Source organism: Crinia signifera, chromosome 4 (assembly GCF_055691185.1).
Source record: "Crinia signifera chromosome 4, ASM5569118v1, whole genome shotgun sequence".
NCBI lineage: Eukaryota > Metazoa > Chordata > Amphibia > Anura > Myobatrachidae > Crinia > Crinia signifera.
This window is the reverse complement of record NC_139220.1, coordinates 295,527,121-295,665,887: the sequence shown is the minus strand read 5'-3', so window position 1 is coordinate 295,665,887 and position 138,767 is coordinate 295,527,121. Positions and strand designations below refer to the sequence as shown.

Sequence of the window (138,767 nt, the reverse complement as noted above, 5' to 3'; positions counted from 1 at the left end):
TATACCTGTTTCCAGATGTGATGCATGGAAGTAAAGGATTCAGTGTTCGCTGGGTATTCCCCTGCAGAGGCGACCATCGAATGATTATTCAGCCGTGCGGCAGCATGCGAGGGGGTGTGTCAGCGTACACATCCCCCCCTTGCATGCTAGCGAGGGGATTCACGCGGTGGGGGGGGATCAGGCCTTTTGCTTACATCAGTGCGCCTCTTCCTTTCCCTATCCGCCTGTGGAGTTGTAAGTGGGCGCCAGTGTCCGATGCCGAGTATCTCAGTCCTACCCGCATATGCATGCGTCCATACACATCATCCTTGTGCATGCAAACAGGCACAAGACCAACTCCTGCACCCGCCCTGACATGTGCTGCTGTAAATACCATGGCTTGTTATATTACAGAATGCTGCCACAGCATAAACTATGTACTGTAGATTAGCATTGTATGCATGATAATCTATCTGGAAGCCATTTTCTCCTCTGACACTCAGAAGCCCCGGAGGAACCTGTTTCTTCGCAATATAGAGGACTCTGGCTCAGCAGCCGTGACTCACAATCAAGTCTAAACAAACGACACAAACTGCGGTTGCCAGACACGTTGGATTTTGTCTCCTCGTCTGATTCTATGAAAGATTTAGCTTGTGCCTGGTAATCTGTTGCAGGTTGTCCGCCAGTAAATGGGTTACACAGCGGAACGTCCTTGCACGTTTTTCATATTGCATGTTCTCAGGGCCGGTCCTAGGGTGTCCGACGCCCTCCTGCAAACCATACATTTTGCGCCCATTCACATTGCCATTGCAACAAGCTGCAGCCCAATTGTGGGAGTGTATGCAACATGCGATCCTATGGAGGATCTCTGGTGCATGTACATGTATGCATACACCATCTCAGTGCTGTGTCCGCGAAATGTTGCAGGCACTAAAGGTGCCCATACACGCTGTGAGAATCGCATACGTTATGGGCTAGAGCCCATTGCACGGCATGCATGCAATGTGTGTGCGATGCGATCCGAAAGCAGTACAAAAAGTATGTGCAGCACATACTTTTGTACTGTGCGATGCGATGCCAGCAGGAGCGCACATCGCATCACACGCTGCTATTGCAGCGTGTATGGCCACCTTTAGGCACATAACCCAGCCCATTATTTAAAAAGTGTCTAAATTAATATAAAAAAAATCTACAATTATTAAAAAATTTGTTATAAACATGTATAATAAAAGACTCACTTTTTTTTTTGCTGTTTAACTGAGGACACCATCACACCCCTCTCGTGACTGAGGGGGAAAGGAGGTGAGAGAAGGAGGAGATGAAAGAAGATGGGAGGAGATAGAGAGGGCGGAGTGTTGAGCACTGGCAGTGGCACAGCACACTGAGAAGAGGGAAGGAAGGGGAGCGGCGCTGCTGCCTGTTCGTCATTTGATTGACAGGCGCAGGGAGCAATGGGTAGGGGATGGATCCGGACATGACATGTCATCCAGGCATTCACAGACAGCGCTACATGCCTCAGCTCAAGTGTCCGTGAGGAAGAGGGGGCAGGTCGCAGGAGGAGGAGAGTGTGTGCACGGTGCAGGGAGCTGCTCAGCCTCTCCATACTGCCACCCACTGTCAGACAGGCACTGCGGGTGGCGTGCAGGCTATGTGCACTCGCGGTGCAGGGAGCAGCTCTTTGACAGTGGGCGGGCGGCAGTATAGACAGGCGCTGCAGGAGGCAGTGACAGTGAGGGCTGAGGCAGCTTTAGCAGAGCAGGGAGGGAGACAGCGCCTTTTCAGCATGGCGCCTCCCTGCTTTGCAGGAGCTGCTGAGTGGGTAGCGCCGGCCCTGCATGTTCTAATGGGTATGGGTCACTGGGTCAACCCTATTTAGAGTGACAAGCATTGGGTCAACCACTAAAGGCCGACACCTGAAAAAATTATATTGGACAGCAGCCCCTGTCAATTAAGCTTCTAGAAGTGCCGCTTTTATCCCCTCTCCCCTGGGGGTAACGGATGGGTGCCCGACAGTTGGGATCCTGACAGTCATTAACCCGATGTCGGGATCCCGACTGTTAAAAGCCCGACACTCAGGGTCCCGACAGCCACCAGTTATATTCTTCCTCATGGGAGCCCACGACCCCCATAGAGGGAGAATAGAACAGGTGGCGAGCAACTGTGCTGCAGCACCACAAGGGGCTTCATTGCGCTGCAGCCCCGCTGTCTGAGTCCGGGCAGTTGGGATCCCGACATTGGGCTAATGACTGTCGGGCTCCTATACCACAACCCTCCCAAGCTCGACTGTTCCTGCCATGCTGTGGAAGTGACCTCCGTGTCCTGGGAGTGCTGCATCTGGTGACTATTTTTACCAGGGGACGGTGCAATGGTGGTCGCAGTGAGTGGCAATGCGTCTCTGTACAGAGCCACCGCCACACATCACAGCTGCAATATATTCAGGGCCGGCACTAGGAATTGCGGGGCCCACGACTGACCTTCAGAATGCCCCCCCCCCCCCAGTACCATTACGGCAGCGCATCTCCTCGGGAGGGCACACTGCACAGTGCAGCCTGCAGAGCATCGAGCCCCTCCGTGTTCTAGGCTCGGCGCTCTGCAGGTTGCACTGTGTATTGTGCGTGCCTGGCTGGGGGCCACCAGGTGGGGGAGGAGGTGTGCGGGGGTGGGGGGTAACACCGTGCCGCTGTAAATAGAAGCTGTGGGATCTGCATTTTATTGTAGCCACTATACTAGTTCTCTGTACATTTCCTTTGCTTGCCATACTCAGTGTGATGCTGTTTATAGAAGTGACTGGGAACGGACATTGTGGGCTGTGGGAATTGAGGCTGCAGACAGTATTGTGTTACACATGCCTGCAGAGCATCTTACCCCAGCAGCAGCTAATAAAGTGACACTTGTAGTGTTTGCTTGGAAGTGACAGCAGTCACAGATATCTGTGTCTCAGGTTAGACAAGTTTTACCGCATTCTGTCCACGATGGGGAGAAAGACAGTGATATTCAACCTGCCATGGGGTATATACCCTCCTGCCTCTGTGACAGCAAGTGTCCTGTCCTCCTCAGGGCTCCTAATGAGCCATATAATGCTATCTGTACAGCAACAATCATGTCTTCTTAATGAGCCCTCACCAAGATAATGCACAATAGCAGCTAATCCATTCCTTATCCTTATATAATTGCTTGTAACAAAGCCATTATGTATTCATTAACAAGCAAAGTGATAGGAAAAACCACCTCAGTGCCCCATGAGAATGGAGACTCTGTCCCCAATGGCATAGTAAATATATATATATATTTTTTTTTTTAAGCGGTGTGTTTTAAAATGAGTTGTGTATTCAGAGTGTACACTAGTAGTGGGGATTTTGTGGGTGGTGGTGGAGGGGGGGGGGGGTCAGCGAACCATTCTTCAGTGGACATGAGGAAATGGATCATAACGGCACCCGTTAGACCAGGCATAACCAAACTATGGCCCTCCAGCTGTTGTGAAACTACAAGACCCATCATGCCTTGCCACAGTTTTGCTACTAGGGAATGGGAAAACTATGGCAAGGCATGCTGGGATGTGTAGTTTCACAACAGCTGGAGGGCCATAGTTTGGCCATGCCTGCGTTAGACTATGCCCTGCATCCACCACTCATCGCCACAGGTGCAAGCGGATGTGGCTTTGGAGTCATTGGACCCAGTAGGTTCCATCCATGCTGATTTTTGCATGCTCTCACTGGCATTTGATCACTTCCAATCAGATCCCTCGCAGCACCCTTAAAATATATATTTTTTTATATTTTTAATAAATATAACCTCCAACTTCGTTTTTCGGTTACAGCTACCATGTGTAGCTACGGGGCTGTAGATTGCTTTGCATTCATAGGCGAATCTAGGGGGTGGCCTGGGGGTGCACAGGACCACCCATTAGCCCATTTTGTAGCTGAGGGAAGGGGCTTTCCAACGAGCCCAGCCCCGTGTCTCTAGCCCCCTGGGAACCGGAGATACGGCCAGGCAAAGCTGGAACGTTTTCCCTATAGAATAACATGGGACCCACTAATTCCGACCCCCACCCAGTTCAATGGCTGCCAGTTCCCCCCTCGGCATCACAGATCGAGGTTGATCTCAGTCGAACCCAAATCGCTGGGCCTTCAATCTGATACCAGGCTGAATCCATATGGGTTAATTGGTTCCAGGGATATTGAGGTTAAACCGTTTTTTTTTTTTTTTTTTTCATTTCTTAAATGTAATTTCATGACTATTTATGTTTTTTGAGGGCAGATTTCTCTGGAACCAAACAGCCCAGTTTCATGGGACCAAAATCATTCAAAGCCAACTCAAATGTTCTTCAATATGATACTGGTCTCATGTAAATGGGTCAGTTTGTTCCCAAGATATAGCTGGTTGGTTAAAGGGGGGTAGGGAGAGGGGAGTGGTTGTCTCTCCCCCTCACACCAGAAAATGCAGGGACTAGGCTGGTGTATAAGTGGTCAGCCTGGGAATGTCCCTGCATGATCCTGGGACCATATTCCCGGGAAAATCCCTGCATTTTCCATTGTGAAAGGGGTATTATTTCAAACAGCCGTGACCTGCAGTGCTCTGAATACAGCCGGCAGCCCCCTGCTCTCTGCCCAGCTGTCAATGACTGTCACCCCTGCAGTTTCCGCTCCAATTCTTCTCCACGCTTTCACCTCAGCCCGCCCCCCCTTTAATCATGTGCGGCATCATGTGTAATGGGTACTATGGTGTGCGGCATCATGTGTAATGGGTACTATGGTGTGCGGCATCATGTGTAATGGGTACTATGGTGTGCGGCATCATGTGTAATGGGTACTATGGTGTGCGGCATCATGTGTAATGGGTACTATGGTGTGCGGCATCATGTGTAATGGGTACTATGGTGTGCGGCATCTTGTGTAATGGGTACTATGGTGTGCGGCATCATGTGTAATGGGTACTATGGTGCCATCAAGCAAGAACCCCCTAGCAATGAGCACGTAGGTAAGCAGCACTTATGTGGCAAATATGTAATGGGCATTACAGTTTGATATGTATGTAATGGGCATCATGATGTGTGGCACAATGTGTAATGGGCATTATGGTGTGTGGCCTTATGTGTAATTGGCATTACGGCGTGTGGCTTTATGTGTTATGGGTATTACGGGGTTTGCTAAAATGTGTAATGGGCATTACTGTGTATGGTCTAAAGTGTAATACCACACCCCTTTTTGTGATGCCACGCCTCCTTCTCATGAGGCCACGCCCCCTTTTTGCCGCGCGGCTGCGCCACGCAAAAGTTCCCCTGCTGTTATCTCTACATCTGGGACCACCCATTACCATAATTCTAGATTCGCCTATGTTTGCATTGGATGCCAAACAAAATCGTCTTGGCTACAGTCCGCCGGTGTATGTCGGTCAATATCCCAACAAACCCCGAACTTCATCGGCCCCGCCTACCGCTGCCTCAGTCACTGGAAGACCAAGCCCAAATAGCTTCCAGTGACTGATGATCAGCTGAACCCAGACACTGACATATAAATCAATCATCAGGACACCAAGTCCTGCGCTGCTACCAAACAAACGACTGGATTGGAATGAGATAAACAGGAGAAACCAGTATAGCCAGACCACAGGGTCAGAACCGGGCCAGAGGCTTCCCACCTACAAATCTACCCTAAAAAAAGTGAAATGTATTACTTCAAAAACTATACTGCTAGTAATTATGTCACAGAATGAGAAAGTTCTGCTAGCAAAGGTTGCAGAGCGTTCTGCTGGGATAGGATTGTATAACACTGTGCGGGTCATCTAAATGCCGCCTGCACAACTGGTCGCCCCCCCTATCACGCGCCGATTTCCCCGCATGCATGTGAATTGATGTTTAGTATAAACATCCATTCGCAGCCTTGCGTGCAGGGGCAAAGTCAATGAGACTGAACAATATCTATCTGACTCTAACCAGGGTAAATGTAGATAATGATAGTGCCTGGTGCTGAGGCCAGAGAAAAGATCCAAACCACAGGGTTTACTATAATGCGGTTCGGAGGCTGAAAACTAAAACTGCATCTGATGTGTTGTGGTTTGCCAACCCCTAAACAGCACAAATGGATGTGAAACATCTGGTGTTACCCAGCACTTGTTCTACAAGCCCAGTGCTCTCAGCATCACGCCTGGTACTGCAGGAAGTGGGGCCTGACAAAATGACCTGGTTCTCAGTCCTAGGGGGTAATTCAGACCTGAGCACACAGCTGCGGATTCACAGTGTGATGAAATCCTGCTACTTTTTTCTGATTGCTAGCTGTTCACACCATGATTGACAGGAACGATGCGTCTGGGGGCGGAAACCGCCCTTTTAGAGGGAGTGCTAAGAAAATGCAGGCGTGCACATTTGGTCGATAATATCCTATCACATCTGCATTAAAATTGTGGGATGTGACAAATAGGGACCAGGGCCCTTATTCGAGTTCACTCTTTCAGACAAAATCCTTCTTAGATGGACAAAACCATGTGCACTGCAGGGGGGCAGATGTAACTTGTGCAGATCTAATTAGATTTGGGTGGGGTTTTACTGCAAAGTGAGATCTATATTGCAGTGTTAAAATAAAGCAGCCAGTATTTACCCTGCAAAGAATCACCAAAAAATCACCAAATCTATTTCTATCTGCACATGTTACATCTGCCCCCCTGCAGTGCACATGGTTTTGTCCATCTAAGAAGGATTTTGTTAGAAAGAGTGAACTCGAATAAGGCCCCAAGTCTGGGGTGTAATCAGAACTTTGTTGGCCCCATAGCAGGGCTGAAACTAGGACTGTTGTCATCCCCCTCCCTGAATGCACGTATGGGTATCACATCCAGCTCCTGGGGCATGCACCAATTATTATTGCTATACCCCATATCAGTGCCCCAGTTAATATTATGCCCCATAGTAGTGCCATTTTTTTTTTTTTATCTAGTTTTAATTATTTCACATTGCAGGGCTGCCAGTACACATTATGCCACGCTGTATCCCCAATTTGCATTAGGACATACAGTGTCCCCAGTTCATATTATGCCAAGTTACAGTGCCCCTTGTTCATACTATGGTACATTATAGTTCCCTCCAGGTCATATTATGCCACATTATGGTGTCCCATTTCATATTATGCCACATTAAGGTATCCCATTTCATATTATGCCACATTATGGTGTCCCATTTCATATTATGCCACATTATGGTGTCCCATTTCATATTATGCCACATTATGGTGTACCATTTTTATAGTATGCCACATTACGGTGTTCCATTTCATATCATACCACATTAAAGTGCCCCAGTTCTCATTATGTAACGTTATAGTGCCCTCCACCTTATGGTGCCCATACACTAATGCGATCGGATGCGATGTCCCATCGCATCCAATCGCATCTTGTGGTGCCCAGTGTGTTTTGTTCCAGCAGGATGTAGGATCAGCTTAATATTGCAACTCAGGGAGAAATTTCCTAAGATGGAATTCTATTTCACATGGGATGTTGCCATGGGCAACCAATCAGGTACTCTTCTTCTAGAAGTTTCTAAATAAAAATAAGTAGATTCTGATTGGTTGCCCATAGCAACACCCCATGTGAAATAGACTCCCATCTTAGTAAATTTCCCCCTCAGTGTCACTTATGCTCCCATTAAGAATGTCCCATCCCAAAATGTACGCCGCTCCTCTAGCCTCCTTAATAACTACCTCCAAACTTTTAATTTCTGGAAGGAGGGACAGTTCTGTGCTCCAAGTGTTTCCTGGCAGTTGGGAGGGAGGGCCCCTGACGTCATCAGTGGCCTCCTTCACACCACGGCCATCAAGTTCTGGCCCCGCGATCAGGTCTGAATTAGGCCCAGAGTCACAGGAGAACTCTCATGCAGCAGCAGCACAGCCAGGGTACGTCGTTCCAGGAATATTCCCTTTCTGGCATGAAGAACACTGTGTGAAAGTTTTATACAGTCTCCGAAATGTTTTAGCAGCCATTTAATCACTTGTGTGGCAGGTGAAGGAACAGTAACAGATTCATATCAAACACTGTATCTGGCGCAGCTGCTTTTCTCCAGGCTGCTGGCGCTGCTCTCTGTCAGTGAGGGAAATCTGCTTTGTGTGACATCTGCACATAACCCATTCATGTCAATCGGACAGCATGTTATTACTAGGGAAAAACAATGGAGGTAAAAATGGAAAATATCAGGAATCTTAATGAGTATATTTATTATTAGAGGCTTTTATGTCCGCCGCGGAAAAAAACTCTCTTTTCATTGTTTATTTCTTCACTTTTGTGCCAGCCTAACGCTGCCGGTGAGGGGAGGAAGTGCGGCTGCTAGCAGGATAATATATCGGGCCCTTACTACACGCTATAGGCTTAGAGCCAATGGGGCCAGTGATGTAACTGCATTGATATATATCAGGGTTGCCTACCTACCCTCCCGGAATGGCCGGGAGGGTCCCGGAAATCGGGTCCCCCTCCCGGCCCCACGAAAAGAGGGGCAACCCTCCCGCAAAACCGCCTGGCTCCCTCGACCCCCCCGCCTGCACCCGCGACTACCACTTGGCAGGGGGGTCCGCGGAAATCGGGTCTCCCTCCCGGCCCCACGAAAAGAGGGGCAACCCTCCCGCAAAACCGCCTGGCTCCCGCGCCCCCCACCTGCACCCGAGACTACCACTTGGCAGGGGGGTCCGCGGGTCAACCGGTAGAACCGTTTTAGCCCCGCCCACCACAGTGCAATGCCATAAAAACAATAAGCAGCTGCCCAAGTGGCTACGCCCCCACCCCTTTTCACTCCCGGCGGGCCCGCCCCCCTATGATATATATCCGATATGTTGCATGGGAAAGTGCCACCCTGAAGGGTCCCGGGCGGCTCAAGGAGCAGTGCGCTTGTCTTCTACGAGGGGAGAAGTCGCCACAATGAATGGGGGCCCTCAGTAGATAGACAGGCTTTCTTCCTGGTGGTTAATAATGGATTAAGAGGGCTATTCAGTCCTGCTCGGGCTGAATTCAATGGTCGGCGACCATTGATAGATTTTTCTTCCATTTGGCCGCATGCGAGCGGATGTGTAAGCAAACACATCTGTACGTATGCTAGTGAGCAGATTTGGGCGGCGGGCGTTCAGCGGTGCGGCGTTCACCTAGCGAACAGGTTAGAATCAGACCCTAAGGTGGATATATTGCAGGACTCATAAGAACGAGCTTAGCTGTCAAGTGGTAATGACTAGTAATGATTCTGGGCGGAATGTACTACAGGGAAACGGCAACCAAACATCAGAAACCTGAAGTTTTCAGAATTTGCCCTCATTTCTCATATGTACCAAACACCAGAATGTGACACATTCCAGAGCTTAGAGCCAGGGGGTATTGCCATCGACACACTTTTTTTGTGATATTACTAAACATTCAAGATTTCACCCCAAAAACTAAAATGACAATGGCTCCAGAGGGGCTGCAGCACAGTTCAAAATTTAAATAGGGGAGCAACACCTACTGCCACCAACTGCTATCCAGTGGCGTAACTGTATAATGAACCCCCCTCTACCGGAAATTCCTAACCCCCCCCCATTAAATAAATCTCCCCCAACCCCCTACCCGCCTTACCCCTCAAATGTGCCGCCGCCGGGACCCGCAAATCTCCATTCCTACGGCACCGGTGCTCCTCCTGGTTCCTGGTAATGAAAATGACCATCACAAAATGGCTTCCCCTAACAGTAGACCATTTTTGAGGATGCTAAAGGAGGCCGCTGCCTCTGCTGGCATCCTCAAAAGGTGTCTGTTGTAAGGGGGCAGTTACACCACTGCTGCCATCCCAAACTGACTCACCAGCAGTTGGTGTGTCTCCAACTCTAAACTGTGCTGCAGCTGAACTTCTGGAGCCCCCACTGGTCAGAACCCATGATGCCTCCATGCATCTTCCTGACTTCATTTAATCAGGATTACCCCGGGTAGGGAGAAGGCAAAATGTGAGCGTAGAATTCGGGAACAGCAGCTCACGGAGAGTTAAATAAATTCCTGGAATAAAGAGGCACAATCACAGCTAGCAATGGGTTCAAAATACAGATAGGAACATAAGAAGATAACAAGTGCTGCATTCATGGAAACATAACTGCATATTTATAGGGTCCCACAGATTGTGCAGCGCCAGACAATCCTCAGAAAGACATGTGATACCCTACAGTTGCCATCTTTGGCAAGGGGTTAGAGTTAGTGTTACTGTCAAATAAAGTTGATTTGAAAAAGATCAGTTTGGAGGAGTGACAGCTGGAGATGGGGAGAGGGATGCGGCGAAGTGACGCCAAAGCGCAGGGGTTAGCAGCTGAGAGACAGAAAAAGAGAAGAGTGACTGGGACTTGTAGTTCCAAGCAGAATGTCCTGTCCAATTGTTTGCTGGATGTGGAGGGGAAGCAACATCCTGATTTAGGACCTCAGATTTGGGGCCAGATGCACTAAGCTTCAAAAATGATCAAATGGAGAGTGATAAACAGCCAGCCAATCAGCTCCTACCTGCCATGTCACAGGCTGTGTTTGAAAAACGTCAGGCGGGAGCTGATTGGTTGGTTGTTTATCACTCTCCATTTGATCACTTTTGAAGCTTAGTGCATCTGGCCCTTGGTGAGAGGAACCAATTATTACCCAGAACTTGTATGTGTGATATAGAGACACTGCTCTTACTTTGTATATCAGTGCTGCACATGTACTATTTTACCTTCAGTTGTAATTGGACTTTGGGCCCCAACGTGTGCACATGTGATATGTTATCTGTATGTGGTCATTGGGACATTCTACTAATGTGTGAAGAAAGTTGCTAATTTAGTATAGGGAACAGTCAATTAGAAAACCCTAATAACTTTTGTTTTTGTAATTTATGTAAATTTGTTTTGTTTATTGAGCTACTCTATAGCAATGACCCTTTCTAGTATATTTGGGTGACTAAAAATTAATCTAGTTTACTTTTGCATATGTTTTGTCTCCCACTGTCTGCTTCTCTGTGTTGGGAACCCTTGCCTCTCTGCTAGGTGTGGACTGAGGATTTTCCAACAATTATTTATTTATTACCAATTATTTATAAAGCACACATATTCTGCAGCGCTTTATAGAGTATAGTTGAACAGTCACATCAGTCCCTGCCCCATTGGAGCTTACAATCTATATTTCCTACCACATGTACACACACATTACAGGGTTAATTTGTTGGGAGCCAATTAACCTACCAGTATATTTTTGGGTTGTGGGAGAAAACTGGAGTAAACCCACGCAGGTACGGCGAGAATATATAAACACCGCACAGTTAAGGCCATGGTGGGAATGGAACCCATGACCTCAGCGCTGTGAGGCAGTAATGCTAACCATTACACCATCCATACAGCTGACTGAGACTGAGGATTTGCCAACAATGGAGTCATCTACCAACGGGCTCCTGCTCCAAGGGGGCACCTCTCCTCTCCTGCAAGTTTGAACAAGTTAATTGAAAGCCATCGATATCGCTTCTGTGGCTGACTCCTCCTCCTAGCAGGGCTATAGACGTCACACTCGCAGGGCCCTCCTCTCTCCAAGTCTGTCTGTTGTTACCCAGTTTGTTTTATCACTGTCTACAATTGTAAAGTGCAACGGACTCTGCGGCACTATATAAGAAATTGTAAATAAATAAATATAGGGTGCGAATGTGGGGAAGGTGGGGGGGGGTCACTACCATTTCTCTGAGATGAACTTCTGCCACTGGGTACAGGCATGCATCTGCATACCTCCCAACTTTTGTCGTCATCGATGCGGGACGCAGCTCCTTCGGAAATTTCGGGGGGCCTAATTTCAGGGGCGTGGCCTATACTCGCGGCTCCCCCGCGAGGCCACGCCCCCATTTTGCCGCTATGGGGGCATGACCCAGAGGCTCTGTGAGCCTCTAGCCATGCCCCCAGCCCCCTGGCTGCGGTAATAGACGCTGTGCGCATGCGCACAGCGTTTATTCCCCGCTGTTTAGCAGCCAACAGGGGGGACTGCCAACAGCCCCCCCTCACCGCGGGACACTGCCGACCGGACTGCGGGAGGGACAGCGGGACAGGCCCTGATAATCGGGACTGTCCCGCTGAAATCGGGACTGTTGGGAGGTATGCATCTGGTACATGTGAGTGGCACTCACACATGGATCACCAAGGGCTATATGATTCCAGGCAGTGGACAGACATGAGAATAAAGGTAGGGAGGACCTTGGGCTTGGAAGCTTACATTCTATAAGACTACAGATAACATTGGACACGAGGACTTATTATTTGAATCATGTGAACGTTTGTACAAACCCCCCCCCCCCCCCCGCCCCCATGTTACTTATAACCCCTATATAACTTAAAAATGCCATACACAGAAATGAATAGAGGCAGCACAAATATTTGTGTTTCTCAAATTCCTGCAGAGATGTTCTGAGCACATCTATACACAAATCCTACTATTGCGTCCTATACAACAGCTCCACCTGGTGGACGAATGGAGGCTTGCTGTGTAAAGGTCTACTCTAAAAAACTATTGACTGCTGTGGTTTGTAATGTTAAGATCTTGCATATAACTGTAAGGCAGCTATATCTATACAAGAGACAGGACTTTATAGAGACACATGTATCTGACAAACCACAATAGCTAATTTGGCAAAAGGCTAGGGGAAATCACACCTAGCAGGAGAGAATAGAGATAAGCATTTCTGTCTTTCCTGTTATAGTTATACTGTACATCTTTGCTTAGCTTGCCTGTAGATGAATAAAGTGTGAATTTACAAACATCAGTGCCAGCTCTATTAGGGCTCCCTTGGTTTCCTTTATTGTATTTCATTATATACAATACCAATAGTGTGACAGTGCGTACACACTGGACGATGTGGATGATCTTAAAGACCCGATCCACTGGAATCTGGCACATCGTTAAACAAAATCATCCCACATAGAATAAGACTTTTCCTCTACCAGGACAGGCCAGCCTGTGGCTCTCCAGATGTTGTGAAACTACAAATCCCAGCATGCCTTGCCACAATTTTAACACGCCCTTATATGTGGCAAGGCATGATGGGATTTGTAGTTTGACAGGACTGAATCAGGCCCACTGGGCAGACGTTTCTTACTATCAGCCGACTGGCAGAGAGAACAGAGCACTGGCGATGTCAGACAGCCTCAGCGTTACCCCCAGCAGTCAGCGATCTCACGGAACAAACCTAAAAATAAATGTCTGATGGATAAGCTGGAGGAGAAAGCGATTGCAGTGAGCATTGTGGGAACTGGCATTTGGTGTTCTGGATTTATTATCAGGAGTGATACAGAGAAGGGGATATTTCCATGCTGTGCTGAAGCATGAAACAGAAGCGTATGAAGGGCCTGAGGATTAGGCCATGCAGAGGCTGCACAGTGCGAAGCTATAGGTGACCACATGTGACTCCTAATGTGATTGGCCACATATACGTCTCATGTGTCTATTGGTTATACTTGTGCGGTGAGTGACAGTCTGTCTGTGTGGCCTCTTATCACATCCATACAGAATGTTCTAACACAACTACAATATTAACAATCATAACATCACCACCTGCACAATGTTGGCATGGGAGATATACACATTCTATGGGAGGGGAGGGTTAGGAACTAGGGGAAGGGATAGGGTTAGACTGTGGGAGGCTTAGGGGTATACTCAATCTCCCGCAGCCATTCCCGGCGGGGGAGATGGCTCTGGGGTCCTATTCAATGCTGTCTTCCTCGGCAGCAATGAACAGGGGATCTCGGCAGAACGAGCCCGACTTCACAAGCATTCGGGCTGGTTCTGCCGAGAACGGCCGGGAAATGATGAGCTCCCGGCCGCAGCTCACCGATTTCCAGCCGTTTCTCGTTGCCACGCCCCCTTCTCAACCCACGGCAGGCGGGACATTGAATTCCGCGACCCATGGCAGGCGGGACATTGAATCCCACCTGCAAATTCTCAGTCGAGCAGACAGAGAATGGGACAGGGTCGTGGCTGTCGGGCCAGCCCAACAGTCGTGACCCAAAATTGAATATCCCCTAAGGCTGTGGGAGGCAAGTTTTAGTCTATGGAGAGATTAGGCTATGGGAGGCTAGTTTTACGGCACACGGGGGGGACGGGGGGACGACGACTGTGGGACGGGCAAGTTAGGCATAAATGGAAGGGTATTAATAAGACGATGGGAGTCAATTACCACTGAGGCTGAACATAATTAAATAGGTACAACATAAGGGGTGACATTTATTAGAGGGTTTTTGGCGATTTTTATTGCAAAATCGGCCGTTTTCGCACTTTTTCCCGAATTCGCATAATTAATGAGAATTCGCATCCAGATGTTTTCCCCATTGAAAAATATACAATTTGCATATTTAATGAGATGCGAATTTGGAAATCGCCCAAAAAAATGGTCTAAACATCAAAAAAAGAATAGATCTGATCCTGACTGGCGATTTTGTCAGAACCATGCACAGATCATTGTGATCTGTGCAGTGTTGAAAGTAAGGGGGTACGGCATGGTACGGAGTACCTGTAAGAAATATGTTGCAGGTACGCAGTACCACTTACCCACTGACCCACTGTCAATTCTATTTTTATTTTAAGTTTAAATATAATGCATCTGCAGCCCGACCCACCCAGCATTATGATTGGTGCTGTATGCCGAAAGCATGAAGAGCAGGCTCCACAATTGTAAGCACAAGCGGCCAGCTCTCCACCAAGCAAGAACCAACCCACCCCCAGTCATTCCCTGTTTCTCATTCCCTGTCTCCTGATACCACACCACTATTGTTATTTAGTCACTCCTCTAGCATTGTGTGACCACGCCCCCTCAGGACACATGGCCATGCCCATTTTTGGTGGAGGCTATCAGTACCACCAAGAAAAAAATTCTACTTGCAGCACTGGATCTGTGTATGGTTCTTTGGTAAAATATGTGTAAAACAGCCTTGGACGGGGTACCTGGAGGAGTGGGGACCCCCCCCAGTAAAGGGGTCCCCCCCAGGCTTCACCCGTCCAGGGCTGAAGCCCGGTGCTGTCACCCGCGTCCCTGGAAATTGGACGCCGGCCTAATAGGGTTAAATTCACATTCATAACATTGCTTAATACAGGAGAACTACAAGTGCCAGCAGACCTCCCCCGCATGCTGGGACTTGGAGAACCACAAGTCCCAGCATGCAGGGCATTAATGGGCCCGCTGGGACTTGTAGTCCACCTGTAAAAAGAATCTTAAAATGAAACACATACACAGAAAAGTAAAACTTTATTACAAACACATCCACACACTTCAATTTTACACCAATATACATACCGATCCAGGATCCAGCGCTGGTCTCCCTTCTGCAGCAGAGCCGGCTCCCCCTGCATTGACAGCGGGAAGAACCGGCTTTCTCCGATGCAGCTAACAGCTTCTGTCGCGTTGTCCCAGCGCAACAGAGGCTGAGAGCGTGATTGGGCGATGCGTCTCCATGGAGACGCATAGCTCAGCCAATCAGGTCTGGGAGACCAGTGCCGGATCCTGGATCGGTATGTATATTGGTGTAAAATTGAAGTGTGTGGATGTGTATGTAATAAAGTTTTACTTTTCTGTGTGTGTGTTTTATTTTAACATTCTTTTTACAGGTGGACTACAAGTTCCAGCGGGCCCATTAATGCCCCGCATGCTGGGACTTGTGGTTCTCCAAGTCCCAGCATGCGGGGGAGGTCTGCTGGCACTTGTAGTTCTCCTGTATTAAGCAATGTTAGGAATGTGAATTTAACCCTATCAGGCCGGCGTCCAATGGCCAGGGACGCCTTCAGCCCAGGACGGGTGAAGCCTGGGGGGGGGGACCCCTTTATTGGGGGGGTCCCCACTCCTCCAGGTACCCCGTCCAAGGCTGACCAGCCACGGTGCTCATGGTACAGCCGGGGGACCTTGTGTAAAAAGTGTCCCCCGGCTGTGGCATGACACTGCGGGCTGTTGGAGCCCGGTGCTGGTTTCAAAATATGGGGGACCCCCAGATTTTTTGTCCCCAGTATTCTTGGAACAGGATCGGTCCAAGAGTCCGGGGCTGGTTTCAGAAATACGGGGGACCCCTACGCTTTTTGTCCCCCGTATTTTTGGAACCAGGTCCGGCTCAATGAGCCCGGGGCTGGTTATGTACAGGAGGGGGGACCTCACGCCGTTTTTTTTATTTATTTTTTTTAATGACAAAATCGCACATTTCACCAAAATCACACCTTTTCATGATTAAAAATCGCACTTTCTCGCACTTTTCATGCCGGAATACACACCTCATTAAATATGCCAATTCGCGGCAAAAATTAGATTTTAAAAAACGGCGATATAGGGCGATTTGAGGAAAAAAAAATCGCATTTTCTCAAAAACGGTCAACCCACCAAATCTCGCCCAAGATGCTCCATTGAACCATGCCTAAACTATTTATAAGTAAAAGGTAAGTTTCAATCTTACCTTTTACTTCTACTGTATGTTGTAGGTTACTTAAATAAGGATGATCCTTACCTTTTCGCTGCTCAGGTAGGTGTGCAAAAATAAGCATGTTTTTGCTGTTGTGACAAGGAATCACATGGACTGGATTGAAACGAAGTCTGGTTCTTTATTTGTAGCAGGTAGACCGCATACCAAGATAACAGCAATGCAGTTCTCAGGTTACAGCATGGCAGGTTTCAGCAGGCAACACACAGGCTTCACAATAAGGGTACTCCAAAAAATCCCTAACATAATCCCAACATTCCTCCCCAGCCTATGGACCAGCTGCTAAAAGGCATTGGGAACACTTACCCTCTGCTCTGGAAGTAACAGGTGTTGTTAATTAGACAGTGATACACAATACATTTTAGGAAAACCCGGACTACAGTAGATCTCACTAGCACTGCTGCTATAAATCCTGGACTGAATCTTCTACATTCACCTCATGTATGCTGTCCCTGCCACACTAACTTACCTCAATGTAATATTTTCGAATCTGAATTGCAGGAGAATTGATGCTGCAATTTTGAACAGTAGCGACCTTTTGTGAGACCCAATTTACTCCACATCACTCCTACCCGAATTACCCCATTAATCGGGTGCTCAGCCGCTTTTAGTGTATCGTATGTATGAATAATCATTTCAGCAATTCTCTGATAAACTGGAGAAATCATGGTCACAAACGCGCTCCTTTCATTATTAGACCGATGGTAAAAGACAGAAAATCTCAGCATCGATCTCCTGATATCCTGCCGATATTTACCCTATTTCCCAGGTTTCTCCGTGACGACATCATCCTTCTTGTGGGTGGAGATAGGCGAATTCCATGTGCTATGGAAGACAATTGGTCACTTGCTTAATATGGAGATCAGATATTAGGATGACCAATAAAATTGGTTTAGAACATGTAACATTAATGGCAGAATGTTGCATCATTTAGATGTGTGTCTGGTTGCTTCCAGTTGCTCTTATTTTCACTGAACACAATTCTGGTTCCCCAAATAGCGGAGCAATTACGGTTAGTGACAACCAGACTGTGGCATCAACCGCCACAAGTGCTAATGTGGGAAGGACAATGCTTAGATAGACAACTGATGGCGCACACTAAGGAGACAGGAGGAGGAACACGCGCCAAGCTGCATGCTGTGCCGCGGGTCATCATTATCGGTGTGGCCTCTTCTAATTGTTTTGGAAGAGGGTTTGTAGAGGCTCAAGTAATGAGAGGGAGGAAATATGATGGATTCAAGTACAGAAGACAAGTATAATAAGCGACTCAACTCGTTTTAAAGAGGACCCATCGTCTGGATATTGATGCCTTTTAAATACATGTAAAAAAGGATAATATGTATTTCCACATTCAGTCCACTCACACTTAATTGCCTTATGGTATATTATCTTATCAAAGTGTATAAAAGTGTTTTCCTTGTATGTTCCCCTAGGTATAATGTGATCCTTGCGATTGTAAGCTTGCAGCAGGGCCCTCCTACCTCCATGTCTGTCTGTTGTTACCCAGTTTGTTTTATCACTGTTTACTATTGTAAAGCGCAACGGAATCTGTTGCGCTATATAAGAAACTGCAAATAAATAAATAAATAAATTACCAGGTAAGCACTGGAGTTATAAGGATCTTTTTTTTTTTTAAACAAACTGAAACCAGTGTCACCATGTAGCCATCTGGAACATCTGGAACTCCGTAGGAGCTGGCTGGGGAATTCCACAAAGCACTTAAAGGGATACAGATCGAAGATGCACCACAAACATCAGAAGAGTCATCACCAGTAATGCTGGTAACAGTACCGTAGTAGTGAGCATTGCAACACAAGTAGATGTTATACCCATGGTCGTGCATTCTTCTAGCAGTAATATACACAAGTAATAGAGGTTATACCCGTCAATGTGCATTCTACTAGCAGTAATACACTAGTAATAGAAGTTGTGACCATGGGCGTGCATTCTACTAGCAGTAATAGACTAGTAATAGAGGTTATACCCATGGACGTGCATTCTACTAGCAGTAATACGCTAGTAATAGAGGTTATACCCATGGTTGTGCATTCTACTAGCAGTAATACACTAGTAATAGAGGTTATACCCATTGATGTGCATTCTACTAGCAGTAATACACTAGTAATAGAGGTTATACCCATGGTCGTGCATTCTACTAGCAGTAATACACTAGTAATAGAGGTTATACCCGTCAACGTGCATTCTACTAGCAGTAATACACTAGTAATAGAGGTTATACCCATGGTCGTGCATTCTACTAGCAGTAATATACACTAGTAATAGAGGTTATACCCGTCAATGTGCATTCTACTAGCAGTAATACACTAGTAATAGAGGTTATCACCATGGGCGTGCATTCTACTAGCAGTAATAGACTAGTAATAGAGGTTATACCCATGGACGTGCATTCTACTAGCAGTAATACGCTAGTAATAGAGGTTATACCCATGGTTGTACATTCTACTAGCAGTAATACACTAGTAATAGAGGTTATACCCATTGATGTGCATTCTACTAGCAGTAATACACTAGTAATAGAGGTTATACCCATGGTCGTGCATTCTACTAGCAGTAATACACTAGTAATAGAGGTTATACCCGTCAACGTGCATTCTACTAGCAGTAATACACTAGTAATAGAGGTTATGACCATGGGCGTGCATTCTACTACCAGTAATACGCTAGTAATAGAGGTTATACCCATGGTGGTGCATTTTACTAGCAGTAATACACTAGTAATAGAGGTTATACCCATGGGCGTGCATACGACTAGCAATAATATACTGGTAATAAAAGTTATACCCATTGGAAATGCATTCTACTATCATTAATATACTGGTAATAGAGGTTATACCCATAAGCGTCCATTCTACTAGCAGTAATAGACTAGTAATAGAGGTTATACCCATGGATGTGCATTCTACTAGCAATAATAGACTAGTAATAGAGGTTATACCCATAGAAGTGCATTCTACTAGCAGTAATACACTAGTAATAGAGGTTATGACCATGGGTGTGCATTCTACTAGCAGTAATAGACTAGCAGTAATAGACTAGTAATAGAGGTTATACCCATGGATGTGCATTCTACTAGCAATAATAGACTAGTAATAGAGGTTATACCCATAGAAGTGCATTCTACTAGCAGTAATACACTAGTAATAGAGGTTATGACCATGGGCGTGCATTCTACTAGCAGTAATAGACAAGTAATAGAGGTTATACCCATGGATGTGCATTCTACTAGCAGTAATACACTACTAATAGAGGTTATACCCATAAGCGTGCATTCTACTAGCAGTAATACACTAGTTATAGAGGTTATATCCATGGTCGTGCATTCTACTAACAGTAATAGACTAGTAATGGAGGTTATACCCATGGTCGTGCATTCTACTAGCAGTAATACACTAGTAATAGAGGTTATACCCATGGGTGTGCATTCTACTAGCAATAATATACTGGTAATAAAAGTTAAACCCATTGGAAATGCATTCTACTATCATTAATATACTGGTAATAGAGGTTATACCCATAAGCGTGCATTCTACTAGCAGTAATAGACTAGTAATAGAGGTTATACCCATAGTCGTGCATTCTACTAGCAATAATAGATTAGTAATAGAGGTTATACCCATGGGCGTGCATTCTACTAGCAGTAATACACTAGTAATATAGGTTATACGCATGGTCGTGCATTCTACTAGCAGTAATACACTAGTAATAGAGGTTATACCCATGGATGTGCATTCTACTAGCAGCAATACACTAGTAATAGAGGTTATACCCATGGGCGTGCATTCTACTAGCAGTAATACACTAGTAATAGCTGTTATACCCATGGTTGTGCATTTTACTAGCAGTAATACACTAGTAATAGAGGCCATACCCATGGACGTGCATTCTACTAGCAGTAATACACTAGTAATAGCTGTTATACCCATGGGCGTGCATTCTACTAGCAGTAATACACTAGTAAAAGAGGTTATACCAGGGCTGGGCAATTGCGGCCCTCCAGATGTTGATGAACTACACATACCAGCATGCCTTGCATCAGTTTCAGCATTGTTACATAGCAAAACTAATGCAAAGCATCCTGGGATGTGTAGTTCATCAACATCTGGAGGGCCACAATTGCCAAGCCCTGGGTTATACCCATGGACGTGCATCCTACTAGCAGTAATACACTAGAAATAGAGGTTATACCCATGGACGTGCATTCTACTAGCAGTAATAGAGGTTATGACCATGGGCGTGCATTTTACTAGCAGTAATACACTAGTAATAGAGGTTATACCCATGGTTGTGCATTTTACTAGCAGTAATACACTAGTAATACACTAGTAATAGAGGCCATACCCATGGACGTGCATTCTACTAGCAGTAATACACTAGTAATACACTAGTAATAGCTGTTATACCCATGGGCGTGCATTCTACTAGCAATAATATACTGGTAATAAAAGTTATACCCATTGGAAATGCATTCTACTATCATTAATATACTGGTAATAGAGGTTATACCCATAAGCGTCCATTCTACTAGCAGTAATAGACTAGTAATAGAGGTTATACCCATGGACGTGCATTCTACTAGCAGTACTACACTAGTAATAGAGGTTATACCCATGGATGTGCATTCTACTAGCAGTAATAGACTAGTAATAGAGGTTATACCCATGGTTGTGCATTCTACTAGCAGTAGTAGACTAGTAATAGAGGTTATACCCATGGAAGTGCATTCTACTAGCAGTAATACACTAGTAATAGAGGTTATGACTATGGGCGTGCATTCTACTAGCAGTAATAGACAAGTAATAGAGGTTATACCCATAGTCGTGCATTCTACTAGCAGCAATACACTAGTAATAGCTGTTATATGCATGGTCGTGCATTTTACTAGCAGTAATGTACTACTAATAGAGGTTATACCCATGGTTGTGCATTTTACTAGCAGTAATACACTGGTAATAGAGGTTATACCCATGGGTGTGCATTCTACTAGCAATAATATACTGGTAATACAAGTTATACCAATTGGAAATGCATTCTAGGTACTTATGTAATATCTGGACTCCCGTTTTTCTTATGAGACCGCGTCCCCTCGCGGGGCTCGCTGCGCTCACCACGCTTTGGGCACGGTGGCACGCTGCGCTCCCCACACTATATAAAATCAACTCCATGCGTAGTTGGATAGTAGGGGTATGAAAAAATGGGGTGCATTTAGCATGGGAGTCCAGATAATACATAAGTACCGCATTCTACTATCATTAATATACTAATAATAGAGGTTATACCCATAAGCGTGCATTCTACTAGCAGTAATACACTAGTTATAGAGGTTATATCAATGTTCGTGCATTCTACTAGCAGTAATACACTAGTTATAGAGGTTATACCCATGGACGTACATTCTACTAGCAGTAATACACTAGTAATAGAGGTTATACCCGTCAGTGTGCATTCTATTAGCAGTAATACACTAGTAATAGAGGTTATGACCATGGGCGTGCATTCTACTAGCAGTAATAGACAAGTAATAGAGGTTATACCCATGGTCGTGCATTCTACTAGCAGTAATACACTAGTAATAGAGGTTATACCCATGGACATGCATCCTACTAGCAGTAATACACTAGTAATAGAGGCTATACCCATGGGCGTGCATTCTACTAGCAGTAATACGCTAGTAATAGACGTTATACCCATGGCCGTGCATTCTACTAGCAGTAATACGCTAGTAATAGAGGTTATGACCATGGCTGTGCATTCTACTATCAGTAATACACTAGTAATAGAGGTTATGCCCATGGGCGTGCATTGTACTAGCAGTAATACACTAGTAATAGAGGTTATACCCATGGACGTGCATTCTACTAGCAGTAATACGCTAGTAATAGAGGTTATGGCCATGGATGTGCATTCTACTAGCAGTAATACACTAGTAATAGAGATTATACCCATGGGCGTACATTCTACTAGCAGTAATAGACTAGTAAAAGAGGTTATACCCATGGTCGTGCATTCTACTAGCAGTAATACACTAGTAATAGAGGTTATACCCGTCAATGTGCATTCTACTAGCAGTAATACATTAGTAATAGAGGTTATGACCATGGGCGTGCATTCTACTAGCAGTAATAGACAAGTAATAGAGGTTATACCCATGGACGTGCATTCTACTAGCAGTAATAAACTAGTAATAGAGGTTATACCCATGGACGTGCATCCTACTAGCAGTAATACACTAGTAATAGAGGCTATACCCATGGGCGTGCATTCTACTAGCAGTAATACACTAGTAATAGAGGTTATACCCATGGTTGTGCATTCTACTAGCAGTAGTAGACTAGTAATAGAGGTTATACCCATGGAAGTGCATTCTACTAGCAGTAATACACTAGTAATAGAGGTTATGACTATGGGCGTGCATTCTACTAGCAGTAATAGACAAGTAATAGAGGTTATACCCATAGTCGTGCATTCTACTAGCAGCAATACACTAGTAATAGCTGTTATATGCATGGTCGTGCATTTTACTAGCAGTAATGTACTACTAATAGAGGTTATACCCATGGTTGTGCATTTTACTAGCAGTAATACACTGGTAATAGAGGTTATACCCATGGGTGTGCATTCTACTAGCAATAATATACTGGTAATACAAGTTATACCAATTGGAAATGCATTCTACTATCATTAATATACTAATAATAGAGGTTATACCCATAAGCGTGCATTCTACTAGCAGTAATACACTAGTTATAGAGGTTATATCAATGTTCGTGCATTCTACTAGCAGTAATACACTAGTTATAGAGGTTATACCCATGGACGTACATTCTACTAGCAGTAATACACTAGTAATAGAGGTTATACCCGTCAGTGTGCATTCTATTAGCAGTAATACACTAGTAATAGAGGTTATGACCATGGGCGTGCATTCTACTAGCAGTAATAGACAAGTAATAGAGGTTATACCCATGGTCGTGCATTCTACTAGCAGTAATACACTAGTAATAGAGGTTATACCCATGGACATGCATCCTACTAGCAGTAATACACTAGTAATAGAGGCTATACCCATGGGCGTGCATTCTACTAGCAGTAATACGCTAGTAATAGACGTTATACCCATGGCCGTGCATTCTACTAGCAGTAATACGCTAGTAATAGAGGTTATGACCATGGCTGTGCATTCTACTATCAGTAATACACTAGTAATAGAGGTTATGCCCATGGGCGTGCATTGTACTAGCAGTAATACACTAGTAATAGAGGTTATACCCATGGACGTGCATTCTACTAGCAGTAATACGCTAGTAATAGAGGTTATGGCCATGGATGTGCATTCTACTAGCAGTAATACACTAGTAATAGAGATTATACCCATGGGCGTACATTCTACTAGCAGTAATAGACTAGTAAAAGAGGTTATACCCATGGTCGTGCATTCTACTAGCAGTAATACACTAGTAATAGAGGTTATACCCGTCAATGTGCATTCTACTAGCAGTAATACATTAGTAATAGAGGTTATGACCATGGGCGTGCATTCTACTAGCAGTAATAGACAAGTAATAGAGGTTATACCCATGGACGTGCATTCTACTAGCAGTAATAAACTAGTAATAGAGGTTATACCCATGGACGTGCATCCTACTAGCAGTAATACACTAGTAATAGAGGCTATACCCATGGGCGTGCATTCTACTAGCAGTAATACACTAGTAATAGAGGTTATACCCATGGGCGTGCGTTGTACTAGCAGTAATACGCTAGTAATAGAGGTTATACCCATGGACGTGCATTCTACTAGCAGTAATAGACTAGTAATAGAGGTTATACCCATGGACGTGCATTCTACTAGCAGTACTACACTAGTAATAGAGGTTATACCCATTAATGTGCATTCTTCTAGCAGTAATAGACTAGTAATAGAGGTTATACCCATGGTTGTGCATTCTACTAGCAGTAGTAGACTAGTAATAGAGGTTATGACTATGGGCGTGCATTCTACTAGCAGTAATAGACAAGTAATAGAGGTTATACCCATGGATGTGCATTCTACTAGCAGTAATACACTACTAATAGAGGTTATACCCATAGTCGTGCATTTTACTAGCAGCAATACACTAGTAATAGCTGTTATACGCATGGTCGTGCATTTTACTAGCAGTAATACACTAGTAATAGCTGTTATACCCATGGTTGTGCATTTTACTAGCAGTAATACACTAGTAATAGAGGTTATACCCCTGGGTGTGCATTCTACTAGCAATAATATACTTGTAATAAAAGTTATACCCATTGGAAATGCATTCTACTATCATTAATATACTAGTAATAGAGGTTATACCCATAAGCGTGCATTCTACTAGCAGTAATACACTAGTTATAGAGGTTATATCCATGGTCGTGCATTCTACTAACAGTAATAGACTAGTAATGGAGGTTATACCCATGGTCGTGCATTCTACTAGCAGTAATACACTAGTAATAGAGGTTATACCCGTCACTGTGCATTCTACTAGCAGTAATACACTAGTAATAGAGGTTATGACCATGGGCGTGCATTCTACTAGCAGTAATCCACTAGTAATAGAGATTATACCCATGGACGTGCATTCTACTAGCAGTAATACACTAGTATTAGCTGTTATACCCATGCTCGTGCATTTTACTAGCAGTAATGTACTACTAATAGAGGTTATACCCATGGTTGTGCATTTTACTAGCAGTAATACACTGGTAATAGAGGTTATACCCATGGGTGTGCATTCTACTAGCAATAATATACTGGTAATACAAGTTATACCAATTGGAAATGCATTCTACTATCATTAATATACTAATAATAGAGGTTATACCCATAAGCGTGCATTCTACTAACAGTAATACACTAGTTATAGAGGTTATATCAATGTTCGTGCATTCTACTAGCAGTAATACACTAGTTATAGAGGTTAAACCCATGGACGTACATTCTACTAGCAGTAATACACTAGTAATAGAGGTTATACCCGTCAGTGTGCATTCTACTAGCAGTAATAGAGGTTATGACCATGGGCGTGCATTCTACTAGCAGTAATAGACAAGTAATAGAGGTTATACCCATGGTCGTGCATTCTACTAGCAGTAATACGCTAGTACAGGTCGAGTATCCCGTATCCGAATATCCGTTATCCGAATTATTCCGAAATACGGACATTCCAGAAAGTGAAAAAAAATATTTTTTTTGCTAAAAACTCACTGGGGACATTTGTAACAGCATCACTGGGGACATGATATGTAACTGGCACTATATATGTGCAAGACAATGATTGCTTGGCATTCAAATTCAGTGCTGAGATAGTACACACATTTTGTTTCACGTTTTGAAACCTTGTTTTTTGAACAATTAAAATATATTTGTGTGTATTTTATGTGATAATAAAATATATTTGTGTGTATATTATGTGTTTATACAGCATAAATGCAAGATACTTCAAAATACATCATTGCAATATTAAAATATTCCGAAATACGGAATAATCCGTTATCCAAAATTCTCCTGGTCCCGAGCATTTTGGATAAGGGATACTCAACCTGTAATAGAGGTTATACCCATGGCCGTGCATTCTACTAGCAGAAATATGCTAGTAATAGAGGTTATGACCATGGATGTGCATTCTACTAGCAGTAATACACTAGTAATAGAGTTTATACCCATGGGCGTACATTCTACTAGCAGTAATATACTAGTAAAAGAGGTTATACCCATGGTTGTGCATTCTACTAGCAGTAATACACTAGTAATAGAGGTTATACCCATGGACGTGCATTCTACTAGCAGTAATAGACAAGTAATAGAGGTTATACCCATGGAAGTGCATTCTACTAGCAGTAATAAACTAGTAATAGAGGTTATACCCATGGACGTGCATCCTACTAGCAGTAATACACTAGTAATAGAGGCTATACCCATGGGCGTGCATTCTACTAGCAGTAATACACTAGTAATAGAGGTTATACCCATGGGCGTGCATTGTACTAGCAGTAATACGCTAGTAATAGAGGTTATACCCATGGACGTGCATTCTACTAGCAGTAATACACTAGTAATAGAGGTTATACCCATGGACATGCATTCTACTAGCAGTAATACACTAGTAATAGAGGTTATACCCATGGACGTGCATTCTACTAGCAGTAATACACTAGTAATAGAGGTTATACCCATGGGCGTGCATTCTACTAGCAGTAATACACTAGTAATATCGGTTATACCCATGGTTGTGTATTCTACTAGCAGTAATACACTAGTAATAGACGTTATATCTATGGACGTGCATTCTAATAGCAGTAATACACTAGTAATAGAGGTTATACCCATGGACATGCATTCTACTAGCAGTAATACACTAGTAATAGAGTTTATACCCATGGTTGTGTATTCTACTAGCAGTAATAACACTAGTAATATAGGTTATACCCATGGTTGTGTATTCTACTAGCAGTAATACACTAGTAATAGACGTTATATCTATGGACATGCAGTAATACACTAGTAATATCATGGGTATAACCTCTGTTACTAGTGTATTACTTGATAGTAGAATGCACGTCCATGGATATAACCTCTATTATGATGCTTTCACATTGCCGCCCCTGCAAAATCCTGGCTTTTTGGCGGGGCACAGAGCATCTCAGCTCTACAGACCCCATTCATACTGCGCCTTAGGCCCAGGAAATTCCCGTGTCTGCCATGTTCCCACTGCTTCCCCTGGTATGCCTGCCATCAAGTGTGTAGCATCTAAGAGCAGCTTTGATTGTCTGTTTAAAAATCAGCTTTGAGCAATGCAATGAACTTGCTTTTTTGCATTTTGTGAGAAAAACCCAGGTCTAGCCTGTTCCATACTTGCCTACCTAACCTTCTCCATGCGGGAGAAAATGCTCTGTTCCTGGACTTCCCTGGTAATGTATGATTGCCATCACCTGTGGGGAGCTAGGTAAAGGTGTTTCACCACAGGTGATGGCAATCATACATTACCAGGGAAGTCCAGGAGCAGAGCATTTTCTCCCGCATGGAGAGGGTCAGGTAGGCAAGTATGGCCTGTTCACACTGCCATACCATACCTCCCAACTGTCACGATTACAGCGGGACAGTCACGATTTTCGGGTCCTGTCCCGCTGTCCCACCCGCGGCAGGCATTGTCCCGCTGCAGGGGGTGGCAGTTGGGAGACCCCCCAATCTAATAGAATAGACGCTGTGCGCATGCGCGAGTGTCCCTATTTGTTCGGCACGAAAGTTGGGAGGTATGCCATACACCCGTGTATTACCCAGGAACCCTTCAAAAAACCTGTGTTGTAATTAATTCCCGGGGCATATTAATCAACAATAGTTTATGTTGAATGGCTTTGCCATCGATGGAAGAGATTACCCAGATTGTTACTCTCTTCATCGATGTCACAGCATAACAATGGTTTTGTTTTTCGTTAGAGGTCCAAAGACACGGTACATAGGAGCCCACAGGCCAGTCAGTAATAGAAAAGTTCGAACGATAAAAGTATCTATCAAGGAGATGGCAACCATCGATAGTCAGTTCCCGTATTGCCGTAAAAAATCGATTCAGCTGGCTTTCCTCCTACTCAGTCACTGGGAAGGTGGAGCTAGCTTGCTACGTCATGGAAGCTCCAGCATCCGCGCATGCGCAGCTTCCCTACACAGCGACCTTTAAACCTGACGTCACGCCCGTGTGAGGCCGGGGAGAGGCGGGGCGGCGGCCCGGAAAGGGGAGGGCTCCTGAGGCGCCGATGTGTCACCCGCTCAGAGCACGCCCCCCCGGCATGTAACTCTCCCCGGAGGAGGGCGGACTTAGGCCAGAGCTGCGCCCCCTCGCGTCAGGCCCCGTGTCACGCAGAAAGCGCGGGAGATTGCGGCGGGGCGGGGTCACGTGATCCCGGGGCCATTTGAAAAACTGAGGCGGTCGCGTGCTACCGGGTGTTACATCCGTTCCCGCAGTGCGTTCCGGGTGTTATCTGCTGCCTGCTCGCCTCCTGCCGGTGTCCAGCGTCCCGTCTCTCCAGGCTCAGCTGCCCGGCCGCCCTCAGCCTTCTCTGCCCCGGTGCCACAGTTGGCGGGAGATTCTCTCATTTCCCGCGTTCCTCTCTGTTCCGCTGTCACTGCCGGGTGCTCTCTGTCTGTCTGACCCGCAGCCATGCCGGCCCAAGCCGCCTCTCCTGCCCTGCCCGCTGACGTCAGGAAGCGGTAAGTGTCCCTTCGTGACGTCACTCTGCCCCCGGCCACAGGGTCTTCTCCAGCTTTACTGGGGTGGCACACTACATGTCCTAGCCTCACTCATGTATGCCATAGGCATTTCATTAAGGCTAATGTTCTATGGCTTGGTGGCAGTATCAGTCTTTTGGCATGCTGGGACTTATGGTACTCTAGCTGAGGTGATCTAGTATCCCTGCTGCATGCACTGGACTAGGGCCACTGTATACAAGGAGCATTGTGCCAATCTCTGCTCATACATATGACTGCGCTGTGCCCTAAAACTAATATGCATGGTGTGCAGGCTGGAGATTCTACTTTTTACATGAAAACTTCCTGTTAGTAATGATGGCTGAGCATAAAGTGCTATTTATTTCTAACATGGCCATTTTTGAGTTAATAAGGCCATGATTTTTATTTATTTTCCTTTAGCTTATGTGAGTGCTGGATCTAGTAATTGTTTAGATGACTTGCTTCTGTTGCCCTGGCACCATAGCGCTTGCACTGTTGAATGAGGCTATAGTTATGTGTATGTATTGATAGAGCTGGCTATACCACTAATGATGTGGCATGGTAATGCCATCTGTCAGTGTTACAAGGATGGTTTTAATACTCTTTGCAGCCTGATGTCACCAACTTTGGCAAAAAGACAGGTTGGGCCATTACTACCGAGTGCAGCTTTTCCTATACTGTGAATGGATATGGCTTACCTGTGAGCCAGGATACGCACCTGCTCGTACTGGGTGTTGGAATATAGGGTTGCTCCACTTCGTGCAGCATAAAAGGAACTCCGTCACAATTTGCCAATGTCCTGGGTTCATGAGGAATAGCCCAAAGTATTGACAGATGTCAGGTGGATAGTTCTCTGCAGTTTGTTGTAATAACAGGAAGGGCCTTTTTCAGTCCCTGGCAGGTCTAATAACTAGTTGGAAATAATGACGCGGTTATGTCCCATAATAAAATGACATCATGTTGACACTAATGAAGCTGTATGTTAAAAACTATGTTTTCTTTGCTGTAGGCTAAAAGCTCTGGATAAAGAACAGGATGGCATGTCTGACAAGGTATGCGCCCTGCAACTGTGACCAGACTACTCGTCTAATTAATGGGGCAGTGGTGTTTCTTGGTCCCCAATATCATTAGTACTGGCTCCTGAAGGCTATTTTCATTTAGTATTGTACACATCAAATAGCTTTTGTGTTGACATTTGTACCCCGAGGGCTGGGAAGCCTTCGGCCTTTCCCCTGCTGACAAACTAGATATCGCATTGGCAAATACTCTAGCCTGGCTAGTCTTGCTGTTTGGCCATGCTGGAATGTGTATTTAAACCAGGAGTGGCAAACATTTGGTCTTCCAGCTGTTCAAGGGGAACCCCCCCCCCCCCTTTTTTTTTTTTTTTTTTTTTTAATTGGAAAGTGTAATGATACTTGCATGCAATTATAGAATCTGACAGCAGAGAAGAAACACTTGGCCCATCTAGTCTGCATAAGCATGCCTTCATTTGCGTATGCTAATGTGAATCCTCTGCCAATTAAGTTCCCTGTATACAGATTCTGGGAGGAAACAAGTGTCTTTAGACTTGGCAATGTATACCCCAAGCATGGTATAATGGTTAGCATGTGCTGGCACTAGTGTGACAGGTGATTATTGTCGCTGTTTCCCTTCCATAGGAATGCATAGAGCAGAAGCTTAGTCTGGTGCTGGACTACCTGGAAGCAGATGCTAAAGACAAGCTGACTGCGCTGGAGGACAAGCTGAACAAAGATGAGCTGTCTGAAGTATGTGCTGTAGGGATAATGACGCATTACATCCCTGTTGATATACAGCTTTTCCCCACAGGCTTGCTGGGATTGTTCCCTAGCTTGTGCCTTATTCTCTTGCTAGAATTCCAGCTAGATACATTACATCAGTGAAAGCAATGCTGATGTTTGGGCAATGTTTATGCACTGCCATACACAAAGCTGGACAATTTCTAATGCATGGTGCAGACATTTGCCTTGTACGCCTCCTCTTATTGGGTGATTGTTTTCCATTCTCAGGAAGGTTATCTGACAAAGGTAAAGTCCTTTCTGCGGAAAGAACTAGGCATTGAAAATGGCTCTCTGAATGGGGAACCAAATGGCTGCTCGCCAAACGGCACCTGTGGCAGTGATGAGGAGGATGTGGAGATGGAGGAAGCTACAACACCTGGACAGAAAGGCCGCAAAGGCAGAAAAAGCAAGTCGAACGGAGAAAACAAAAGTAATTTGCCAACTATTATTTTTTTGTCTCCTTTCATATGGTGTTAACTGTTTCATCAGTTACTGTAATGGGAGAGGGGGACACTTAGTTTACCTGACAAAACAATTACTTTTTAATTATCAAGTGTGCCGCCAGAGATGGCTTTGTATCTACCCTGTGGGTCACTGTTATTTGAAACAGTTGTCATTGGCAAAAGATCTAATCTGTTCTGCAAGAGGACGAGTCTGTACTTTACGGTGTATCTGAGGGCCGATGTGTTCTTGTTTCTGCATTCTATGGGGTCAGGGTGAATGTTATGTGGGGGCCAATGTTTGTTATCTCCTCCCATGAGGCTATGACGTGCCTTGGCTTTTTTCAAATCTTGTTTGTTCTGGAAGTTGTAAGGTTTAAATTGCTGGTGTAACTTTTTTCTTTATCTCTATTGTGTAGAGTCTTCTACTCGTGCACGGCCGACAAGAAGTGCAAGCAAACAGCCAACCATCCTGTCAATGTTCTCTAAAGGGTCAGTATGTACTCGTGTCTGCTTCCTGCTTTGGTGGTACCTTCATGTTCCATTTATACTGAATGCACCTAGTGTAGACTATTGCTTGAACAGAGGATATATGTTCCTCCCATGCAGTAGCTAGGACTCTAGTTCTTTCTGGAACCCCATTTAGTACAAACTTACTAATACAATGCTACATGTAGGAGTCCTGGTGCAAGTGTGTTTACTTAGTGTTGCTTGCCATGAGGATGTTCTCTAACCTGTCTAATGTGCTCGGATTAGTTGTAAGACTCAAACCTACACTGGTAATTGGCGCAAAGGAAGAAACTCCTAAGCTGGACAGAATTGTTAAACTACTTGCTATAAAGACTTCTCTCATCCATTGGCCTCTTTACAGGTCCAGCAAGCGGAAATCTAATGATGTGAATGGGGATGTAAAACAAGAGACTGAAGTGCCCAAGGAAGAAGAGCAGACTGAAGCTAAGGTGTGTAGGGTACATCCAAGTGTTGTCTTGTCCAAGGTTTAACATTGCATTGACTATCCTCACTTCAGGCCCATTCTGCACTGCTGATAAATGGGTACTCTGGGGTAGATTTATTGAGCTCAGTGAAGTGATAGGAGCTGATTGGACAGTAATCTAAACCAGACACTATCACTTCACTGAGCTTAATAATTCTACTCTATTATTTAGACATTGAAGCTGTTTCTCTTGGGCTGGGGTATGGAAAAACGAGACTGCGCAACACTGCTGCCATATTTATGGCTATTCTAGCTAGGAAAGCTGTGATATCACTGCATGGTTCTCTGGAAAAGTACTATATGCTTTTCAGTTGAGTGGGTCTGATATTAAATGGGAGCACTTGCAGTCTTAAACTGAACCAACAACATATTACAGTATCTTGTCCTGATTTTGGTTTCCTTTCTCTTCAGGAGCAAGTAGAGAAGAAGCTAAAAGTAGAAACTCCTGTGGAAGAAGGGTAAGGGGACCTTGGTACAGCTGGCTTATGCCCTTCTGCTCTCCATTGCTGTTGCCATATTGCTTCTCTGCACACTGTATGTTTAGCATGGATTCCCATCTTGCTGTGACTTGACTCTATTTCCCTTTCAGATCTGTCAAAGCCGAAACTCCAAAGGTGCAAACCGCACAGACTCCTAAAGTAAGAAACCTTGATGCAGTCAGTATTGTTAAATACCAAATGCTGTCGGTGTACAACTTTAATCTTTTTCTATTGTCCTGCTTTAGACCCCTCCACCTAAATGCATGGACTGCAGGCAGTATCTGGATGACCCTGATCTTAAGTTCTTTCAAGGTGACCCAGTTGACGCAGTAAGTGAAAACTACTTGCCACTTGTCTTCCAGCAGCTCTTGTCTGCAGTTTTCTTGCCTACTATAATAAGCAGTGCTGTGTAACGCATGTTGTATTGTCATTTAACAATACTTACTGCAACGTCACAATGATTCATGATCTACACTGAGTTGTGCAAACTCCTCCCCCTCCCTAAGGTGGATGAGCCGGAAATGTTGACCGATGAGCGTCTGTCGATATTTGATGCCAATGAGGACGGCTTTGAAAGCTATGATGACCTGCCCCAGCACAAAGTTACATGTTTCAGGTTGGTTCTCATTATGAATAAACTTCAAGGTTCTTATGTACTCAACTTAGTCCTGGATTCTGTAACTTCTTTTTTTTTTTTTTTTTTTTTTTTTCTAGTATTTATGACAAGAGAGGTCATCTGTGTCCCTTTGATTCCGGTTTAATAGAGAAGAATGTTGAGCTGTATTTCAGTGGTGTTGTAAAGCCAATCTATGATGACAATCCTTCCCTAGATGGTGAGGAAGCCTGTCCCTTACAATGTAATCTGCACCTAGGTGTAGGACGTACTCTAATACTCCTTGTCTGACAGGTGGCGTAAGGGCAAAGAAGCTGGGTCCGATCAATGCTTGGTGGATAACTGGCTTTGATGGAGGGGAGAAAGCTCTGATCGGTTTTACAACTGGTAAGTGAATACCTTCAGCCACCTCCCAAAGTAACTGATCTGTGTATCATGAGCTGCATCGAAGTCTGTCTCCTGTATTGCAGCATTTGCCGACTATGTTCTGATGGATCCCAGTGAGGAGTATGGTCAGATCTTTGCTCTGATGCAGGAGAAGATTTACATGAGCAAAATTGTAGTGGAGTTCCTCCAGAACAATCCAGATGTTTCCTATGAGGATCTATTAAACAAGATTGAAGTAAGTGACCACTATGTGTATCCTCAATCACTTGTGGTGGTGGTACAGGGTGTGACTCTTCTGTCCTATGGCTTCAACTGGTGGCTGTGCCTCCCTCCATATAGTACTTCAGTGTTCCTGTAAAAGTGCAATGTATCAAGCTTGGAATTGTACAGCTATAATGCCCTGGTAGAAACCCAGGCTCTGCATCTATACTGCCTACACTGGAGTTGGCGGCTGCCTACCTTGGCATGCAGTCAGATCAGTGCCAACTTATTTCCACCAGCCACTCCAATCTATGTATGGGCATGATTACCCTAATGGAATTTTCCTACCTGTTAATCACTAAATATCTAACCCAATCAATGGGGAAATTCTCAAAGCTAGCTGTATAGTTACAAATTCCCTGGATATTTTAAAATCAGGCGCCCCCATGGAAAGGAATACTGTGCAGACTTATGAGGTGACTTCAGCTCCTTTTCCTAAGCACCCTGACTAGATCACTTAGAAATGGAGCACGGATCGCTGCATGGCATACACGGAGCAATCACACTGGCTTTGCCTATAAAAAATAGGCCTAGCTCTGCTCAGCATATAGCAAAAAAGCCAGGTTGCCACGTTTGTATGCCCCTTTAGCCTGACCAGTGTCTATAACCGCTTTGCCTTCTATAGACCACCGTCCCTCCAGCTGGTCTGAACTTCAACCGCTTCACAGAAGACTCTCTGCTGAGACATGCTCAGTTTGTGGTGGAACAAGTAGAGAGCTATGACGATGCCGCTGATAGTGATGAGCAGCCTGTCATCATAACACCATGCATGAGAGACCTGATCAAGCTGGCTGGTGTCACACTAGGGAAGAGGTGGGTCACTAATGAGCAATCAGCATGTGGGATCCTTCTGCTATTACCTAGTCCTAACCCTGTTGTGAAACTTTGTTCAGGCGGGCAGCACGGAGACACGCCATCAGACATCCCACAAAGATTGTGAAGGACAAAGGACCCACGAAGGCTACAACAACCAGGCTTGTGTATCAGATCTTCGACACGTTCTTCTCTGACCAGATTGAGAATGATGAGGAGAAGGAGAACTCCAAGCGCAGGCGCTGTGGGGTTTGTGAGGTGTGTGTTTGTTCCACTTCCTTAGTCTGGGAGAGCAAACTAACAATGCCTGTTCTCCATGCAATAACCTGACCCAATCTCTCTGGACAGGTTTGTCAGCAGCCAGACTGTGGCAAGTGTAAAGCCTGTCAAGACATGTTGAAGTTCGGAGGCGGTGGCCGTAGTAAGCAGGCCTGTACGCAGAGGAGGTAATGCGCTACCATGTTAATGGGTGGGTTGCAGAGACCTTTGTGGAATACTGCATTCACCTAACACTTGGTATTATCAGGTGTCCAAATCTGGCAGTCAAAGAAGCAGATGAAGATGAGGAAGTGGACGACAACATCCCAGAGATGCCATCTCCTAAGAAAATTCTCCAAAGCCGTAAGAAGAAACAGGAGAAAAAGAACCGGATATCCTGGTGTGGAGAGCCGACTAAGGTAACTCATCTTGAGATGAAGAGCCATGAAAACACAATGGGGCAGATGTATGAAGCCAGAAGTGGAAGGTGATTATGTACCAGCCAGTAAACTCCCAACTAACTTTTCAAACACAGCTGATTGGCTAGTGTGTCATTACCTTCCACTTTATCTCTTCACCCAGCTTAACCCTTTCAGGTCAAACGTTTTGTCAAGCTCTGGTGCTAGTAGCAGATCCAGTGGTTAGCCACTTAAAAAAAAGGATATTTTCAACGTTGGCCATTTTTTAATTACAAAAAAATTGCAATTTTAACCAGACTGTTTGAATTGCAAAAAAATTGACTACAAAGGGTTAAAACATCTGACCTGGTCAAGTTACAATTTTTTTTTCCTACCCCTTTTTCAAGGTTGAAGGGAAGAAGGAATATTACCTTAAAGTGTCCATTGATTCTGAGATTCTTGAAGTTGGGGATTGTGTCTCCGTGAGCCCTGACAATCCCACAGAGCCCTTATATCTGGCCAGGTTTGTGAAACGATTGAAATGTTAATACTCTTGGTACTTGTGGTGTAGAATGAGCAGCAGTTTGCCATGATCCTCCTTGGTCACTTTGAATCTGCTGAGGTCTTCTGTGCAGTGTAACATTGTTTTTAGTGGTGCTTTTTAAAAAAAAAAAAAAATATATATATAATTTATACCCTGTTACAATTGCAGGATCACCTCCATGTGGGAGGATATCAATGGGCCAATGTTTCATGCTCACTGGTTCTGCCTGGGCACCGATACTGTCTTGGGAGCCACATCTGATCCTCTGGAACTCTTTATTGTGGATGAGTGTGAGGACATGCAGCTGTCCTATATTCATGGCAAGGTCAACGTGACTTACAAAGCACCATCTGACAACTGGTTTATGGAAGTGAGTAATCTCACATTGGGTAATGGCCTCTGTCTGTGGGAAATCCTGATGCACCTATAAATCTCTTGTAGCGCAGGTAATGTAATGCATTTCCTATTAAGTGTCCATTAATCTAATTTAGGGTGGTGTGGACAGTGAACATACGATGGAAGATGATGGAAAGTCCTATTTCTACCAGCTGTGGTATGATCCAGAATATGCACGCTTTGAGACTCCACCAAATCCACAGCCAGCAGAGGACAATAAACACAAGTGAGTCTGGCTCTAGTTGCCCCATACCATATAAGTAATCAGAACTTGGTAGTCACAAGCTTAGTATTCTTTGTTTTTCCTGCAGACTTGTCTGCTAAGGTGCAGGGAAAGTGAGGTTACTTAACTTAATTCCAAGTAAGTGCGTTATTTCACCAACTTTTTTGTGTTCTCCCCAGGTTCTGCTCCAGCTGTACCAGGCTAGCTGAGATCAGGCAGAGGGAGATGCCCAGGGTCTTGGATATAGCAGAAGATTTGGATGATCGAGTCTACTACAATATTGCCACAAAGAACGGTGTGCAATACAAGATTGGCGATGGTGTATTACTCCTGCCTGATGCCTTCAACTTTAGGTATGTACTCCAGTAAAAGACCTAGGTTTCTAAAGCTTGGGTTTTCCAGATTACTTGAAGCCTGTACCATGGTCATTTAATTAACTAACTTGTTTAAGACCACGTAGAGCAAAGAATGTCTGCCTTTTACTGCATTGTGCTTCATGGTGTGCTGCGTTTACGAAAGCTAAACTCAGTGCAGGCAGTCTACTGTAACTAGTGGGAGCATCTGTACAGATTGCCTGGTAAGTGCATATACAGTAGATCCAAGACTCATGCAGCCTCTTTAACTAGCCAGGTTGACATGAAGTGCGGTTAATCCTTTCACTTGTACATGTGTATTGAGCTGGGAACTCCAGCATTTGCTGCAGTACAGTAACATCCTGTCTTGGTTCTAGCGTGAAACTGAGCAGTCCTGCAAAGCGGCCGCACAAGAAAGATGATGTGGATGAAGATCTCTATCCAGAAAACTACCGCAAGTCTTCGGATTACATCAAGGGTAGCAACTTGGATGCCCCAGAGCCATACCGGTTAGGTCGCATCAAGGAGATCTACTGTAACAAAAGAACAAACAAGAAACCAAATGAATCGGACATTAAGCTGCGGGTGTATAAGTTCTACAGGTATGTCTGGCCTGACCCACTAAGTGTTCTATCCAGGTACATTGACCATGTACCAATGGCAGAATAAGTTCCTGTCTTGATGTTTCTGCTATGATTTACCACACAGACCCGAGAACACTCACAAGGGCTTGCAAGCAAGTTACCATGCCGACATCAACACTGTGTACTGGAGTGATGAAGAGGTGACCGTAGACTTTAAAGATGTCCAGGGTTACTGCAAAGTAGAATATGGGGAAGACTTGAATGAGTCTATTCAGGAGTACTCTGCTGGAGGTTCAAACAGATTCTACTTCTTAGAGGTAACTACCTTTTTGTCTAGCATGTGAATTCCTAAGACAGACTGTAGCTAGCGGTGCACCTGGGTTTTATCTAAGCCTACCCAGACCTGCTTGCTCTGACTTGTGTCCAGATTGACCTACCACTACTCCTTCCCCTAGGCCTACAATGCAAAGACCAAGTCCTTCGAGGATCCCCCTAACCATGCTCGCACTTCCATGAACAAAGGGAAGGGAAAAGGCAAGGGTAAAGGTATTTACAGTTTATTTTTCAGTTGGTAATTCTGTTCATAACCTTGTTACTGAGTAACGCCGCTCACTCCACTCTGGTCTCTAGGGAAAGGAAAATCTTCCGTAACGTCTGAAAGTGAGCAGAAGCTTGCAGAGGATAGAGTACCTAAGCTCAGCACTCTCGATGTGTTCTCTGGCTGTGGTGGTCTGTCTGAGGGGTTCCACCAAGCAGGTAAAAATCTAATAAGGACAATTACCTTCTCGTTTAACCTTAAGGGAGTTTGAGTTTAGTCTTCCACCTAGCATGGAATTGCTGTTGTCTACTTGTGGCACTAAAATTGTTCACTTCTCAAGGTATCTCTGAAACCAAATGGGCCATTGAGATGTGGGATCCAGCAGCCCAGGCCTTCAGACTAAACAATCCTGGAACTACAGTGTTCACAGAGGACTGCAATGTTCTGCTGAAGCTGGTCATGTCAGGGGAGAAGACCAACTCTCTGGGCCAGAGACTACCCCAGAAAGGAGACGTAGAGATGCTGTGTGGAGGCCCACCTTGCCAAGGCTTCAGTGGCATGAACAGGTTCAATTCCAGAACCTACTCAAAGTTCAAGAACTCCCTGGTGGTCTCTTATCTAAGGTGAGTAGTTGGAGTCTCTAAATCACCTCTTAAATACCAGTAGTTGACAACCTGGAGAATGTTTGCGGCTTTGTTACTAATCTGCCAATGTCTCCCATCATCCTTCAGCTACTGTGACTACTACCGTCCTAAGTACTTTCTACTGGAAAACGTCAGGAACTTTGTGTCCTTCAAAAGTTCAATGGTGCTTAAACTCACGCTTCGCTGTCTTGTTCAGATGGGATACCAGTGCACGTTTGGCGTTCTTCAAGTAAGATGTGCCACCATAATGTTCTGTAACCCGTTACAAATCCAGTGTCTTGTTCTGTTGGTTATAGATGGAGTGATCACCACAATTATCTTAGTTTATAAGCTTAGGTGTTAGCCAGTCTGGTGCTATTGTGGCCTTCTCTACTGGCATGTAGGACATTCCCCATGATTTGTCGATCTTACGGTAGCCTTAAACTGCAAATAGTGATGAGACAAGGGCACAATCTAGGCGCAGGCTATAGTAATCCTCAACACAAACTAATAGCAAGCTATTGCTGCTGCACCATGCACAGCCAGGCCCCCTTATGATTTCAACTGTAGCAGTCGCCACGCCTCAGCTCATTCATTAAACATTCTACAAAGTTCCTAGAAGATTATTCCTGTGGGCTTTCTGACTCTATATCTAGCTATTGTCAGTCCCTCTTTCTGCCTATGTCAGGTGCACTTGGTCCCTGCTTAATGTTTAGCTTGGTATTCAGACTCTGTAGTACTAGGAGCCTTTGTGTTTGAAGGGGCATGTTTCATTGGCTCCAACCTCTGCAAACTGTATAGACGAGACATTGTAAATATTCCAGCACAGAAGCTCTTGCTGGATGCAGTGGTCACTAACTGGAGAGCTAGTTCCAAAACCTGTGTAATGTCCTTTTCTGGCTTAAGTTTTATGTAATTGGCTAAGGTTTTTCTAAGTTACATCTGGAAGGTATATCATGACTCTAAAGGTGCCCCCATCTTTTGCAAAGAGATCTAGTACAAAAAGTATGTGCAGCACATACTTTTTGTACTAGATCTCATCGCACTAGATCTCATCGCAAAACTGAGATGCAATGATATATTGTATACACTAATTGTAACGTGTATGGGCACCTTAAGCAAGTGGTAGCCAGTCCTCAAGAGCTACCAACAGTTCACATTTTCCAGACAACCTAGCTGCTGCACAGGTGCACTCATTACTCACTGACTCACATTTTCAAAGATCCACAGGTGGAGCAAATTACTTGTGATTCTGTGAGATCTGGAAAACATGCACTGGAGTTGGCTATACCAGCTCTAAGCCATAGCCGACTACTTTAAATGGGTAATTAATGGCAGAACACAACTGGCTACTAAGGTTTTGTGTATGTAACTTCCCAGGCTGGTCAGTACGGTGTAGCGCAGACACGCAGGAGAGCCATTGTACTTGCTGCCGCCCCCGGAGAGAAGCTGCCGATGTTCCCAGAGCCAATGCATGTGTTTGCGCCACGTGCATGCCAGCTGAATGTTGTGGTGGATGACAAAAAATACGTGAGCAACATTACAAGGTTTGTGCATTTTCTACTTCATGTGATTTATCAAGTGCCAGCACTTAATGTGCAAAATGTACCTTGGGTTTGATCTGTAAAGCATCCATACAGGGTACCCCAACCTGCCATAGGCCTCTGGGCTCTACTATAATACTTGTCTATACACTGGGCACAGGGTAAATATTTAATGCCTTGTCCTCTGTCAGAAGGAGCCACCTGTAAATTGCTTCTCATGCTAACACTGCAGAACGTAAAAATTAGTGGGTAGTCACGAGACTAAGCCATTGACTCTATCCCCTGGCAGAGAAGAAAGTGTCCTTTAAGACTTTTTTTTGTTATACTATGGAAACAAACCAACACTAATGCAGTCATATTGGTGGTACACTCATATATAAATCAAAGGGTTAAATGAAAGTATCAGGATTACTGGCTGCCTACTACCCATAATCCACCTGTTTTTCAGATGTGCACGGCTTCATCCTGCAGGCTACTTGTAGCTCTGAGTGGGTATTATATCAGGCATTTGCCAAGTACAATACTGTTTGGCTTCACCTATTCTGTTTCCACTATAGACCAGTTGGAAACTTATTTGCTCAGCCAAACCTTTTCTCTTTATAGAAAGCAGGTGGCTGTGTAATTGGAGGGAGTATCTGCAGATGACCAGTGGCATTTATCATAAATTGCTCAGACGCTTCCTAGTGGCAGTTTCTGCAGCGTGGGAGCACAATGTTCCCCTAGCGTTTATTACTTAGGGTATTCCCAGTACATACCTTAATTTTTCTAAAGCCTCCACTGGAAGCTGTTTGTTAATATCTGCATGCAGGGCAAGTGCAGAAACAGCCAACATGTTATAGTGGTTGTGATTAGAAGACCTTGTCAGTGACTTACAATAAAACTGCTCCATATTGCATGCAGGCCATTATCTGCAAATGTTGTTCAATCTCTGAAATGCGCATTTTATGTTGGACTTTAATCCCCAATGACGACTACTAGTGGTTTTCATCCAATGTGAAACGTGTGCTGTACGCTGCGCTCATCTGAACATCTCTACATTGTTTCTTATAACAGGACAAAATCCAGTCTCTTCCGAACAATCACTGTCCGGGACACAATGTCAGACCTGCCAGAGATTCGTAACGGAGCATCTTCTCTTGAAATTTCATACAATGGAGAACCTCAGTCCTGGTTCCAGCGGCAGATCCGGGGGTCCCAGTACCAACCAATACTCAGAGATCATGTCTGTAAGGTGAGTGTGACCACATCAAACCCTGCTTGACTCATGACTGTATAATGTTTAGTCTGTTCGTGGTGGTCTGGCCTACTGGAAGAGATGTAGCTGTGTCTTCACTTGGGCACCGCTGGTGACTTGTGCTTGATGCACTTCAGTTTGGCCTTTAGAACAGTAGTTCACTCGTGTCTGTCTCTACAGGACATGAGCGCCTTGGTAGCTGCCAGAATGAGACACATACCTCTTGCCCCTGGCTCTGACTGGAGAGATCTACCAAACATGGAGGTCCGGTTAACTGACGGCACAAATACACGGAAGCTTCGATACACTCACCGAGACAAGAAGAATGGGCGCAGCAGTACTGGAGCACTAAGGGGAGTCTGTTCCTGTGCTGAAGGTATGTAACGTAGGGGTTAATGTTAAGTGTGTTCTCACTAGCCTTGTACAGTCCTGCATCATCCACTCACTGGAAATGTCTTTTCAGGCAAGCCATGTGACTCTGCAGACCGACAATTCAACACTCTCATCCCCTGGTGCCTACCACACACAGGGAACAGACACAATCACTGGGCAGGCTTGTATGGCAGGCTAGAGTGGGACGGCTTTTTCAGCACCACAGTTACTAACCCTGAGCCTATGGGTAAACAGGTGAGTGAAAGCACACTATTCACTGCCACTATTGTAAGTAATTTCTGTAGGCATTGGAGAGGAGCTGGTATCTTCCTTATCTCAACTTTCAAACGCAGCTTGCAGTGCTGATTGGCTGGTACACTCTACACTCATTACTAATACATGGACCCACCCCTGGACGGTTTACTAATGCCGGAGTTGTCTGTTTTCAGGGCCGCGTTCTCCACCCAGAGCAGCACCGTGTGGTTAGTGTACGGGAATGTGCCCGGTCTCAGGGCTTCCCCGACACCTACAGACTCTTCGGAAACATCTTGGATAAACACAGACAGGTAAGAGTCCCAGGTGCTGAGAATGAGAACTAAAGTTGCTTAGAAACAGGCTTAACGTTATACTATGGTCCATTTTAGGTCGGCAATGCAGTACCCCCACCGTTATCAAGAGCAATTGGCTTGGAAATAAAGTCCTGTGTCTTGGCAAAGCTCAATGAGAAAGAAACAGGTTTGTAACTCTTGGGAGCCTTTTGGAAATTTGTGGCCCAAATTGGAGTGCAGTTTTGTATCCCCTCCTAAATAGCTGCAGAGGTCAGTTGATAGCTGCAGACGTCAGTTGAACCTAGTTATTTAGTAGCTGTGGTTTGCTTGTACTCTTCACTCCTGTCCCACCATCTGTGTGAGATTTGGCTTCCCGGTGTCTACGGACACTTCCATATTCTGCTGAGCATGTTTTCTGAGTATCCTATACAAATACTGACTAGTTTTTTCTTTTCTGCAGAACTTAAGCAAGAAAAGATGGAAGAGAATTAACTTTGGTCCGGAATGCTACCTCCACCATTCTTGTTCCATCCTTTTATTTTTGTTTTACATCTGTGCACTGCGAACATTAACTCTGTCGACTTGACAGTTTTTTTTATTTTATTCTTGATCTGATGATAAATGTATTTTGATAGAATGGTTTTTAAAGCATCATTAAATTTTATTCGCTGTTATGGATTTTATCCACTTTGTATTTGTGGAACTGTAGGTCTTTTTATATGTTGTAATATTTCAAATAAAAAAACAAAATTTAGGTTTTGTAGCTCCCTTTTTACACACTGGTGCTTGTTGTGCAGTAGCAGATGTATGACCGATGTTTATCAGGAGCTTTGAGTCAGACTTCAAGTTATATCTGGTAATGCTTCAAAAGAAATCCTGGAGAGCGGATTGTGACCAAGAACTTTCCAGATGTTCTACCAAGGAATGCATTCGCACTGTAGTGTCTTCTGTAAATGGACTTTGTTAGGACAACCTTCCACCAGAGTCTTATACCCCTTCATACCACAAATGCCAGGATTAGGACACCAGTCCATTCCAGGAGCAACATGGCATTTGTGGTTTGCAAGCTCTGAAGCACCCACTGCTTATTAATGACGGGGCAGGAGAGGAGGCAGCACTTGGAGCTGACAGTGCTGCTTTTTTCCATGCTTTGCATGGGACCTGGGTTAACTGTTCACACTGCACCATACCCTGGGAAGATCCTGAGAGCTACCAGGGTTGAAATGCTGGGCTTTTGGCCCGGGAGCCTCTTGCATAAGCACTACACCCGGGTTGTTCCCAGGTCCAACCTGGGGAAAATGGCTGGTGGGAATGGGGTGTTGGGTCTCTGGTGGGAATGGGGTGTTGGGTGACTCCCTTTTGTATCCACACAGACCTAATTGTGGACCATGTGTACAAAATGTAAATACTACATCTGCACATTTTTCTAAGATAAGTAGTTGGGTGGAAAAGAATAGGAACAAAATTACAGCATTTGAGGTAGTCATTTTGACCGAAGCACAGGAATGATGGGACCTTTTCACTGTAATCCACACTTGCATTCTGCTTTGTGGTGGTACAATCCTACACTGGTTAAGGTTTAGTCTCCTTTTAATACATAAATACTTGACACTAAAGTGTGCTCGCTGCAGGTCTCTGGCTTGGTAAATGTATAAACTCACATTCACATCAGAGATATGTTGCACATAATACAGAAGTGCCTCCATAGTTTTGTTCTTGCATGTCTGGACTTCATTCCAGCTCCTTGACTGCTGGGAAATGTGATCTGGCTTCCCATTAGCCACTATGTATATGGTGCAATAAGGGATCTGCCACACATTATTTAAAGGAATAAACCAAATGGGAAATGGACTTGTTTAGGGCAAAGAAAAGTAGATAAACACAGCTGCATCGGCAGACACCACTGTAGGAAGTATTTGTGGCAGAAAACTGCAGTATTTGTTGCCTTTGGAATATGATTTAAGTAAGAAAATGAGGGAAGAGGGCCCTGCCTAAAAGGGCTTACATTCTAAAGAGGAGAGACAGGGGGGACAGATGGGGTGGGTCAGAATAAGAATTGGCTGGGTTTTCAGACATGGGTCTTAAATGGGAGGAAGTACACTCAATGCTTTCACACTTCAAAACCTGCTTAGACCCTGTATTTGAAACTTTTCAGCACAAATTAAGCCCCTTTCACTTTGCAAGTTGTAAATGGTATACTACCGTCTTGTTTGTTCACATTGAAGCCATCTCGCCCCTAGAAAGCAGTTGCGGACAGGGATACAGCAACCCCCCCCCCCCCCCCCCCCAGTTCAGATCTGTTCACAATGCAAAAAATTAGTCAGCTTTTTTTTACCGTTTTTTTTTAACTGGTAATTTCACTCTGGCGCTTTCACACCGCAGCTATAACAGTTTTGAAACTTTAAAATTGGCAAAATACCGGGTAATAGCTGTGGTGTGAAAGGAGTATTACTAATGGAACTAGGCGGAGAGTAGTGAACTTGAATTGGTTTCTGGAAGTTAGTGGAGGTGGAGACAGAACAAACGTTGACTAGATCTATTGCTTGTGCTATAGGCGGGCATTTACTGTCAACCCTTTCTGCTTAGCTAGACTTTTCCTGGATGGTGGCCATGGGGTTACACATGGATTATAAGAATCTGATTCAATCCTGCCATACGTAGCGGAGCGCATGTTCTCATAAGCAGCCTGTGACATCCATAGCAGTCATACCCTGTCTTGCACATGACATAACCATGACAGGTGGAAAACAGATTTGCTTCATCCTCTTCCATTAAAAGTCCAAACGAGTGCATAAGGTTACTGCCTTGCACCACTTCATACTCGCTTGCTTTGCTTTTCTCCCACAAGCTTATATATAGTGCTGGGTTAATTGGCTACTGGCTAAAGAGAACAATTGAACCCTAGTGTGTAGGGAGAGCTCTCCCAGCAAGTACTGCCAGATCAAATATACCCATAGTACAGGGATCTGATCGATGTGCACAGGATCTGATCTAAAACACATACAACTTTCCACCAAATTCCTCGGTTAGATGTATTGAAATCTGGCAAATCCCAGTAGTTCATGGCCAGCTTAAGGAATAGATTTACTAAAGTTGGTTACTCACAAACCTATAGCTCTGCCCGGTAAAGAAAAATCTGGTAATGTGTAGGGCCCTTTGCCACAGCAACGGAAAACCGACAATGGCTGTTCAGACAAATCTGATTGGCTAATTTGACTTAACAAATGTCAATCATTTTGGTCTGTTTACCAGCATTTGGGAACAAATGGTAGCTGTCCTGTTCCCATACATTGGGGCAGATGTATTAAGCCTTAACAAGAGATAAATGCAAGGGTGATAAGGAGAGATAAATGTCCAGCCAATCAGCTCCTTAATGACTTTTTTTTCAAACACAGCCTGTAACATGGCAGTTAGGAGGTGATTGGCTGGACGTTTATCCCCCTTGCATTTACTGTATTGTTAAGGCTTGTTAAGGCTAATACCTCTGCCCCATTACCAGATATGTGTTCCTACCAGACAGATTGGACAAATCTTAAGGTGTGTACCCAGCTTTAGGCAGACAAGGGCTGCTGCTACTACTAACCAATCAATATTCCAGCTATACTTTACAATCTGAGACCTAAAGCACAACTTGGTTGTTACGGGCAACACCACTACTTGTCATAGAAGCATTAGTAAATATCCCTGTACAGAGGAGTAACACTGTGATCTGTATCGTTTTATACTGCATGTAATATCACGGCATCGGCAGTGGTATAGTCCCATTGGATGAGCAAAATTTCCAACAAATGATGAATTGGGGGGGACAGTGTGCAATATATCACACAATAAATGTTGTGCTGTACCCGGCTATAAACCAAATGCTTTATTACAATAAGTCAAATAGGATGTCGGGATTCTTGTTCATCCTGGTCTGCTTCTGTGCCCATTGTAGTGGACTTGGGGTTAAGGTGGGATCTAGCCATGCTATTATCTCAATTGGTTGCCCTCAATAGCTAGGGCTCTGGTACCTGTGGTTGGTGTTGGCTCCCTGATGACGAGGCACAGAAACAGATCGGTATGTACTGTTACCAGCATAGAGGCACATTGTCAATGCGTACATTAATAGTCCTTTCTCCCAGATAATCCTGTATGAGTTGTGTGAAGTTTTACGTTTGCTGCCACTTCCTGTCTAGACAGATCAAAAGAATCCGTATCAAGTCCCCAATACAAGGAGGGGATCGACACAAGGTCTTTGTGGTATCCGATACCACAGGGCAACTGAAGGGTCTTTCAGGGTATATCTATCACTTCCGATGGCCATACACTTGTGCGACTTCTTCCCTCTAAGAATTTGCATGTGACCCCCCCCCCCCCCCTTGAGCTTCTTAGGCAGCAGGATTGCAATTGATATATCATATGCCGCCCTGTTGCGTATGATATTTCGTAAGCGATCCCAGCCAATCCTGGCTTGGCTGCAATCCGACATATCTCTCCAGCATCCGGTGTGATTTGTAAGCCTCAATGCGATTTGCACATGGGATCGAGAAGCACATTGTGCCTGATGTCAATTGCATGCGATTTTACCGTTCGATGATTGCAATGGTTGTGGCATGTATTCTGGCCGCAGATGGCCAAATTCGAGGTGGGCACAGCCGGGGTACACTCAGCCTTTTTTGAGGCACACCCATGAAACGCTGGGCGGCCCCTGCCCACCCCTCCTGCAGCAAACGCTCTGGTGAGTGTGAAAGCGCGAAGCGAGACACAGCTTACGGCCCAAACTGAACTTTACATGGGCAACGTTATTAATAAAACTATCATAAGTAAAGTTGTCATAATAGTGATCCCTATAGGGAGGCATCAACAGCCTATACAAGATGGCATCCTGTATTATCTGCTATATATCCCTGTATAAGTGATGTCCTGCCAGGTCGATGGTACCCAGCTATAGGTCAACAGTGTCTATGCTGAAAAGTCAATAGGTTAATCCCATATGGTTGACAAAATCAAAATGTCGACATGGCAATAGCAGCACAAGAAAAGGTTGATGTGAGTTTTTCATAGTTTTTTTAGGGTATTTTTCATGCTCTATGACTCAAAAGGACTACAATAGTGAATAGCGAGTGAAGACCAGGGTCAACATTGACACACACAAAATAAAAACCAGTATAAAAAAAAAAACATGTTGACCTTTTAATGTGTAAACCTTTTCCAGGTCGACCTACTGATTCTAAACCTAGACACTGCCCCATGCTTCACACCCCTAGGCAGATAGCCTCCTCTCCATTCCCATAGGCACGGTACAGCACTCACACAGACGTCACCACTAACTTTTTCACGTGATCTGGTCAGTCCGCCTGCACCATAGAGCTCTAGACCCGGGGCAGAGCGGCGCCGGAAGTGGGCGCATGCACGCTCGTGGTTTCGTGTCTGGCTCTTTCCTTCATTTCCGCCGGCGCCATAAACGCCAGGCTGCAGCAAGATGCCGACCGAGGACTACGAGTGAGTGTCAGAGGGGGGGCGATAACAGCGGTGACGGGTGTCACATAGGGGAGGAGGCGGCCACTGCTGGCGGAAGTGGGGTTGGGGGTGAGATTTAGGGACACATACAAAAGTGCTGACTGACACTGCGACCAGAGGAGAGGATTTGGGATCATGGTAGTGAGCTTTTAGTGATTATGGGGAGATGTATCAATCTTGGATAGAGATGAAGTTGTAGTCCAGGGATGGGGAACCTTCGGCCCTTTAGCTGTTGTGGAACTACACATCCCAGCATGCCTTGTTACAGATTTGCTATGTGGCCATACTACAACTGTTGCAGGGTATGCTAGGATGTGTAGTTCGACAACAGCTGGAGGGCTGAAGGTTCCCCATCCCTGTTGTAGCCAATCGGCTTCTACCTGTCGGTGAGTGTAGACCAGAAGTTCTCAAACTGTGTCCTGACCAGCTCAGCATGGGTGGGGTCACGACTATCTTGCTGATCATCAGAATAATGTGTCTGTGTGGAGGAGGGACAGGGTATATAACTCATTAAGTTAACACCCACTGCTTCCCTTTTCCATCCCCGTCACTCTTTGCCATGGGTCTTCAAACTGCGGCCCTCCAGATGTTGTGGAACTACATGTCCCAGCATGCCCTGACAGTTTTGGCGTGCTCTTATAGGAAAAAATGTGGCAATGCATGTTGGAACATGTAGTTTCACCACATCTGGAGGTCCACATAGTCTTTGCCATCCCCCCATCCGTGCCCGAAGAGCATACGTGCTGCATGTATGATCTCTGTGTGTATGTATGCATTGCATGTATGGTCGCATTTGATACATTGAAGGACACGTCGCCTTAAATCGAAGGTGATCCTGCTGTCTGGGAGGGTCCCGGGGGCTGGAGGGGAGAAGTTTCGTAGAATTTGGGCACCTTAACAGTTTGTGCTACTGTAGTGTGAGGGAATGATGCTTGTGGTAGTAGTGTTAAGAGAGCATGCAGCTGCTGGAAGGGGTGTGGATTGTTGGGCAGACGATATGAATGTCTAACACTAATGTTCGGCAGTGGTAAGGTTGACACATAAAAGGTCGACATGCACTAGATTGACATGGAAAAAAAGTTTGAAACAAGACCTGTGCTGATCCTCATTCTAACCTGGGCTGTCACGTTCTGGTGTGGTGCTTATTGCACCCTCTGGTCTATATTTCAGTGCTGATATACAGACCATAGTGTGCTAGATACACCACAGCAGTGAATGAGACCCCAGACAGGAAAGGTAGTGAATGACTGTGCATTAGTCAGGGGACAGACGAGAGTTATAGCGCGGGATCTCAGCCTGTGGTGGAGATAAGAGTCCGGACCAGCAGAGGGTGTGGGTATCGGTGACGCACGCTCTTAAGATGAAGCTGATGGTGGTTTGTATTGTGGGTATCGGTAGAGATTGTGGGGCAGCAGTTCTGCATTAGGCTGAGCTTGATAAGGTTCTGTAAAGCTGATGGTCCGTGTGTACTTTGTGTTGCAGTTCCAAGCCCAGCTGGGCCGATCAGGTAGAGGATGAGGTTGAAGATGTTGAGCCGTTAAGCCCACCTGTTCCTGTTCCTGTTGTGAAAGAGAAAGAAAGAGAGCGAGAGAGAGTCCCCGAACATGGCTGTGAGTATGACCCATGACGATGTTTGTAGACCATTATTCGGCAGTGACATTTCACAAATTGTCTTGCAATGTCTACATGTGTATTATACGGACAGAGATGTTCTAGATCAGTGATGGCTAACCTTGACACTCCAGCTGTTGTTGAACTACACATCCCAGCATGCCCTGCTACAGTTTTGCTATTTAGCCATGCGGAAACTGATGCAGGGCATGCTGGGTTGTGTAGTTCAACAACAGCTGGAGTGTCAAGGTTAGCCATCACTGTTCTAGATGCTGTTCTGTTTGTTAAAGTTTTTAACCTGGAGATCTATATAGTATGGTGGGAATGCAGGCAGGGAGACCAGAACACTGAAGGAACATTGAAAGAAGCTCAGATTTTTAGCATAGACCGTGTAACATATGTGAAAACAGTCTAGTAATGAATCATTTACTTGTCAGATTCAGAAGTAAAATAAATATACCCCTGGGGGGAGTTTGTATATTTATCAGCCATTACTGAAGTCGGAGACCAGGTCTCCTTTCCTTTGCGTTATGCTGTGCTCAGAATTACATAGTACTGTATACAGGAGTTACATGGGGATGTCAGAGAGAGAAATGCTAAACCAGCAGTACATGTTTACCTACTAAGGCTGCATCACTTCAGGCGCCTTTCCCAGCTCGTGATGGTTATTTACCATTCCTGGTTATTCCTTGTGTTCCAGGACTGACAATAATACACCAAAGTGGGTATAGGGGTATTTAGCCCTATTGGAATTTATAGTGTGATGGCTGGGAACGTTGTTCTAACATCTGATCTTCCCTAGTTGTCCTGGACACCCCACAAGAGGTAATCAACGGAAACATAAAGACCATCGTAGAATACAAGTTGGATGAAAATGACAAGAAAATTAAGGTGGGTTGAATGTGATTGGTCGAATGTTCCATAGTGGACGGATCTCCTTGTCTGAGTCTCTGTGCTAAAGACAAGGGGCGAGATGTACTTAGCCTTGAAAACTGATAAAGTACCAACCAATCCGCTCACTGCATTGTTACAGGCTGGGTTTATAAAATGAGTTAGGAGCTGGTTATTTATACCCCTTTCAGACAGAAAAGTCTGAAAATCCTGGCAAATACAAGACATTTCAAATGCTGTGTCATTTTGCCGGGAGCAGCCTGACCCCCCTTCACACAGAACAAATTACCGGGTTGAAAATTTCTACAATTTGCTGAATAACACGGGTATTTCTTCTGTGTGAAAGGGTCATAAATCCAGTGTCCTCGACCCTGGTCAATTCCAGGGTCTGAGACACGGGATTTACGACACGGGTGTGCCCTTTCACACAGAAAAAGGACCTGTGTTATTCATGAAATTACAGGGTAGAACTGCTTCACCCAGTAATTTTGTTTTCTGTCTGAAAGGGGTATTAGTGTGGGATTTTGCTTGTATATCCTAAGCAGGCTGGGAGAAGTCGCATATCCCAGCAACATTGGCATTACTAAAAGTTTGCACTGGAGAGTAATGTAATTGTACTAGACAATTAGTGATACATCTTCCAAAAATGAAAGGATGTGATGTTGTACAGAGCAACTAATTAGAGTCTATCATTTTCTAGGATGCAGCAGAGAATTTATACACAGAATCTCATTGGTTGCTATGGGCAATGTTGCCTCTTTTAATTTTTGCAAGCTTTAGTTAATTGAACCGTTCTTCTTTATCGAGTCAGTACTTGCCCTTAGCACACTATTTTATTCTCCCACCACGCCCTAGTGGATGGTAGGGCATGAAATACCGCCTGTCGACTCATAAAACAGTCAAATGACCACATGTCGACCTTTTGCCTGTCAACCTTCCCCATGTCGACATAATGACCCTGTCAACCTTATAAAAGTCAACCTAATGACCCTGTCGACCTTCAGTCATGTCCACCTAAATGCAGGTCGACCTAGTGGTGTAGACCTAATGCTCATAGGCCTAAATGCTGTAGACAATATGACCGTATCCCATTCGGACAGCACCTATACAATTATGGATGCAAAAAAGTTATCTATGTCTTGCCCTTGCTGCATCATCTCGGGTGCCCAGAGGTAGTAATCTGTGGTCAGGTCTATTTCCTCATTCTGCTGTATAAAATATTGTAGGTAATGGGATTCCTATGTCTTCCGCACTGCTGACTAGCATGCCGGGTGTAGGAATCAGGAGTATTGGAAATCTGACAGTGATTCAGCCACTAGATCACGCATGTCCAAACTGTGGCCCTCCAGCTGTTGTGAAAATACACATCCCAGCATGCCTTGCCATAGTTATAGCATTCCCTAATAGCAAAACTGTGGCAAGGCATGATGGGACTTGTAGTTTCACAACAGCTGGTGGGCCATAGTTTGGACATGCCTGCATTAGATGCATAGAAGAAATTATGGTATTCAATCATTGCCGTTTTTTTGGCAGGAAAAAATGACTTAAAATAACATTACAGCCGATATACGCTAACAGTGTAAATAATACTGTCCCTAGAAGTCACACTGTTACAGAATAATCCTCAGCATCCAGCTCTCCATGTCAGTACGGTTTGCAATGTGGGTATTTACTCCTTGGAAGCAGTCATGTCTGAAGGTTGCATTGTAGTAACCTCGCCACATGTTCCACACTTGAATACCCTATGGCAGCCATCCAATCATACTGTACAGACTAGTAGCAAACACTGCAATCTCTCTGCCAACACCTCACACTGACGTTCCTGCCACTGTGCCATGCCCCTGGAAGGCCAGTCTCCCATATGGGGAGCTCTGCTAGCAGAGCCAGTATTTATAATATATGATTTTACAATGCAATGTCGCCCAGCACCGATCAGGTCTGAATCGGCCCAAAATATGCATTTGTTTACCATAGATGGCGATTACACTGGAAATTGACCTAACACGGTGAGAATATGCAGCAGCTTTCTAATTCGTTCTGTTTCCCCGCAGATCGTGCGCACTTTTAAAATTGAAACCCGCAAAGCTTCCAAAGTGGTGGCTCGAAGGAAGGTGAGTGCGGGGCTCTGAGTACATCGATGCGTACAGTGACGCCGCAGCCTTGTGTGGGGGGCATTGGACACGGGACATGGAGGCTGTTGTCCTCACTGTTCTTGTTGCTTTTTTCAGAATTGGAAGAAATTTGGGAATTCTGAATTCGACGCTGCTGGACCAAATGTAGCAACCACCACAGTCAGCGACGATGTCTTGATGACCTTTATCACCAATAAGGAGGTGAGATGACTGTGACGCACAGCACATAGCAACTTATTCTTGCTACTTACCCCTGTCATCGTACCACCATTCATAAACACCGGGACCAGCTCTTACTATGCCCTCTGGCATTCTTCTAATCTATGCAGGGCATGTCCAACCTTGGCCATCCAGCTGTTTTTGAAACTACAAGTCCCATCATGCCTTGCCACAGTTTTGCTATTAGGGAATGCTAAAACTATTGCAATGCATGATAGGAAGTGTAGTTTAACAACAGCTGGAGGGCCAAGGTTGGACATGCCTGATCTATGCTTTTGTTTTCTGAATTCAGGCGCATTGGGAGGTGAATTATATTCGGACATAGCGCAAACATAGTGACTGTACTATAACTGCCTCCAATCTTCTACTCTCACAGGATCTAAATAACCAGGAGGAGGAGGACCCAATGAACAAGCTGAAGGGTCAGAAGATTGTGTCTTGTAGGATTTGTAAAGGGGACCATTGGACCACAAGGTGTCCTTACAAAGACACATTGGGTCCTATGCAGAAGGAGTTGGCTGACCAGCTGGGCCTGTCTACAGCAGACAAGGAGAAAGTGCCAGGGGCTGGTGGTGAGTGTCCTCTACACATTACTTGTCTCTCTAGAAACCCATAGAGGACGGATTTCTATTGCAGTGTTAGAGAACGTATTGAGTGCTATTCATTCTTGCTGATCTCCTTTGCCACAGAGCCAGATCCAGCACAGGCTCCCGTGAGCAAGACCGGGAAGTACGTTCCTCCGAGTCTGAGAGATGGGGCGACTCGGAGAGGAGAGTCCATGCAGCCCAATCGCAGAGGTAAGAATGCTCCACATTACAGGGATCTGGTGGTGTAGAAGTCACTCAGCTCAGACTGGTTGCTGAGTCCTCACTGGATTGGTGATCTCAGATGCTTGTGTTTCTGTATCCTTCCTGTAGCGGATGATAACGCTACAATCCGTGTTACCAACTTGTCCGAAGACACCCGGGAAACCGACCTCCAGGAGCTTTTCAGGCCATTCGGATCCATCTCTCGCATCTATCTGGCTAAGGATAAAGCCACCGGCCAGTCAAAGGTAAACTGAGCCTGCTGCCCAGGCCATGTGTCCCCCACTGTGTCTATGGCCCTTGTACTCGGATGGATTTACCTCCTGTCACTTCTCTCCCCAGGGTTTTGCCTTCATCAGTTTCCATCGCAGAGAGGACGCAGCGCGCGCCATCGCTGGGGTCTCTGGCTTTGGCTATGATCATCTCATTCTGAATGTGGAATGGGCCAAGTATGTGTTTTATTGGCTTTATGTGTATGGCTACCAGACTTCTCCTCTTCATCTCTAGGGAGCACTTCTAGATAATAGTGATTTATGTAGTATATGTGACGTTGTTTTACACCAGATGCAAGTTACTATGATCTGTTTGCTCCAGTTTACTACAAACCTCACCTCTGTACTCTGCTGCTGCTGGTGACGCCGCACTGTGCTTAGCAAGCTGTGACCTCATTGTGGCTTCCGTCCCCCCCTCCTTCTCACACTATGACTCGGATCACAGGCGGCCTTGTCATCACTGACCTCATATCCGTTGTCTGGTCCCTGCCTCCCATACTGTCCTCACACTGTCCTCCTGAGATAATCTTTGATGTTCATCTATTCACTAATTGTGAAAACCCCGCATGAGCAGTAGAAGAATGAATATAGAAAGAGAGGGGTTTGCACGCGAACCCCCAAAAAATGCGTAGTATTCGCCAATCACACCAGGATACAAAATATGCATAACCTCATAGGAACTGCTCCCTACAGACCCAACTTTGCTTATTAATGAATAGGAAATCTATTATTTGTGAAACCACTGCACTTATGGCCCCCATACATTAGGTGGAGCAGATTTCCCTGGCAGCTCCCTGGGAGGGCTCACATACAATTAGGCAGTTGATGTGCCGTTTTTTTACCTGTGATAAATTGCATCCGATTTATCACATGTAATACTCCCGGGACGCTGCAGTTGGAGGGAGCCAGGCTGCAGGAGAATAAAAAAAAAACATACAGATGAATAGGCAGCCACTGATTGGCTGAGAGAGCTCTCTCAGCCAATCAGCGGCTGCCTATTCATTTGTATAGTTTTTCTGAGTTCCCCCCTCATCAGAAGCGATACATCGACACGATGTGCCGCTGATGGCTGCACATAAGATTTATCTTATGTGCAACAGGTCTAACCTCTGGATCAGGGCCGATGCGCACAGGGCCGTGGATCAGACCCAAGGGGGGGACATCAAACACCGCCGATTTGGGCCGATTTCTCGGCCTGATCCGTCTGGATCGGGTGAAATCGTCCCAAATCGGACAAGTGTATCATATGGAGGGGCATGCTGTTTACCAGGAATTGATAGGTTGAGAACCTGGGTGGATCTTTAAGCCGTGTAATATAAAATAATTTGATGAAAGCTATTTATAATGCATAATATAATATGTTGCACTACATAACTGGGATGGAAAACATCTAGAACACGAATCCTCTGTATCTTATATCTGGAACATTGGGTTCTGATGTCACTTTAGGGGTTATAAGGAATAACCTAGCCCCCGCCCCTACTGTATATTATTAGGCTGCTCAGGTCTATGGCCTGTATAACCCCTGGGACTGGGTGAATAATTTGGTTATAAATCCTGGTACCAGCAGCCTGGTGCCGGCTATGTTAGTGTCACACTGTAGTTCCACACATCCTCAAACCTGTCGTCTTTTCCACAGACCTTCAACCAACTGAGCGTGACACGCCGGCGTATGACCAGAAGACGGGAATTATTGCTGATCACTTACTGCATACTAATAAATCATCTGAAAGCCAGGCAGGCTCTGATCATCTTTGTCATATTTCACTTCCGCTTTTTGGGGTCTCACTAATGTAACCGCTGTATATTTTTAGCACTAAGCCTATTCTGAAGTGTTGAGCGTATTCTGCAAAGTATTTTATTAGCGTATACCATTGCACTTTACAACTGGGTGCAACACCATAGTAAATGGAGACAGGATAGTAATACAGCGTGGTAAGAGCCCTACTCTCTACACGCTTGCCATATATAGGGAATAGGCATTGATGCACAAGGAAAGGTGCTGCCTGCGGCATAACTAACATGGTGAATGCAGATTCTAGGGTGGTTGGGCTGACTCGAGGGCCTGCTGCTCCTCTATCACCAGCAGCAGAACTTAAAATACTAGGCCCCAACCTGGAAATGGTTCAGGCAGCATCCTCCTGTTGTATCCCCTTCCCTCAAAATTGGTTGCTGTTTCATAGGAGACAGTTATTGTGGATGCTAGCGGAGCGGTGGCCATTTTGGGAGTGGCATTGTTAATGGGGCCGACATGACAGACCGTAGCAGGCTGCAGCAGGAGGGAGGGAAGGGATGCAGAGATCTCCCACAAGGAGTAGGGGCGGGGGGGGGAGATTATTGGGCAGCCTAAAACTTTTTGGGGGGCAGGTGTAGAGGTTCAAGCAGTGATGACAATAGTCCGTGCAGACTCTCAGCACCCACAAGCCATTGCTGGGGCTATTGCTATGCTACTCTGTCATGCTTCATTTATTAGGCCAGAGAGCCTGGTGGTATCCGGTTGACCACTATTGGTTGACACCATAAATGGATGACATACACTGTGTTGACACAAAAATGGTTGAAAGGGAAAAGGCGAACACTAGTGTTTCATGACTTATGTATTTATTTTTTTCCGAATCCGACCCGGGATTTGGAACACTGATCCAAGCCAGGTCGGATCCGGAATTTGCACCTTTTACAGTGGGGTGGCGCTTGGAGATGACATCATCTCCAAGCACATGGACCGCCAATTACCCTGCCGGGACCACAGATCGTTGCGCTGGGGGCAAGCCCAGCACCAAGGTAAGCCGATGGGCTGCCCCCGTGCATCACCCCAGCCCAGTCTGCGAGGTGACTTGGTGCCGCTCACTGGCATCAATTCACCTCCTATTTGTCTCCGCTACTGTCTGCAGAGGACAGCAGCGGTGGATATGTGCTCGCCCCCCACCCCCATTGCTCTTAACGGGAGCTGGGTCGGATGACCCGGCATACCAATTTATACGGACCTCTACCTAGATCCTGCCCGTGTTCTACCCTGGTCAGGACCTGGGTAGAAGTCCCGTGTAAAGACACATGTTAACCCCTTTTACACTGCCGCTGACCTGGGTCCACGAGGGAAAAACCTGTTTTTTTGCGGTGGTGTAGAAGGGGTATTATAGTGTGCTTGAAGCATGGTGAGACATACTACGGGATGTGGTACACTTATACAGTGTCCATGTCGACATAGACACCAAAAAAGTGTTGACTTTTCGGCAGTGTTGATCTAGTTGTATGTTGGTCACTAGGTAGACACCTAAAAATGGTCGTCAGTCATATGGTCCCCATACACGGTCCGTTAAACGGATCCGTTTGGGTCTTAATTAGCATGCATCGTATCGGATCGCATGCCTAGTGCATGCAATGCGATCCGATACGATGTTTAGCTAGTACAAAAAGTATGTGCAGCACATACTTTTTGTACCGTACTATGTGATGCGCGGGAGCGCGCATCGCATAGTACAAAACAGACGGTCCGGGAACGGACCGTCTATGGGTACCTATAACCCTCTCTGGTATCCTGCTGGTACTCAGCCCACTTCTGGCCAGGAAACATGGAAGTGCTGGAGGCTGATTCCTGTCACTGGTGATCTACTCTCCGGGGAGGTCATGTGATGCGGCTGTCAGTTACTTCCTCCTCACCATGCTGGACAATGGTGTTTGCACTACTATTGGCTGAACATGATTTGGTGCCCAAGTTGAAAAACTGGGTAAAATATGGCATTTATACATCACCATAGACTTGGCAAAGGGTCTGCGTGCTGAATTGTATGGTCATTACTACTCTCATGTGGGTTGAGAAAGGGCTGTGCATAGGATTGTGGTAATAAAACCATAGGTCCCTATGTACTAAGCAATATTTGATAATTGAGTTTGCAGGCAGTGGCGTATCTGCCATAGGTGGTTTCAAGTTCAGAGTTATGCTGTTTACACACGGGGTAATATGATTGCTGGGGATATATTGCTAGCAATATATCCCCAGCAATCATATTGCTCAGTGTCTCCTTTTCATCAGCGATGAAAAGGAGACACTGCTACGGGGCGGAGGGGGAGCGCAGCAGCAGTAGACGCTGCTGCTGTCACTTTGATGGGAGGAGGGAGGGAGCAGCGGCACGGGGCTGGGGAGATCAACGCTGATCGCCGGGGAAAGCCGCTGGTCGCAGGAGCATTAGGCAGTGCACACGGGAGCGCGCAGCTGGCGATTTATCATGAAATTGCACCCGTGTGTACTCACCTTAAGCCTAATGAAACTGTTTCAGAACATTATTAATCTGGTTTAGAACATTAAAATGCGGATCCTTGCTCGGCTCACAACAGTTCAGGCAAAGTGTCTCACTCCAATTTACGGTACTTGTGTATTTTGGCGGTGCCCCCGATGTACATCGCACGATGTGTACATCGCATGCGATGCGATTTTTACCCCCTATGCGATGAAAGATTGTATAAGCACCCTAAAGGGTGCTTACAATGTTAAATGCACCCCCACGCCACCCCCCCACTATAAACGTGAACCCGAAGCGTGGTGAGCGCAGCGGTACGCGTCCTCCGACCTTTTCATACCCCCACGTCGGCGTGGAGTTGAGAATAGAAAGTGTGGCGAGCGCAGCGAGCCACCGAGCCCGAAGCGTGGCGAGCGCATGCGGATACCTTCACAGGTATACGCGTCCCCTCGCAGGCTTCACAGGTGTCCGCTGCGCTCGCCACACTTTCTATTCTCAACTCCACGCCGACGTGGATAGTGGGGGTATGAAAAGGTCGGATGATGCGTACCGCCGCCGCTCGCCACGCTTCGGGTTCACGTTTATAGTGTGGGGGTGCATTTAACATTGTAAGCACCCATTAGGATGCTTATACAATGTTTAATCGCATCGTATGGCATTGTATGCCATACCAGGGCCGTAACTAGGGGGGGGCTGGGGGGTCACACGCACCGGGCGCTGGAGGTGAGGGGCGCTGTGAGGTCCGGTGTATGTGGACGCTGTAGTGTAGCGGCGGGCATGTAACATGCCCGCCGCTACACTACAGCGTCCACATACACCGGACGGAGTCCGTCCATCTCCTACTAGCGCGGCTGCAGGAAGCTCTGATGACTTCGAAAAGACTTGCCGGACGCTGATTGGCTGAATTCAGCCAATCAGCGTCCGGCAAGTCTTTTTGAAGTCATCAGCGCTTCCTGCAGCCGCGCTAGTAGGAGATGGACGGTGAGAGGACTGTGCGGGGAGGGGGGGGGGGGTCTCCGGCGCCAGGGACAAGGCGTCATTTGGTCGGTCCCCCCTGTCAGCTGCTAACTAAGCAGCAGGGAATAAACGCTGTGCGCATGCGCACAGCGTCTATTCCCGCAGCCAGGGGGCTGGGGGCATGGCTAGAGGCTCACAGAGCCTCTGGGTCATGCCCCCATAGCGGCAAAATGGGGGCGTGGCCTCGCGGGAGAGCAACGATTATAGACCACGCCCCCAAATTAGGCCACGCCCCCCGAAAATTTCGGTGCGCCTCCGGCGCGCAGCAGCATCACTAGGTGGGGGGGCACCAAAAGACTGCCTTGCCCCGGGCGCCGGAAACCCTAGTTTCGGCCCTGGCCATACAATTTGAAATTGTATGCCATTGTACAATATCGCGTCGCATCGTATGCCTTATGGTATGCGATGGGCGCCGCCAAAATACACAAGTACCAATTTACTCGCCACAGGTTACTGTACCCCTATAAATGTCCACATAGATAGTAACATTGCTATCCCAGGGGGTCCTATAATTTCTTTTTTTTTTTTTTTTTTTAAATTCAATTTTTATTTATACATTTCATTAAAAACAACGTACATTAAGAAATTATATTTTACAATGCTGAGTTTTTGACATACATATGACTCGTGTGTTTATTTTGTTTATTTTTCGTGATTCGGCGCTGCGGCACCCCCTCCCGTCCGCATACTGCTATCTTATCTTTTATATATTCTATCTGTGTACAATATTTACTAATAAAATTAGGATTCACTTCTACTATTAGTGTTAGTGTTTTTTTTTTTTTTTCCTCTTTTTTGTGTCCCCCCCGACTCTCCTCTCGTGTTTTATGGTGTCTTACTTCTTTATGAATAACTAACGTAAATTGTGTAGGTGTATTCAGAGGTTTCTTGTTCCTCTTTATATTTCCCTATCATGGGAATGTTGAAAATCAAAATTAAGTGTATAAGAGTTGTTTAGTGATTATATTTTTTAAGTAAATTTCTATTTCCCTAACCCCTTTCTATCTTAATACGTGCGGGGGCCGTGATGCAGCGCCGAGCCTGATGCATATCTATCCCCCAGCAATTGCACATTTCCACTTATTATTTTATTCCTTTATCCTCCCCCCACCCTCCAACCCTCCCGCCTACCCTTAGGTTGACGACCAACAGTACAATCTCATTTTAAACTATCTCCAGCCCTTTCTCTTCCCCTGGACTAATTGCCCCATTTGCTCCAGATTGAGTGAAATTTATTCACTGTTCCTCTGGTGAAATGTACATATCTTTCATGAGCAATAGTTTCCTGGACTAATACCAGCCACATGGCCACTTCTGGTCCCTCTTTTGCCATCCATTTTCTGGAGATACAGACTTTCGCCAGGGTACATGTATTAATAAAGAACTGTCTCTCGTATTTGTTCATCATTCCGTCCTCTACTATCGCAAGAATGCAGGCTTTAGGCGTACAGATACTGATGGATATGCCCTTTGATACTAATATGTCTATGACACCTGTCCAGAATCCCATTACCCGTGGACACGTCCAGATCAAATGCCAGAACGTTCCATTAGGGTCCTGGCATTTAGGGCATCTTGTGTCCGCTTTGCCTCCAAACTTGTTCATACGCTCTGGTGTCATGTAGGTTCTATGTAGCAGGTACAGTTGGATCTGTTGAAATCTTACTTGGTTAGTGGCTAATTTTACGTTTGCCAGAGCTTTACTCCACCCTTCTTCCGATATAGTACCCAGGTCCCTTTCCCATTTTACTTTTATATTTGTTAGGTTATCCTGCTGTTTACTTTGCATTAGAGCTTTGTAGCAGAATGAGATTTCATGCCTCATGGGGATCTTTTTTATTAGTTTTTTAGTCATTGAGTCCTGTAAGTCTGGTTTCCCTCCCTTAAACTGTTTTTCCAGGCCATGTCGTAGTTGGAAATACCTGAACAAGTGTTTATTGGGGAGTGAGTATTCTATTTTTAATAACTGGAATGAGCAAAGCCCATTATCATTATACAGTTGTCCTATTTCTTTAATACCATTTTCTCCCCATACTTTCCCCATTTGTAGTTCTTTTAACTCTTTCAGGGAGTGGGAATTCTGCAGTGGCGTTTCTGGATCTAGGCCTTGACTGTCCAGTAGTCCTTCCACCTGTCTCCATACCATGATTCCTTGTTTAATTATTGGTGGCCATATCTGCTTCAGGTTTCTGCTTAATAGCAGTTGCAGGGGCGTATGACCCGGGGATATTAAACCCACCAGTTCATATATTAAGTCATACTCCCCCCCTTTCTGGACCCAATTTTTTAAGTGGGCCAGGTGGGTTGAAAGGTAATATATCCAAAGGTCTGGTAAGGCCAGCCCGCCCTCCCCTTTACGTTTAGTGAGGATGTCTCTTCTGAGTCGGGCTCTCTTGTTGCCCCATAATAAGGAGGATATTAGACCGTCTATCAGCTGGAAAATCTTGCGAGGGAGATAAATAGGCGAGTGCCTAAGTATATATACTATTTTGGGTTGAATAATCATTTTTACTAAGTTGACCCGCCCAGTCAGTGTCAGGGGTAATTTACCCCATGATCCTATCTTGGATTTTACATATTCAATTTGAGGTGTTAAATTGAGCAACTCAAACCTACCTATCTCCCTCGAGACCCGAATTCCCAGATATTGGAACTCGTCTACCCTTTTTAAAGGGCTATTTGTTATATGCCCTGCTGACAGGGAGTCAGTTAAGGGCATTATACATGATTTAGCCCAGTTTATCTTAAGGCCCGAGTGTCCTCCATATTTGTTTATTATCTCAAGGATTTCTGGTATTACCTTATGGTTGTCAATAAATAGCAATATATCGTCCGCATATAGTGCGATACGGTCTTCCCTTGCTCCTATTTTTAAGCCCTGGATTACTGAGCTATCCCTGATCAAACAAGCCAGGGGTTCTATTGCTATTGCAAACAGCCCCGGTGACAAAGGACATCCCTGCCTTGTGCCCCTCTCCACCCTAAAACTGGGAGAGATGTAGCCATTGACGGAGACCCTTGCCACCGGGGCTGCGTACAACATCTTGATCCAGTTAATGAATATCGGGCCTATGCCCACCCATTCCAAAACCTCCCATAGGTAGGCCCATTCAATGCAGTCAAAGGCCTTGGCTGCGTCCAAGGAAATGACCGCTGAGTCTGCAATGTCATCCTGTGGCGTCTGGAGGTGGCAGTACAGTCTTCTCAAATTAGTCGTGGTCGATCTCCCCGGCATAAAGCCGGTTTGATCCGGATGAATTATCTTGCTTATAAACTGATTGAGTCTGTTTGCCAGGATCTTAAGATCGTTTGTTAACAACGAGATTGGTCGATAAGATTCGACCATCCCAAGATCTTTGTCCTTTTTTGGTAACACGATGATTAAGGCTTCCGACATGGAGGCAGGTATCGTCTTTCTGGCATATAGGTCCCTATAAAGGTCCAGGAATTTTTGTGAAAAAAAGTTCCTGTGCCTTTTATACAGCTCTTGCGGTATACCGTCCATTCCTGGGGCTTTGCCTCCAGGGATGTCCGTTATTGCTGCTTCTATTTCTGTTAATGTAATAGGGCTATCCAGCAAATTCCTGGCTTCAGTTGACAAGGTAGAATGTTCTATTTCCCTGAGGTATGCACGGGTGTTATCGGGAGTATGGCATTGTTGGGTTGTATAAAGCTCTCTATAATATTGCCTGAATCTTTCGGCTATTTCGGGGGTCTGCCTGATTATTCCTCCTCCCTCCTCCCTGATCTCCGTTACCATGTTCGAGGGACGATCTACTTTCGCCAATCCAGCTAAGAAGCTCCCGGGCCTGTCCCCTTCTGTGTATCTGATGTGTCCCGCAAATAATTCCCTATACATTATTCTATCCGTGAGGCACTTACGCCAATCATCTTGGGCTTTTACCCAGGCTTCCTTGTCTGCTTGTGTTTTCCCCTGTAGATATTGTTGTTCTAGGGTACAACAGGTTAACTCTAGTTGATGTTCTTTTTTTTTGTGGTTGGCTTTTAATCTTGCTACCTCCTTTATGAGTAGCCCTCTAAGATTTGCTTTAAATGTGTCCCAGATAATCTCTGCTGGTGCAGACCCTTGGTTAGCTTCGAAAAACTCCTGCCAGTGTGGTTCTGAGTTATCCCCCACCTTAAAGTGTGTCAGCCAGTAAGCATTTAGTTTCCATAGAGGGAACCCCCTTACCTCCCCCAGGTCCACACTAACTTCCAATGGGGAGTGATCGGATATGCCTCTTGTGTGATATTTCACGCTTTGGATCCGGGGTATCCAATCTCCTGATACAAGTGCCATGTCAATTCTTGAGAATGAGGAGTGTGTGCTGGAGAAACAGGAGAATTTCTGCTCTGTCGGGTGTCTTATTCTCCAGGCATCCACTAACCCCATCTCTTTAACCAGATTTGCAAACCCTTTGCCCCGAGCATTGCTACTTCTGTTTATAATACTTTTTTTATCTAGAACTGGGTCAATTATATTGTTAAAATCCCCCAATATCAATACTGGGGTACTGGGAGATGTAGCCATAAATTCGGCCGCTTTTTTCAGCACCTCATAATTGAAGGGTGGTGGTATGTACACTGACATAATTAGAACTTCCAGTGGGCCCAACTTACATTTAATAAAGATATACCTCCCTCCGGGGTCAATTTGACTCACGATCGGTGAGAAAGGGATACCCCTGCGTATTAACATTGAGACACCTCTAGAAGCACTTGTAAAAGGAGCGTGATATGCCCAGCCCACCCAAGTTTTTTTTAGAGCCAGTAATTTATTTCCAACAAGATGTGTTTCTTGCAGACATATAATGTCTGCCGCGTATTGTCTGACCTGGCGCATGACCAGTGATCTTTTGATTTTGTCGTTGATCCCCCTCACATTCCATGTGAGGAGGCTATATTTTGCCGTTACCATGGATCAAAGATCTCCACGAACCTGTACATTTCCCACATAATGGGGCATTCTGGAGTGAATTGTGTACTGGATTAAAATTTTGTCAACCTAATTCCCCTCCCATACCCTCTCCCCCCACCCCTCCACCCTGCATGCCCTCCCTCTCTTTTACCTTTGACATGCCTCTCTGCCTGCCCTCCCTCCCACAACCTATTCCCCTTAACAAAAAAAAATACAAACATCGCTTGAGGCAATTGATATAATGGCCAAGAGCTAGGAGCTCTCTCCCACTCCTCCAAACTTCATATCTTTAACCCTTCCCCCCCCAGTGAGTGTCCTGTCTTATCTTTCTTACCCTCATAAGGGGACTGCCAATAAAGCCTCTATGGTGAACATGAAACCTTTGTTCAATTCTTAGCCCTGCGCTCTTCATGGCCTGTTGCTCCCTCCTCCCCTATACCTTCATTCAGTCCCTCTCCCTGCACCAGACGCATATCAGCACATTCCCTTCCTCCCCCCCCCCACCCCCCCCCCCCCCCCCCCCCCCCACCCCGCCCAGTGATATAGCTATCCCGGCCTAACATTTTATGGCCTTTTATCGTGTCTCTTGCATGTAACAAAACAGCAGAATAAATACATAAATATAAATAAATATAAATAAAGAAGTGAGTTATTTAAAAAGGGGGGGGGGGGGGGAGGAGAGAGAAAAAATGAAAAGAAGGGGGGAGTCACACATGTTTATATTTCTATAATTTCAAGCATGTATCTTTGTTGGCTTCATGTCTCCATATTCTGGACTGTCCATTTTAAGACATCAGTATGACACCAGTAACATCCTCTACGTACTATCTGACTGGCCTAGCTAGAGTCTGTAGCACGTTTGCCTGGGAATTTTGAGTCCAACCAGGCCGCTGCTTCTTTCGGCGTCAGAAAAAATTTAGTACTGCCCTCGTGGATCACCCGAAGCTTGGCTGGGAAGAGCACAGCATACTGAATTTCCAGCTCTCTAAGACGTTTCTTAACATCATAATATTGTGCTCTTTCCCGTTGTACCCCTGCTGCGTAGTCTGGAAACACTGGGATCCTCTTATTTTCCCACATCAGTGGGCCTTTAACTCTGGTTAGCTTCAAAATTGTGTCCCGGTCTGAATGGTGTAACATTTTTGCAATGAGGGTGCGAGCCGGTGCTCCCGGGGGTGGTGCCCTCATTGGGACTCGATGGGCTCTCTCAACCGAGAAATATCTGGTGAAGGCCTCTTGGCCATACTCTTTAACTAGCCAGTTTTCCAGGAACTGCTCTGGGTTTGCCCCCTCTACTTTCTCAGGCAGTCCCACGAATCTTAAATTACTTCTCCGGCAGCGCCCCTCCATGTCTATCATTTTGATATTAATTAATTTTAATTGAGTAGCCATGTTCTCCATTTTTTCTGTCAGGGGGGTCACCGTATCTTCTAGTAGTGAGGTACGGTTCTCTACTTCCTTGACTCTTTCTTTCACCCTTTGAACCGACTGCCGAATCACATCCAGATCCTCCTGGACCTTTTCTATTTTGTTGGCTAATCGGCCCTCACTTGCTGCCAGGGCATCGAGTACTTTTTGGATGGAGGAGTCACTTGGTTCTAACTGAGGGGGGGTGACTGGAGGAGAGGTCTCTGCTCTAGTAGGGGGTGTTGGGGTGACGGGTTGTCTAGCGAATTTCGCAAGTTTATTGGCTGCAGCTGCTTTTTCAGTCTTCCCCATTTTTGACGCTTTTTAATGAGGTTTATATTTTACAGTAAAAATAAAGTAGCTGGAGGGCACCTGCTGGGTATTAACACTTCCTGTCAGCAAATGCTACTGCTCCTATAGCTTTCAACAGTGTTTTTATATAATCAGTATTCCACGCCGTTTTGCTTCACAATCTGTGCGGCGGAGGTGGGGGTGCTTGCTTCCTAAAGGCAGATGCTGCAGTTCTTATGTTTTTTTTTTTTAAAAAGACTGGTGTGCGTACGGGTATCCAAAAAAAAATAAAGTAGCTAGAGGGCACCTGCTAGGTATTAACACTTCCTGTCAGCAAATGCTACTGTTCCTTTAGCTTTCAGCAGTGTTTTTATATAATCAGTATTCCACGCAGTTTTGCTTCACAATCTGTGCGGCAGAGGTGGGGGTGCTTGCTTCCTAAAGGCAGATGCTGCAGTTCTTATGTTTTTTTTTTTTTAAAAAGACTGGTGTGCGTACGGGTGTCAAAAAAAAATAAAATAAATAAAAAAAAAAATAAAGTAGCTGGAGGGCACCTGCTGGGTATTAACACTTCCTGTCAGCAAGTGCTACTATTCCTTTAGCTTTCAGCAGTGTTTTTATATAATCAGTATTCCACGCAGTTTTGCTTCACAATCTGTGCGGCAGAGGTGGGGGTGCTTGCTTCCTAAAGGCATATGCTGCAGTTCTTATTTTTTTTTTTTTTAAAAAGACTGGTATCAAAAAAATAAAATAAAATCAGTCTTTACTCACAGTCTGATGCAGCACCCAGTAACTTGGAGATAGGGGGGGGAGGATATGCTGCCACTTCCAAGCCTTCCTTTGCAGGCTCCACGCAGTCTTGTCCCCCTCCACGTGCCGTCCCCCACTGGCTGCTCCTGTGTCTCCGCAAACAGAGCGTTTGCCCGTAGTGTGCCCCCTGCTGATGCCGCTCCTTCTCCTTACACCTCTGTGAAGGCGCTTGTTCCCTGCCACCGGGTCAGCGCTTCTCCTCCACAGCTCTCTTGCTGCGGCAGCTTTCCGGCTCTCACCCGGCGTCGCTGCCTCGCTGACCTCACGCTTCCTGTAAGTGCTGCACGCCGGGTAGCTTCGTCACCTCCAGCCCCCGTCCTGGACTCCTCTGCCTGAGACACCGTGCCCGGGCTTACGTGCGTCCGGCAGCGCCAGGTATTGGGACCGTTTTCCCTTCTCCTCCCCTGCCCGCAATAGTCACTCAATCCTGGGGGGGTTAAGCGAGGATGTCTGGTTACACCATGGAGCGGGAGAGACCAACGGCACACGTCTCACTCCCTGCTCTCCGTGGCCACGCCTCGGGTCCTATAATTTCAACTTGAGCCCTGTAGGTGCATCGGTGCAGTTGCTATGGGGTCAATGGAAGTGGGGTTTTTTCCATGTGGGAGCTAATGTGGTTTAATTTTTTTTTCATGTGGGGCTTACGATTTTGCCATGTGGCCCACAAAATTCTTGTTACGCCCCTGGGTGCTACATATTGCATATTTATTAACAGTTTCATGTGAGTGCACACACACGCATGTATGTATAATGGCTTGCCCACATTGATCCTGGAATGAAATATTTAAACCCCCAGTGTGGATAGTCAGTCTCTGCACACATGCCCCGCAGCAGCCATCACTCATTGTCCGACGCCTATATACTGTAGGGCAGCTTTAGTCTGCTACTTTCCCTGCAGCAGGACTGCACTGGGGGATAGGAGTGCGAATAATCCGGCATCAGATAGTTTCGTGTTAATGTGTCTTATTCCTGCAGTCACTCATTTATATATTGTAGCAATAGCACGACCAATAATGCAGGGCTGTACAGAGATTTCTTGTCATGTTCAACAGACCCTGCCCAAACTCCATAAAAAAGGCACAAAGCAACCAACCCAGCAATCAGTATGGTTTTGGAATGTGGGAATAAATTGAAGTCAACCCCTGAGAACATATAAAACCTACACATACAGGAGTCCGAATCAAGCTCCTGGCAATTCTGCAAGGCTAACCACTGTGCCACAGTGCTGGGACATGTGCCACTTTCCTTATGATGGTTTTTGCTTACAAACAACAGAGAATCACATTTCTCTAGGAGGAATAATTAGTTTTAGCTACAATATGTTCTGCTGCATCCAGAAAGCTGCTGTGTTGTACTTCTGCCGCATAGAGCACTGTAGTAGAAGAGGTGCTAAAACTACACTCAAACTGGATTCTCTATGCTGGATGCTACAACTTATACCCCGTTCTCACTGCAGCCAAATTCCCAGGTCTAGCACATCGACCCGGGAATTTGCCTTTTTAACGCAGGATTTTTGGCAGTGTGAAACCCTTCTTTTTACCCGTGTCTGAGATCCGGGTATGCAGACACGGGTTGACCCGTTCACACTGCTGAAAAACCTGTGTTTAAAGGCAAATTCCCGGGTAGAACTTCTTCACCCGGGAATTTGCCTTGCAGTGAGAACGGGTTCAGCGCGGCAGTCCCCGGCATTTTAATGCCGGGTAAAAGCCTTGTCTTTCTCACTCGCAGTAAGAACACGGTGTAACTGGTGTTCAGACACATACACACTAGGCAACATTAACGTAAATGATATTGTTGGCGCTGCTGAGCGAACAATCTAGCGCATTCTCACTGAACGATATAGTTCAGTAATGTCACCCAGTCATTGCTCATACTGCAACATTGGCGATATAGTCTAGATTGAGCTGCACGTAAAGATGAAGGAAGAAGGGGGGCACTTTAATGGTTCTGTGATAAATGATAGACAATGGGGGAAATTTACTAAGATGTGTATTCTATTTCACATGTGATGTTGCTATGGCAACCAATCAGATCCTGTCTACTATCTTCTAGAGCAGTGATTTTTATCCCTTTTACCTTACGGCACACAAAATAAGATTTTAAAATTGTCAAGGCACACCATGAGAACCAAATAGGGCAAAACACATTGGCCCACACAGGAAAAAAAATAAAAACTATTGGCCCCCATATAAAAAAAAAAAAAAAAAAAATCAATCACTGGTCCCCACAAGTAACAAAAATAAAATACATTGACCCTTTACATGAAAATAAGAGACCAGTAAATAACAGTTGAACTGGTGGTGGCTGAAAACTGGTTTGGGCATCTGTAGATCTGGGGGCACACCTGAGAACAGCTCAGGACACACTAGTGCGCCACAGCACAGGGGTTGAAAAACACTGATCTAGAGGGTGCTAAATAAACAAGAAGTAGATTCTGATTGGTTGCCAATAGCAACATCACATGTGAAGTACAATACACATCTTAGTAAATTTCCGCCAATGTCTAGGTCATTGGTTCTCAAACTCGGTCCTCAGGACCCCACACAGTTCATGTTTTCCAGGTCACCCAACAGGTGTACTTATTACTGACTGACACATTTTAAAAGATCCACAGGTGATTCTGTGAGGAGACCAAGAGAAGTGGTAGATTGCGCTATGGTTTAGATGAATAAAATTGGGTTAATAAATTAAAAAGAAAAAGGTAGGTGTGTACAGAAAACAGGGGTTTTAATCATACAATATTATGTATTACAATACAAGACATAAAGCACTAAAAATACAATAAAAAATGTAAGTAAAAAGTAACATTCAGATCAATAGTCACCCAGGTAGATCCGGAGAGCCAGTGTATGGAATTTGCCGTAGTGGAACCACACTTAGAGGGATAAGTTGTAATCCAAAAAATTGTAGGAAAGCTGATGCTCAGGTAATGCTGAATCCTCAAACCCAAATTTGTAGCCGGGCCTTTAGGAGGTGGCGTACCCCCAAATTTTGCTTGTTGCCATAGAGTCAATGGGCTGGAAATGCACCTACGCGTTTCGCTGCTCTCTGGTGCATTTCCAGTAACTTCAGATCCAGTCTACACCCACTGCCAGCTACATCTACTACTCTTGATAAAAAGTGGAAACCAATAGAATCCACAGAGGGACTACATCCTCTCCAATTTTGGAATTGCTAAAGCTCACAAGCTCCAAAAACGGAACAACCCATTGACTATGGCAACAAGCAAAATTTGGGGGTACGCCACCTCCTAAAGGCCCGGCTACAAATTTGGGTTTGAGGATTCAGCATTACCTGAGCATCAGCTTTCCTACAATTATTTGGATTACAACTTATCCCTCTAAGTGTGGTTCCACTACGGCCAATTCCATACACTGGCTCTCCGGATCTACCTGGGTGACTATTGATCTGAATGTTACTTTTTACTTACATTTTTTATTGTATTTTTAGTGCTTTATGTCTTGTATTGTAATACATAATATTGTATGATTAAAACCCCTGTTTTCTGTACACACCTACCTTTTTCTTTTTAATTTATTAACCCAATTTTATTCATCTAAACCATAGCGCAATCTACCACTTCTCTTTGTTTTGCATATTGTATTGGGGCTGACTCCCCTTTTTTCAGATTGCTGCTGTAGCCAAGCACACTCACACCTAAGCGCCTTAAGTAGAAATATTTTTAGATCTCTTTTTCTAGATTCTGTGAGAAGACCTGCAAAACATGCACTGTGTGGGATCCTGAGGACCGACTTTGAGAACCTGTGGTCTAGGTCAACCACTAATGGTCAACATCTAAAAATGGTTGACTTACACTAGGTCGATAATGACACAAGCAAATGGTAGACATGGACAGGAAAAGGTCAACATGTTTTATCAGGTAATTTTTTGCCGACATTAACACCGTGTAAGTGTACCGCGTCCCCTCACATGGCAAGTCGGTTGAAGAAAAAAAAAAAAAAAAGTAATAGAAAATATGTCGACCTGTCCCTGTGTCGACCATTTGCTTGATACTTGAGGTCTCAGTATTGCACCCTGTTGCTGACAGTGGACAAGGTAAAGTGCATTGCAGTATTCACTATGGAAGGAGCTGAGGAGTAAATGTATGAAGCTTGGAGAAGTGCTATCTATCTCCATAAAGAACGTTATGTGCAAGGTGATAATGCTCCAGCCAATCAGATCCTAAAGGTGCATACACACTGTACAATTTTTTTGACCAATTTGGTTGAAAGACATTTCCATTGAACCCAGTGTCCTGGATGAAAGATGTTGACAAAAGACATTGACAAACGAACGATGAATGATGATGCGCATACCCGCCATTTGTTCATCAAGATTGTTCGTCAACTGTGCGTGCAGCTCAATTTGAATATCTTTCAAAAAGAGCCTATAAACTGTAGCTAGATCTTTCGTCTGTCGTCAATATCTTTCGTCAACATCTTTTGTCCAGGACATTGGGTTCAATGGAAAGGTCTTTCAACCAAATTGGTCCAAAAAATTGCAGTGTGTGTATGCACCTTAACTTACAATTTACATATTGGAGCTGATTGGCTGGAGCATTATCACCTTGCACATAACGTTCTTTGGGGCAGATGTTCTAACCAGCGTTAAGTGATTAGCGGCCGGGGCGATGTAGTAACAGCCGCCCAGACGTTAAAGCGCCTCGGCTGCTCAGGGCTAGCAGTGTCCTATCCCCCACTGCGGGGACAATGCTAACCCTGCTGCTGGCTCTGGGCTGCGCTGGAGATCTCTCAATAAAAGCGAGATCTCGCGCATGTGCAGTGAACCCAGCTGGGCAGGCAGAGACAGCGCATCTGTGTGAACTGATACGCTGTCTCTAGGAGGGGGACATCCAGGGCCGGCGCCACCACTAGGCAATCTAGGCATTTGCCTAGGGCGCCGGCCACTGGAGGGCGGCATTTTGCCCCCCGTGCCGCGAGGGTACCTGTCCTGCGGCGCTGTGTATTTAAAGCTGGCGGCGGAGGCAGCGAGGGGTCCCTGCACTGCGGTCAATAAGAAATAACAAGCGCTATCCGCCAAGCTATGCGGAAGCGCTTCTGTTGTGAAAACACTGTCCGCACGCTGATTGGCTGAGATTCAGCCAATCAGCTTGCGCCGTGCGGCCAGTGTTTTCACAACAGAAGTGCTTCCGCATAGCCCGGCGGATAGCACTCGTTGACTGCAGGGACCCCTCTCTGCCACCGCCGCCAGCTTTAAATACACAGCGCCGCAGGACAGGTACCCCCCCCCCCTCCCCCGGCACCGGGGCGCCCCCACCCCGACTCCCCTGGGGCGCTCCGGCCCTGGGGACATCACGAAGGGGGAAGTTTACGCTCCCCCACTTTGGCAGACAAGATGTTAATACATCTTGTCGGCCTCCCCTCCTGCTTCGCCTCGTTAATGTGGTGAAGCAGAAAGTATTATAGCGGCGTGCTAAGCGCCGCTACAATACACCGGCCCCATTATGTGGAGAGATACCACTTCTCCATGCTTCATGATTGGAACTTTATACATAATTGTTAACAGCAAGGTGTACTGCCGACAGTATTAAAATGCTATTAGTAACAATGGGCCAAATATATTAAGCCGGAACAAGTGATAAAGTGGAGAGTGATAAAGTGACCAGCCAATCGGCCCCCAACTTGGCTTGGTCCTTTATCACTCTCCACTTTATCACTTGTTAAGGCTTAAACCTTTGAGTGCCAACATCTCTGTGAGAGTTGCGCTAAAAATGCCAGCGTCGCTCACATTTGTTATATAAGTTCAAACAAAAAAAAAAAAAAATTAGTAAAAAAAAAAAAAAAATTATATTTCCTATATAAAAAGGTAAACATTACAGGTCATTATGATGAATAAAAATGTTTGCTTGGTAATTTTCACACCTATTTTGACAAATTCACTTGGAACTCAAAGGATTAATACATTTGGCCCATTACATGTTGTATGTAGGCATTGGGGTGCCAGCATTCTGCGGTTATCAAAATCACTGCTGATATATTGTCGGCAAAATCACCGCTTCCCTCTACATGCAATCTACTTTATTGACGGTTTTAAGCAGATAATGACTATAGTGACAGAGTCGCAAGTGGCTTAGTCATTCAAAATAAAAAATGTGATCGATCAGGAGTACAACGTATCCAGTTTTCACCTGAAAGAATAAATAACTTGGGCAGAGTTTGAAAAACAATGATTTATTTGCACTGTACAGTTACATTGCCAAAACATGCTGGTTTTTACCACACAATAGAATAGTTAGGTCACAAATGGTGCCAAAATCTAGCTATTGAGCGTGGCAGATGACCAGGCGTTTTCAGGCATGTCATTAGTGTTAGGGTCACATGTGTGTATCAATATTGGGTATGTTTGGTGATGTTGGAGCAGCATTTATAGCCAGCATTATAATATTAATATTGCTATTGGTTTTATCATTTTCCCATGCGTAGTTTGGATAGAATGGCTGAACAAAGTACTCAAGGAACAGAGGACTTTGGGTATCACGTCACACATGATCTGATCTACTCCATTACTAGAACGCTGGCTGGTGTTTGTGTAGCACAACAGTCTGTTGATGCCTTCTGTGTCCACCACTCACTTTTCTCATCACGATGCGTTTGGTGCGAGGTCACTTGATCTATTTCCAGGGTTTTAGACTGATTCTGTGGCTCACACAGTACATGTCTGTTACTACTTAGCTTACAGTCGGACGTTCTCCTGTGATTTGTCCTCACACTGGACCTGGCCGAAACCAAGTCTTGCCCTGACGTTATCCATCACCGATGTGTATAGTAGTGGATGGACACAAGGGTTCAAAGCCACCAAGGCCCTGGTTATCTGGAAAGCAGAATGTATGTAGGAAGACCACTTGCAGTTTGGTTGTGGCTTCAGTCTGTTAAAGAGGTTGACGTTCCTCAGAATATGATAGGGCAGGAAGGAGATGGAGTAGAGTGCCACCACCACGCACACCATAGTGATCACCTTCCTTTTCTCCCTTGGCTCTAGCCCATGGCTTTTGCATACTGCCCGTGCAATGCCAATGTAAGACAGAAGGGTAATAACAAATGGGAGGCCACATCCAAAACCAGCAAGGAACAGGCTGTAGGGTAAGTATGCCTCCAGCTTGCTGTCTATTGCTGTTCCTATACACTCTGTGATGTTATGTTCCGTCTTCAATGTTGAGAATGCAAACACAGGGGCTGAAATGATGGCTACCACCACCCACACCACCACACTAGCCAGCTTAGCGTGCTTAGTCTCTACCCTGCCCCTGGCATAAAATGGGTACACTATGCCCAGGCAACGGTTGGCACTGATGCAAGTTATGAAGAAGATGCTTCCATAGAGGTTGCAGTTGAAAAGGAAGCGTTCGATTTTACACAGGCTGAGGCCGAAGATCCAGTTCTTCTTCATGACATAGTAGGCCACTAGGAGTGGCAGCGACAGTGCATACGCCAGGTCACTCACTGCCAAGTTCAGAGAGAAGATGATGCCAGCATGAGGGTTCCTAGATCCTCCCAGTAACCAGATGGCGAGCCCGTTTCCCAGCACAGCCACAAAGAATTCCACCCCATACACCGGAGCCAGGTAGTTAATTTGGAAATGCGAGAAGGAGGTGGCATTGCACATGATGCCTGCCATGTGGCAAGGTTTCGCTGGATTCGGGGTTGTGAGGAGTCCTGCATTCAGAGATACAACGTTAGTCCTGCATACAGCAACACATAGTCTACAATCTCTTATATATTTGGCTACATCTGTCACTCAAAGTGTGTGAGTGTGTGTATAACGCTGGGTGGAGCCTCTGACTCACATGACAGAGAACCAGCCCAGTGAGCCCACAGACAGTGCTAGACACCCTCTGCCTTCCCATGCTGCCCAGCACTGCTACTCCACAGCCACCAGGTGAGCGCCCCCCGCCGCAACCCCCCCCCCACACACGATTCGCGGCAAACCCCCCCTCCCGCGATTCGCGGCAAAACACCCCCCTCCCCCGCCTCCCACAATTCGAGGCAAAAACGCCCCCCCGTTTGACATGAGTTTTTGAAGATTTATTTTTTGAATGTTTTCATATTCATTCTCATGTGAAGTGCCACACTTATGTCAACATTTACATGTGTTGACCTTTCTATGTTGATTTTTTCTTGTGGCGATTCACGTCACATCCCCACCCCCCGCAACCCCCACTCCCGCGATTCACAACACACACACACCCCCCTGCGACACCCCCCCCACGATTCGCCGCAACCCCCGCGCCTGCAACCCCTCCCGCGATTTGCGGCAACCCACCCCCCGCGATTCACAGCAACCACCCCCCCACCCCCGCAATTTGCGGCACCCCCCGCGACCCCCCCCCCTCCCGTAATTCGTGGAAACCCCCTACGCGCCCCCCTCCCGCGATTCGCGGACACCCAAGTTGCAATACAGGCCATCTTTCATACAATTTTAACTATTTCTCATATACAAACGTTCACAAATTAAGGGGGCGCAGCCCCTTACGACGGTGTGAAGAGCGCCCGTAGGGCGTGATGAATCACCTAGTGGTATTATATGCAACATGGATATCGGTTTCATAATACATATACATAGAGCCACATATGTCCTGGCAGCCTCTGTGTAATAATGGCAGTGACCGATAGATAGATTATATATATATATATATATATATATATATATATATTTTTATTGATTGAAGGATCACTTGAAAAGACTAGGGATAACACCTAGCCCTATACCACAGTTCAAGGCTAAAAGTACTTTTGACCATCTACTAATGACACCTAAATTGAACATTTTTTTAGACTGATTAAAAAGAAGTCACGCCACGTTATGTTAACAAGAAACTGTTGCCCACTTATATTAAGAAAACAGACTTTGGCAGTATGTTCATTACATGATAATAATGAAATGACAGTTATTATGAACCAAACTGAATAGGTTTCAGAAGTTATGAGGCAAATGGACAATTGTACATGCTATATAAAACTCACTTATGATTGTATGATTGGGTATTAGAGATTGAGATTGATGCGGTTATGGAGATGGATCAAGCTAATGGGTGGGTAGATACTCCTACCACCTCCTTTTTGATACAGGATTAAAAAAAAAAAAAAAAAACATTTCTGTATTTCCTACTGAAGGTGCACACGAGCCTGGTCACCCCTCCTGGGATCCCAATTATTTTGTCTAAAGACTCACTGAGTCAACCGCTCTTTCAATTTGTGGATTTTTACCTACAGCCGGTAGTGCAAAATACTTCATATTTTTAAAATAGATACAACTGACTTTTTGATTAAGTTAAGAAAGTTTGGCCATCCCCCTCCTAATTGTGTTTTGGTTACCCTTGATGTCAGTATCCAATATACTAATATTTCCAACTCTGAGGGTATAGCAGCTGTGCTGGAGATGATCCACCCATCAAATTTATTAGCCTTCTGATTAAAATCATATTACATTAAAATACTTTTTGTTTAATAATGCATTCTATTTGCAATTAATGGGAACGGCCATGGGGTCAAATATGGCTCATCTTACGCCAACCTCTACATGTAAAATTGCAAAGGGAACATATATTAACAAACCAATTTTTTTTATCGCTTTTTACATTGTTTTTAATATGGACTGGGGGAGCAGACCCTTTTTTTTTTATTAATTTGTTGATCACTTCCTGGACTTATAAGATTTACATGTAAAAAGTGACCCTATAATGGATTTTTTAGACGTCACAATTCACATTACCGCTTCACAACGAAATTAATAAAAGCACTCGACTACTTATATTCTATGGAGACAAAATTCTGGGGCTACGACAGGACACTCATGCAGGTGCTAGGTTCCACTTGGTGACGCTGCATGACTGATGTCACCCACACAGTGGAATGATGGAGAGATATGACTAGCACCTTGATGGTGAGAATATGGGCAGGTAAACAGGTATTTGATTGCTTCTATGAAAGCCACCCATTAAAATGGGTGGAAATGCCCTATATGGAATTCCGGCCTCTGGCTGGTTAATAGCCCATGTTTGTGGCTTTAGGTGATTGGACAACTATAATGAGTTTGTGATGTTTATATGGGTGGTTGCCTCTATTAGACTCTCCTTGACCTTGCAAAACTTCAAACGGTCACTGGAAACTCACCTATTCGTTCTGTCTCCCTGTACTGTTCTATTGCATGTCCTCTGTATGGCGCTGCGACACGCACAGCCTTATAAATAAAATGTCAAAATAATAATTTAGATAGAGAAGTCCAGGGTGAAGGTGTAATCCCGACTTTCGGTCAGTCATCCAGCACCCAGAGTTCTCAGCCTGTAGTTAGCATACATTATTGGAGATCCTACTAGTGCCTGAGGCTTTTAAACTGAAATAAAGAGTAACACATATGACCAAATAAACGTTTACAACTTCTCCCAGACATTGAAAGGGAAGAGGAGGAGGGACTTAGCAGTGACAACAAGAACAGTTTTGTCACAGGGAGATCTCGGGGTAAATGTTATAATATTGTAACTTCCAAAATGGTCAACATCTGCGGAGTAGATTTTTCCACTCTGACTTTATAGCAGACATTCTTATTTTAAAGCCAGAACCAACCTGGGATTGGCTAATGGGAAAAGGGGCATCCTGTGCAGCCAGTCCCAAATGTCCAGCATGGGAAAATACTTGTAATTGGTTGGCTGTGTACAGAAGTCTTTGTGCACAGCTAGGTATAGTTGCTATGTTGGTGTATTTTCCTAATTGGACTAGAACAACTAAACAAAGGAAATAATATTTTATTTTGCATATATACAATGATGGATCAAGAAAGAAGAAATAATTAGTTTATCTATAACTAGTTAAAAGCCCGGCAAGATGACGACTTTGTCCCTATGTGCTCCTACCTATTATATCTGTGCTCAGAGCTTCCAATAGTGATGGCCATCGACCATCAATGTTTAAAAATCAACAATGGTTTATGGCCGATGTCGAATAGTTTTGGCATTGATGGGGGAGAACCAGATGCTTCTCCCCCATCGATGTCAAGCTTAAACAAATAGTTTTGTTTTTTTCCCTAAGGGGCCGGGACACAGAGCATAGCTCCGCCCCTGATACACATGAAGCCCCACCCCCATATTTTGATTGGCCTGGAGGCCCATCAAAGAAAATGGATGACCCATTAATATATAAAAACATCAATGGTCATCCATTGCATAGTAATGCACTATCGATGGCCAGTTGCACTTTTGCCATCGATCTGACACAGATCGCAGATCAGGGCAGGTAGCCTCTAAAAGGGGCAATGTACACCCTCCAGCTCTCTTTGGCGCGGTCTATACAGATGGAGCCGCTGTTATCATTCTTCCCAGTGCGCCAGCCGCTGGTATATTGGCTATCGTCTCACACACTCGCGCGGCCACTGCCAAGTATGGGGCACGCGAGGGTCTCCGATGTGCGTGTGCCCCATTGGCTGGCGATCAGTGCTATGGGAGCCACACAGATGAGAGCGGCTCCATCTGTATATTAAGAAGTAGATTTATTAAAGTGTGGGTCAATTGGAGCATGCTCAATCTCCTACAGTTCAAAGCTGGTATTCAAGTCTGGCATACCTCCCAACTCTGCATCCTGCTAAGGAGGGACATCAGCGCGTGACAAAGGCGCATGCCCGAAATTAGGGGGTGTGACCTAGCGTCGAGAGGCGTGGACTACAAGTTGCGGCATTCTGCGAGGCCACGCCCCCATTTTCAGCAGCTGTGATGGCATGGCTAGCCGCTATGTAAGCTGCTGGCCAGCCCCCAGCCCTTCCGCTTGCTTGAATAGATGCTGTGCGCAGGGAGGGGAGGCGGGCTCCCAACTGTCCACCACCATGGGACACTCCCGGCCTGGGTGGGACGCGGGAACGTCCCCAAAAACCAGGACGTTCCCGCAGTAACTGGGAGGTACGAGTCCGGTACTTTTAGGGAGTGTAAATGGCTGTGCAGCCCCCCCCCCCCCCCCCCAATTCCGCACCAGGGCGCCACCTCCTTACTCCTTCGTGAACTCCTCCACCTGCCCGTTTCCTGCCAGCTTCTGCCCACCTGTTCCCCTCCTCCTGTGTCACATTTGTGAATACTGAGGCGCACAGATAGGCCCAAAGCTGTATATGAACACTTTAGTCCTTTGTAAATGTCTTCCAGCACATAGAAACACCATCTAGTTAATGCTGTGTTTGGGCACTGCCAGTTCACTTCCGAAAACCTGGTTACTCAGCTACACAATGGCCAGTGTCATGTGACGGACACATTTTATTATGTCCAAAAGTTACTTCTGCAACTACAGGATTTCCCATGGCAAAGATACACACATACACACGCACACACACACGCACATACACACGCACACACACTGGCAAGGGAACAGACAGCACAGGAAAACCAGCCCAGCCGTCACTCCCTTTATACTTCCCTTCCTATACGTCTTCCTATTGAGCCGTATCATTACCTGCTATAAAAATGAACCTACACTGATCTCTGCCCTAACCCTAGGTCTGCAATATTTGGCATTGTGCGTGTTATATACAGTGACATCATAGCACCGTTGGTTTACATTATAAGTTCGGCGGTGAGGTCATAGTGCCAATTGAGAGTGTGAGATGTTATTTTGATGATATCATCTTAGTACAAATACTAGGGGGTACATTTACTAAAGTGTGAGTTTTTAGAAGTGTGAGATGTTGCCCATAGCAACCAATCAGGCTATCCGGTCAACAGGCACTAGGCCAACATTGACAGAAGGTCGACACAGGCAAAGGGTTTGACATGAATATGGTCAACACAGGAAAAGGTCAACACAAGTTCTTCATCATTTAATTTTTTTTTAAACTGACTTTTTCTTACTTCACGATCTAAGTGGGCATAGAGATAGATTATAATAATATGCCGATTGCAGCGAGGCACCGTGCCCAAAGCATGGCGAGCTATGTAAGGGGACGCAGTATGGTGTATGTCGACATATACACAAAAACGGGGGGGCTTGGGGGAGAAACACTTGTCAACCATGTTCATGTCGACATTTTGCCAATGTCAACCTAGTAGTAGTACGTTTATTTATAAGGCGCCGCAAAGTGTCCGCAGCGCCGTACATAACAAACAAAAAAACAAATGACAAGGTAACGTACAGGGTGTGTTGAAAAATACAGTATAAATAGGGGTATAGCTGGTAGAACTAAAATCAGCATCAGTTGTGAAGTAGGTGTGGAAATTGTCGAGGAGACTGAAGATGAAGTAGAGGAAGGGAAGAACAGGACAGGAGGACAGGGGCCAGATTCTCTAAGCTTCAAGAGTGATAAAACAGCCAGCCAATCAGCTCCTACCTGTCATGTAACAGGCTGTGTTTGAAAAATGTGCGGGAGAGGAAGATGAGCCTAGCAGCAGCGTTAAGAATGGATTGGAGAGGTGCGAGGCGGGTGAGAGGTAGCCCAGAGAGAAGGATGTTGCAGTAGTCAAGGCGGGAGATGACGAGAGTGAATGAGAATTTTGGTCGCGTCAGTGGAGAGGAATGGTCTGATGCGTGAGAGGTTGCGTAGGTGATGTTGACCAGTGTATGTAGTGTATGTTGACCATTCTTAGGTGTCAATCTACTCACTGTCGACCATCAGTGGTCGACCTAGTCACTGTCGACCATCTATACATTGAAAACCAATTAGATTCTACTTGTCATTCATATAGCACATTCTAGAGAATAATAGCTACAATCTGATTGGTTACTATAGACAACTTCCAAAATCTCACACTTTATTAAATTTACTCCTAGGAGTTTAATACGGACATCATTGTAGCAGTTATGAACTTAACCCTTTGAGGGCCAACATTGCTGTGAGAGATCCTCAAAATAGCCTCTAAAAATGCCAGCGCCGCTCACAGCGTCTGTTCTTTTTTTTGGGGAAATGGGATCATTGGACAGACAAGTATAAGGTCTACAAGCATTAGGTCGACATGCATGACGGTCGACATGGGGTTAGGTTGACACAGCATCAGGTCAACATGGTGTTTTTTAACACCCCCCCCCCACACACACACAGTCGACATGGGCACTAAAACAATGGCACTCAAAGGGTTAATGCTGTGGTCATAGTACCAGTTAGTGATGCTGTCACAGCAGGAGTTATGAGTTTAGTGCTTACATCCTAGTATAGATTACATTTAGTGATGGATGTAGTAATTACTGTATGTGACTCATGATGATGTCAGTGGTAGTTATAGGTTTAATTACAATATATAGTAATAGTAGGAGTTATATTTGTAATGATGATGTCATAGTGTTAGTGATAAGTTTATTGGTGATATATCAATCATGAGTTACTGTATGAAAGGGATACAGGCTATCAATATATAAGACCACCCATAGTCCTGGGCTCTATCCTAAGACACTTACGGCAGGCAATGGCATGAATGTAGCAGTTCTAGGTAATGGGAGCTGGCAGCTGCCGTTGGTTTAGTCTTACAACAGCCATAGCAGGCTTCTCATGCTGTGTGTTTGCTTAGCATATCCAACAGGTCAGAACCAGAATTGCCAACCGTTCTGGAATGGCCGGGAGGCTTCCGAAAATCAGGTCCCCCTCCAGCCCCCACCCCCCCGGATCCCCCCAGTGTCAGCATTTCAATACCACGATTTGTGGCTTTTCCGGAAGGAGGCAGGGCTAAAATGATACAATCTATGAGATCAGGCCCCACCACCACCCGAAGTGCTGCGGATAGTCCCCTCTCTGGGGCTTCTCCCAGAGGAGGAGACTCTACAAGTAGGTAAGCCTGGTCAGAACAATATCTAGGCTACTTCCATCACTAGATCTGAAAAAACAAAATTTAAGCAGCGCTTTCACACAATAATTGCAAGTGTATGCATCAATCTAATCGTAAAAAATGTAATAAAACAATACACATAAAAATACAGTAATAAAAACAGTAGAATTAATAGGACCACTAATTTGAGTATAGTCACCACCGATGTTGGAAAACCTGCATTGATCTTGACAGCAAATGTCCAATGAAATATAGAGGGAGTCCGTCCATACGTTTGTATATCACCTGTGGATGCTTGGTTGATAACCCGTTGGCAAAAGTTGGTATAGCCAGCCCGGGAAACCTTGTTTGTATACGCAATCCGATTACAGGAATGGTTGGTCGGTCTGCAACCTCACTGGTCAGAATTGAGGACAGGAACAGATGATTAAGCACCTTGACAAAGCTGTGGGTTAGCACAGCGAAACGCGTTGGTGCGTTTGGACCACCCTCCTGAGAAGAGTCACTTTGCCTCCCTTTACAAAATCGTCATTTGACTTCCTGCTTAATCATCTGATCCTGTTCTTGTCCTCAATTCTGACCAGTGAGGTTGCAGACCGACCAACCATTCCTGTAATCGGATTGCGTATACAAACAAGGTTTCCCGGGCTGGCTATACCAACTTTTGCCAACGGGTTATCAACCAAGCATCCACAGGTGATATACAAACGTATGGACGGACTCCCTCTATATTTCATTGGACATTTGCTGTCAAGATCAATGCAGGTTTTCCAACATCGGTGGTGACTATACTCAAATTAGTGGTCCTATTAATTTTACTGTTTTTATTACTGTATTTTTATGTGTATTGTTTTATTAAATTTTTTACGATTAGATTGATGCATACACTTGCAATTATTGTGTGAAAGCGCTGCTTAAATCTTGTTTTTTCTGTTTTTCTGTATACTTGGGGAACTGACCACCCCCATAAGCAGCAGCTGACTAAGACAACCACTCATATATAAGCGCTCTAAATATTAACCTAGGTTAATTATTTGTATCACTAGATCTGCACTTGTGACAGGAAGATGGCGTGCAGCATTAAGCCGCTCATTAACCAGCGAACGATCGCTGCTTAACAAGCTGTATTCAACCACTCTGCTCTCAACTGTCATTTTTCAAACACATTGGTTTCTATCAGCAATATCTCATCTTCAGTAGAACTCCTACCTTTGTAAATTTACACCAGAGCCTCTATGGAGGATTAGGGATGTGCGGGCTCGGATTTCCGAGATTCCGAGCCCGCACGAACGTCATCAATCCGAGCCCGGTATGAGCGGCGCTCGGAGCTTCCCGTCTGACTCGGATCCGGTCGCGCGGGCAAAACGTCATTGCCCAGCACCGGATTCACACAATGCTTTAAATATATATCGCCGGGTGCGCGCTCCCGTTTTTACCCCTGTAGTGATCGCTGGTCGCAGGAACATGCTCCTGCGACCAGCTGATTAACACTGCCGGGCTCCCCCGGCAGTTTCTTTTTCATCAGCGACCATCTCTGGTCGCTGATGAAAAGGAGAAACTGAGCAATATATTGCTCAGCGATATATGGCTGAGCAATATATCTCCCCCGTGTGTACGGGGCTTAACTGTGTACTTGTAGTACTACTATCTCCTCTGTGCTGGGGCCTACCTCTGGTGCTGTGCTGTATATAATATAATATTATATATATAGTCCACAGGCGATGCTAGTGCCTGCACTGAATAGAGGCTGCCAGTACCTACTCAGTCCACTGGTGCCACTGACAGTGCTACTGCCTACCTACCTAGTAGTACCTAGGCTATAATATTTAATTCATACATTATACCTGTCCTGCAGTGCTGTAATAAATTCCAGGCTGCTGGTGCCCTGCCAACCAATACCTACTGCAATATAATTATAATATCATTCTGCTGGTGCCTAGTACTGCCGTATCTACCTGTCTGGTGCCTAGTACTGGCGGATCTACCCGTCTGGTGCCTAGTACTGCCGTATCTCATTCTCTATATATACTACCTGTCTGCTGCTGCAGTGCCACTCCTAGATGAGCCACACACTTGTGTGGCTTAGCATAGTTATCCAGCTACCTCGGTGCAACCTTTTGCCCTAAAAACAATATTGTGAGGTGCTCAGAATAGACTGAAAATGAGTGGAAATTAATGTTATTGAGGTTAATAATAGCGTAGCAGAAAAAAAAAAACATATTCTGAAAACCCCCAAAATTCTGTGATTTTAGCAGTTTTTATGCTTTAAAAAAAAAAAAAAAAATCGAACGTTTAGGGGGTGTTTTAGAACCCAAACCCTGAAGGTAATCAGAACCCAAAACGCGAAAAGTGGCCGGTGCACATCCCTATGGAGGATAGTTGTTGGTCTCTAGAAAGGTCCTGTGGTAGGATGCATCTAGCATCACATCCCACCTCTCTCTGCATGCATAGGACAGCTCCTGCGGTAAGAGTTGTCCTATGGGTCCGGGACAAACATCCAGACACACAGTCACACCTCATTAAATCGAGCCTTCATACTGTGTACACATCTAATTGCACAGTAGCACTTCTCTAGATCTCTATGTGGAGCCATTCTTGCCCTGTGTATTTTGGTAGCTGTACATTGCCACTTACTTATGTCTTTGATGCATGTGATGCTGGGTAGGCCCTGGGCGACTTCCACAGCCACTGATATGGATAACTGCATCGGCGGTGCCATCCGAGAACAATATTGCCTTTACACACTGTGCGAAATCTTTCACCATATCGATCAGTGACATCACATGACCACACCTCCCAACTTTCATTCCTTTGGAGGAGGGACACCCACATGCGAGCCGAAGGCACACCGAAAATGTCAGGGGTGCCCTGTTTTTGCAGCTGCGGGGGCATGCCCAGCAGCTCAGTGAAGTGCTGGCTATGCCCCTAGCCCCTCCGGCTGCAGGAATAGATGCTGTGTGCATGCACACAGTGTCTATTCAGGGTGACTCCCAACTGCACCCCCCTCCTTTACCCGCTGTGGGACACTTTCGGCCCCGGGAGGGACGCGGGAACATCCCAAAAAAAGGGGGACAGTTGGGAGGTATGCATGCCCCCCAACGGTCCATAAATTTATTCAATATTAGCAGATTGAGCTGCATGTACAGACAACCGGGGGAGGGGGGGGGTCGTTAATGACCAGCGGCGTCACGCATCGATGAGGCAGGGTTGCCTATCTGACCCTCTACTTTAGGGAGAAAATGCTCTGTATCTGGACTTCCCTGGTAATGTATGATTGCCATCACCTGTGGTGAAACACCTTTCTCATCAATAACCCAGGTGATGGCAATCCTACATAACCAGGGAAGTCCAGCAACAGAGCATTTTCTCCCGCATGGAGGCAATCGTGCGATAACAATAATGACTGATCTGCAACTTTAATAAACTAGAGCAAAGAGACACACAGCACCTACTAATATATTCAGTAACGTGCCAATTTGCACTAATTATTATCCCATTCATTACCAGATTTTTGCCCCACTAGATAGATTGGACAGATAAAGCTTTCACCCTGATTTTGTGTGCCACTAAATAGGTTACCTAATGCTTCCTCTTCTCACCGCACGTCATTACTTAACAACACTGATTGCAGACAGTTAAACACATTTGCAAAACTCTCCCCCCACCCTTACACACACACACACACACACACACACACACACACACACACACACACTTACTGTTCTGCAGGTCAGTCCTGCCCAGGTCCAGAACCTGCACACTGTGTTCTAGGAGTTGTGGTTTCCCTGCCTCTAGACACTTCCTCACTGGTGAATGCTGCAGATCTCACTCTGTGTTCCTCCACCTCTTGTGTTTGTCAGTGTGATTTCTGTCCACCCCCCAGCACATGTTCACATCTGTCCTCCCCCCTTTATATTCCTGCCTGAGGCGCACAAGTGCCATCTCCTGCCTGGCAGAAATAAGCACAAGGACTACAAATAAGTACTGGTGGAAAAGGAAGCGTTACCGAGACACTGGTGTGTGTGCCACCTCGCAGGGAGCCCGGGGACATCAAGGGCACACAAAGATACTTTTCATGAGTGATGACAAAAACACTTTTATAGTATGTTCACTTATCATTACAGTCACAGCAACATGATACTAAACAAAACTGCTTATGGAATAGACATTGCAATAACAGTGTGATGACACTAAGGTCCCGATTCAGATCGGCAAGCTAGGCAGCGTATATTCGCAGGCTGAAAATCGCAGCAGTGTAGGCATTAGCATACAGGCATGAATTAGGACCAGACTCCCACAGCATTCTCTAGTAAGTGATACCATTAGCCAGTGCTGGATAGTATTGCGGGAGGGTAGACAAGTCTGAGATAAAGTGGATAGAGTTAAAGTACCAACTAATCTGATCCTAACTGTCACTAAAACAGCATGGAGCATTGCAGTTAGGAGCTGATTGGATGGTACTTTATCTCTCTCCACTTTATCATACCTCCCAACATTAGCACTGATTTTCCTCCCAAGTGTCCTGATTCTTGCGGGACTGTTACTTGTTTTTTTTTGGGATGTTCCACATCCCACCCGGGGCACAAGCATTACATAGGATATTTCACGGTTCACATCAGTCCCTGACTATGTGGAGTACACAATGTATCGTCCCTACCAAATATAGACATACTTGCCGACTTTTTAAAACTCATCTCTGGAAGAAGCCCGGAGAGGAGTGAAAGGGGGGCGTGATGAGGCTACATTTGGGGGCGCGGAGCAAAGCCGACATCACCAAGCCCCGCCCCCACAACAGGCAGCCGCATTAATTTGCGGGTCTGTGGATGGAGGAGGGGCTAAAATTATGCAAAATTACAGGATTCGCTTCATTTTAGCCCCGCCCCCTCCCTGCGGACCTGCGAAATTTGGCATTTTATACCGCGGGGAAGGGGGGAGCAGGTGCTCCAGCAATAATGCGGGAGACTTGCCCACCCTCTCGGGGAGAATGGGGCCGGGAGGGAGATCCGATTTGCAGGACTCTCCCCGTCATTCCGGGAGGGTACGCAAGTATGAGTATAGAGGTAATATTATCTAGGATTGTAATAGTGCTGGGTCATGTGTTAATTACACAATCTAGCAGCTACACATAATCAGACACTTGGATGCATGATTATATACATTCCAGCACCATAAGGGATGCAACAATTGTAATAAAGCGCAACGCATTATGCTGCCCTATATAAGAAACGCTTTATAAATAATAATGTCGGAAACAGTTGTGGTAATGCACTTCCTGAGTGTGTCTTTGTGGCTATTGTGTGCTAGATTGTTACACACACAGCGACATGGACAAGAGACACTACACAGAATAGGTTTAATCACTGAGGGACTAAATTCCTCACATACTTCTCCCCCTATAGACCCCTTCCCCCAGCATGCAGTGTTTACACATCGGCCAATCTCCACCTTACAGCAGCTGCTTACTACAAACCAGATGGGCAGAGATAGCGGAGCTGTAAAGTAAAGTTAACAGAGGGTGCAAACAGGGCCATCTTAACAGCAGGGGGAAGGGGGAAAGGCTGGCCACCCTAGCTACTAATAATGGGGTGTGCTACCTAACTGAGGGCCGTATTCTAGTTCACTCTCTGACAAAATCCTTAGATGGAAAAAAACATGTGCACTGCAGTTGGGGCAGATGTTACTTGTGCAGAGAGAATTAGATTTGGGTGGGGTTTTACTTCAAAGTGAGATCCATATAGCAGTGTAAAAATAAAGCAGCCAGTATTTACCCTGCACAGAAACAAAATAACTCACCCAAATCTAAATTCTCTCTGCACATTTTGCATCTGCCCCCCTGCAGTGCACATGGTTTTGTCCATCTAAGAAGGATTTTGTCAGAAAGAGTGAACTAGAATAAGGCCCTGAGACTTAGTATTACAACATAGGAACAGAGTAGAAGGTGCACCATACACCATTTACATTTTTATATGTAATATATGAGGTATATATAAAAAAAACAAATGATGTAATGTTAAATGGTGGTACCCCAAAGTGGCCCAGAGAGCAATCCAGGATGCCCCACACCCCAAAAGCTCACCCCACATCTTACTTGCTATATAATAAGGATCTTACCTGTAGTTTGGCTATACCATTGTGCAGTCTTCAAATGCTAGGTCCCTACTTTAAAAACATCAGGACAGGTGGGAGGGGTGCTAATCTAAATTGAAGGAGTCTCTGGCCTTCAGGTGTGTATGTCTACACATTATATTAAGGGTAGGGGCTGGACTGCACACCCTAGCTCTGAGCTGGCCAAACCGGTCCTCAAAATCTACCAACGGTCCACTTTCTCCAAATCACCGAGCTGGTGCACAGCTGTAGTCATTACTAACTGTCACATTTCCCGTATCATCTAGCAGTGCACAGCTGCAGTCATTACTAACTGTCACATTTCCTATATCACCTAGCAGTGCACAGTGCAGTCATTACTAACTGTCACATTTCCCAGATCACCTAGCAGTGCACAGCTGCAGTCATTACTAACTGTCACATTTCCTATATCACCTAGCAGTGCACAGTGCAGTCATTACTAACTGTCACATTTCCCAGATCACCTAGCTGGTGCACAGTGCAGTCATTACAGGTCGAGTATCCCGTATCCGAATATCCGTTATCCGAATTATTCCGAAATACGGACATTCCAGAAAGTGAAAAAAAAAATTTTTTTTGCTAGAAACTCACTGGGGACATTTGTAACAGCATCACTGGGGACATGATATGTAACTGGCACTATATATGTGCAAGACAATGATTGCTTGGCATTCAAATTCAGTGCTGAGATAGTACACACATTTTGTTTCACGTTTTGAAACCTTGTTTTTTGAACAATTAAAATATATTTGTGTGTATTTTATGTGGTAATAAAATATATTTGTGTGTATATTATGTGTTTATACAGCATAAATGCAAGATACTTCAAAATACATCATTGAAATATTAAAATATTCCGAAATACGGAATAATCCGTTATCCAAAATTCTCCTGGTCCCGAGCATTTTGGATACGGGATACTCAACCTGTACTAACTGTCATATTTCCCAGATCACCTAGCAGTGCACAGCTGCAGTCATTACTAACTGTCACATTTCCCATATCACCTAGCAGTGATTTAGATTAGATTAGATACGTCTTTATTGTCATCACCACAATTAGGGCGACAAAATTCAGTTTAGCATCTATCCAAATACATACATATAATAAAATACAAAAATGATCCACAGACAATTTACCATAAAACTTAAGTCCCAGTTACCCTCCCCCCATGACCCAAACTAGCATTTAATTCTAAAATGGCCCTAGGAAAAAAACTATTCTTCATCCTACTGGTCCTATTACTTAGGCAACTAAACCGTCTACCCGAAGGCAGTAATACAAACAACCCATTAGCCGGGTGGGTACCATCTTTTAAGATATTATGCGCCCTACGCAGACAACGCTTCCGCTGAATGTCATCAGCAGAAAGGAGAGTAGTACCCATTATCCGTTGGGCCAGTTTAATTACCTCTAGATTGACTTCCGTTCTATTGACTTAATACTATGATATCTCACTCCTTTTTTTCTTTTAACACTTACACTCTGATACTCCACTTTCTATTTTTATTTGTGTGGTGCCCTGGGGTGGTCTGAATGGGGCGGTTTCGGGGTGCCCTGCAGCCCTGAGGTGAACCCCAATAATGTTGGGGACCTGTTCGATGAGGTCACCTTGACGAGTGGTGGGCAGGCTCATACTATTGGCCAATACCATGCCAAGAACTTCATATATTACATATAAAAATGTAAATGGTGTATGGTGAACCTTCTACTCTGTTCCCATCTTAACAGCATTATGGGCCCCCGGGCAAAGCAGTTCAGGGGGCCCATAATGCTGTTATACAATAACTCAACAAAAAAATGTCAATGTCAGTGACCTACAACAAAACCAGTGTTTAAACGTAAATACAAAAATGTTGTACATCTGAGATATATGCACATAAATGTTTGAAGATGACTAACACACCATGTCAGCCCACCACCTCACTGCACCTATTTGTACTATGTCACTCTCCTCCTAAAGTCTTAAACAAGCATCCTGAAATGAACCCTGAGGACTTGAGGAGAGGAGCTGCTTGTGTCATGAGCTGGAAACGGTAATGGCAACCACTAGTTTCTTTTGTTTAAGACTATAAATATAACTTTTATCTCTGTGTAATGCTGCCCATCAGTGGCGTAACTATAGCACCGCAGCCCCCGCGGTTGCGGGGGGGCTGTGCATATGGGGGCGCCGGGGGGGCTGCGGTACTATAGTAATCCCCCCGACCCCACCCCCCACATGCTTACCTGTCCGCGCGTCCCGGCTCCCCTCCTGGCTTCAATCAATGCTATGGAGACGGACCACGATAAAATGGCCGCCCCATAAAGCAGACTGTTCTCTGAAACTGTCTGCGGTATGGGGGCGGCCATTTTATCGTGGTCCGTCTGCATAGAATTTATTGAAGCCAGGAGGGGAGCCGGGACGCGCGGAAAGGTAAGCATGCGGCAATGGGGGGAGGGGGCACGGGGGGCCGGACGGATGGGCGGGGAGGGGGGGGCACCCCCCATTAACGGCGGGGGGGGCACCCTAAACAAAGCTACGCCGCTGCTGCCCATACACTTATGCGATCAGATGCCATGCGACATCGCAAATGCGATGTCTCATGGCATCTGATCGCATCAAGTGGTGCCCAGTGCAGCACCCGATGTCGCATGCCATCCTGCGATGGACATCGGGTGCTGGAAGAGGGGTGGTGTGGGGCTGTGTAGGCGGGACTGGAGCTTGTCAGCAGCGGGACTTGTCAGCAGCGGCAGTGACTTTGAAACACGGGACGGCCCTCTGATTGGCTGAGAGAGCTCTCTCTCAGCGGCTTCAGCCAATCCGAGGGGCGGCCTCAGCCAATCAGAGGCCGTCCAGTGTTTCAGTCATCTGCGGCCGAATCCCGCCGCCTGAAAGCTCCACCGCTCCGGTCCCTGCTACACAGCTGCCATGCCTCCCCAGCCAGGTACCGGCTCCCTGCCTGCGCTCCGGTCCCCATCCCGGCCCCGCTCCCCGAACCCGCCGCTGATTGCATTCGGGCAGTCGCATGTGGTTAAAAACCACATGCGATTGCTCATGCAATTTGATAAATATTATGTGCAGCTCATAATACTTATCGATGCGACATTCGACGGCGTGCCTGCGTATCGCGTCGAATGTCAGCTTAAAAATGCATGCAATCATTCGATTTATCGGCCAGATGTGGCTGAAATCGAATGATTGCATGCGATATCTCACATATGTATGTGCAGCATAACTCTTCTTTACAGTTTTAGATCATATAAAAATTATTGGTACTTATGTAATATCTGGGCTCCCGTTTTTCTTATGAGACCGCGTCCCCTCGCGGGGCTCGCTACGCTCGCCACGCTTCGGGCACGGTGGCTCGCTGCACTCGCCACACTATATAAAATCATCTCCATGCGTAGTTGGATAGTAGGGGTATGAAAAAATGGGGTTCATTTAACATGGGAGCCCAGATAATACATAAGTACCAAATTATTTTATAGTATAAATGTTTAGGGAAAGAGTTAGTGTTTCATACTTGGCAGTCTCAAATGACAACTACACTGCCATGGCAGCCAGGCAGTGTAGTTGTCCTGCTCTCTCACTGCGGAGAGCAGGAGGCCAGACACAGGGACTAACTGGGGTGGGCTGCCTTCCGCTGACCACTGCCGACTGACTTGCCCAGTGGAGACAAACAGGGACTACACTGAGGGCCTGCTGCAGCCAGAGCTGGCCCTAACCAATTTGATGCCCTAGGCAAGATTTTGGCTGTTGCCCCTAGTCCTGCCGCATGTTCTGCTACTGACTGTAACCGTGTTGACTTTCAGCCTAGGGTAAACTGTTTGTCTTCTATGTATATATGTGTGTCATATAGCTGTATAGTGTGTTAATCAGAATTTAGACTCCCATTGTGTTACAGGAGAAGCCAGACAATAGAGTTACTTGATGTAAACAAGTACAGGTTTACTGAGCTCAAGTACTGTAGAATCTTGTCAGAGTCCAAATATACTAAAGGCCCCCATACATTAGGCCGACTTGTCCTTAGGACAAGTCGGACCCAATTCTCCTGTGAGCCGCCCGGCAGCTCCTCGGTAGGCTCACATACAATTTGTCACTTGATGTGCCAAATTTACATGTGATAAATCGCTTGCGATTTACCACATGTAACGGGGAGCTGCGGGCGGTGAGGAGCAGGGGGCAGGCGGTGAGGGGCAGGGGGGGCGCCGGTGATCCTGGGGCGCAGGGAGCCGTGTAAGAAGCCACTGCCGTCAGCGGGAGCAGTGGAGGCAGCGCAGAGTACCAGGGAGCGGCGGGACTCGGGAGCAGCAGAACACTTAAAAAAAAAAAAAAGCCCATACAAATGCATAGGAAGCCATTAATTGGCCGAGACCTCTCTCAGCCAATTAGCAATTGGCTGAGAGAGGTCTCAGCCAATCAATGGCTTCCTATGCGTTTGTATGTCATTTTTTTTTTTTTTAAGTGTTCTGGGTACTTGTGTATTTTGGCGGCGCCCGTCGTGGGCATCGTGTGCCTTAACTTTAAGGCACAGGACGCGACGCGATGGACGCGATTTCTCCATAGGCTTCAATGTTAAAATATTTTTAACATTGAACCCGATGGAGAAATCGGGTCCATCGCGTCGCGTCCTGTGCCTTAAAGTTAAGGCACACGACGCGACCGACACGATTTCTCCATAGGCTTCAATGTTAAAATATTTTTAACATTGAAATACTGTCGGTCGCGTCGGACTTGTGCCATTATAATGGCACAAGATCAAATGTAGTTGATAAAGTCCATTTCTCATTGTATATGGTCCCGTCATGTCCAAATAAAAATGCCCCCCATTGTTAGCGGCACCCCAGTATTGACGCCAACCCGAAGCGTGGCGAGCGTAGCGAGCCCGCGAGGGGCGGCGGTACGCGTCCTACGACCTTTTCATACCCCTACTATCCACGTCGGCGTGGAGTTGAGAATAGAATAGTGTGGCGAGCGCAGCGAGCCACCGAGCCCGAAGCGTGGCGAGCGCAGCGAGCCCCGCGAGGGGACGCGGATACCTTCACAGGTAAACGCGTCCCTTCGCGGGCTTCACAGGTGTCCGCGTCGCCATGGACACCTGTGAAGCCCGCGAGGGGACGCGTATAGCTGTGAAGGTATCCGCGTCCGCTCGCCACGCTTCGGGCTCGGTGGCTCGCTGCGCTCGCCACACTATTCTATTCTCAACTCCACGCCGACGTGGATAGTAGGGGTATGAAAAGGTCGGAGGACGCGCACCGCCGCCCCTCGCGGGCTCGCTGCGCTCGCCACGCTTCGGGTTGACGTCAATACTGGGGTGCCGCTCACAATGGGGGGTCGGTTATATTTGGACATGACGGGGACATATACAATGAAAAATGGGCCATATTGGCCCATTTCCCATTTTATTACATGTAAAATGGACTTTATCAAGTCCATCTTATCTTGTGCCATTATAATGGCACAAGACCGACGCGACCGACACGATTTCAATGTTAAAATATTTTAACATTGAAGCCTATGGAGAAATCGGGTCCATCGCGTCGGTCGCGTCGTGTGCCATGTTAATGCACACGACGCGACTCGATGGACGCGATGGACCCGATTTTTCACACACGATGGACGCGATCCTCATCGTGGGCGCCGCCAAAATACACAAGTACCGTGTTCTGCTCCCGTCGCCACTCGCGCTGCCTGGCAGCGTCTTCTACTGCCCGGCCCGGCTCCCTGGTACTCTGCGCTGCCCCCACTGCTCCCGCTGATGGCAGCTTCTTCTCCTCCTCTGCCGGGCTCCCTGCGCCGCTCCCCTGATCGCTCCGGCCGGCTCGGGTAGGTCCCCCCCGCCAGCTGCAGTCCCCGCACGGCTCCGGGCAGCACATAAGATTTAGAAAATCTTATGTGCAGCCCGTCCGACCTGCCGACTCTGATCCGATGCGCATTGGGCCGCGCATCGGGCGGAGGGCATGTCTCCATATGCGATTTGGGCCGATTTTACGGCCCGAATCATCCGAATCGGGCAAAATCGTGCCCAAATTACATAGTGTATGGGGGCCTTAAAGCATTTGACAAGATTCACCACAAGTATACAGACATAAAGGAATATTTGACCTAAATTAGAATTCTATGCAACAATGGGTTTCTCAATATGCATTCATTAATTAAGGTCTCCAAATAAATGTATATGTGGATATGATCCCTTGACCACCGCCCAGAATTCTAGTTTAAATACAGGGTCCCTGCAGACTGATTTGAGCTTCCATTGGACCTAAGGTTGAGGACAGGGTGCTTGTGACTGACCACAGATCCAGGATTACACAGTGAGAGGAGGCTCCCTGGAAATACACCCTATTTTTGGACTCTTGTAACTGCCTTTGAGGAATGTGGTATACGTATAATTTCTTGTTTGTTAATGATTTTTTAAATAAATGATTGTTAAACTGTATTGAGGTGTCCCTGATTCTCACTATACTTCCGATACAATAGTTCCACTGGGAACACTGACCCACCACTCCTTACCCAGCACCGCATTTTGGTGCCATATGGCAGCAAGATCATTGGTGTCCCCACCCCTCATATTCTTAATAAGGATAGTGCACTCCAAAGGCTTGTGTCCCCAAAAAAAGAGTAGGTTCCTTCCGGGAAAGGGTGTAGCCACACAATAGTAACGTCAATTAAGATGTCACAGTGCAACCTTTTTCATATTATTTCACTTGATACTGCCCCTTATTCATGTTACATCACTCAGTAGTGTCCACTATTCACATTACACTGCACTCTGTTGGTGACTATTCACATTACAGCACCATGTACTGCTCCTTATTCACATTAAATTGCACCGTATTGCTCCTTATCCACATTACAGAGGGCAAATTCACTCCTTATCCACAATACACCACACCACATCTCTTCTTATCCACATTACACCGTGCCATATCACTTCTCATCCACATGACACCACGCTGTATTTCTCCTTATTAACACCGTATCACTCCTTATTCACATTACATCACACAGTATCTCTCCTTATTCACATTACACAACATCATTGTTCCCCTTTATAAATATAGTCCCACACAGTAGTAGCTCTCCTTATGACATTTTTTTTTCAGCCTATACCTTACTTTGCATCCAGGCATGTCCAAACTGTGGCACTCCAGCTGTTGTGAAACTACACATCCCAGCATGCCTTGACATAGTTTTAGTATTCCCTAATAGCAAGGCATGATTGGACTTGTAGTTTCACAACAGCTGGAGGGCCATAGTTTGGACATGCCTGGCATAGACGCTTGGCCCGGGTTGAATCTATACACTACAGCATAGTCAATGCTCTGCCCAGCATGCTGACTTGAAGGGTGATGATTTATCTCATCATTCTTCATTTGGGGATGCAGTTAGCATCCCAATGGTCAGGATCCCGGCATTCAGTATATCGACATCAGCATCTTGACTGTCTTTAGAAGTCCAACCCCGGAAAACCGACATCTGGCATCCTGATTGGTGAGTATGCGGGGCAGGTTAAAGCCAAGCTGAGGAAGTGGTGGTTAGGTTAAGGCACTACTGGGGAGGGGGGGGCTTAGGGTTAGGCTGTATGACGGGAAAGGTTAGGGTTAGGTTGTGGAGTGGGGTGTTTAGTTTAAGGCACCCACAAGTGTGGGGGGGGGGGTTTGGGTTTAGGCTCCTGGGCGGGGGGTTAGGTTTAAGCAGTGGAGTGCAGAGGTTAGGTTAACCAACTAGCGGGGGGGGGGGGGGTTAGGATGCTGCAAGGGAGTGTCAGGCAGGACAGGAGGAGGGTATGTATACTTACCTGACCCCTGTCGGGAGTCTCTCCTTCAGGTTGTCGGCTTCGGTATTCTGACCGCCGATATCCTGACCCCCAATCATTCATATGTATCCCCTCTATTCAGACTAATAATGCCGCTACGCATCACAGACCACAGCAGCAGCCAGCAACACCCATTACTTCTCACCAACAGCATCATCTTCCAGCACACCTCACTCAGTGCACCGCACCACTATTAAAAAAAACACTAAAACTTACATTTAAAGCTGAAGTGGCACCATCACAGGCAGGCTGTCTGTGAGGAGGAGCACAGCAGCCCTCCTCCACTGACCATTATATTGCTGCCCACTGCCCTGAATTATTTTATTATAGAATAGAATAGAATCAACTTTATTGGCCATGTGTGCAAGCACACTAGGAATTTTTTGTGGATTACAGTGCAGCATCAAGCAGGGATGAAAAGGGGGGGAGGGAGACATTACATATATTACATAAAGACATTACAAGCATTTAATTTCTAGCTACGACTATGGTGGTCAGGTCGCCAAGTAGGGACACGTTGTTTGGCTGTTGATATTGGGATTGCATTCGCTTTGATTGGATTGTTCAGGTGATGGACGGCTAACGGAAAGAAGCTTCTTGCGGATCTGGACGTTTTGACGGGGATGGACCTGAACCGTCTTCTGGATGGTAGGATGTCGAACAGGTTGTGACCAGGATGCAGCTTGTCGTTTGCGATCTTCTCAGCACGTTTCCTTACCCTGGATGAGAACAGATCCCTTATCGGGGGGAGGTCGGTCCCTATGATCCTTTCCGCAGTCTTCACTACCCTCTGCAGCTTTTGTTTGTCGTTCTCACTTGCGCCACCGTACCAGATTGTGATCGAGGAACATAAGACAGACTCCACGATGGCGGTATAGAATACGCACAGTAGCTCCTGTGGGATGTTGAATTTCCTGAGTTGCCTCAGGAAGAACAGGCGCTGTTGGGCCTTTTTGATGTTTGTGGTTATGTTTAATTCCAATCTTAGATTAAACCCCCATGTTTAATCCCCATCTATGGGCGTCTATAAATTCTATCTGTTGTTATCACGCCAATTTAAACAGCACACACAACATACACCTGTCGCAATTCCATCCTTTCATATAGTCAGGTATATGGCCGCGTTTTGGCCGCAGTGCCGGAGGGGCAGAATGTGCATAGAGCCTGTTGGTGTGCTGGGGGAGATGCGTAGCCGATGGTGTGTGATATACTGGACCAGATGTATCAAGCTTTAAACAGTGATAAAGTGGAGAGTGATAAGCAACCAGCTCCTAACTGTATTTTTTTTAACCCAGCCTGTACATGCAGGTAGGAGCTGATTGGTTGGCTGTTTATTGCTCTCCACTTTATCACTTTTTGAAGCTTGATACATCTGGCCCACTGTGCGGTAGGCTACGGGACCGCTGGGTGTCACAGGGGGGAGACCATATATTCTGGAGAGCTGGTCAGGGCCGAGGTTACTGCCCTCAGGGGGGGAGGTGCGTGTGTGCTGCGGGACTGCTGACTGGAGTGGGTGATGAGTTAGCAGCATGTTGTGTTTGTCGGGGGTTGGCATGAGGAAGGGCGGGCAGATGTATCCGGGAGGGGTGTGCTGACCTTATGTGGGTGAAGTGCAGGGTGTGGGTCACACACTCAAGTTGGATGGTGCATTGTACAATGGGACTGCACCACTCGTAGATTCATGGGCCATGGCAGACTATGAACTGAGGCTGCCCAGTCCGCCACTTAGCTGTGGCCCAAGCTACTGGGTTGGGCCATGGGCCTCTAGGGTTGTGGGGCCCTCGGGCAACTGCCCATCTAGCTCATGTGTAAAGATGGCCTGCCTGGGTGCAAAAAGTGTATTTATGTATTAATTGCAGAAGGATGAGTTTTATGCAGGGATGGATGTTCACGTGGCACTAGGTAAGATAGCGGTCTGGGATCCCCCTCCCCCTGTGACATCATTGTGCACATAGCTAAGAGCGTCTGAGCTGTCTGCTGCATTTGCTCAGCTGATTTTGGGATTGGCCACCCTAGCACATAATGTGGCACTTGAATGGTCTGCATTTGGATTGCCCAGAGTCTCAGAGTGGGAACCCTATTAAATGGGGTTCCAGATGACTGACAGACAATGTCTACTCCATCAGTAGATAGACACCAAAGGTTAGACGTACATTAGTTAGATATTGACAAAAGTTAGACATGCATTAGTTAGACACTGACCTATGCAGCATTTATTTATTTATTACCAGTTTCTTATACAGCGCAGACATATTCTGAAGTGTTGTACAGAGAATATTTGAACATGATTCACATCTCTCCCTGCCCCAGTGAAGCTTACAATGTATATTCCCTACCACATGTACATGCACACACAGACGTGCTAGGGTAAATTTGTTGGGAGCCAATTAACCTACCAGTATATTTTTGGATTGTGGGAGAAAACAGAAGTACCCGGAGGAAACCCACGCAAGTACGGGGAGAATATACAAACTCCACACAGTTAGGGCCATGGTGGGAATCAAACCTATGTCACTACTGAGGATATGATATATAACTGGAACTAAATATGTGCAAGAAAATGATTGCTTGGCACTCAAATTCAGTTCTTGAGATGTCACAAACTTTTTTTCATGCTTTGAAACCTTGTTTCATGCACAAATAAAATATCTTTGTGTGTATTTCATGTGTTTGATGTGTTTAAATAACATAAATGCCAGATACCTTTAAGATACCTAATTTAAATATAAAAATATTCTGAAATACGGAATAATCCATTATCCAAAATTCTTCTGGTCCCGAGCATTTTGGATAAGGGATACTCAACCGGTATCATTTATATTTGCAATAGCCAATGTTAATTACCAACTTGATATCGCTGAGAACAGGACAATCAATCCTACCCCATAAGCTCACTGCCAAGGTGTCATCCTGTCATTCAGAATTGCAGGACTTTCTTTGGGCTGCACCCAGTTTGTGGAATGTCCTCCCACGCACAATAAGAGTCTCCAAACCTTCAAGCGTTCTCTGGAAACTCACCTCTTCAGGCAGCTTCTCAAATTCCAGAACTGCACAGATAACCTTCATAAAATATTCCTATCCAACTACATCCCCACTGTACAGTCCACACATACTCTATCCTCACTTATTTTCTCTTTCACACTTTCCGTCCTCCTGGCCCCAGGCCAACATCGCTGTGTGATCATATCAAACAGGAATAGATAACACCTGTATGTGTGTGTATCAATGTCTATTTACTTATACTGTACAGCCATGGGCAAAACTTTTGAGAATTACACAAATATTAATTGTCACAAAGTCTGCTGCCTCATTTTTATGGCAATTTGCATCTACTGTAGAAGGCCATGAAGAGTAATCAGATGAATTACAATTAATTGCAAACTCCCTCTTTGCTACAACAATGAACTGAGGGCCTTTCACTCTTTCTGACAAAATCCTTCTTAGATGGACAAAACCATGTGCACTGCAGGTGGGGCAGATGTAACATGTGCAGAGAGAATTAGATTTGGGTGGGGTTTTACTTCAAAGTGAGATCTATATTGCTGTGTAAAAATAAAGCAGTCAGTATTTTCCCTGCACAGAAACAAAATAACTCACCCAAATCTAATTCTCTCTGCACATTTTACATCTGCCCCCCTGCAGTGCACATGGTTTTGTCCATCTAAAGGTGCCCATACACGTTACAATTATTGTATCCAATATTGGATATAATATCGCATCTCATCGCATCTCGGTTTTGCGATAAGATGAGATGAGATGAGGTACAAAAAGTATGTGCTGCACATACTTTTTGTACTAGATCTCATCTTATTGCAAAACCGAGATGCGATGAGATGCGATATTGTATCCAATATTGGATACAATAATTGTAACGTGTATGGGCACCTTTAGAAGGATTTTGTCAGAAAGAGTGAACTAGAATAAGGCCCTTAATCCCAAAAACGTCATTTCCACTGCATTTTAGCCCTGCCTGAAAAGGTCCAGCTGACATCATACAGTGATTCTTTTATTAACATATGTGAGAGTGTTGACGAGGACAAGGCTGGTTGGGTTAGAATCAAGCTGTGTACACACGGGGGCGATAGGGGCAGAAATCGCTGGGAATATGGTCGCTGGCGACCATATTGCCAGTGATGGGAGTGTGCCCCAGCGATAAATCGCTCCCGTTTTCAGCCCCATTCTAATCACTGGTCGCAGGAGCTTGCTCTTGCGACCAGCTGATTACCTCTGCGGCACCGACGGCAGAGGTTCCCTTTCATCAGCAATGGAAGCTTTAAAAGGAGGGAGATGCTTGAAATCATTGTTCTTCCTCTGTTAACCATTTGTCAGAATATGGCCCAGAAGCTGATTGACAGCTGCCAGGGCCAATTGCAGAGGTCTTGAAAAAGAAAGATCAACTGAAAATATTGACTCTTTGCATAAACCTAATGTAATTATCAATAAAAGCCTTTGACACTTATGAAACCCTGTAATTTTATATTAAAAGTATATCATAGTAACATCTGTCAAAAAGGTCTAAAAACACTAAAGTAGCAAACTTTGTGAGAACCAATACTTGTTTCATTCTTAAAACCTTTGGCCACGGGCGTATGACATCTATATATATGTCTTGTGTCCATTTGTGTGTCTCCAAAACACTACCATCTGTTGGCAGCGAGTGAAACTACATCTCTTTCTCTCTCACACATGCACAAACACAGAGGCAATCACAAGATAGCAGAGTAGCTTTCAAAGCATTTGCTTTGAGCTGGCTGTCATGTGCTGTAGTGGTGCAGGGTGATAGTAATCAAGCAGCGTGTTGTTGATACAAAAGAAATACAATTTAAATACAATCTCACTTGTTCCTATAACTTTCAGAATGAAACAGTGTATTGTTACATTATGTGGATGTTGCCAGTATGTGAATGGTCCTGATTGTTGCGATTAGGATGGGATGACAGGTTCAGTGCTGGATGAAAGAATAGTTACTTGTTTAAAAAATGGTGTGTACCTGAAAACAGTACACATATGTACACATACAATGCAATGAAACATATATTAAAACCAGTATTGAGGCAAGATTAGAGCTCAATTATAAAACTAAAACAATAAAAAGATATATAAAAAATGAGTTGAGGGTTTGTGAAAAATGCTAATGTTCAAACATGCAAGTAGTGGCTCGTTAGTATTGATAACGCGTGGCTATCCGTGGCTGGTGTTGGTTTCTGGTGCAGACTGCAGCGTCCCATCAGTTGCATCCAGATATTAATCATTAATTGATTGCATCCAGATGATGTTAATTGGTCAGTCAGATTTAACCTGGGATGTTATGCTGCCCATACACGCTGCTTTGTCAGCGTGCGTTCCGTGCTGTACTAGCACGGATCAAATCGCATTGCATTGTATGTGCACACGTTGTGCATGCAATGCGATGCGATTTGATGAGAACTAGGTACAAAACATATGTGCAAGCACATACGTTTTGTACTGTGCGATGAGGTGCGCGGGAGCGCGCACCTCAAAGCACACATCGGGTCAGCCCTTACAGCAGCGTGTATGGGCTGCTTTATATCCTAGCTGCCCGGGCAGAGGCGGAACTTGTGGGTGCTGGGCCCAGGTGCAAAAATATCATTTAGGCCCCCTTCCTCCACCTCAACCCAAGTTCACAATATAGAACACAACAGTGGGGTGACAGGGAGAGGCCGAGCATGATAGGGAGAGGCATGTGTAGGAAGTGGGTGACAAGGAAAAACAGTGGGTTACAGGAAGAGGGTGATGGGGCAGCAGTGGGCCCCTTAGTCTTTAGGGGCCCCGGTGCACTGCACCTGCTGCACCAATGGTAGTTCCGCCTCTGTGCCCGGGTAGGACTGTGGGGGAAGGGAAGCAGTGGCAAATGCAGGATTTTCAGAATGGGGTTTCCAGAGGGGTGGAGCAAAGCACGGAGATGGACACATAGGTGACCCAGTATATGCCGGGTCAGTTAAAGTATTATAGATAGACCAAATGTATAGAAATAATAATAATAATACAAAAAAAAAAAATATATATATATATAATACACACACACACACACACACACACACACACACACACACACACACACACACACACACATATATATATATATATATATATATATATATATATATAACTATATATATATATATATAACTATATATATATATGTATAACTATATATATATATATATATATATATATATATATATATATATATATATCCAAGGAGATAAAGAGCGCATTCACCAGACTTGAATTAAAACTTCAAACTTTTATTTGATGTCTGAGTTACATGGACACCCCAGCAGTTGTTTGAAGATTTTTGGGAGTGCTGTTTTTCCTCTACAGATACATACAGGGGAGTCAACAGCAGTGTAGACCCCTGGGCATAGAAATGTATTGGGGCCCCTACTGATCCTCTAGGGGTGGGGGAAGCTTTGATGTCCCGCGGGGGTATTATATCAACCGCTCAGCATGTAGGGCCTGGATCAGTAATTTCCACTAATTACCCCTTTACTGCACAGATGTGGGAGAAGGGGGCATTGGGCTGAATGAAGGGGCCCTGATACATAAGGAGGGGTGTATAGTGGAGTGGGACTAGGGACAAGGGGATCAGAGTTCAGGAGGCAGAGCAATCTGCCAAGGAGTATATAAAACTACATACCAGTTGTGAGGAGCTGGAGCAGTAATCAGCTGCTGGAAGGCTGATATCTCTGGTTGTAGGAACAGTAGAGACAAGCTACTAGTGTCAATCAAAGGGGGAGAGTCCCAGGTTTTGGAATATACCCTCAGAAAAACTCTGAGTCAGACAGAAAGTGACATATTTGACTGGGAAGAGCAATTAACAGGCTTGGATGGGGACCACTGCTTTGAAGTCAGATATCTCTGGTTCCCAAGGGCCGATTTTTAAAATTCTTATACCCATGGAAAGAGGGGACCCCCAGCTTTCAGCCGAGAGTCCTTAGACTCCTGGGGGGGTTTCTGGGTACTCAGAAACCCCCCTGCGTGCGCTACTGAAGGGAAGGTAAAGTGTAGCTGTGTCTGCCAGGACCTAGCAGCCATCCGTTCAGCACAGCTGCTGCTCTCCCCGGGTGTGATGCCAGAGTTCTGCTGCTGCACCACAGGCACTGCTTGCGGTCATAGTATCTGATGTGCGTGACCCCAGCAGGACTGCTGATCGCCCAGCACCTCTCCCACCAACGGACCTTGCTTTACTTACTGGCCTTGACCCATCTGTCCTCTGTTGGTATCTTGGGTGAAGCTGTGTGCACTTCTTAGTTCTACTTGGTCAGGTGACCCTGCTTTCTTAGTTAATTTTCCTGGTGGTTTTAATCACATTACTGCATGGGTCCAGTGTGTGATGCGGGTCGGTTATCTTTTATGTAAGCTGCAATGCATTTCTGCCCATCTGTTGCTGGCCCTGTGGGCATGCAGGGACCTTAATACTGTACACAGTGCAATTTTTGGCTATTTTGACCCTGCTCCCCCTTGGACCCTCCTATCTGTGCCATATTGAAATCGATGTTGGTGGCTGCTAATCGGCTCGCATGTACACACCTTTAGCATAACCCCTAGCAGCCCCCACCATTACACCCTCAGGCCACAGTGTCCCGCAGGGTTGGCACTCTCTCCTGAGTAAAGCAGTGGTTAAACAGATACCGCCTGCATGTGCAATGCATCTAGGCCCTTATTCAGGTCTGAGAGTTAGATTTGTGTGAGTTATTTTGTTTCTGTGCAGGGTAAATACTGGCTGCATACATTTTACACTGCAATTTAGATTTCAATTTCAACACACCCAACCAAATGTAACTCTCTCAGCACATGTTACATCTGCCCCACCTGCAGTGCAGCATGGTTTGGCCCATTTTAAGAACAAATTTATACTGCAATCAGATCTGACTAAGGGCCCTTAATTGTGCAGAGAAAGCCGGGGGGAAGCCCAGCAGCAATGGGTATGTCCACAGTGTGTCAGGGGTGTGATGCAAGGCCAAACCCTTGGGTGGAAGATGTACCCAATTCTCATGCACACACCGGGAGTCATGCCTGATGTTGATACTATGCAGTACAGATACACCTCCAGTCCATCCTGTGGTGCATAGAAAAGGGGGTATGGCATGACCGAGGAGGCTTTGGGGCTGGCATATAAAGGAGCATGGCCTCAATGAGGAGGCTGTAAAGCATATATAGGGGCATGAAAGGCTCGGGCTATATAAAACGGTATTATAGGGTTTCTAAATGCATATAAACAATATGAGTGGTTTCTGGGTTTGCTTTACAAGATTCCTTTATTAGTGTGGTTAGGCAATGGCCTAAAATCTGGCAAATAAACTGGTGGTAACCCTACTGCGGTGTTGGCCATGCTTGATGTCCAAGAACTTGAAATAAAAAAGCTGTAATCCTGGCATACACATCACCTTCCAATAGCAGCCGAGGTAAGGATGCACCACGTCAGCCAGCTGTTATCATAGTATTTGTGTGCAGAATCATGCTTATAAGCTACTTTTGTCATTTAAAGAGCACAGTTCAGTGCGAGTATACGCAGCCCTGCACACAAGTCAGCGTATACACACATGCGCAGACCCCCCCACCATTGAAAGCAGGCCAAATTCAACCTGTTCGACCTGTTTTGAATCGGTCCCATAATTATTACCAATATTGACACAATAACTTTACTGAGTATATAAAAGTTTAAAAAATCCCAACATCCTTGTACATAGCAGTCACCCACGTGCCACGGAGAATGGAAAGATCAGACGGCAGACCGGGTCAGGCGATGACATGTGCCCATGTGGTGAGGAGGAGGACATTATGCAATGGAAGCATGCTAAAAGAGGAATCAGCTGATGACCAAGCCACAACACACAGAACTTAGCTAGAATGTTCATAGTCATACGGGGCACGATGGGAAGAGCTGCTGGGGTAGAACAAAGGACACGCCCCTCTTCTATGTATAAAAGGATCACCTTGCATCTTAAGGCCCCCATACACTATGCGATTTTGGGACGATTTCATCCGATTTCGGCACTTTGTGCCGATAATCGGATGAAATCGGCCCAAAATCGTAGGTATGTGACATTTGATCCGATCCGATGCGCGGTCCCGTGCAGGACCGGATCAGGGAGGTCGGACGGTCTGTACATACGATCACGTCCGACCTCCCTGTATGCATATGCCTGCCACCTGACAGGCATATGCATACAGACACCGGGGGAGTAGTGGGGGCGGCCAGTGGCAGCGGTGGTGGGGGCGGCCAGCGGCGGTAGTGGGGGCGGGCAGTGGCGGCGGGGACGGGCGGCGTTTGCGGTGAGCGCAGTGTACTTACACATAGCAGCAGCGGCGGGGACGGGACGCGCAGTAGCGGCTATTATATTTTTAAAATACTTGTCAAATGACCTCTCTGATTGGCTAAAGACTATTGGGGAGATTTATCAAGGCTTGGGGGCAAGATAAGTACACAGCCAATCAGCTCCTAATAATTATCTGCTTTGTCTGTGTTTCTGTGATTGCGGACTCTTGCGGGTCATTATCTATTTCCACTGGTTGGCAATGCTGCACGGCCAACCAGAAGATATCCTGAAGGATGTCAGGCTGCATGCGTGCTGTTGCACCATTGCATTGCAGAGTGTGTATAGGCAGCACAATATGCCAGCCCGCAATACATTGCTCTAAGATGGATACACACTATAAGATTATCTTTCCAATCTGACTGTTTGAAACGCAAATCTGGTAATTTCTGTCCAAAGCTGAGAGTAAATGGTTGATTGCAAGATCTGAAAGATAATCTTATAGTGTGTATCCAGTTTGCGATGACATACCTATATACTGGTAAAGCTGTATATCCACGCATATAGCATCACTGAATGAAGAATAACTTTATTCCTATATTTTATCAGTTATTATTAATTTCTGACTGTTTCCATGGGGTGCCGATGATGCTCCGACATCGGAATTCTGACTGCTAAAAATAAGCAACAGTAGGGATCCGGTATTTCCCCTTTAGGGGGGTCCAAGGGGCTCCGATGCGCTTGCCCCCCTGATTCGAGATGTCGGAGAAATGACCGTTGGAGTCCTGACTTCGGGGCACATACCACACCCATTTTCAGGAAGCCAGCAGCAAAAACAAATAGGTCTGAACTTATCTCGGATTCAATGTATTTTCTCACTAAAACATTTTTTTCGGGAGCTAAAAAGTTCTCTAATTGGATTGCCTGAAAACACCTGCACCAAAGTGCAAAAATCATGTTAAAGTCCTGTTTTTAGTGCCCCTAATTAACCCCATTCAGTGGTGGTTTTATTTAAGGCAGCGCTCCCCACTGGGTGAGCTTTTTAGGGAGAGCGCTACCTAAAACAAAAAGCACCACGCTGTCTAGGGTCTGGGCAGCACCACGAACACTATGTCAGCCGCTGCCTAGCCCCCCCGGGGGGAGGGACGGGAGGGAAAGGGGACACACCATTGAACAGCTGGAGAGCTGAAACTGATTTCAACCATCAGCTCAGTGGTGCTGCCCGGCTCTAACCAGTGGTAATCCTGAGAATTTTCCAGGCTTGCCAGTCTGGGCACTAAGGCATAGTGAAGGGGTTAAATACCCCCCATGTGTAATAATAAAAGCTATTCCCTGTCTCTCGCTGCAGAACAAGTAGTTTGTGGACTCTGCAAGCAGCATTAGAGAGGAGCTCTGCTCCTGTACATGCATGGTAGGAAGTGGGGACAGATAGCAGCAGTGACTTCCGGTGTGAAAACAAAACACCTCACCACAAGTCTTCTCATGAGCCTTACGTTGTGCATCAGGCTAACTGTTACTGTATCAGTAACCATCACATACATTGTATTGAGCAGCCACTTGGTGCAGAGACGGATAGCTGGCCACACCCCCGAATGCCAGGACCTTGTATGGCTAGAAATGCAGGTGATTGGCCAAATCAGATGCAATATCACAGGATAGGCGTGGACAGCACGGTGTCACAGTTATTAGTATTGCTGCCTTACAGCGCTGAGGTCATGGGTCAAGCACATAGTTTGTGTGGAGTTTGTATGTACCCACATGCTTCCTCCAGGTGCTCTGTTCTTTTCCATACTTAAAAGAAACACTGGCAGGCACATTGGACTGTGCCAAAATGTAATCTACACATATATGCACACTAATACATACATGTGGTGACTTCTTAATACATTCTGACATAATTGGCAAATGCAAGTGATAAATATAGGTCAGTGACGTAACCTCATTCATGCAGATACATATTACACCTCAGACCTGCAATTTAGGGACCCAGCAAACACAGAGATGGCAAACCAATTACTGATAAAAGGGGATTTTTGTCCACCTGTAACATTCTTTTATCTGTAGCCATGGTGGATGCTGGGACCATGGGTATGGTGGGGACAGGAGGACCTGCGCACTAAAGAATTAATTTCTATAGAAGTGCAGCCCGTGGCTCCTCCTCCCCTATGCCTCTCTCTATCCTCAGGACCCAGCTAATCTTAACAAGCCGAGTAACAGTTATAGATGAGAAGACCACACAGACAGTAACACACATCAAGCACAACACTCCCTGACCGTGTCCTAAGCTAGCAGTACCCTGCCCAAACAGGAGAGTAAAGGTGGATGCTGGGACATCCCAAAGCTGTCCCCTTACGGATGAGAATGCTCCCGAGCTGCATTCAAGAACTCCTCGCCTGAAAGCAGCATCTGCTGAGGAAAAGGTGTCAAATCAAAACAGGAATGGTCTGGATCAAAATCTGGCACAACAATCTCCTGGTTTAAGTAAATAAAAGAGACACATCTTTAGACAGATAGTCTAGTGCGTAACACTGCTTGATCGTCATGGAACACTAGAAATGGGAATCTATGAGAAAAGGTCCCTACATCAGAAACTCTACGGGCAGAGTCTATGGCTAAAAGAAAAATGGTTTTCCAAGTGAGCCATGGAAGGTCAACGGACTCCAATGGCTCAAAAGGAGAGTCCTGAAGTCGGAGAAGGACCAGTTACAAATCCCATGGATGCACCAGAGGAAGTAATGGAGGTTGAAGGTATGACACCCCTGCAAAAGGTGCGAATTGTAGAAAAGGCACCAATCATCGCTTAAATAAATTAGAGGGTGTTGAGACCTGGACCTTCAAGGAGCGGCGAGGGCGTCAACAAGGCATGCTGCCAAATCTGTGGCCCTGGGCCCATACAGGGGCAACTTATAATTCTGCCTGGAGGCCATCATGTCCACCTGAGGATGGCTCCAGCGTTGTTTCAAAAGGGAAAAAACGTCCAGGTGAAGTGACAATTCTTCCGCGTATACAACCTGCCGACTGTTTCCCAGTTTGAGACTCCCGGACAGAGGGAAGAAACCATTCTGCCCACCTGAAGATTGCATGGCAGCCTGACTTGGTGCAACCTTGGTGATGTATATAGGCGAATGCCGTTGCACTCATAGTAGATTGCCCTCAATTCCAAGACACTGATAGGCAGGCGAGCTTCATGGCCTGCCCATTAACCCTGAAAGGACCAATCTCCCCCCATCCTGTAAGTCTGGCCATCTGTCGTCACCAGAACCCAGTTGTAGTTTGCAAAGTAGCGGCCCATGCGAAGATGACACTGTTTGAGCTACCAGAAGGAAAGGTGAACTTCCCCAAGACAATGTAATCATCTGGTTTCCGAGGTGGAAGTGATAACCTCCCCACTGTGTGGAACTGGCCGAACTCTCCTAATACCCACATGCAGGGATAAACTTGCAGTATTTCTGGAAAGAACAGATCATCTCCCCTAGCTTCAATCCTTTGTCCAATGGAAGGAAGACCCTCTGAGCATGAAGCATGATTGTGGATGGAATCACACTGGATTTCTGCCAGTTGATTATTCAAGCATGGAACAGCAGGAGATGGTCCTGGAGAACCTCTGGGGTCTGTGCCAGGAGAAAGAGCATCCAAGTAAGGGGTAATGCGAATTCCTTGCAGGTGAAGAGAAGCCATTATTACCTTTGTGAAAATACATGGTGCTGTGGACAGGACAAATGGAAGGGCTCGGAACTGATAATGTTCCTCTTTTGCTGCAAAGAAAACACTGGTGAGCCTGGCGAATAGGACCGTGAAGATAGATGTCCTGAATGTCTAAGGATGCCATGAAATCTCCCATTCCAAGGTTTGGCGGATGGAACGGAGAGACTCCATTCTGAATTTTGGCACCCTCTAAAACTGGTTGAGCTGCATAGATGGGAATCTACCCAGATAGAGGAATCCTCAGGTGAGGACAACTGGTCTGAAGCCCAAGAGGACGATACTTCCTCTGGCTTGGAGGACCATATGACTCAGGTCAGAGTGGATGCCCTTATTAAGTGTGTACATACAGTACTACAGATTAAGGACACAGATGCTCTGGCCCCTCTCTTTAAATGCAAAAGGAAGGACTCCAGTGTTATCCCCTTTAGCTCAACTGCTCAAGCTATTTAAAGAGGCATGGACACAGCCCAATAGAAAGTTTTTGGTTGCTGAACATATTACAGCCTATTACCCATTTTCTAATGATCAAAAAAGTGGTAATTCCCTACGCCTGTGAATACCCACATCGTAAGGTTGGTAAAAAGGACCACCCTGCAAATTCTTGAAGTGTCGATTTTAATGACCCTACAGATAAGAAACTGGAACATTTTCTAAAACTCAGGCCACACCATATAACCAGCCTATGTGGCTGTTGGTTTGTGGGCAAACTCCCTATCAGAGGGCCTAAAATCAGGGGCTTGCCAATTCGACTGGTCCTTAGTTGACAACATCAGGGAGGCAGACATGTACCTCAGCAAGGCAGCCTTAGATGTCCATGTCTTTGCCTATAAGATTTTGTCTTCCTCAATGGCAGCTTGCAGGGCCTTGTAGTTGCACTCCTGGAAGGCGGGAAACAAGGACAGGGAGAGGTATAGGGGAGGAGGAGCCACAGGCTGCACTTCTCTAGAAGTTATCTCCTTGTGCCGGTGTCCTCCAGTCCCCATCATACCCCAGTCCCAGCATCCACCTTGGGCAGAAAGGAGAAAAAAAAATGTATTTCTGCAAAAAGATGGTTTTAAAAAGTTAAACAAATCAAATCTCCTTCCTCTCATAATCAGTGTTATACATGAATGATAGCTTTGACAACATTTCAGTTCTGCTTTTCTGCCTAATGCATTCTTTTAACTAATTCATTGTACCATTTGTGTGGCCTATTAAATTGTTATATTTTGCCATTTTAATTTTTACCATAAATTGTGAAGTCAATCCAACAAGTTTATGAGTTTTTATTTATTCAGCGCTACATACCCTGTTTTTTTCTGTGCACCATGCTGCATGTAGGGGTGTATTGACAAAGGAGAGCGCGTGTGTGCAGACTCTGGGTGAGCACCTTACTCGCCGTGGTGCAGTAGGCTTTGGCATTGTACCAATCTATTGCGCATGCGCAGGTCTCCAGGGACTAATTTCACTATATGTACGGAGGGCATTTGGGCTGCGAATCTTGCTGCAGCACTCTAAAACATGGGTGCATTGTGTGCCCTCTTGCACACATTGCATCTATTATACCAATGGCTGTATTTATTAAGTGACATTTCTGCAACGCAGCTCCAAGCAGATTTCATACATTGGTATACCGTAGCATTTTCTACCCACTTTCTCGTGTTGTGTGTGCGTAGCCGCGCTTTTATTGCAGCAGTGACAGATACAAAGTATAAAGAGTCTGTTATAATAAAGGAGAAACCATTTTAATTTGCTGGAGCAAAGACATAAAGTAGCTCTATAGTTAGATGGTAATTACACGTATTTACAGAAAACCTCTATAGTGTTATCCATTTACTGCTTTCTCCTCTGTTTGAAAGCTCTACCTTTCGGCCCGCCCATTTTATTCCCGCCCATTTTATTCCCGCCACCGAACTTCGGGGTTTTCCCGGTCTTTGGGCGCTTAGAGCCAAACGCTCCTGGTCTCTTGGACCCTGCGTTGTTCTTCTTTCCCGGAGTGGAGGAGTGTTTATGTGGTGGCTGGCGCCCAACATTTCTATGGGCGTTCTGTCCTTTTTTACCAGGTCTGGGTGATTGTCCCTTAGGGCTTTTATTGGGCCCTTTTTGGAAGGGCGATCTAGGCTTATGCTGTCCGTCCCGGCCGCCTGGTGAGCGGGAATCCTGTCTCTGTTTAAAGGGTCCTTTAGATTCTTTGAATTTCTTTCTAGGTGGACCAGATTTCTGACGGGAAAACTTCCTTTTACTCCCGTGAAGGAATAGATCTATAACGTAGGTGAAGAAAATTATTATTAGATTGTTGTACTGAAGAGGAATCCCAGAGAAAAGACATACTGTACGTGAAAATCCCAGAAAGGCAGGTGAACCCAGAAAGACAGAGCGGACCCTGGCAAGACACAGAGCAACAGACAGCGGAACCCAGGGAAGACACAGAGCAACAGACAGCGGAACGCAGGAAAGACACAGAGCAACAGATAGCGGACCCAGGGAAGACACAGAGCAACAGACAGCGGAACCCAGGGAAGACACAGAGCAACAGACAGCGGAACCCAGGAAAGACACAGAGCAACAGACAGCGGTACCCTGGGAAGACACCGAGCAACAGATAGCGGAGCCAGGGAAGACACAGAGCAACAGACAGCGGTACCCAGGGAAGACACCGAGCAACAGATAGTGGAACCCAGAGGGCAACAGATAGCGGACCCAGGGAAGACACAGAGCAACAGATAGTGGAACACAGAGAGCAACAGATATTGGACCCAGGGAAGACACAGAGCAACAGGCATGGTCACATGCAACAGGTCCAGGGTTGATAACCAAGAGGGAGAGTGCTCAGGGATAGACAGACCAGGCACTGAAACTCGCATGAATAAAATAGAATTTATATAAATACAGAGATGAACCAATACTGAGGACAGAGCCAGAAAAATAAAATACTTTGGAGCAGGCCCCCAAATCTATACAGGACTTGAGAAAAATGGCACCTTTGTCTGGCTCCTCTCCGACCACTTGTCTGTAATACTCAGCATCATCATCCTCGGATAGGTCGGCGGGATCGGCTGCAGCACCAGGGTCCTCCACTTCGCTGTCATCATCTCCTTCTTCCCCACTCTTCCGCTTCATGCCAACCATGCTGCGCTTCCTGTGTATGGAGAGGACAGAGAGCGCCTTAGTACATAGTTATCCTGAGTCCTGGGCTAGGTCACAAGGAAGCTGTTCCGCTGATTTATCAAATAAACAATCCGAGAAAGTTGTCATTTCACATCACTATTCCCTTAATAGATAAACCCATCACTACCCCCTCTTAGGTTCCATACAGAAATCTAATACCCCATATAGATGCTGCAACACAATGATTAGGCCACGCATCCTTCTTGTGCTGTCTGGCACTGCGCCCTCATTCACACTCACTTATTCTCCTCCTTCTGCTGCTGCTTCTGGAGCACGTTCTTCTCCTGCTGCTTCTTCCGTTCCTTTTTCTGTTTCAGCTTCTTCTCTTTGCGTTCCAACATGGCCATAATCTCCTCCTCTGACTTTTGGACTGATCATAAGAGATGAAAATGTCAGCTGAAGGCATTTACAGTGCAGACCATTGTTTTAGACCAGGGTTGGGAAAAAAAATCAGTCATTGAGAGCTACCAACATTTCCCTGACCACATAGCTGGTGCACAGGTGTAGTCACTAGTCACATTTCCCAGACCACCTAGGTGGTGCACAGGTGTAGTCACTAGTCACATTTCCCAGACCACCTAGCTGGTGCACAGGTGTAGTCACTAGTCACATTTCCCAGACCACCTAGCTGGTGCACAGGTGTAGTCACTAGTCACATTTCCAGACCACCTAGCTGGTGCACAGGTGCAGTCACTAGTCACATTTCCCAGACCACCTAGCTGGTGCACAGGTGTAGTCATTAGTCACATTTCCCAGACCACCTAGCGGGTGCACAGGTGTAGTCACTAGTCACATTTCCCAGACCACATAGCTGGTGCACAGGTGAAGTCACTAGTCACATTTCCCAGACCACATAGCTGGTGCACAGGTCATTAGTCACATTTCCCAGACCACCTAGCTGGTGCACAGGTGTAGTCAGTCACATTTCCCAGACCACCTAGCTGGTGCACAGGTGTAGTTACTAGTCACATTTCCAAGACCACCTAGCTGGTGCACAGGTGTACTTCATTGCACTGCAGTCATTCCCAAGGGACACATTTTACAGATCCCCAAGAGGTATGGAACACATGGACTGTTGGTAGATCTCGAGGACTGGTTTGGCCAGCCATCAATTAGTCCTTAGCTAGTAGAAGGTGGAGGTGCAACATTACATCGCCACTAATGCTAGTGACAGACTGAGCGACGGTGGACACACACTGCCGATTTATGGTTATCAGACAGCCTTCACCAATGGTGGTTTGGGACTAGTATAAGAACCCACGGAGGAACATGCATCTCCTTAGGGCCCAAATGTTTGAATATAACTGAAAAGTGATGCCTCCATGGTGCCGATTACGGTCCACTTATATGGCCCCAAGTCCTTTTAGGTTCTGGTGTGACCACGTTCTATTACTTACCATAGGTATGGTATAAAACTTTGCCATCATTTAAACCCTCCTCAATCTTGACCAGCTGCAGAGTCATTCGGGGACCAATCTATATAAATAAAATAAAGATCATATAAGACTCTATATAAGTACATTACAAACATCAGTACAAGTGGACACCAAGAGGGACGGACCTCAGTAAGACGCACGGCGCTCTGCTGTGACTTCATGTTGCCTCTGCCGGCGTAGGCCTGGGGCAGCTCCGTGATGTTGTGTTCCCCGTCTTGCTCGGCCTCACTCTCCGAAAGGTTGGCTCCTCTGAAAGAAACATGGAGGGTCCCAGGTGTTGGTTCCTGTTTTACGGCTCTGGCAACTACATCGTATGAAGGATGTTTCCCATCTCTCCACTAAAAAGTGTTTCCCACAATACACCTCTTTAACATATGGATCTTTAAATGCCTTTCCCATCTCTCCACTAAAAAGTGTTTCCCACAATACACCTCTTTAACATATGGATCTTTAAATGCCTATCTGCAGCTTTTACTAAATACATTGCTATTTTCCAGGCGGTTCCTGTATTTTTCATCATTGTCTTTATAACATTTAGGCAGAGTTGTTTTGGTCTACTTCCTCAGTACTCACAAATCTCACCTTGGTCAATTGCAAACCTCCCCCCTATAAACTGGCTAGGACTGCTTCCCAGAAGGTTAAGCATCCCCATTTAGACCCCACAGTTCCGTCATACCAGGTTCGGACACTCACTTGACCAGAAGCTCACTGATATCCTCCCAGCGGCTCATGTTGGGAAACTTTTCCTGAAGCAGCTTCTTGGCCCCCTTACTCATTCCTACAGGAACCACCTTCAGGCTGCTGTGATTAGAGACAAGACAATCATTAGAAACTTTCTCCAGATACAACAGCACCACCTAAAGGCTGTGAGGTGCTACTGCCTCTCATGAATAACCACTAAGTCCTTCGTCTAACTACTGAGTAGATCCCAAAATAAGTGTTCATAAACGTTTATTTTCTACTTGCTAAAGGGTGCATTTTAAAAATATATATAAAATCTTTATTACCAGTAGAGAACTTCAGACTTGGGGAATAAGAGCATAATAACAACTTGAAGAACCATCCTTTAAACCAGTTTCATAAATTGAATCTCATCCCCTCTTAACCTCCATGTTTGAGGGCTTTGGTTTAAAGGTACAGGTTAAGTTAAAGTGATCCATCCAAACAGACCCACCTCTGCATGATTAAAGAAATCCTGAAAACATGACCTGTTGGTGAAGCAGGCTGTTTGGGAATTCCTGTGAGTCTGGCCATATTATTAAAACATCTTTGACTTGTAAATAACTGTTGCTTAAATGGACATACTCACCACAATTGCATTCAGGCTATTAAATTTTACCCCAGCTTGGACCTAAACCTACTAAACATCAATTTAAGAATTCCCATCACCCCAACATTTCTCACTCATTACCTGGTGTAAAAACGCTTTTCAGAAAAACCTACAGCAGTGCTCTGCATAGAAGCCCTGTAACCCCTAACCACAAGCCCGGGAACACATTTCTTGTCATTTATACTAGACAAACATATTCCTTATATCACTTACTAGTGTCTGAACTCAAGCAGCTGTGAGTCATCGTTGTAGTTGATGAGAATACATCTGCGGATGGTGTTCAAGTTTACCTACGATAAAGATGCAAAATGTCACACGCAGAGTCACAAGGGGGGCGGATAGTCTATCAGAGGACCAGCAAAGTTGGCAGGCATATTACAGTGCAGGCACAATGACTAACCACCACAATAGTCTGCAGGTTTCCCATGTTGGGGACCAGAGGCCATATATATTTTCTACATTAGCCAACATGGGCTTCTGATGCCTGGTCTTGATGGACCCTTCACAGTGACAGTAGAATCAGTTAGGACACTAATAATGGAGGTAGCCGGGACTGGTGTCTCACCTTGTGCACATTAATGGAGGGGAACATATTCTGGAACATTGTGGCCATCACCTTGACATGCATCCCTTGCGTGCCAAAGTTATTGAGAACCAGTAGAGGGGGATGGGTGAACTGCTGCTCGTGCATCCGATGCTTCTTCAGGGAGGAGACCACGTCTTTCACCAGTGAGTACTGCCCATGGGAGAAACACACGCTTAAGTCATACAAAGTACAAAGGCTTAGAACAAAACAGTGCAATGGGCGCAAACACACAGTAACTCATATCATGCAATACGGATATAGGGGTCAGCTCGCCATGCAGAGCAGAACATGAAAGCAAAGTCCATATTGATTGTGATGGGTCTATTCATTCTCACAAACAGAACAGAAGGGGTGCGGTATATGATGTCGGCATTCTAAATGTCAACATGTTCAGAATGTGGACATAACTGTGGAATTTAGAACATAGACAGTGTTTTTTTTCATGTAATCTTAACCCTAAACCACACTCACAACATTCTGTCAGCATTGACCATATCGAACTGGCCAGTTCTGTAATGTCAACATTCAGACCATGTCGATATTATGCTTTCAGCAATGTGACTGCGTACCAACGGAAGTTAGAAGGACCTGCTCTTTCAACCATACAAGTGGATTTTTCTGCTAAGGTTTTGTTGACTTCTGTGATTGTTTGACAGCAGGAAGAAAATACAAAGTCATGCTTACTGCACAGGACATATCCCCAATGCACAGCACGTGCAGCAGGTATGAAGAGGGGAAGAGTAAACCACAGAGACAGAATACTGTCCAATCAGCATGACAGGACAATAGGACAGGACAATAGGACAGGACAAGCCATTTGGAGGGATATCATACAGTATGACTATCTTCTACTTCAATGTGACAAAAAACCAGGACAGGAATGATGATGAAAATGATACAAACCTGGGCCACCCTGAAGTGCAATGTGGGTCCTCTGGGTAATCGGACAAATTTCTGCAGAGACCAAATGGAATACATAGTGAATGCTGAGAAGGTGGAGGGGAGGTCAGTCAAAAGAGAATATATATAGGAGACCACAGTCGCAGCAGGGTACTGGTCTCATCCCAGCACTTACAAAGTTGATGTTGGTTTGGGTCTTGCTGAAGATCAGGAAATGGGTCACTCCGAGGGGACCAGCTACTGCAACAAAGTCTTTCAGGGCGTTCTTCTTGCGAATCTAGAAACAAAATTGTTCTGATTACTTCTTTAGTACACAAACCTCAGTTGCTTTACTTTGCCCTGATCTACTCTCCTCACTCATGTCTACTGGATGTCCCAGCATGATCTTCAAGACTCAACAAGTCTAAAGGTGGCCATACACGCTCCGATCCCAGCGGGTCCATTTTGTGCTATGAGATGCGAGCTCCCGCGGCATCTCATCGTACAGTACAAAAAGTATGTGCTGCACAATGGATGCGATGTGATGCGTGCTATTTAAGCACAAAACGGACGCCCGCATCGGAGCGTCTATGGGCACCTTTATGTAGGGTACACACCACGACGACCCGCTCACGATGCACATCGTGAGCGGGTCGTCAGTGTCTCGTCCGACCCGATCCGATGGTGACCCGCACACGGGCTGTATGGTCGTTCTTCAGATCCTACCTGCAGCAGGTAGGATCTGAAGAACGACCGACCGACCCACGCATCGGATCGGACCAGAACAGGGAAAAAAGGGCCCAATCTACCTACAATCTACATCCAATTGGTCGGAATTGGATCTAGATTGAGGGGATCGGGCCCTAGTCGTCCTGGTGTGTACCCTGCATTAGACTGAACTGCTCATCCTCTCACCCTCCCGATTTCACTACTTCACTATTTATTATATCCTGCAAGTTGCGGTCTTGGAGTTCAGTTCACATCCGTGTCTACTCGTTGCCGCCTTCGTAATAGCTCCCATATTACCTGTGTCATTCCTATTAGTATCTCCCTTCCATTTAGATTTTAACCTCTTATGCCCTCTTACCTGGTGCTTTTCCTTCACTCATTTATACCATCTCCTCCCCATTAACAACAATAATACTGAACCTCTGGCATCAGCCGGCACCACTTTTGTGGGTCTCATGACTATACGTGCAGCAGTGGTTATCTGCGGTTATCATGTAGCCTTACAGTAGAAAATTATACGGGGCCCAGATTGAGCGCTGTTATCATGCATTGTAGGACTTCCGGTATCAGAGAAACCTTGACAAGGCCTGGAAGCTTATCATATGTTTTGCAAAATATATCTCTGAATTACCTTCTATTATGTTATTATTATTATTATTATTATTATTATTATATTAATCTTATTACTAATGCCATTTTGCTGTGCTGGGGGTTAAATCCCCCTCCCTTGCAGCACCTGAGGGGCATTACTAGTTTGATTGAGCAGCTTACACATTGGTTATATACAGTTGACCTGTGATGGGGAACCTTGGAACTCCAACTGTTGTTGAACGAAACATGAAAAAAGAACAATACCGATGCAACTAAACATCCCAGCACGCCCTGCTACAGTTTTGCTATCTGACCATGCGAAAAAAAACCTGTTGCAGGGCATGCTGGGATGTGCAGTTCAACAGCTGGAGTGCCAAGATTCTCCATTACTGCAGCATACCGCATTCCATGTTTTGCAGTGTTTACACTGCTTCAGTTTATGTACTACTACTACAAGCATATGAAGAACAAATGCAACTGCCTATCGACACTGAGGCAACACTGGGACAAAAGATGCTTCCATGATGTAACTGGCTCCTAGTGAACGGATTGGCTGCTTTCTCAGTAATACTGTTTCAGTATTTTCCTACAAGATGGCCGCCTCCGCAGTGCCAAATCCTTCCCTTGCATATCGACTACTTATAAGATAAGTGTTGTGCAGCTTGTCCCCTCTGTCAAACACTGATGTCTTGTCACCTTAAGAGAGGTGGCTGTATATGGCTCCATCGCCCGCCTCACATCCAGAATCAGCTGCTGCACATTCTTCCCAATCTGCCCTCGATGGAACACAAAGGAATGGGGGACACTGTTGTATTCTTCCTCTGCATTATGAACGGATGCTGCGCGGAGCTTCTTCTGGTTCTTACTCTAGAGACAAAGAAAGACCATGTTATTTATTATGGCCAAACTAGAATAACCAGCCCAGTTGTAATGAACAGATGAAAGACATCTAAAGACTTCTATAGTTATTCAGCATCGCAGGAAAGAGTAAACAAATTTGTTACATTAATACAACTGTTTAAAGTATTCAAATCCCTTCCGTACAATGGCATAGCTGATATGCAGGGATTCATAAACAAAGACTCTTCATGCAGAGAAGGAAATAAATTAGGTATTAAAAAAGGTCTGCCACAAACAACTGTGTTTGTGGCAGACCTTGTTTATTACCTGACTGACTGACTAAAGAATATAAAATAAATTCAGTTTCTCCTTTAACCACATGAGGGGTACACCCGGAGATTTTGTTTGTTGGGTTGCAGGGGGTGGGTGTGAAAGGTCAGGGTTAGTCTGGAGTAAGGTGTAGGCACTTCCAAGGTGGGTGTTAGGTTTAAGCACTTAAAGGAAGGTGGTCGGTTTAGGGGGCAGGGTATAGTGGTAAAGCTATAAGCAAGAGGAATTAGGGGATATGGTTAAGCCCCTTACAGAGACCCTGTAGGGATTACACGTATCGGGATGCCAAGTTAGGCGCCAGAATGTACCATATACACTCGAGTATAAGCCTACTTTTTCAGAACATTTTTTATGCTGAAAAAGCCCCCCTCGGCTTACACTCAAGTGAGGGTCCCACTTGAGTCAAAAATTTTTCCCAGTTTTTTGTTGTAAAATTAGGTGCCTCGGCTTATATTCAAATCGACTTATACTCGAGTATATACGGTACATTGCTGGGGCATCGTATGTATGCCATAGCAGATGTCATATCGGCTTCCAAGAGTTCTTATAAAGTGAAGCCGCCATAAAACAGAGTCCTCGTCTTAGACCAGGTGACGCATCAACCTCTCCATAACTACTACATGGATCTACTGGAGCTCAATCCCACATAATAGTAGTGTCTGTGTTGTGAATATGTTTAGTGACCGTTTTCTAATCAAAGTTTTATTCAAATCTTGAGAAACCACTACCTCTTTTTTGGGCCAGACGCACTAAGCTTCAAAAGTGATCAAATGGATTGTGATAAACAACCAACCAATCAGCTCCTGCCTGACATTTTTCAAACACAGTCAGTAGCAAAGCAGGTAGGAGCTGATTGGCTGGTTGTTTATCACTCTTCATTTGATCACTTTTGAAGCTGAGTGCATCTGGCCCTTTATCAGGTCACTAGTTACAAGCTCGTCCAAAAGACAGAACATCGTAACAGTAATGTCAGCACTGGCTACTTTGTGTGCCCCAATGATGCAACACTTTAATTGATCCCTCAGGCGCCATCTAGTTTCCGCTGGCGCACATGCGCCACTTGAATTCTCCATATGGTCTTACTGATCTCTCATAAATAAAGGCGTTATACAGTAAAATAACCATGATAAAATATTTAATAATTACTATAAAATTTTAGCAGCAGAAACATCGATATGCCCATGACAGAATATCTAAACTCTGCAAAGCAAGTTACAGTGGGCCCCTCTTACAGTCAATAGGGGTGACTGGTATCTGTGTCCTGGGCACCACACAGGTAAGTGATCCACGGGTCAGGAATAATAACATTGGTCCGTACAGATGGCACACACTCTGCTCCATTGGAAGGTTTATCAAAGAGTGAATTCACTCTTTATATGACATGTTTCAGTATAATATATTAATGTTGTTTATTTATATAGAATAGTGTGATCTGCTCTTGTTCCTTTTTTATAAGCTCAGACACAGAATCTATTTCACTTTATAATATAGGATTAGACTCATTAATACATTTTGGTACTCATACTTTATTATTAGAGTACGATCAGCTGGGGTCAAACCAACTAGGAGTAATCGCACAGTTCCTGCACAATGTACAAGCAAGCACATACCAGTAGAGACCCCTATGGGGCTAACTCAGTGGTTCTCAACCCTGGTCCTCAAGTACCCTCAACAGTGCATATTTTGCAGGTCTCCACACAGAATCACAAGTGCTATAATTAGCTCCACCTGTGGATCTTTTCAAATGTGCCTGAATAAGGAGTGCACCTGCTGGGTAACCTGGAAAACGTGCACTGTTGGGGGTACTTGAGGACCAGGGTTGGGAACCACTGGGCTAACGGATGCACAGTTTAGGACAGTGGTAGCCTACTTGTCCTCGAGAGCTACCAACAGTGCACATTTTCAAGACAGCCTAGCTGCTGCACAGCTGCGCTCATTACTCACTGACACATTTTTAAAAGATGCACAGGTGGAGCTAATTACTTCCCTTGTGATACTGTGAGGAGATCTGGAAAACATGCACAGTTGGTAGCTCTCGAGGACTGGAGTTGGCTACCCCAGGTTTAGGATAATTACATAGTGCTAACTTTTAAATGTTAACACAATAAGGTGTCACCCGTTATTAAATCACTATCTCTAGAAAACCCATGCCCATGTATTATCTTCTCTGGCCAGTTACACACCTATATCTCTCTGCTGGTATCCCATACATACAAACTATTCTAATATTTAACAAATATATATATATATATATATATATATATATATATATATATATATATATACATATACATATATACACACACACATACACACTGACTCTTTCTACAACAGAACCCCTGGGACTGTGCAGCTTAGAATCAGGCATTCTGGAACACTTCTCATATAGAACTACAAGTTTCATCATATCACAGCCACTGGCAGAGCATCCTACAGCAGTTGTATATGAAGACGCTATACAGCGTAACTACGCAAATGAGGGTCAAATCTACGGCAGTAAAACCTATTACACCAATTTTACCAACTCTAACCGACGCTATAGCCCCCTCTCTCACCTTATCTTTCCCCATGCTGCTTCTATCTCCTGCCGCAGCTGAGTCCCACGTGTAGCGCAGGCACGTCCGGGTGTACTGCGCATCACATGACTGAGCATAGGAAACGGTCGCCCCGAACTAAGGTTCCACTGCACATTAGTTCCTTCCGAGCTGGCGGGAACGCTGTGCTGGCGACAGTTTTTTTTTCTCATGAGCGAGTCTACTATGTTGTATGTGTGTATAAAAGAAACTGGTTTCTATACAAACCGAACCCGAACTGCATTACAAAAAGCAATATCCTATCACTATGACACATATTGTCCTGCCGATTAACCCAGCCATACATCTACAGATCGATTGTCAGATTGGGCTGGTTCGAACAAAATCCTGTTAATGGATAAGAGCAAATGACAGTTGACCATTTACTTTGAAATGCTGAAAAACTGCCATTCAGATATCACCATGTTTTTGTTCCAACCAGCCAGATCTGACAATTGATCTGTAGATGTATGACCAGCTAGTAAGTGTAGGTTGAGACACTTTTATAAACAATGGCTCAAAGTGCCGGTGCAGGGCACCGGAGCGCCCCAGGCGGGGGGGAAGCCCCGGCGCTCACCTGCTCTGGGGGGTGGTTAATGCGGTGCTCCGTTCCGTCAGGGGAGGGATTAATGCGGACGCCGGGGGGGTTAATGCGGCCGCCGCTACGCTCCGCTCTGTCGGTGGGGGTTTGATGGAGGGAGATGCAGTGTTTTGGTGGAGGGAGGTGGGGTGGGGGCGGTTAGAGCTCCACGGGGGTCTGTGCGGGCTCCAGGGTGGGGGTAGGCTCACTCACCTGCTTCCTCCTGCTCTCCTCGGTGTCGGGACCCTTCCTCCTGCTGCTGCTGCTGCTCCTCCAGGCAGCTCATTACCGCCCTCCAGTGGCCGGCGCCCTAGGCAAATGCCTAGAGCTGCCTAGTGGGCCCTGATGGCTCATAAGCTGTGTGCACACACTTCGTTTAGCTTTAGATTTGATGTTACATTCGATTTTCTATTAGATTTGGCATTAGATCTTCCCATTCAATTTAGCATTAGATCTGTACTTTTGCATTCGATTCGATTTCACAGTGTAGGCACAATGTACTCATTTGATTTACTGGATCGAATTTGAGATTTCCTTGGCTGCACAGTCTATTTTTGTTTTCGATTTGGAGAAAACGGGAGGGCGCATCGAATCGAATGCAGATCAAAAGTGTCCTAAAAACCATTCGATGTGGATTAGATTTTGCTTCTATAAGCAAAATCCAATCAAAACAGGGAAAAATCTAAGCGTGTGTACGGAAGCAGTATGAAATCCCGGCGGTCGGGATCCCGGCGTTCAAAATCCCGACGCCGGAATCCCGACCGCCAAAATCCCGACAAGGGGGGGACGTGATTAAATGGACCCCCCTGCTCCAACATGGCCTCTCGTAATCCCGCACCTGTGAAGCAGAGAGGAGCCATGACGCCTGAGGATCAGCATGGGACAGAAGAAGAAAGAAGGAGGGTAAGTTTGTAATTGCTTTATGAGTCAGAAGGGGGTTACAGGGTGTGTCACATAACGTGTAATGGCATTGCGGTGTGCCTCATAATGTGTAATGGTATTGTGGTGTGTCACATAATGTGTAATGGGCTTTGCGGTGTGTCGCATAATGTGTAATGGGCTTTGCGGTGTGTCGCATAATGTGTAATGGGCTTTGCGGTGTGTCGCATAATGTGTAATGGGCATTGCGGTGTGTCGCATAATGTGTAATGGGCATTGCGGTGTGTCGCATAATGTGTAATGGGCATTGTGGTGTGTCGCATAATGTGTAATGGGCATTGCGGTGTGTCGCATAATGTGTAATGGGCATTGCGGTGTGTCGCATAATGTGTAATGGCCATTTCCCTTTTTTAGAATGTGTGCATTCTTTATTTTTAAAATATTTTTTGGAGGGGCACATTTTTACTGTTCCCAATACTGGTGTGCACTGTTAGAGACCAGAGTTGGGGGGGGGGGGGGGGAGATTATACATTTTTGCTATGGGGCCCACAAAGTTCTAGTTACACCTCTACGACACAGCCTTGAAAAAGACCCTTCATTTCTACGGGTCGAAACGCGTTGGCGTAACTTGTGGCATCAGGACTTCCGGGACAGACGTACTGAAGGACTCTTTCTTACCTTGGCTCAACCTCTCCCAGGCCGACTACCCGGGCGTATGGACTGGTGACTATTGATTCACTAAAGCTTATGAACTGACTAACCACCAGTTCTGATACTGCAGCTGGTAATTAGCACCTTATTGTATCCTGTCTTCCGGAATCCATTGTTTTTAATATTGTATTGCATTATACCATGTGTTTTTTGTGTATGTAATTAAAAACTGGCTTCACCATTATAAGCCTTTCTGTTTTCACATACATTGAATCATTCCACCCGCTGGGGGCATCCTGACTGAATGTGAGGATCTAAGAGAACCCCCTATTGATTGAAAGGAAGTATTGCTGCATTATTTATCACCTCTTTTATCACTTTTGTGCTTGCAAATTACTTCACTCACCTTTTGGCGCCGTTGGGAGTTATATACTTTGTTTTGTATACTAGTTACGCCTATGTCTGTGAGTAATTAGTACACCTGTGCACCTGCTGGGTTACCAGCAAAACATGCACTGTGTGGTGTAATGAGGACCAAGTTCCTTGACCACTGTAATAGACAGTATAGGTGAAACCTGTATGTGAACTATCCTTAGAGACGTTCACATACAGGTTTCTTTTAATGGGATTCCTTTCTGTAGCAGGAACCCTTAGGTTCAATACTCACAAAACATTTCTGCCCTGGATGGCACAAAAGGTTTTTGTATTGTACAGTGGATCAGTTTCAGACATCAGAGGCCATATTTTTCTCCACAGGCAGATTTAATAGCATAAAACATAAAACTCTATATGGGTGAGTATCTGGATTTAACAGCAAACTGATTCTGCAGGATTTTGCAGAATCAGCTCACCCTGTTCCACTCTGTTACACTACCAACTTGTTTCCAACCTTCAGGTCCTTTATCAGGGTGTGTGAGTTTTATCGTTTATGTTTTATGCCAATAAATCTGACTATGGAGGAAAAATGGCCTCTGATGTCTAAAACTGACCCACTGTACCATAAAGAAACCTTTTGTGGCACGCGGGGCAGAAATATTCGGTGAGTATGGTTGCCACATCATGCATCATCGATTCTTGGAGAAACTGGAAGGAGGGATTTTCTCTGTTATTGTGTAAGGTTTTAAAGGGTGGTATCCCCTTGGTGGTATAGTGAATATTTGGGCTGCAGCACACAGACGCAGGAGGTGGTGATTATTTTTATCATATTCAACAGTCTGGCAGGGCTGATGCTTACTCGACCGGGGGTATTCAATTAGGAACAGATTTTGAGACAGGCGAATAATCGTCACTTTTTGAAGATTTTTATGTCGAATTTACATTCCACCTACTTAATGAAAATGCAGATTTTTTTTGTGTCTGTTGAAAAACCCAGCACAGTTGGAAAACGTGGATCGGCAAAATACTTGCAGATCCACGTGTTTTAGTCGGGAAATAGTTTCAGACAGCGCTAGACCCGATCCTAGTGCTGTAAGTGCAGCGGGGAGGGAATGAGAAGCGGCGGCAGGGAGCGGAGCAGCGTTTTTAAAATGGTGCCAATCCGGCACAAAAGCACCGTTCATGACGAATTGAATGGCCTGCAATTCATCTGACACCACTGGGAGGCGGAAGAAGAGAGGAGTCCCTCAGCAGAGAGTGCGGGAGGGCTCACGAAGAATAGAAGGCGGCGCAGACGGAGTGAAGAGATCCAACAGCCAGCTACAGAGGCCAGAAGACACCGGGATCAACAAAGAAGTGGATAAGAAGCGGCACTACCGCTGGCCAGGACGGGCCAGCAGCAGAAGACAGAAGATGATGGCTGGTCCTGGAGAGACCAATGGGGGAGGAAAGCACTAGAGCTGACAAAGCTCCACGGTGGCCACCTACCTTAGACCACGGGTGATAGGGTATTATAATACAGTCAGGCCCTCTCTGCCTTTGGGCACTTAATTGCCAGGCCTTCCTTGCTCATCGCCTTCTAATTGGGCCCTCCGGGCCTGTGAGCCCTGAGGCCCATATAGGTCGGGCATTAGGACCATGGCCCCATACTCCAGGCCCCATACTACAGGCTCTAGGCCCCTGGCCCAATTAGTCAGGGGCTAGGCCTGTGAGCTCAGTAGCAGGGCACAAGGCCTGAGGACCTGTTAGCTGGGCTCCCTGCCCATGGGCATTATCAGGCATTAGACCTGTGGCTACATGTAAAGGCATTAGGCCTGGGTGCAGTTACAAGGTTGTGCCTCTTGTTATAGAAACAGGTGACTTTGGGCATTAGGCCCAAGTCTCCTTATCCTGGCAACATTAAGCATCCACTAGGCCCATGTCTGTTAATCAGGCCCCTAGGCTTGTTGGTGATTAGGGGCACTAGACCCAGTAGTAGAGTTCCATTGGTGCATTGAATGAAAGGTGGACGGGCTGTCTGGCTGCCACCTTTCCAGGTATACCCAGCAGAGAGAGAGCATGTATTTTCCCGTGGGTGGTTGGGTGTAAGAGGTGGACAGGCTGTGCAGCTGTCAGCTCTCCAGTCCCCAAGTGGGAGCAGCAGGAACAGCAAGGGGCAGGTGTAAGCTGGTCAGCTCTAGCTAGGTAGGGAGTTATAACACCAGAAAATATGCTGAGATTTAAAGAGACAATTCCGGTAGTAAATCTACCGCTGCACCTGCCATGCTTCGGGCACGGAGTCTTGCGCATTATTATATTCTTCCTCTATATCCACTGAGATGGTAAAGTATGAGCAAGTCGGTTTAAAAAAAAAAAAAAAATCATGAAAAATGTCAACCTTTTGAACATGCCGACCTAAACCATTCTCATGTGTCAATCTTTGGCCTGCCGATCTTTGTACTGTCGAGCTATCGACCATATACCACTGAATACTGGGTCATAGATAACTGCAATTCCGCCTTCAATCCGAGAACATCCTTGGATCTTGTTTACACTACAGTATGTGACCTTTATCAGGATTCAGTATTGAATCCCGGTGGTCGGGATCCCGGCGTTCAGAATCCCGACGCCGGAATCCCGACAGCCGAAATGCCGACAAGGGGGGGACGCGGATCGCGTGGCGAGCGCAGCGAGCCCGGTGCCTCGCTACGCTCGGCACACTAATTTATTCTCCCTCCAGGGGTGTCGTGGACACCCACGGAGGGAGAATGTGTCGGCATTTCGGCGGTCGGGATTCCGGCGTCGGGATTCTGAACGCCGGGATCCCGACCGCCGGGATTTTAACTGCATCCCCTTTATCATATGTCGTTGTGATTGTGTGTATTATAGGTGTTAAGATGAAGAACACCATCATTTGTAGATTGTGCTCAATAAAAGCAGATTGTGCTCCTTTTGCCCTTCTCGAGTCCATGTAAAATGCAGGAACCTATAGGTTTTTCTTGAGCACTAAATCCCAAAGATGAATTCTAACGTGGAGTTTTCCTGGCAACTCCTGAGGCTGTGAGGAAAAGTGTGCAGGGAATACAGGACTTAGGCCCTTATTCTGATCGGTGCGGCCCGATCAGAATATGCGGCCACGACCGTGCAGGCGAATCCCCGCCTTCCATACGGATCGCCACCTGCCGTCCGTACGCGGATATGTGGCGATCCGCATGAAATTGGACGGGGATACGCCTCCTCCATGGTGGGAGCAGCCCCTGCATTCGATGGTCGCCGAACATCGAATGCAGGGCCGCACGCTCCACCAGGTCCCGCAACACAAGACCACACGGACACTTGTCCGTGTGAAATCTTGTATGGGGGCGGGCAGCTGACATCCGGCGATGTCAGATGCCCGCCCCGTACCCTTGCGTCACGGCCTCATTACCATGCATACGCCCCGCGTTTGCATGGGAACGCCCATGAAACGCGGGGCGTATGCATAGGGTAATGAGGATAAGTAGCCCCTCACGCCCCTCTACGCCCCCTGTGCGGCGTATAGAGAATCCTTGCGGCGAAATCGCCTGCACATGCGCAGAGTGACCTCTGCACATGCGCAGAAGATAAACATCGGCGGCCCGTACGCAAGCGGGAATATCCGCATCGATCAGAATAAGGGCCTAAATTAGACTCCTTGGGTAATTGAGTAAGCCCTTTTATGGATGTAACTTTGGTGCATATGTTAGGGACAATAACAAAAGCAATAAAATATAATTTATTGGATTGAATATCATCTATAATTGTAACGCCGATCTCTAGCAAAATAACAGTGTAAAGATAGAATAAAAGTGAATATTAAACTTTTATTTAAAGACCGGTGTGTGCCATGTATTAGTCATTTATATGTCTGCTTATGCAAGAAAAGCTGCTGTATATATAATATCAGTTTTCCAAAGACTATACTTGCCTACCCTCCCAGAATGGCCGGGGGGCTCCTAAAAATCGTGCCGCCTACCGGGAAGGTGGGCAAGTCTCCCACATGCTCCCCAAAGCCCTTCCCCCGAGCAGCTGAAACAAATTCCGGAACTCGCTTCGGGAATAAAATGATGTAAATTGCGTATTTTGCGTCATATTAGACCCACCCCTGCAGAGTTTGTGCGGATTGAAGGCGGGGCTTTGTGATGTCAGCGTCTCCTGGAAAGGAAATTCTAAAAGTCTGTAAGTATGCCAGAGAATCTGCAATGCTGTAATTAATTCTTATTAGGAATAAAAATATATAAACCTTTATTAACACACTAGGTAAAAGCCCATCAAAATGATAGCTTATTTCCCATCTGATTCCACCTCCTATCCTTTGCCTTCACAGCTCCCTCTGTCCATATCCAGGAAGTTTGAAACAGATCATTTTGGTTCCACTTTCTGTTAAGGAGTAATTTGGTCCATCGAGAGGCCTCTAGTGGTCACTGGTGTTAGGGTCCCTGAGAAGTGACAAAGGGTCTGACAACAACCTTCACTGTTCAGTCAGAGGTTCTGTGATTGACAGCCGGCTGGAGACCAGAAATTAAGAGATAACACACACACACACACAGAGAGAATGGTCAAACACAGCAGACCTTTCTGATCTGAAGTTTATTATCCAATGTGCTCAGTAATACCCAAAATGTGGAACGCAGTCCACAGCAGTGATCATTAAAAATATTTATTTTGAAGTTTTAAACTAAAACTAATAAATTTGTAGCTGTCTAAACAAAAGTTTGTTGATTATAGAAATAATTGCATCAAGCAGTAAATCAGTCATTTCTTTCTGGTTCACATAACATCGATCATCCTCCTGTTAGTTCCTGCCACACTATCTACAGATTGCAGGTATAATATCTGGTTTGTGTATGCCTTGGTTCATCCCACTGCTGGCCAAGTGAAGGACCTTGGTACCATCCTTTGAAATCACTTCAACTTTTCCCATCTCATACTGAAATAAAGTCTGTCCTGTTAGAAGCCCATTAAGGAGCATACGTTTTAAAGATGCAGTAATGTTAGAACTGATTATCATATTTATAAACCTAAAACCTTATAAATATACTGTTTATATGTGTATATAAAAGTGAGAATCATATCTATACTCTATCACTGTCGGTACTTAACGTCATAAAGGTGAGGAGGATTTAGCCATTTATATATAGTGATCTCCTGTAAATATGGGAGTTAATGCTGGTAGGCTACAGTTTTGTGGTAGGCTAGAGTTGTGTTTCCACGGCTAATACACACAATTACCCTACCATAAAATAATGTATATATTTTTTTTAAATCTGGTATTTTTTTCAGCCCATGTATTACAACATTTATTTTTATTGGTTTGAGATCAATTACATTTTTGTTTTAGGAGTGAATATACCTCTTATTGCAGGCCTGGTCAACCTATGGCTAGTCCGCTGTTGTGAAACTACACATACGAGCATGCCTTGCCAGTTTTTAGCATTCCCTATTAGCAAAGCAGTTACAATGCATGCTGGGACTTGTAGTTTCACAATAGGTAGGGCAGTATGGATGGTGTCAATGGTTAACATTACTGCCTCACAGCACTGAGGTCATGGGTTCGATTCCCACCATGGCTCTAACTGTGCGGAGTTTGTATATTCTCCCCGTACTTGTGTGGGTTTACTCTGGGTACTCCGGTTTCCTCCCACAATCCAAAAATAAAATATACTGGTAGGCTAATTGGCTCCTAACAAATTAACCCTAGAATGTCTGTGTGTGCGTGTACATGTGGTAGGGAATATAGTGTCAGCTCCACTGGGGCAAGGACTGATGTGAATGGTCAAATATTCTCTGTAAATCCGCATGCCGCAAAAGCTGGCGATATGCCTATAGGTTTCTTACCGTGACCCCTGCCCCCACCAGTGTCCAGGCAACCTCCTGCTGTGCTGCCCTGACCAGTGACCTCCTCCCTACCCCTGTACATCCCCTTCCGGGGGATGCAGGAAGGAGGAGGCAGAGCCTGCCCCACAGCAGCAGCCATGTAGAAGGAGGGGGGACCTACCAAGGACCCACCCACCATCCTTCGTCTGCTTCGCAAGGGTCAGCTCTTATCACACCTTTATCACACATGTGTTACAGGCAGAGGCAGATTTAAACCTCATGGAGCAAGATATTGGTTTGGGGTCCTCCTCCCTCCAACAATCCATAGCACTATATATTTGCTGCTGGTTGCAGGTAGCATTGATAGAGTACCTTGGCATGTGCACAGTCTATGAATAAATGCTCAGCTGCGTGAACATTGCCCTTGCGTACAAATCTGAATCAGGCCCAAAGTCTTTTGGAAGTAGGCTTAATACCTGGGTAACATTTAAAGTAAACTGACTGCCCACATACAGTGGATAACACCATTTTTTATCTTACCAAAAAACATCAAAGGGATGTTGGCAGTGTGGACAGGTCCATGTGATGTCATGAGGTCACGAGGCAGTCATGCCATGCTCCTCTGGGAGAGTTTTGGACACTTATGATATCTTTATGGGGTTCCCTGGGACCTGCTGGGCCCTAGGAAGGTGCCTGCTGTAGGCTGCCTTGTGGAAAATGTGCCTCTGGGTACAGGTCAATTCAGAAATGATTCATTTGAGTCAAAAAGACAAACTGATACACAGTATTGTCATAAAGTGGTTAGTAAAAGACCTTTGTTCTGTATGGATGTCTGCTTAAGACCCAATAAACCAAGCTTGAAAAGAATGCCATAGAATACCTAATACAGAACAGAGATATAGGGGGTGATTCAGGTGGGCTCATAAAGTCTTGAATTTGGTTCAGGGACCGATGTATTACACTTGCTGAGGTATTTGCAGACAGCAGCGCAGACAGGGAACGGGAGCATGGGGCTGCCCATCATTTCCTGGGCGTTCCCACAAAAATGGTCCCCAGAAAATGAGTTAGTTTATACAAGTGTAACAGTAAGCCTACTTTAAGGGGGTTATTCAAACAGCTGCAGGGTTTTTGCCATCAAATTATCATAAAATAAAAGGGTTTAAAAAAAAAAAAATCAGGATTCAGTGCGGTTAAATGGCATTAAATAGGTTGTATATGATACATGAAGTTGGGATGTATACAGTGTACACAATACCCAATAATAGCTATGTACACTTATACCTCTTTAGGGGCGGGATTCTCCAAACTAAAATGCGGTAAAAACCCTGTTATCTGGGTTTTTACCGCGTTGTGGGATGCCGGGTTACCGTGGCATGTGGCATCGCCAGCAAAAGCCTATAGGCTTCTACCGCGACCCACCACCACACCGAACTGACCCCTGCCGACCTCCCCCTCACCGGTGTCTGGGCAGCACAGTGCTGTGCTGCCCGGACCTGTGACCTCCCCCCTGCACTGTAAATCCTTTTACGGGTGCAGGGAGGAGAAGAAGGAGAGCCTGCCTGCAGCAGCAGCGCATAACCAGGAAAAGGAGGGGGAGGGGGGGAGCCGCCGGCTCACCGCAAAGGACAGTTCTTAGCACAAGCGCTATCCTTTGCAATAATTATCGCATATGTGATAATTATGTCAGGGGTAGCCGGCGATGTGCGGCGGACAAAGGGCGCGGATGTTAGAGAATCCCACCCTAGAACCGTAGCTTATCACTGACCAAATCTTGTGGTAACAAGGGTGGATTCTAGTATCAGCAGTGTCTTATATAGGGGGAAGTGTATCAAACCTTTGAGAAGAAAAAGATGTTGCCCATAGCAACTTCTCTAGTTTACTATTCTATAACCCTATAGTATCAGTAATACCTTTTTGTAACAAAGGGGTGGTGTAAAAAGGCACTTGTATAACAGGCACTTTTTTAGGGTATGGGTCATAGGGGACAAGGTCAACCACTTTTGGGCAACAGAAAGTTGGTGGTTTTTAATTCAGAAGTAGGCACTTTCCTCACGGATTTTCTATATGAATATAAGGAATTATAGGGGGAATATATAGGGGGTTATTCTAGTTCACTCTTTCTGACAAATTCCTTCTTAGATGGACAAAACCATGTGCACTGCAGGGGGGCAGATGTAAAATGTGCAGAGAGAATTAGATTTGGGTGAGTTATTTTGTTTCTGTGCAGGGTAAATACTGACTGATTTATTTTTGCACTGCAATATAGATCTCACTTTGAAGTAAAACCCCACCCAAATCTAATTCTCCCTGCACAAGTTACATCTGCCCCACCTGCAGTGCACATGGTTTTGTCCATCTAAGAAGGAATTTGTCAGAAAGAGTGAACTAGAATAACCCCCATAAGTAAGGATGATAATATACTCTCCTTGAATATAGCCTTCAGATCTTTTCTCCTCCAGACGTAGGTTCCCTCGGATCCTCCAACGTGAATATAAAAGGAAGGATACAAGGGAAACCAATGTGTGAATCTGTATCAATAATTAAACATCAATTTTCCATTCACTTTCTGGTCTCCAGGTCCGGACCCTTGGAAACCTGAGTGTTGACTCTAGAATTGACATTTCCTGTATCCTGGATTTTTTAATTTCATTTATTTTATTGTATTTGTGAATAAAGAGTTTTTCCTATAAAAACCTTGGAAAAAGATACCTTGATATACTTTGAACCGTCCAGCACACCGTGATTACGGATACGCCTTCTTACCCTCAAAAAGAAACCTTTATAAGTGTATTGCATATCCTTTCGAGTGAGTCTGGGTACGCAGATGGTCTATGAATTTTCAAAGACCAGAAAGTGAATGGAAAATTGATGTTTAATTATTGATACAGATTCACACATTGGTTTCCCTTGTATCCTTCCTTTTATATTCACGTTGGAGGATCCGAGGGAACCTACGTCTGGAGGAGAAAAGATCTGAAGGCTATATTCCAGGAGAGTATATTATCATCCTTACTATATTCCCCCTATAATTCCTTATATTCATATAGAAAATCCGTGAGGAAAGCGCCTACTTCTGAATTAAAAGCCACCAACTTTCTGTCAAATTCAATAGGGATAAGGGATATATCCCATTAATTCAGAACAGGCGAATTCCTATCATATTGGCGCTGGTAGATTCTCCAAACACCATTTTTTGCCCAACAGTCAAAAGGTGGAGACATGAAAAAAAGGTCAACATGAAAAATGTCGACCTGAGTTTTTCAAAAAATTTTGGTGTCTATGTCGACATAGGTAGACATTTACATTGTATAATTGTACTACGTTCGCCATGCTTCAGGCACGGTGCCAAGCTGCGCTCAGCACACTATTATTTCCCCCTCCATGTTCGCTGGGATGATAAAGTATGTAAAAGTCCTTTTTTAGAAAAAAATTGTGAAAAATTCATGTAGATCTTTTACTTGGGTCAACCTAATGCATGCCGACCTAGATAATGTTGACCTAATGACTGTATCCCCTTTTAGAACAGGGACAAATTATATTTTATGATCCTGACCAATAGCAATTAGGCATGAGGCATGCTGGGAGTTGCAGTCAAGGTCATCACTTGCTAACAGACTCTAGGTTGACACCAAAATGTCAAAATATGAAAAGGTCGAATTGAATTTTTTGCGATTCTTTTCACACTTTACATCCATGTGACTCCCATTGGGAACTGTAAAATGGGCAGACAGCAGCGGTAGCGGAACGAGACACCTGGCCCAAGGCATAGCGCACCATGATAGGGTACACACTACAGTCATTGGGGGTTCACATGCTCAGGTGCCGACACTGACAAAACAAAAACCATGAAAAACTCATGTCGGCCATACCAGGCTTGAACAACTCGGCCGAGTCAGGACACTACATCCCCCCCCACCCACTGCATACATCGAAGCATACAGCAGCAAGGGTTGCACTGACTATTATAATAGAGTATAGAACGATTAAAAGTTATTACAGCCAATCACAGCCATCTGTGAATTAGAGTTGGAAATATTCCAGAGGAATGTACATGTAAAATTATAGGTTAAAACACAGATGAACAATGGCTAAGAGTTCCACCTATCAGGCTCCGCTACCTGTTAGATCACCGATCTCATTTCTTCGAGCTCACGACTCCCCCTTTTATAGTTATAGAACCACTGTGCACACCTAGTACAGCATGAAGGGGTTTGGTGAAGGTGGCAGTGAATGTGTGTAAGTGTTTGACAGGGTCACACATTGAATAAAATGACAGCTCTCCAGCCTCATAATCCAGACATATCATTAATCTACCATAGGAAATATTGCTAGGTAACTGGATGTCTTTACAGGCATGCCTTGCTAGATACTGAACACTACGAGACCAGCCATTACTAATAATAGACTTACACAATCCCCAGGACTTGTTATTCCTTCCAATTTTTGCCTGATCACCTCTCCTCTCTAGACTGGGATAGCATACCCCTACTCCCCAGTGATTTGATTGACTGACATCCACTTCCCAGTAATGTCTCCCTGAGGAAAAACTCCGGCTGCTCAAAACCTGATTACACTGGAACGTCCCTGGAATTTCATATGTGTAGACCATGCTATCTGAATAGGATGCAGTTTTCTGGCCATTGGATATTTCAATCATGGTTCCAGCTGTGTTTGCATCCAGTAATAGGCCTGTAGCTTTCTGAAAAGAGACTCCTGTATATATACCAGTTATGAGATCAGATAAGGTTGGCAATGCCCCTGAGATGAAACCCACATCTGCACTTCTTACATCATAGATCCGTTCATAAGGTCTCTTTGTGCACTGCTCATCACAGAAGTCACCTATGTCTGGTTGCTGCAAGACGGTCAGCGGATCAGACACTTTACACAGCTCCTCAATCCTACGGATCCTGCTGGACAGCTCGTCCTTCCTCCTTTCCAGCAGCTGGATCTGATCCGAGACTGAAAGTGAAGCCTTCTTTTCCTGCCTGGAGATCTCACTCAGGAGTCTATTCTCTAGCTCTTCTAGATGTCTCCTGAGGCCTATAAACAGACCAGTCACCTTATTTTTTACATCTTCAGCTTTATCATGATCGTTTACCCTGAGCTCTTGCAGACTCTTCACTGTTCTCTCACTCTCTTCCATCTTTGTGGTCAGTTTCTGCAGAACATTCCTCAGCTTTTGTGTTTTCTTCTCAGAAGCCTCATCCAGCAGCTCCACCTGGTGTCCCCGATGTTTTCCAGCCAAACAGCAGGACACACAGATACAGACAGCATCCTTAGTGCAGTAATACTCCAGGATCTTCTTATGGATGGAGCATTTTCTGCTTTCCAGGGATGTGGTGGGATCACACAAGACATGTTCTGCTGACTTACTGTGTGTGCTCAGGTGATCATCACACAGGGAAGCCTCACAGTGCAGACAGGATTTAACAGCCGGTACATGAGACTGAATACAGTAAGTGCAGGGGATCCCAGTCTCCTCCTGATCTGGATGAGTAGACGGGAATCTCCCCACTATGCTGCACAGAGTTACATTCCTCTGCAGTGCAGGGCGCTCCGGACATTCCGCTCTGCATTCTGGACAGGTATAAATGCCAGACCCTCCCTGGGTATCCAGCACACGATCAATACAGACCCGGCAGAAATTGTGTCCACATTTCAGGTTTACAGGATCTGTGTAGATGTTCAGGCAAATAGAACAGTCCAGCTCCTTTCTCAGATCACACAGAGACGCCATTCCTGTCAGGGGAAGAGAGAAATGTAAATGAAAGTCTGAAACTCAGAAGTCATTGTGCAGGATGCTTTTAACCCCTCGAGTGGTAGGTTTTGCTGGGGCAGGACAAACCTACCAGGTTTGTCCTGCCCCAGCAAAACCCACCACAGTTGGAATCCCCCTCCCTCACCTCTGCTCCGGCGTTAGTATGCCGGAGCTTCCCTGCTGCCGCTGTCCCTGTCACATTCAGCACTGACATCGGCAGCAGGCTGGGGGATGTTCGCAGCGGCTCGGGAGGACTCAGGTGCCTGAGCGCTCCCGAGTCCCCCCGAACATCCCCCAGCCTGCCGCCAACGTCATTGCTACTAAAAGTATGGCGGCAGGCAGAAGCGGCTGGGGGAGCAGGGTTAGAAGAGCTCCGGCGTGCGATCGCCGGAGCACAGGTGATGGGAGGGAATGGCTGGGAGGGTGGGGGGCTCTAGAGGTGCTGCGCCAGTGGTGCACACCACTCAAGGGGTTAAGGGCCGGATATATCAAGCTTCATAGTCATAAATAGGAGATTGATTAACAACCAGCCAATTGTTTGATGCATCCAGCCCTATACCTAAAGGCATAATTTTACTAAGGGACACTGGTAGTGATTCATTGTTGTGTGCCAAGGATGCCAAAAATCTAATTTTTCTGGATGTGCAAAAATATGCTCATTTAACAGACAGGATTTGTATAGAAACACCCACATCGACACAGATCAAACAAACTTTGAAATCCTGAGTGAGTATATGGCCAGCACAATAAATATGCCAGATGTGTTTCCTGCGTACAGAATCAGAGTCATAGTTTTTTAAACGGGTTTTTAAACGGCAAGAGCCATAAAGACCCTTTCCCACTGCAGCTTTTAAACGGTAAATTACCGTTTAAAAGCCGTTTTTGGCACATTCACACTGCCGTTTAAAAACCCGTTTAACCCATAAAAAATATGAGGGGGGATTAAAAAAAACTACAAAAAAAACAACAACAGCGTGGGGTCCCCCCCACAGCTGTAACCAGCACCAGGCTGAAAGAGCCGGGGCCGGTAATTAAAAATCAGGGAACCCGACAAATAGGGGTTCCCCGATTATTAACAACCAGCCCCAGGTCCCCAAAATACGGGGGACAAAATGACTAGGGGTCCCCCGTATTTTAAGAACCAGCCCCAGGCCAAACCAGCCAGCAGGGTAATGCCACAGCCGGGGGGAGACTTTTTATACAAGTCCCCCCCGGCCAAAGCATTCATCCCTACCGACCAGTCAGCCTGGCCAGGGGCCCTGGGGGAGTGGGGACCCCCCCTCCAGGACTTACCTGACCAGGCTGAAGCCTGGTGCTGTCCCCGGTGGCCCTGTGCGGTGGCCACCGGGCTGATCATTGTGTAAAAAAAAAAAATAGAACCACAAGTCCCAGCCTGCGGGGCATTAAAGGGCCCGCTGGGTCTTGTAGTTCCACAGTAAAAAAAAATAGTTAAATAAATACACACTGACACATTAGAAAAATAAAAGTTTAATACATACATTACACAAACAGACTGATACTTACCTATCTTGAGCCCGTCGGTAGGTCCCAGGATCTGGTCTGGTGGCTTGGTTCCGGGGCTGGTCTGGGTCTGGGGCTCCAGGGCTGAAGAGTCCGGGGTCCTGGATCCGTAGTAATCCAAAGGGGTACCTGGGGAAGGAAATCCTACTCACCTGCTCCTGTGGCGACCACCCCGGCATCTTCTGTTCAAGTCGTGCTGCTCCCGGCTGCAGTGGTACCCGCTCCGCCTCCGCTGTACACTACAGACGCAGAGATCCTTCTTCCTCTGCGTCTCTACTCAGAATGATTTCTGGCCAATCAGGAGCCGACTTTCTGGGACCGGACCCTGGGACCTACCGACGGGCTCAAGATAGGTAAGTATCAGTGTGTTTGTGTAATGTATGTATTAAACTTTTATTTTTCTAATGTGTCAGTGTTTATTTATTTAACTATTTTTTTTACTGTGGAACTACAAGACCCAGCGGGCCCTTTAATGCCCCGCAGGCTGGGACTTGTGTTTCTCCAAGTCCCTGCTTGTGGGGGAGGCTTGCTGGGACTCATAGTTCCACAGTTTAAAAAAATAGGTTTTTCATCTATTTTGTTACACAATGATCAGCCCGGTGGCCACCGCACAGGGCCACCGGGGACAGCACTAGGCTTCAGCCTGTTCAGGTAAATTTTGGAGGGGGGGACCCTTTTATTGGGGGGGTCCCCACTCCCCCAGGACCCCTGGCCAGGCTGACTGGTCGGTAGGGTTAATGCTTTGGCCGTGGGACCTTATATAATAAGTGTCCCCCGGCTGTGGCATTACCCTGCTGGCTGGTTGTGCCTGGGGCTGGTTCTTAAAATACGGGGGACCCCTACTCATTTTGTCCCCCGTATTTTTACTAAATACCGTTTCAGAGGCATTCCCACTGCTTTAAAAACGGTATTTAAACGTGTAGGACTCTGCTTTTTAAACGTGTTGAAATACCGGTTAACTTTAACTGGTAAATCAACTCTGGCGCTTTCCCACTGCAGCCTTAAATGTTTAGAAAGGGGAAAAAAACGGCAATATACCGTTTAAAGGTGCCCATACACATTACAATTATTGTATACAATATTGTATACAATATCGCATCTCATCGAATATCGGTTATGCAATGAGATTTGGTGAGATGAGATCTAGTACAAAAAGTATGTGCTGCACATACTTTTTGTACTAGATCTCATCTCATCGCAAAACCGATATGCGATGAGATGTGATATTGTATCCAATATTGTATACAATAATTGTAACGTGTATGGGCACCTTTAGACCTGCAGTGGGAAAGGGGTATTAGTGCAGCATCAGTCCCATGGAATGCTGTAGTGTAGGCCTAGGGGGTTGGGATCAGAAAAAGAACATCTCGGAAGTCACCTGACTACAACAGAATCCTGGGATACATTAAATATAATAAATACATCCATAATAAATAATTCAGTTCCATATATAAATTATACAAATAAACTATTAGCCAGGAGGAACCACTGACCTTAACATCCGATTCCAGCAGCCACACATGTGAAATGCAGGAAGTTGTGGCTGATCTGCTTCTTTATGCTGCAGTTAGGGAGTGTGGCCAAATGTCAGACTATAACAAAAACGTCCTGTGGTGGAGGCTATATAACTGGTCAAATCCTCTGTACTAATTAAGTTTACTGTACAAATCAATGTACTGAAGGATGAGGAGTGGACTGTAGTGTTAATATCTGCCTGCACTGTCTGGTTATCTATATATAATATATAGCAAGTTAGGGAGCGTGTCACAGGGCTGCTGTTACAAACTATAAAAAAAACAAAAATGCTATCAGCGGAGGTATGTGTAATGCACTTAATAGGTAACCTCTTTTGATAGCAGGATGTACTCTCGGTGCGTGTGTATAGTTCCAGATAACAGACGCAGGGTTGCACTTGAAACAGGTAAGTATAATTTATTTGCAGATGAGAGTTTCTTCGTCGTCTCTCGTAAATAAAGCTGGGTACACATATGTACAATTTCATTTTTCTTGCGACTGTTCGATCGACCGAATACACGTTCGGCCGTCCAAAACATACGACCGTTCTGCGCGTACACATATGTACAATTTTACTTGCGACGTCCGATGTACTCCCGTCCAAACAATCGCAAGAAGAAGTATATGAGAGACCCTGTAACCCTTTGCCTGCTGTTTTAACTAATGTGTTTTTAATGCCTCACTGCCCAACACTTTAGAGGCATCACTTTAAGACATTAATCAATGTTGAAGTTTTAATAGTGTGTTATGGTGCTCTGCAAAGAGCTTCCAGCACACTCTATTAAAACTTCAACATTGATTAATGTCTTAAAGTGATGCCTCTAAAGTGTTGGGCAGTGAGGCATTAAACACACATTAGTTAAAACAGCAGGCAAAGGGTTACAGGGTCTCTCATAATGCAGCATACCACCGTGCTTTGTCAAACTGTCAAGCATATCGATCGAACGTGCGTACACACTTCACTTTTGTTCCGATATGGAGCCGTCCTGTCGGATGAAATATTAAGCAGCAAAGAACCTTCGACCGACCGACCGTGGACGGCCAAGAGCGTTTTTGGCCGTTTATCGATCGCACAGCAGCAATTGGGACAGCGTACACACCTATACAATCGAACGACCGTTTGCCCCCAGATTGGAAGAACGGACCGACGATTGTACATATGTGTACCCATCTTTACACAGATGCTTTTAAAGTGTTTAAGTTCTGGAATTAATCTCTACACATTTCACAATATAATATATCTTCGCTGTTACTAGAATATGGCGATTGTCCTTCCAAAGAAATAGTTGTTCAGCTAACAATTACATCAATGTACTGTAAACTTAAAATCATGCATAAGTAACAATTCTCATTGAAACTTGGAATGAACAGCGAGATACTTCGCTAATATTTATAA

At 45.5% G+C, this 138,767-nt stretch overlaps 5 protein-coding genes across 7 annotated transcripts; 2 read left to right on the top strand and 3 right to left on the bottom strand.

The window, feature by feature from the left end:
- The first annotated feature begins 28,139 nt into the window (after nt 1-28,139).
- DNMT1 (DNA methyltransferase 1) lies at nt 28,140-42,829 on the top strand. 2 transcript variants are annotated; one of them, XM_083185072.1, is made up of 34 exons: nt 28,140-28,656; nt 29,684-29,726; nt 30,333-30,440; nt 30,702-30,903; nt 31,333-31,405; nt 31,785-31,872; nt 32,319-32,365; nt 32,497-32,545; nt 32,632-32,715; nt 32,893-33,002; nt 33,101-33,219; nt 33,294-33,386; nt 33,470-33,621; nt 34,273-34,460; nt 34,541-34,718; nt 34,809-34,906; nt 34,987-35,137; nt 35,524-35,639; nt 35,829-36,030; nt 36,152-36,282; nt 36,459-36,632; nt 37,010-37,234; nt 37,341-37,533; nt 37,672-37,756; nt 37,847-37,972; nt 38,095-38,377; nt 38,486-38,627; nt 39,758-39,924; nt 40,975-41,152; nt 41,336-41,531; nt 41,619-41,782; nt 41,977-42,093; nt 42,172-42,262; nt 42,536-42,829. In XM_083185072.1, exons 1-34 carry the CDS (start codon nt 28,607-28,609, stop codon nt 42,565-42,567), a joined length of 4,455 nt encoding a protein of 1,484 aa, XP_083041198.1. In that variant the 5' UTR covers nt 28,140-28,606; the 3' UTR covers nt 42,568-42,829. The 2 variants fall into 2 exon arrangements, with proteins under 2 accessions (XP_083041198.1, XP_083041197.1); XM_083185071.1 differs by having other exon boundaries at nt 28,141-28,656; nt 37,672-37,762.
- Nucleotides 42,830-47,400: 4,571 nt separating this feature from the next.
- EIF3G (eukaryotic translation initiation factor 3 subunit G) lies at nt 47,401-55,241 on the top strand. The gene is made up of 10 exons (XM_083185070.1): nt 47,401-47,556; nt 49,057-49,184; nt 49,988-50,076; nt 52,128-52,187; nt 52,305-52,409; nt 52,804-52,999; nt 53,117-53,224; nt 53,345-53,481; nt 53,576-53,682; nt 55,145-55,241. The coding sequence occupies exons 1-10, from the start codon at nt 47,537-47,539 to the stop codon at nt 55,158-55,160; spliced, it is 966 nt and encodes a 321-aa protein (XP_083041196.1). The 5' UTR covers nt 47,401-47,536; the 3' UTR covers nt 55,161-55,241.
- A 17,111-nt stretch (nt 55,242-72,352) lies between these two features.
- Nucleotides 72,353-87,126, bottom strand: P2RY11 (purinergic receptor P2Y11). 2 transcript variants are annotated; one of them, XM_083185069.1, is made up of 2 exons: nt 87,035-87,126; nt 72,353-73,856 (listed from the first exon to the last, which is right to left on the bottom strand). In XM_083185069.1, the coding sequence occupies exon 2, from the start codon at nt 73,816-73,818 to the stop codon at nt 72,877-72,879; it is 942 nt and encodes a 313-aa protein (XP_083041195.1). In that variant the 5' UTR covers nt 73,819-73,856; nt 87,035-87,126; the 3' UTR covers nt 72,353-72,876. The 2 variants fall into 2 exon arrangements, with proteins under 2 accessions (XP_083041195.1, XP_083041194.1); XM_083185068.1 differs by lacking the exon at nt 87,035-87,126 and adding an exon at nt 84,643-84,794.
- A 22,406-nt stretch (nt 87,127-109,532) lies between these two features.
- PPAN (peter pan homolog) lies at nt 109,533-120,391 on the bottom strand. The gene is made up of 12 exons (XM_083185067.1): nt 120,258-120,391; nt 117,229-117,399; nt 115,409-115,510; nt 115,237-115,287; nt 114,313-114,483; nt 113,961-114,037; nt 113,111-113,218; nt 112,543-112,666; nt 112,379-112,457; nt 111,222-111,351; nt 110,795-110,952; nt 109,533-110,074 (listed from the first exon to the last, which is right to left on the bottom strand). Exons 1-12 carry the CDS (start codon nt 120,270-120,272, stop codon nt 109,647-109,649), a joined length of 1,614 nt encoding a protein of 537 aa, XP_083041193.1. The 5' UTR covers nt 120,273-120,391; the 3' UTR covers nt 109,533-109,646.
- Nucleotides 120,392-131,626: 11,235 nt separating this feature from the next.
- Nucleotides 131,627-137,437, bottom strand: LOC146075640 (E3 ubiquitin/ISG15 ligase TRIM25-like). The gene is made up of 2 exons (XM_083185066.1): nt 137,350-137,437; nt 131,627-134,316 (listed from the first exon to the last, which is right to left on the bottom strand). The coding sequence occupies exon 2, from the start codon at nt 134,312-134,314 to the stop codon at nt 132,710-132,712; it is 1,605 nt and encodes a 534-aa protein (XP_083041192.1). The 5' UTR covers nt 134,315-134,316; nt 137,350-137,437; the 3' UTR covers nt 131,627-132,709.
- Between the last annotated feature and the right edge of the window lie 1,330 nt (nt 137,438-138,767).

Coding starts and splice junctions, on each gene's coding strand:
- PPAN (XM_083185067.1), bottom strand. Junction 115,288..115,408: donor CCCAAACCAACATCAACTTT/GTAAGTGCTGGG, acceptor TGGTCTCTGCAG/AAATTTGTCCGATTACCCAG. Junction 114,038..114,312: donor CCTCCATTAATGTGCACAAG/GTGAGACACCAG, acceptor TCTTTATCGTAG/GTAAACTTGAACACCATCCG.
- P2RY11 (XM_083185069.1), bottom strand. CDS start 73,818: ATGGCAGGCATCATGTGCAATGCCACCTCCTTCTCGCATTTCCAAATT.
- LOC146075640 (XM_083185066.1), bottom strand. CDS start 134,314: ATGGCGTCTCTGTGTGATCTGAGAAAGGAGCTGGACTGTTCTATTTGC.
- EIF3G (XM_083185070.1), top strand. CDS start 47,537: ATGCCGACCGAGGACTACGA. Junction 49,185..49,987: donor GAGAGTCCCCGAACATGGCT/GTGAGTATGACC, acceptor GATCTTCCCTAG/TTGTCCTGGACACCCCACAA. Junction 52,188..52,304: donor AAGTGGTGGCTCGAAGGAAG/GTGAGTGCGGGG, acceptor TGCTTTTTTCAG/AATTGGAAGAAATTTGGGAA.
- DNMT1 (XM_083185071.1), top strand. CDS start 28,607: ATGCCGGCCCAAGCCGCCTCTCCTGCCCTGCCCGCTGACGTCAGGAAG. Junction 32,546..32,631: donor AAACCGCACAGACTCCTAAA/GTAAGAAACCTT, acceptor GTCCTGCTTTAG/ACCCCTCCACCTAAATGCAT. Junction 41,153..41,335: donor TCAGAGATCATGTCTGTAAG/GTGAGTGTGACC, acceptor CTGTCTCTACAG/GACATGAGCGCCTTGGTAGC.